General features: G+C 50.1%; 7 protein-coding genes and 1 pseudogene across 9 annotated transcripts; 4 read left to right on the top strand and 4 right to left on the bottom strand.

Annotated features, from left to right (window-relative positions):
• Positions 1-15,307: 15,307 nt before the first annotated feature.
• Positions 15,308-22,383, bottom strand: RSAD1 (radical S-adenosyl methionine domain containing 1). Its single transcript, XM_082860292.1, has 9 exons — positions 22,148-22,383; positions 21,624-21,757; positions 21,303-21,507; positions 18,221-18,586; positions 17,989-18,052; positions 17,368-17,515; positions 17,101-17,155; positions 16,282-16,385; positions 15,308-16,147 (listed from the first exon to the last, which is right to left on the bottom strand). Exons 1-9 carry the CDS (start codon positions 22,232-22,234, stop codon positions 16,030-16,032), a joined length of 1,281 nt encoding a protein of 426 aa, XP_082716418.1. The 5' UTR covers positions 22,235-22,383; the 3' UTR covers positions 15,308-16,029.
• A 1,465-nt stretch (positions 22,384-23,848) lies between these two features.
• ACSF2 (acyl-CoA synthetase family member 2) lies at positions 23,849-59,742 on the bottom strand (the record flags this gene model as incomplete). Its single annotated transcript, XM_082861587.1, has 18 exons — positions 23,849-24,057; positions 24,326-24,394; positions 24,539-24,649; positions 24,747-24,888; positions 25,705-25,856; positions 27,069-27,176; positions 33,273-33,349; positions 33,633-33,724; positions 34,011-34,168; positions 34,306-34,401; positions 34,949-35,114; positions 35,234-35,352; positions 35,668-35,721; positions 35,924-36,052; positions 36,429-36,624; positions 36,815-36,919; positions 48,634-48,794; positions 59,572-59,742. 18 exons carry the CDS (start codon positions 59,740-59,742, stop codon positions 24,007-24,009), a joined length of 2,157 nt encoding a protein of 718 aa, XP_082717713.1. The 3' UTR covers positions 23,849-24,006.
• Positions 29,172-32,329, top strand: CHAD (chondroadherin; the record flags this gene model as incomplete). Its single annotated transcript, XM_082860497.1, has 3 exons — positions 29,172-29,945; positions 31,766-31,929; positions 32,188-32,329. The coding sequence occupies 3 exons, from the start codon at positions 29,172-29,174 to the stop codon at positions 32,327-32,329; spliced, it is 1,080 nt and encodes a 359-aa protein (XP_082716623.1).
• On the top strand, positions 59,562-71,548 carry LRRC59 (leucine rich repeat containing 59). Its single transcript, XM_082861670.1, has 7 exons — positions 59,562-59,845; positions 61,879-61,938; positions 62,259-62,417; positions 62,649-62,753; positions 65,821-65,893; positions 67,966-68,139; positions 69,577-71,548. Exons 1-7 carry the CDS (start codon positions 59,741-59,743, stop codon positions 69,822-69,824), a joined length of 924 nt encoding a protein of 307 aa, XP_082717796.1. The 5' UTR covers positions 59,562-59,740; the 3' UTR covers positions 69,825-71,548.
• Positions 71,549-71,649: 101 nt separating this feature from the next.
• On the bottom strand, positions 71,650-77,763 carry EME1 (essential meiotic structure-specific endonuclease 1). Of its 2 annotated transcripts, none has more exons than XM_082861668.1 (9): positions 77,746-77,763; positions 75,862-76,673; positions 75,651-75,778; positions 74,139-74,228; positions 73,926-74,047; positions 73,596-73,722; positions 73,243-73,358; positions 72,263-72,452; positions 71,650-72,016 (listed from the first exon to the last, which is right to left on the bottom strand). In XM_082861668.1, the coding sequence occupies exons 2-9, from the start codon at positions 76,646-76,648 to the stop codon at positions 71,840-71,842; spliced, it is 1,737 nt and encodes a 578-aa protein (XP_082717794.1). In that variant the 5' UTR covers positions 76,649-76,673; positions 77,746-77,763; the 3' UTR covers positions 71,650-71,839. The 2 variants fall into 2 exon arrangements, with proteins under 2 accessions (XP_082717794.1, XP_082717795.1); XM_082861669.1 differs by having other exon boundaries at positions 77,719-77,760.
• A 69-nt stretch (positions 77,764-77,832) lies between these two features.
• MRPL27 (mitochondrial ribosomal protein L27) lies at positions 77,833-82,748 on the top strand. The gene is made up of 4 exons (XM_082860115.1): positions 77,833-77,889; positions 79,968-80,099; positions 80,513-80,580; positions 82,335-82,748. Exons 1-4 carry the CDS (start codon positions 77,850-77,852, stop codon positions 82,539-82,541), a joined length of 447 nt encoding a protein of 148 aa, XP_082716241.1. The 5' UTR covers positions 77,833-77,849; the 3' UTR covers positions 82,542-82,748.
• A 5,826-nt stretch (positions 82,749-88,574) lies between these two features.
• Positions 88,575-104,498, bottom strand: XYLT2 (xylosyltransferase 2; the record flags this gene model as incomplete). Its single annotated transcript, XM_082861821.1, has 11 exons — positions 88,575-89,722; positions 91,251-91,584; positions 92,146-92,341; positions 92,629-92,891; positions 93,163-93,339; positions 93,424-93,640; positions 93,823-93,903; positions 94,332-94,534; positions 94,824-94,999; positions 95,280-95,769; positions 104,364-104,498. 11 exons carry the CDS (start codon positions 104,496-104,498, stop codon positions 89,400-89,402), a joined length of 2,595 nt encoding a protein of 864 aa, XP_082717947.1. The 3' UTR covers positions 88,575-89,399.
• Positions 99,750-100,827, top strand: LOC309975553 (protein SET-like; annotated as a pseudogene). The gene has a single exon. The product of its transcript is annotated as a protein SET-like (transcript).
• Positions 104,499-130,897: the final 26,399 nt, after the last annotated feature.

Below are 130,897 nucleotides of genomic sequence, written 5' to 3'. Positions count from 1 at the left end.
CTAGTGAAGCCCACGCGCTTAGAGCCTGTGCTCTGCAGTAAGAGAAGCCACTGCAGTGAGAAGCCCGCGCACCGCAACGAAGAGTAGCCCCCGCTCGCTGCAACTAGAGAAAGCCCACGCCTGGCAACGAAGACCCAATGCAGCCAAAAATAAATAATAAATAAAATAAATATTAAAAAAAATCTTAAAACAAAGTAGCCTTCTCTGTTATCTCAACTTTATAAATGCACCCAGTATATTTTTTTCCAGTCCTAACGCACTCTGGAATTATTATGTTTGTTTAAGTGGTTGGCTGCTGTCAAGCTCTCTGAGAGAATATAAACGCTGTGAGAGCAGGGCTGGCTTGTCCTTTGTCCCCATCCCAACTCAAAGTTTAGGACATAGCAGCGGCTCAGAAACTGTGTGCAGAATAATGAAGGGGCTCTAGAGCAGGACAGAACTGGATTCCAATGTCAGCTTTCCCTGTTTCCTAGCTGTGTGTTCTTGGGCCAGTCCCTTGACCTCTCTGAGCTACAGTTTTCTCACATAAAATGGAGGTCATAATGCCTCCCACACAGGGCCACTGTAAGGGTTAACTGAGAGTATGCATTTAAACTACCCAACACAGTACCCTCCATAAACTGTAGGGACGTCTCAGTCAATTCTCAAAATCATGCCAGGGTTGGAGCGATGGTCTGTGTACCCATTTTACAGATGGAAAAACTGAGCTCCACCAAGGAAGAGTATATAGAGTCAGTCGACTAACCAGAAGCACAATTTGAACCTGGTTCTCCCAAGTCCAAGGCCAGGGCTCTTTGGACCCTGTCTCCTGGGACATTTCTGAGCTTTGCTGCAGTATACCCCAGACAGAGGAGGAGCTAGGGAGGATGCCAGTAGGGCTGTTCACTCCCTGGGCTCCCTATGTGTTCTCCACTACTGGGCCTCTCCCAGGGGTATAGCCCCTTCTCCATGCCCCTGTAGACCTTCCCTCTTATGATTGACACATCCTCCACAACCAGCCCCTCCACTCCTGCTCTCAGTGACCTAGGCACCAACCTCCTTCCACCCTCCAGGGAGTCCCCAGTTCAGTTCACTTTATGAACGTTTACTGAACGTTTATGATACTCCAGGCTGGGGACTGTGTCATCTGGGCCCTCCAGGAAGCAGACACAGATGGAGATAGGAGTGCAAGAGGTTTATTGTGAGGAGGGTGGGGGAGGAAGCAGGACCAGGCCGGGAGAGCCTTAGACTGTGTTGCAGAGCTGACAAAGTCTTGGCCAACCCAGTGTGGACATCTGGGAAAAGAATGTTCATTCAGAGGTTGTCAGCTAACTGCCCTCCTTGCAGGAGAACAGCAAGCCCTTTCTTGAAGGGAGATAGGACCAGTTCACATCCATGGCTGCCACTGGAACTCTGAGATATGGAGGAAAGTAAACATCTCCTCTTGTTCTTAGGAGCTTAGGGTCCACTCTAGCCAACAAGACAAACACTCATGAAACTCTTATCCATGCACTCAGCTTCCGGAAGGTCTTGGAACTTTGGGAAGTTACACAGCTTGTGGGTAGCCTGGCTGGGAGTGGGAGAGAGGCCTGGGGGCTGTTCAGGGAGGGTACAGTGTAGGTTAAAGGACAAGGGAAGAAGGGAGCGGGAGAGGGGCGTGGTCAGGCAGGTACATAACCTGGCAGGGCTCTGCCACCAGCCCCTGAGTGACCTTGGGCAGATGCCTCCCCTTTCTGTGTCTCCATATCACCATCTTCATCATGAAGTTATCGGACCAGATCTGAGCTGGTTAACCTTTTGAGAATCTGATGAAAGCTACGAAACTTCTCCCCAGAAATGTACATTTGATTTTTTTTAATTGTGGTAAAATACATGTTACATAAAATTCACCATTTTAATGAACACAATTCAGTGTCACTTAGCACATTCACGATGTCATGTAACCATCACCATTTTCTAATTCCAGAACTTTTTCCTCATCCCAAAAGAAACCCTGTATCCAGTCACTCCCCATTCCTCCCCACCCCTCAGCCCCTGGCAACCACTTATTTACTTTTCTGTCTTTTTTGATTTGCCTGTTCTGGATATAGTTCCTATAAATGGAATGGTACAATATTTGGCCTTTTGTGTCTGACTACTTTTACTAGGTATAATGGAAAGGTTCATCAGTGTTGTGGCACATGCAGTATTTCATTCCCTTTTATGGTTGGACAACGTTTCATTGCACAGGTATACCGTACTTTGTTTATTCATTCATCTGCACATTTGGTTTTGCATATGATTTTGCACTCAGTTCCAGGGATTCCTGAAGTTCACTCGCGTGGCCCTGGCGTGGGGTGGGCTGAGTTCAGCGTGCCTTAGAAAAAGAGTTGGGCCCTCTGAAGGTGGGTTTCCAACTCTAATGTATGTGCTCATGGGCTAGGGATTAATCACAGTTTGGGAAGGGCAGGATGTAAGTGCTAGGCGAGCCTTCTTAGGGGAGTAGCATTTGAGGTGGGCCGCTGAAGACAAGAGTTCAACAGGCAGGTCGGGTGGCAGGCACTCCACATGAGGACACAGCAGGAGCCAATCCCAGAGGGGATAAAGCACAAGTTCAGGGGACAGTGTCATTGAGCCGCTGCAGCCTCCTCCTAGCACGGCAGCTCTGAGTAACCTCCTCAAGCCCGGAGAGGAGGAGGTGGCTGGTTTGATAGAGGACATGACGTCAATTATTGCTTCCGGTCTCTGTTTATTTCCACGCAGCCAGGTGCCAGGCCTGTGGGCAGCTACTCTTTGCAGAGGCTAAACGGCCTCCCTAAATGGAAAGTGTGTTTCTTCCACAGGCTGCATCATCCCTTTCCGGGGACAGCCGCCCTCCCAAAGCCTGAGGCTGCAGCAGTCTGTCTGAAGACGCTTGCATCTAGCTCACCCCCTAGTGCCTCCTAGTCCATCCTAAAGCTTCTGTCTTACCTCCACACACACGCCTGTCCCTGTCCCCTATCATCTGCATCGCCCCCTCCTTACATCTGGCCTTCCCCACACACAGCTGGTTCACTCTCCACATCCGTCTCATTCCCCTTAAAATCTGGTTGCCCCCTTGAACGACTCATCACACCACTCCCCTTCTTACTAGAAACTTGCTCAGCTAACGTGCAGCAGGAACCTCACATACTTCTTGGCCCTGAAGCCAGGCCACAGCTGGACACTTCCCAGGATGAACCGACTCCAGCTTCAGGAATGATGCTCAGGCTCCGGGCACCAGCTCCAGGCTCAAATCGCTCTTCCTCCCTTCTGGAGAAGGACACGGGGGAAATGTTTTGGAGGCCACATAGAATAGGGGTTAGGAGCAAGGAGTCTTTTGAGTAAAACATGGGTTTGCATCTCAACATTGCCCCGTCCTAGGCCATCCGTCTCCTCTTCCGGGTGGGACAGTGCTGGTCTCACAGGGCTGCTGTCACCCTCTAATGTCTCATCCTGTTTTGCTATCCTTAGAATCCTTATCCCAATTTCTGTATGGTCTGTCTGTCTGCCCCCACTAAAGCGTAAGGTCCGAGGGAGCAGCAGCCTTGCCTGGCAGATTCAGGGATGTATCCCAGTTCCTGGAGTGGTGTCTGGTACATGCAGGCCATCAGTAGAGGATAGGGATGGGGGAAACCTAGAGAAACGTCAATGGGTTCATGGTAGCTGCCTTCCAATACCTGAGGGACAGGAAGAGAGCCTAGCTCCTCCAGAGCAGCAGCGCTCAAAGGCAAAACCGTAAACCACAGTGACACATCCCTGGGAGGTTTGCAGCACGACTTGCCTAAGAATCAGAGCTCCCTCCTCGTGCGGGAGTCTCATCGCAGGCCCTGGGACCATCTGCTTGGGCTGCTGTTAAGGACGTGTCTGAGATGCATGGACATCGAGTTCTGGGGCTCTGGGCTGAGGCTCTCCGCCAAAAGGAAGGTTCTCTGCCCAAGCCCCCATCCTTTCTCCTTGTCTTGATCAGGAGAAGGCTGCTTGCTAGGGACGGGATCCGGGCCCAGGGAATGGCTCACCTTGGGGCCTTCATCCTCTAGATTGTGGGGGTACCTGCAGAATTGCCCCATTCCACCAGTGAGGACACTGTCCTAGTGGCCCATGGCCTAGAACTGGGGCTGCTGGAGGATGAGGTAGGAGGAGGCTGAATTAAAAGCCCTGGGCCCGAGTTTCTTTCAAGCTGTGCAACGCAGGCCCTATGCCTCCCCCTCTGAGTCTCATCTACTCCCTTGCAGAAGGGGCTCAACAATGTCTTCATTGACTTCCCAGGATCAATGCGAGAAAAAAAAAAAAAGTGTGTAAGTACTCTGAAAACTGTACAGATGAAAGGGATTCTAGTTAAGGCCCAGAACCCTCAAACCCACTAGATAATTTCTCTCTTCGACGGTGCAGTAAGCAGGATAATGGCTCCCCAAAGATGTCCACACCCTTATTGCCAGAAGCTGTGGATTTGTCACCTTACAAGGCAAAAAGGACTTTGCAGATGTGATTAAGGATTCTGCGATGGGGAGATTATCGTGAATTATCCAGATAGTCCCAATGGAATCACAAGGGTCCTTCTAAGAGGGAGGCAGGAGGGTCAGAGTCAGAGAAGGAGATGTGATGATGGAAGCAGAGGTCGAAGTGACACGGCCATGAGCCAGGAAAGGCCGCAGCCTTTAGGAGCTGGAAAAGACAAGGAACAGATTCTGTCCTAGAGACCCCAGAGGAACACAGCTCTGCTCACACCTGATTTTAGCCACTAGGTTTGTGGTAATTTGTTATGGCAACAATAGGAAATTAATATAGACAGAGTCATATAAACACTTGCAAATCTGATACTCCAACTCTTTTTCAATACTCCTTCTCAGTCAATGAAAGCTTCTGTGGTTACCAAGTTAGCTCAGGACTCCCATGTTTTCATTAAGTAGAGCACTGCTTATCCTGAGTTCCATTTTAGCAGAGCGTGCCAAACTTGACACACCCAAGTTAGAACCCCTGCTCAATAATTTTCCAGCTGGGTGACCTTGGGCCAGGTCACCTAACTTCTGGAGTTGTGAGAATTAAAGATGATTCCACTCAAAAACTCTTTCCTTTCACAGAAGTTAAGGGTTGTATCGAGGGTTGCCAGATAAAATACAAAATGCCCGATTAATTTGAATTTCAGATAAAACAAATAGTTTAGTATAACTACGTTCCATGCAATATTTCGTTGTTATGAACTTATTCATTGTTTCATCTGAAATTCAAATATAACTGGGTGCATTTTTATTTGCTAAATCTGTCAACCTTAGTCTTGTTCCAGGTCACATAGCTTGTAAGCAACAGAGCTAAGCCTCCGTCTCAGACCTTTCAAGCCCAAGGTCAGTAAGCGCCCTGCTCCATCACAGGCCTGGCTTTGAGCAGATTAGCTTAGCCACATAGTAGCCTGGATTTTCAACCCAACTGAGGCTTCAAAAACAAAAGAAGTTTGAGCTTTGGAAATTCATTTCATATCTTAAAAATATATAAAGGGATTATGAAATAAAAATTTAAAACGACAAATAAAGGCTTATATTTATTATATATGTACATATGTATAAAGTGTGTAAAGTCAACACTGAGTATGAAAAATGAAAGAAGAAACTGCATGCCAAAATGCTTTAACGTATATTAAGAACGCGAATATATCTCTAACGTGCCTTTCAGGACTTTTTTCCTTTTGTCTATGTGGACCAACCCATAAGACCTGTGGAGTTTAAATGGCAACTAACCTTACTGGGGGTTTATCATGGACTGGGCAGCCTTCTAGGCACTTTATGCGTACTGACCTCTGTTTTTAAAAATTGAGAAATAATTCACATAAAATTTTATAGAACATAAAATTTACCCTTTAAAGTGTACAATTCAGTGGTTTTTACTATATTCACAAGGTTGTGCCACCACCACCACTGTCTAGTTCCAGAACATTTCCATCACCCCAAAAAGAAACCTGTATCCATCAAGAGTCACTCCCCACTCCCTTCTGCCTTCAGCCCCTGGCAAATACTACCCTATTTTCTGTCTCTGTGGATTTGCCTGTCCTGGACACTTCACAAACAGGAAATCATACAATATGTGGCCTTCTGTGGCTGCTTTCTTTCACGTAGCATAATGTTTTCAAGGTTAAATCCACATAGCACATATCGGTACTTCATCTCTTTTTATTGCTGTATTCTAATATTTCACTGTATTAATATACCATGCTTTATTTATCCGTTTATCAGTTGATGGGCATCTGAGTTGTTTCCACATTGTGACTATTGTGAATAATGCTGCTATGAACATTTATTTGGATATAAGCTTTTGTGTGGACATATGTTTTTTAACTCTCTTGGGTACATATCTAGGAGTAGGATTGTCGGGTCACATAGTAATTCTATATTTAACTCTTTGAGGAACTGCCAGACTGTTTCCCACAGCAGCTGTATCATTTTGTATTCCCACCAGCAGCGTGTGAGGGTTCCAATTTTTCCACGTACTTGCCAACACTTCTTTTCCTTTTTTAAAATTATAACTACCTTAGTGGGTGTGAAGTGGTATCTCACTGCGGTTTTGATTTGCAGTTCCTTTTTTTTTTTTTTTTTTTTTTTGCGGTACGCGGGCCTCTCACTGTTGTGGCCTCTCCCGTTGCGGAGCACAGGCTCCGGACACGCAGTCTCGGCGGCCATGGCTCACAGGCCGAGCTGCTCCGCGGCATGTGGGATCTTCCCGGAGCGGGGCACGAACCCGTGTCCCCTGCATCGGCAGGCGGACTTTCAACCACTGCGCCACCAAGGAAGTCCGATTTGCAGTTCCTTAATGGCTAATAATGTCGAGCAGCTTTTCATGTGCTTTTTGTCCATTTGTATATCTCCTTTGGAGAAATGTCTATTCAGATCCCTTGCCCATTTTTTAATTGGGTTGTTTGTCTTTTGGTTGTTGAGTTGTAGGAGGTCTTTATATATTCTGGATATTAGACCCTTTTCAGATACACAATTTGCAAATATTTTCTCCCATTCTGCGGTTTTCTTTTCACTTTCTTGATAGTGTCCTTTGACACACAAGATTTTTTAATTTTGATGAAATCTAATTTATATATTTTCTCTGGTTGTTTTAGCTATGTGTCCTAAGTTCTTGAAAGTTTACAACCACCATGTGAGGTAGAGCACTCCCATTTTACAGTTGAGGAAATTGGGGTGTAGAGAGGTGAAGCACCTTGTTCAAGATTAAGCGGCAGGGCTGAACACAAGCGCTCACACTCCGGGACCCGGGCGGGAATCACTCACCGCTCCTGCGCTCAAACTCAATTTAAGGAGTAGGATCCTTAAATTGTCCCTGGACCTTCAGACCTTATTCAAGATTAGGACAGCCTGGGCTTCCCTGGTGGCGCAGTGGTTGAGAGTCCGCCTGCCGATGCAGGGGACACGGGTTCGTGCCCCGGTCCGGGAAGATCCCACATGCCGCAGAGCGGCTGGGCCCGTGAGCCACGGCTGCTGAGCCTGCGCGTCCAGAGCCTGTGCTCCGCAACGGGAGAGGCCACAACAGTGAGAGGCCCGCTTACCACAAAAAATTAAAAAAAATTAAAAATAAATAAATAAATAAAATAAATAAATAAAGATTAGGACAGCCTGCCTGACAGTTTTCATAGCTCACCTTTTATTGTTCATGAATTCATCTGAAGGGTCAATACAGGGTTGTGGGGGGTGGGACACTGAGGGCAGCTTCCCCAGTGATGTAAAGCAGCCTCTGTGAGCCAAGGCCCTGCCCGCCTTGTCTCCCATCATGGCTGCCAAGGCCTCAGACAGGGGATCTGGCCTCTCACTTCGGTCCTAATCAAAATAAGAAAGGTCGGCCAAGAAAGTGAGGCCTGTGTAAGCTGGTAAGGTTCAAGGGCAAGGGCAAGCCCCAAGCTGTGTCAGGGATAGCAGGAATGGAGGTAAGGAGGCCCAAGGTCTTGGAGAGGATGAGGTGCAATGGGCACCAGGAGAGACCTAATCCAGAGGCAGGGCAAAGGAAAGGTGCACTCTGGTGGGAGTGTCTCCCGGGTGTCAGGGTCTTGGAGGCAGGTAGGGGCAGCCCCACCTGCATAGGTCAGCCACCTGAGGAATGGGGCCATTCCAGTCTGACCTGCTGGGGTAGGGCAAGGAGCACTGGTCTGAGGAGTCACCTAGTGAGGGACATTCCTCCTACTATGGGCGCCACTGCCTGGAGGCTGTCCTGTGGCCCACACCCACCTGCAAGGTAGCAAGTTCTACACTGGGCCAGGGGGGGAATTTTCCAGAAGCCCAGGGCTACCTACTGACAAGTTTCAGCATCACAAAGAAATGACAGGTCTCTTTTTGTCTTGTCAGGAACCAGGAATTCTTGCTTGGAACCTCCTTCCTTAGGGCTAGCATGCCCAGGAAACTGTAAATCACGATGAAAACACTAATAGTAGTAACTACCACTTTGTCAAATGTGCACTTTGTACCAGGAACTGCACTAGTCTCTTTCCATCCATCCATCCATCCATCATCTCCAGCCCTACAAAAACCCTGAGGAAGGCATGGTGCCTGCTTTCAGAGGTGAGGAAATGGAGACACACAGGGTGAGTGACTTAAATAAGGCTACCAGCTAGTAATGATACTGGCCCCTCATGGAGGCATTGCTGTAGCAGCCCCTCAGGCCACACCCCAGGAGCCTGACCGCCACCTAACCTCACCCTCCACCCCCGAGGAAGTAGGAAGAAGGGGCTACTGCTCAGGCTGGATGTGAAATGGGGGCTGTGACCCAAGAGGAAGAGGCAGGGCCAAGGGGTTTCGACAGACACAGTGGCCAAGGGCTGCTGCCTTCTCTCATTCACTACTCAGAGAGCCCAGCACAGGAAGCAACTCTGACACTGGCTGGTCCAGAGTTTCTGAAATATGTCTGAGCATCAGGCTCACTGGAGAGCATTTAAAAATCCAGATCCCTGGATACAGAGATTTGGATTCTATAGATGTTAGGGGGGCCCAGGAATGCACATTTCATGGAACCTCTGGTACTTCTGATGCAGAGCCAGGTTTGAGAACCTGGGGCTGGTCCAACCCCTTCACTAAGCAGTCGAGAAAACCCCATCTCAGTTCAGGGAAGTCTTACAGGTGCGAAGGAGCAGCGTAGAGATTTGGTCCCAGGTGGACACAGCCGTCAACATTAGACTGCCTCTCCTGGGAGGAGAAAGCCAACTTGAAAGTTGACCATATTTCTGGAGCCCGGAAATGACAGAAAAAGTCACAGGGCAAAAGATAGACTCAAAATATAAATATCTGAAATTCTAGAAAACTCACTTCCAAAAAAATAAAAATCTATGAAAGATAAAAAGGACAGCATACTGGAAGCAATACTTGCAGTGAATAAGACAAAGAGTTAATATACTTGTAATTATTTATCTATGTAAACAATTCATTCAACTCGATCAGGAAATCATTAAGACTAAATAAGCAATTGGCTAAGTGAAAATAAGCAAAGAGCTTACATGTACACAGAACACAATAGTTAGTAAACAGATATTTAATGGAGAACATTTGATTTGGTTGGTAAACTTTAAAATGTAAATTGAAACAAGGTACTGTTAACACATTAGATTATTTTTTAAACTATATTTTTATATATGTACCTATATGTGTAAATTCATAGGAATGGATTGGGGGGACTTCCCTGGCGGTCCAGTGGTTACAACTCCACACTCCCAATGAAGGGGGCTTGGGTTTGATCCCTGGTCGGGGAACTAAGATCCCGAATGCTGCACAGCGTGGCCAAAAAACAAAAGAAAAAAAAAAAAAGAAAAGGATTGGGAAGTTGTTTTCTGATTGCCTCAATATCTAGTCTCACCCTTTTTTTATTAACCAAGCCCTTCTATTATTAGGAATGGTAAGGAAGCAGCAAAATGCTTATTACCTGGAATGCAGACATGATGGCTGGAGCTTCAGGGACTATATTAGACCATGTGGAGATCTTAGGGATGGATGCTATGAAATGAGGACACAGAGCACAAAGCCTGTGTTCTTCATGACCAATGACCATGGGTCCACTATGCTAGCCCTGAAATGCTTTGTCTAGACTCCCTTTATGCGAAAGACAAATACATTTATTTGCTTAAGCTTATGTTACTCTGATTTTCTGTCATGTGCAGTTGAACCTAAACTTAACTGATACACACATCAAACCTATGTGGAAGTGTAAAAGGGACTATGCTATGGTATTGCTTACATTTATTATTATTACTTTTTACATTAAGAATATATTGATGTATTATTTATAGAAGCATCTGTTTTGGAGCCTCAGTGAATTCAGCTTGAGTATGAGCCCCATCACCTCCTATCTATGTGACCTGGGGCAGTCAATTTCTCTGTAAAGTGGCCATGATAATAACAGAACTTATTGAGTTGTTGTGGTGCTTAAATGAATTAATGCAGATAAAATGCTTGGCACCATGCCTGACTGACAGCTATTACCGTACTCCATTATGCTATCACGTAGGCACTGGTGGTGGCAGAACCAATCAGAGAAACCCAGGACATGTTTTTGAGTTAAAAAAAAAAACAAAACAGGTTGCAAAACTGGCACATGAGTATGATCCCTTTTGTGAAAAATTATTTTATCTCTACATAGATATGTACATCTATGCATCAAGAGATGTCCGGAGGGATGGCTGACCAAATGTCATAGTGGTAATTCCCGGATACCAGAAGCTTTGCTTTCTTCTATATGGTTGAAAAAGGGCATTATTATTTTTTGAGCAGGAAAATTAAAAAAAAAAAAAAGAAAAGAAAAAGCCCCTTGGAAAACAATATAACAAGTCTCACCACGAATCATTAAAGCATCCATACCCTTTGACCCAACCATCTCACTCTTGGGAATTGACCTGAGGAAATAATTCAAATGAAGGAAGAAGCTATATCCATAAAAACATGCACTACGGCATGATTTATAATAGAGAAAAACAGTGAACCACTTAAGTGCCTTACATTAGGGTAATACTTATTATTCACCCATTGGAACATTGTGCAAAAATTAAAATGAGAAAGATGATGACCATGTAACAACATGGAAAAATGCTTATGACAGACTGAGAAGAAAAGGGAGCAGAATGCAAAATTAGATGTGTCAGGAGCACAACTGGATGAGGACTGGAAGGGAGCACAAACAGTTGAATTTGTTGGGGTCACTAATTGTAGATTTTTTTTTTCCTTTTTCACTTAGAATTCTGCCTAATGTTTCTATAATGTTCTTCGTATAATTTTAAAAATTGGCTTTAAAAATCTCCTCAGGGAAAAGAAGAGAAAGCAGGAAGAGGAAAAGAGGAGGGAGAAGATGTGGATTCTCCCAGAAGCAGGGTCTGAATGAGAAGAGTTCAGAGGCAATCTGAACACATGGGCACAGTCCCACCTTGATCTTCTACCTGGGTGGCCCCAGAGGCTGCATCCCCTCTGTTCTCTGACTCAAGAGTAATCAGGTGGACCAAAATCGTTGCCTAAGTTAGGGAGACAGTACGTTAGCTGAAAATAAAGTGAGGGTTAAAAGTGTTCTCCAGGGCTTCCCTGGTGGCGCAGTGGTTAAGAATCTGCCTGCCAATGCAGGGGACATGGGTTCGAGCCCTGGTCCAGGAAGATCCCACATGCTGCGGAGCAACTAAGCCCGTGTGCCACAACTACTTAGCCTGCGCTCTAGAGCCCACGAGCCACAACTACTGAGCCCACGCACCACAACTATTGAAGCCCGCGCGCCTAGAGCCCATGCTCTGTAACAAGAGAGGCCACCGCAATGAGAAGCCCGTGCGTTGCAATGAAGAGCAGACCCTGCTCGCTGCAACTAGAGAAAGCCCGTGGGCAGCAACGAAGACCCAACGCAGCCAAAAATAAATAAATCTATTAAAAAAAAAAGTGTTCTCCAGATTGGAATCATTTGGAAAAATTGATCACGCTTGCTATTGACGACCAGCGGGCTGGCAAGGGCATGAACCGCCAGGCCTCCTGTATCCAAACGAAGGAGGCGCGTCTCCTCAGAGTCAGCAACCCCACGCCTTGGGATTTAGCCTAAGCCTAAGGAAATGATCAAGCCAGTGCATAAAAATATTTACATGAGGTGTTCGTTACAGCGTTTATAAAAATAAAAAATTAAACCCTCTGTTTCACCAAAAAGGAATTGGTAAACTAAATTTCGGGATCACCATGCAGTGGTACACTAGGAAGCTACACTAAAAAAATAGGATGTAGATACAAATTTGACATGAAAAAATGCCCACCACATCTGAGGTAGAAAAAGAAGGCTCCAAAGCGAGATGTGTATTTCCCCCTTTTTGTAAGAGTGTCTATCTAAAGATGTTCGCTTGCATGTAAGAATTCCTGCTAAGATACAGACCAAGGTCTAAAAGAAGTTAATCTTTGAATGGTGGGATTACAAACTGGATCAAGCAGTTTAGTCTCAATTATATTGTTGCAGTAACAAACAACCCCAAATCTACTGGTTTACAGCAGTGAGTGTTGCCGTCCCACTCCCGCTCCTGTCTCTAGTGGTCGGCCGCTCCTCTGCCCAACGACTTCTTCACTCTAGGACCCAGGTGGACGGAACAGCCTCTATTTGAACCCTGCAGGTCTCTGTGGTGGAGGAAACAGATGGCGGACCACCCACTGGCTCTTACAATCTGTGCTGGGCAAGTCTTATGGCCCTTCCCAGGTTCAACGGGGCAGGGATATATAATGGTAAACATTTTGAACAATAAAACAAGCTACCACAAAGTTATTTCATCCTTGTCTTAGTCCATTCAGGCTGCTATAACAAAAATACGATAGCCTGCGTAGCTTAAACAACAAACATTTATTTCTCACAGTTCTGAAGGCTGGGAAGTCCAAGATCAAGCTGCCAGGAAATTTGGTGTCTGGTGAGGGCCTGATTCCTGGTTCGTAGCTGTCTGTCTTCCCTCTGTGTCCCCACACAGGAGATGGGGCCAGGGAGCTCTCTGAGGTCTCTTTCATAAGTGCACTAATCCCATTCATGAGGGCTCCACCTTCATGACCTAATCACCTCCCAAAGGCCCCACATCTGAATACCATCCCCCTAGGGATGAAGTTTCCACATATGAATTCTGGGGGGAACACAAACATTCAGTTTATAGCAATCCTATTACTTAAAGTCCTTTCTTTGCAGAATGCAGTTCTTTCCCAGGAAGTGGATGGTCTCATGGAGATGGGACATGTGGGTTCTCCAGGAGAGAAAATACAGACACCGAGACCAAGCACCAGGCAGAGATGGCAGCTTCAAGCCTGAGGCAGAGGGGCCAGAGAGAGGTCAGGATTTTGCTTAATTTTTTTTTTTTTTTTTTTTTTTTTGGCGGTATGCGGGCCTCTCACTGTTGCGGCCTCTCCCGTTGCGGAGCACAGGCTCCGGACGCGCGGGCTCAGTGGCCGTGGCTCACGGGCCTAGCTGCTCCGCGGCATGTGGGATCTTCCCAAACCAGGGCACGAACCCGTGTCCCCTGCATCGGCAGGCGGACTCTCAACCACTGTGCCACCAGGGAAGCCCAGGATTTTGCTTAATTTAAGAGACAGGTCAATCAACCTGACCCACAGTAAGAATAAAACAACAATGTGACAGAAAGTTCTAGATGTCCAGAAGTATTATGCCAGTTCTCTTACTTACTTACATGACTTGAGTCAAGTTAGAGGGCCTCTTTGAATGTCCGCATACATAAAAGGCAAATTAAAATAGCTGTCCTGCTTACTTTACTCTATGTGATTGGGCATGGGCGGGGGGCGCTCAGTCGTCAGCCCTAAAATTGTCAGCACTCTAGGTGGGGAAGGCTTGGGCCTTCAAGCTGTAACCACACACTCACATACATTACATTTCCCCAAATCCTCTCATCACCTCATCATCAGAGTAGCTTGTTCACCGCTCTTATTTGTGTCCGTATGCTTTTCAACAGGACAGGTGAAAAGATGACAACAGAAGTCTCCAGATGGAGGAAGAGAACCCCTTTGACGGATGAGCCCAGGAAGGTCTGGACGCAGAGGGAAGGACCTCACTCCACTTGGTCAGGTCTGGAATTAGCCTTGTTCCCCTTTTTTCTCCTGATCCCAGCCTCTCAGGATGGAAGATGACAGGGCTTCTCAAACCGGCCTGATCACTAGAGCCACTCAGGAAACATTTAAAAACTAGATTCCTGGGCTCCACCTTCCAGAGACTCTGATTCACCTGGTGAGGGTGGGAGGCTGAGTCACAGAAGGTGACCTGTGCCATCCCCACCTGGCTCCCGTCCAGCCCCTCTGCACAGGCCTCGTGTGGTGCCCCAGCAGGGAGGGCCCAGGCATCTCAGGTGGCACGAGCCCTGACAGCTGGGAGAAACCTGAGTGGGCCCAGGTTATCTGATGGCGCACCTGCTCTGGCCCCATGCTCACATCTTGAATATCAAGATCAGGGGAAGGCTCGAGAAGAGGCTCCCCAGGCAGCACAGGTCACCCCGCAAGCTGCGCAGGGGCCAAAGGAGGTAGTAAGAAAAAAGCATTTCCCCTTTCCTCCTCCCAGCCCCTCAGAACCAAATGCACTGCAGGCTTCCACAGCCCATCTACACACCTTTACTGATAACCCTGGAGTTTATCTCTTCACACATCTATCAACATGGTGGCGAGTTCCTCGAGGGCTGGGACAGGTCTTATTCCTCTGCATGCTGCTCAGAGCCTGGCACACTATTAGTGCTTGCTGAATATTTCATAAATAAAGGAGAGGGAGTTAACACTTACCATGTTACCACAGGTCAAAGAAGGACTGATATTCACACCCACCAGGCACGTGGGAAATGCACGTGCTCACCTCTGAGGGGTGGGGGGAACCCTATCCTTAGTCACCCAGCTAGAGACTGAGCTTAGCATGCCCTGATTTGCAAGGGTACTAAATTACCTTTGACATCAGGGCACCCTTTGATATGATGAGTTATGGAGCCTCTTCACAGGAAAATGCCTCCCTCCCCACCGCCCCCCAAACCCTGCATAGAATTTATAGGTTAAGGGTATCAGCCCTTAAAAAAAAGGGGAAAGCTCTTTTCTTTCTTTTTTTTTTTTTTTGCGGTACGTGGGCCTCTCACTGTTGTGGCCTCTCCCGTTGCGGAGCACAGGCTCCGTACGCACAGGCTCAGCGGCCATGGTTCACGGGCCCAGCCGCTCCGCGGCATGTGGGATCCTCCCGGACCGGGGCACGAACCCGCGTCCCCTGCATCGGCAGGCGGACGCTCAACCACTGCGCCACCAGGGAAGCCCCGAAAGCTCTTTTTTTAATGGATGCACGCCAGTTAATGAACATAGATCCAATGGCAGAGTCAGAAATTAACATTTTGCAACCCCCAATCTAATCACTGATTTAGGCAAGGATCATTGATGAATGCTGAGATCGCTGCGCACATGACTGTCAGGAAGGAATCTCAGCCCTAGACTAAGGCTCAAGCCCCCAAGTCAGGATCCCACACTCCAAGAAAAAGCCCAGGCAAAGGATAAGACCATAGTCAAGGCAGGCTCCAGATGGGTTTATTAAGGCCAGGGGAGAATTACCAGGCTCTGATCTTTCCTGAATTCTCCCCTCTCCTCTCCCTCTTAGTTCCCCCCACCTTCACTCCCTCAGGGGAAAAGGCTGCAGTGGGGAGGGGACTGGGGGGCACTCGGGAAGTACTGTGAGGCTCCTGACGCCCAAACATATCCTGGCTACCGAAAGGGAAGAGGCAAGGCTTGCTCTGATCTTTCCCGCTGTTCTCAGAGTCCGGCAGGCTGCTGTGCTGGACATCCGTGTCCTGTCCTGTACTGTAGGAGCAGGAAGCCTGAGAGCTCTATTTCTCAGCATCTCTTGCCAGCCAGGATTTGTTTAGAGTCAACTGATGAGAGGCACCCACAGAAACCATTCCTCCGTCTCTGGCAGTGGTGGGTACACTTGATGCCAGTTCCCAGACCAGAAATGTCCTCCCATCTGCCTCACTGCAGCCATTCCCCTGGGGAGGCCAGGGCTGGGCAGTGACCAGAGCCGGGACAGCACCTGCCAGTGGAGATGGCAGTGTCACTGGGACACAGCAACATGTGATTATCCTCCTGGCACAGGGGAGGGAGTTCTCTGCTGCCAGGCCTCTTGGAGCCGAGATAGAAGGGTCGGCAACATGGAGTCCAGCACAGCCAGCCCCTCCCAGGAACACCGAAGACCCCTGGAAAAACAAAGAGGCTGGCTGTGACTGTGCCCTCTTACCAGTTTCAATCATCACCCTCCACCAGTGCCAAGGCCCTGGCACCCACAGGCCCCTCCTTGTCCGTCATTCTCACCTCCCCCCACCCAACACACCTGCGATCCAGCAGCAAGTGGCCCTGCTCCAGCAGCTCCTGCACCTCCTTGTTGGCTACAAACAGGTCCCACAAGGTCAGCTGGGGCTCAAACTGCTGCCAGTGCTGGGGAGACCAGAAGGGGCAGAGATGCAGGGACCACAAGGTGGGGAGCTGGCGGGGCTATTCTAGGCCACCTGTCTGGGGGTGCAGTGAGGGATGAGGGGTGGGTCCAATCCAACACAGCGATCTCAGAAACTGACTGTCATGCACACCAGGACCAGGCCACTGGACCAGCAGGGAGGTGGGCACCTTCAGTCCATTCCACGTTCAGGCCAAACCCAGCTCCCAGCCAAGGCAGGTCTCCCTTTGCTCCTCCCCTCCCCGTTCTGGCCAGAGTACGGTCAGCCCCAGCCAGAGTTCGATGGCTCTGACTTCATCCACAGCGGTTCCGAGCCTGCCTGATCTGTATCTACTGCACTTCCTATCTGAGCTTTCAGCGCTGCTTTAAGAATATTTGAAAACTCTTAATCTAGTCTATTCCCTTAGACGACTGAGAAAGTTGAAATTCAGAGGTGAAGGGATGTGTGCCTAAGGTTACGGTAGACGGGGACTAGAGCCCGGCTCTCTCTGCAGCCCTAGTCTAGGGTTCTCACCATTGCCTTACGCTGCTCATCACTCCTGCCCATCAGGCCTCTGCTGGACCAAGGCCCTACCTCTAGCTGCCAGTCCCAGAGGAATGGGAGGGGTGTGTGTGTGTGTGTAGAAGAGAGAGTGAGACAGAGTGATTCTGCGAGGCCTAGGAGGAGAAAGCAGTGTGCCAGACCCCTGGACCTCTTACCTGGTGAGTGATCCCCACATCTGTGCGTAGTCCCATGGCCAAAACTTCCTCCAGACTGAAAGAAAAACCAATAAGGGGTCTTGGAGAGGAGACCTGCGCTTCTCCCATTCTTCACACCCTATGCTGGGATGTGCGTATGGGGGGTTTATGGGGAATCACGCAATATGGGGCGGGGAGGGGGCAGGGCAAGGTGGGAAACAAAGATGTGCTGGTAGGTGTTTCTTGGGGTAGAGGGGAAGCCTGAGGGAAGAGCCCTCAGGTGCTCACAGCGCCAGCTCGCCCAGGGGGATGCGCCTCCGGGTGCCGTGACCAAACAGCATCACCTCCTTCATCCAGTTGTCAGGCTCCAGGGTCTGGATCCGAGCCTCTCGGGTGTGGCCCCCAGCCCCCTGGGGTATAAATCGCCCATGGGCTCCTGACAACATCAACAACCACCCCCACTTTAATAGCAGCTAACACTGTGTGCTTGCCAGATGTTAAAGCAGTGGTTCTCAAAGTGTGGCCCCTGGACCAACAGCATCTCAGATGCCAGAAATGTCCATTCTCAGGCCCTGTCCAATTCCAGAAATTCTAGAATTTGGTTGGGGCCCAGCTGGGTTTTAACAAGCAGTCCAGCTAATTCTGATGCACACTAAAGGTCACGAACCACAGCGCCAGGCACTACGCCAAGTGCCTCCACATACATACTGAACAAGAACCAGAGTGCCAGGCACTATGCCAAGTGCCTCAACATACATACTCAACAGCTCTACAAAGTCAACAGTGTTTTTTGCCACACTTTACATACGAGGAAACAGAGGCCTGGAGAGCTTAATAAGTGGCCCAAGAGCACACAGCCGTGACACTGCTCTCCTGAGTCATCCCACCTAAGGTTCACAGGGGACTCACCAGGCCCAACGCCAAGGTACTGACCGCACTGCCAGTAAGTCCAGTTGTGGGTACTAAGCGCCCCCTGTGGGAAGGGAGGGAATAGTCAGTGCAGAGAGAAGCAGGTGGGCCTGTCTCTGCTCAGGGAAGGGCACCTGGTTAGAATGTCCCACCATCTCAGGCTTCGGAAGCACCCTTCTCCCCAAAGAGGGCCTCAGCCTGCCCAGGCCCCACCTTCAGCCACAGGACTTACATTCCGGGCGAAGTTGGAGACCTCGTACTGGCGGAAGCCAGCCTCCCGAAGGACTGCCCGTCCCTCCTGGTACATCTCAGCGGCAAGTTCGGGGTCAGGGGCAGGAAGGGAGCCCTGCTGCACCTGGGTGAAGAGGGCGGTGCCCCGCTCCAGGGACAGCTGGTAGAGCGACACATGGTCATCACAGTGCCGCAGCAGTTTCCGCAGCTGCCCAAGCCACGGCCCCACGTGCTGTGCCGGCAGCCCCAGCATCAGGTCCACAGAAACACGCCCCGGGAAGTGGCGCCGGGCCTCCGCCAGCATCTGCAGGGCATCACTGGCTGAGTGTGTCCTCCCCAGCAGCTGGAGCTCAGTGTCATCTAGGGACTGCAGAGAGAGGGTCAGGTGTAAGCACGCAGGCTAGCTCAGAGGGAGACGGAAACACCTGACTGACCTTACTGCAGACACTGATACAGGGGAAGACACAGGACATGGCAGGGGGCTGGAAGGTGGAAGGTCAAGCCAGTAGCAGGGGTACCAGTCACTGAAGAGTCACTATGTGCAAAGCATTTCTACGCAGTGTCTAATTCATCCTCACAACCCTCCAACATTAGCTCCATTTTACAGACGACAGAACAAATTCAGAGATGTTAAGCAGCTTGCCCAAAGTCACACACTGGCGAAGTCAGACCTGGAATTTAGGACTGACTCCAAAGCCAACCATCTTTTTTTGATTTTACTTTTTATTTTGAAATATTTTGAACCTATAGAAAAGTTGCAAGAAAAGCTCAACAAACACCTTCATCCAGATTCACCAATTAACACTTTGCCACATTTGCTTTGTCTCTCTCTAAATATACACATATATTATTATTATGTTGAATCATCTGAGGGTAAGTTATAGACCAGGGCTGTCTAAAAGAACCATCTGCGAGGATGGAAACGTTCTGTATCTGCATTGTCCAATACGGTAGACACTAATCTCATGTGGCTATTTAAATTTTAAGTTAATTAAATTTAAATAACCACACTCTAAGTGCTTCCTAGCATGTGGTCAGTGGCTACTGTATTGGTCAGTGCAGATATAGAACATTTTAGTATAATATGGTAGCCACTGGCCACAGGCTAGTGAGCACTTGCAATGTGGTTATTTATTTATTTATTTTTAAATTTTATTTTATTTATTTATTTTTGGCTGCATTGGGTCTTTGTTGCTGTGCACGGGCTTTCTCTAGTTGCGGCGAGAGGGGGCTACTCTTAGTTGCCTTGTGTAGGCTTCTCACTGTGGTGGCTTCTCTTGTTGCTCTAGAGCACAGGCTCAGTAGTTGTGGCTCACGGGCTTAGTTGCTCTGCGGCATGTGGGATCTTCCCGGACCGGGGCTCGAACCCGTGTCCCCTGCATTGGCAGGTGGATTCTTAACCACTGCGCCACCAGGAAAGCCCCCGCAATGTGGTTATTTAAATGTAAAAAACTTAAATACTGTACTCCTGTACCCCTAAATAATTAAATGTGTATTTCCTAAAAACAAGGACATTCTCTTACACAACCACAATCTAATTATAGAGTTCAGGAAATGTAACACTGATACAATCCTGTTGTCTAAGACACAGTCTTATTCAAAGTTGGCCAATTGTCCCTAAATGTCTGCTGTAGTAATTTCCTCTTCCCGCCCCAATCCAGGATCCAATCGGGGGTCACACATTGCATTCAGCTATCATTGTCTCTTTAGTTTCCTTTAGTTGAGATCCTCATCCTGCCTTTGTCTTTTATGACACTGACATTTTTGAAGAGTACAGGCTAGTTGTTTTAATTTTCTATTTTATTATTATTTTAAAAATTATTTATTTATTTTGGCTGTGCCGGTTCTTAGTTGCGGCACGTGGGATCTTTAGTTGTGGCATACGAACTCTTAGTTGCAGCATGCATGCGCGATCTAGTTCCCCAACCAGGGAGTGAACCCGGGACCCTCGCACTGGGAGTGTGGAGTCTTACCCACTGGACTACCAGGGAAGTCCCCGGGCTAGTTGTTTTTAAAAATGTCTCTTAGGGAAGGAAGCTGCATGGCGCGGCCTAAATAAATTAATTAATTAAAATGTCTCTTAATAAGTCCTAGAGCTCTCCTGTACATCACTGTGTTTATAGTTAGCAATACTGTACTGTACACTAAAAAACTGTTCAGATGGTACTTCGATCTCATGTTACCTGTTCTTACGATACACACACACAGTCTCTTAATTTAGGTGTTTCCTCATAATTAGATTCAAGATATGTAAGCATTTGGGGCCAGAGTATCTCAGAAATGGCGTGTCCCTCTCAATATGTCTCATCAGGACAAAGCCCTGACCCCAAACTCTATGGTAAATGGTACATGTATTTGAAGGAGGGAGACAATACTGGCTATGGAAATATCACGGGCCAACCTGAGAGGAACATGTTTCTCCCCCACTTAAAAACCTTCAGTGACTCCCTTGTCACCACTAAGCGAAACCCCAAACTTCCCAGTATGGTGCTGAAGACTCTGGGCCCTAGCTTGCAGCCTTGTCCCCAGCCTCTCCAGTCACAAGGAATGGCTCACAGGTCCCCCCAAACATGCAAGCTCTTCCAAATCCTGTGTCTTTTCCTCCCACACCCTCATCTCTGGTGGACTCCTCTTCCTCATTCAAACATCATGTCCTTCAGGAAGGTTTCTATGATCTTGTCAGACTGAGACGGCCTTCAGGCTGTACTCTGAGAGCATTTTGTAGAGACCCCCTTTATAAGCAGACTTTATCATGCTGCAGTGATCTGACCACCTGTTGGCCTCCTCCTGGGTCTCCAATCACGTAACAAATCTTTTTCAAGCATCTACTGTGTGCCAAGCACATAGTGCCTGGAACACTGTGATGAACACAAAGGCATACACGATCCCTGCCTCCCAGGGCTTGTGCTCTACCACAGAAACAGACAATTAAGTACTTACAAAAGTGTCACCATACACTTTTTAGTGCCTACAGGTTCCTGGCACCCAGAAAGAGCTCAATAAATGTTTGCCCAATGAATGAACGTGATCACCCAGGAGAGACATCCTGGGTGCCCTAGGATGAGGCGGGTGAGATGGGTTACCTGGAGGCCAATGGACAACCTGTTGACTCCTGCTGCCCGGAATGCTGCCAGCCTGGAGCCTGGGGCCGAAGTGGGGTTGGCCTCCAATGTGACTTCAGAGTCTGCAGGCAGGTGAGTTGCCTGGGCCACTGCCTCCAGGACAGCTGCCACAGTGTGGGGGCTGGCCAGACTGGGGGTACCCCCACCAAAGAACACAGACTCCACTCTAGGGAAAGAGGATGGAAAAGATGAGACGTGGGGGAGCCCTACGGGATGCCTGCACCTGTCCTATGCACCGGCCACATAATTCCCGAGACCCCGCCTACAGCCCCCAGTACCCACCGCTGCACCCCACTGAGTTGCAGCAGCGTCTGAGCCTCGGTCACCAGACAGCGTCTCATGGCAGCCTCGTCCACACCGCGGGGGATGTACTTGTTGAAGTTGCAGTAACTGCAGCGCTTCTCGCAGTAGGGCCACTGGGGGCAGGGGGCGTGTGAAAAGGACGAGAGATGACCCTGTGCTGCCCTGGCCACTTCCAGGGTTCAGTCGCACACATCCCCATCCCCATTCCTAGGTCAGTCAACAGTGGCTACCGCATCTAAGCCACGCAACTCCCCAAGGGGGTTAGTAAGCCCACTTCAATAGGAGGAAATTGAGGTTCAGAAGGGAAATCACTTGGTCAAGGTCAACGAGATGGTGAGCACCAGAGACTTCAGGTCTCCGGACCAAGACATTTCCCTGCCAGGGAAAGGGCCCCAGACCTCGTCTAGTACCGGGGAAAGACGGCAGGTGGGCTCGCAGCGCGACAAGCGCCTCCTCGCCTCTGGCACTCCGCGCCCGAGCCTCCGCCTCCCCTCCCCACTCACGTGGACGTAAAGTGCTGCGCGCTGGCTCCCGGGCGTAGGACCCCGGGGTCCTCCCGCGTCCTCCGCGAGGCGGCGCCTCTGGGCCATCTTGGCGGCCTTCACCCAGCCGCGGGCCCGAACACCGGGGAGCGCCGTGCCGCCCGCTGTGGCGGGGCGGCCCGGTGCGCGGGCCAGGACCCGAGATCGAGACAAACCCAGTGCAAAGCGTCCGGCGTGCGCAGAGCCGGGCCGGGTGGGCCGCCCGGGCGGAAGGAAAGGGGCTGCGTGGCCGCGCCCTGTGTCGGAGCGCCGCCGAGAGGGCTCCGGGCCGCAGCGTCACCGGGAGGGCTCCGGGGCCGCAGCGCCACCTGCTGGGCACCGGTGCGCTCACCGCAGCCGCCCGGCCGTCCTTTCTCTGGCGGCGGCAGGGGTGCGGGGAGCTCCGCAGCTTTTGGCACCCCGTCGAAGGCGAGTTCCTGGATCAATCCAGGAACTCTTAGTTCGTTCGATGGGTTCCTTCACATTTTATGTGCCTGGTTCAGAGCTGGGCGCTGGGGCTATCCGGATGCATAAGGCCAGGGCACAGTACAGGTGCATGAGACAGGACGTAAACCAACAAGAGACAACAGGCAACCGATTTTAATTCAGCACTTGCTGGATACCAGGCCGGTGTGCTCCGTGCCGCGAGGCGGGTCTGTTACAAGGGATGTGGAATCAGTGGGGTAGGACAGGGCACTTGGGCTGAATGTTGCAAGAGCAGAAAATCCCAGGGGGAATGGGCTTGGCCAGGAGAGTAGGTTGTCATCTCCTGGGTCAGGCCAACCCCAGGCACCTGCTGTGAGGAGTGTCAGAGATGCTGTATGTGGGACAGACAGGGTTCAGGTGAAGGGCTGGACAAGCAGGCACCTGAAGAACTGTCCTGGAAAGTGGAAGGATCATGGGCCTTGGAGTCAGTCACCTGGGTTCCCTAATTCCAGTTGTGTGACCTTGGGCAAGTCACTGAACTTCTTGAGTTTCAGTTTCATAGTTTGTGAAATGGGGCTAATGCCTACTTGACCGTGTCATTGGGAAAATTTCAACAGGAAATGTATACGGATGCACCTGTATGTGTATAATGCCTGGCACTCAGAATACCCTAAACTTATGTTCATTTTCTAAAAAGTAAAGAGGACGCTGCTGCTGCTGGGGCCAGACACACTGGGAGGTGAGGCTTGCAAGCAGAAGGAACTTTTCTTTCTGTCTCTGTGAACTGGAAATCGCTGTGCTCAGCTGTTTTTATTTCTTGGGTCAAGCTACAGCCTGCTTTATCTGCCCATCAGGGAGGAAGCCCCAGGTTCACTGAAAATTGGGTTGGTTGGGAGGGACGGGGGAGTAGGGGGATGTAGGATGATAGCTAAAGGGTATGGAGTTTCTTTTTAAAAGGTGATGAACATTTTTTAAACTGACTCTGGTGACGGGTGCACATATCTGTGAATATACTAAAAACCATTGATGTAACACTTTAAATGGGTGAATCGGGTGGTATGTGAATTATAACTCAATAAAGCTGTTTTTTTTTTTTAAAAAAAAGAATACTTCTTGCTGTACTCATCTGGCAACAATGTGAAAAAATATTGTGTTGGTATCTCAAAGGAATCGAGTGAGGATTAAATGAAGTAGATAATAACACGCCAAAGTGCTTAGTACCATCGTTGACAAGGAATAGGAGGTCTGAAAGTGCTTTGGTCTCTTCCCTTCTCCATCCTGTAGCAACTGCCAAGAGAGCACGCCAGCAAGAGAACAGCCAAAGTAAACAGAGAAGCTCTTTATGCCAAATCGCAGAGCCCACGAGGGGAATGTGGGGGAAGGGCAGGGAGGAAGGATCCTCCCCACTCCTTTATTCACAGGTTTAGATGGTGTTCCATCTGCTCTCTTAGCTTGAATTTCTGGACCTAGAGGAAAGGGAAAGGAGTGAGAACCAGGCATGGGCCTCTGCCAGCTGGGGTGACCAAGCCCAGCTGGTTTGCCTAAGACTGAGGACTTTCTCAGGTTAAAGCCAGGAGAGTTTGGGGCAAACCAGGATGAGCTGACTAGTTGGTTGCCCTACTGCCAGCCTCTCAACAGAATCTGGCCCACCACTCGGGGAGGTATAGGCAGGCCGCCTGACCTTCTGCACCTGGGCCCCGGGCTCCCCTACCCCTCCCTGGTCCCCTTACACACCTTTCCTGAGACGGTGAGGGGGTAGTTTGTGACAAACACGATGTATCGGGGAATCTTGAAGTGGGAGATCTGCAGACCAGAGGGAGATAAAGCATGAGGCTGGGCGGGGTCCCACAGTTGGGTGTAGGGGACAGTGGGCTGACAGGTTGGCAGGCAGAGGGTGTTGGAGAAGTGAGCAACGTCGTGATGCTTGGGGTGGGTTGAGGGTCCCACCTTCCCTTTGCAGAAAGCCTTGATCTCCTCCGCTGTGGTCTTCTCCCCTTTCTTGAGCTGAATGCAGGCACAGATTTCCTCCCCCATCCGCTCATCCTTCACTCCTACCACCTTCCAGAGTCAGAGATAGAGATCAGACATCCCCATCCCCATCCGCGTCCCCTGCTCTTGGGGGCTCACCTGGGCTCACCCGGGCTGGGCGCCTCACCTGCACTTCCTGCACCTGTGGGTGTGTGTGAAGGAAGTTCTCGAGCTCAGCGGGATAGATGTTCTCACCGCCGCGGATGATCATATCCTTAGAGCGGCCCAGAATCTTGCAGAAGCCCTGCTCGTCCATCACGGCAATGTCTCTGCAAGGAAAGCCCAGGAGCCGCCTCTCACCTCTGCCTCATCTGGCTGGCTCTCTCACTCATTCAGCAAAAATTTATCAAGCACCTACTATATGTCTTGCACTACTCTAGCCTCTGGGGCATATGGCATGAACAAGACATTACTTGGATCGTATAGTCTCATGTAGGAGGCAGATAAAACCAAGTAAACCCATACCTATGGCATATTTCTTCTCTCTCTCTAAACATACCTATACATATGATTTTCATGGCTGGCTTCTTCTTATCATTCAGGTTTCAGCTCAAACGTTTCCACCTTAGAGAAGCCTTCTCTGATCACCCAGTAAAGGGAAGCTCCCCTCCCCACCACAGCCACTCTCTCTCTTATGACCCTATTTTATTTTCTTCGTGATGTTTATAAATGTCTGAAATGATCTTGTTTGTATCTGTCTCCCTCCACCAGATGTGTGGGAAGTGAGAGCAGGACCCTTCCCAGTGTGCCTTCCGCTGGGCCACCGGTGTTTAGAATCATGCTGGCGCATGGCAGGTGCATAATTAGAATTTGTTGAATTAAATGAGTGACTGAATCTTGGCTCAGATTTTGCAGGCACTGTCCCAGGTGCTCTCATCTGTGCTGCATTTGGTCCTTCTGGGAGCCCTATTTGGAGACCATGGTCATCCCCATTTTACACATTTTGGAAACTAAGTCTCGGAGATGTGAAGGGACCATCTTGACACACGTGTTCTCCCTGTTCTAGCCCAATGTCGCCAGCTCAGCCTCAGGACCCCCAGCCTCCCCTCGGCAGCCCAACTCTCCGCACTGCCCTGCCTTCTCACCCTGTCCGGTACCACTTGTCCTGTCCAGTTGCTTCCTCGGTCTTCCAGGGCTCACCCCAGTAGCCCAGCATGACGCAGTACCCTCGGATGCACAGCTCTCCAGGTGTGTTCAGCTCTGCCAGTGTCCCCGTCTCCACGTTCACGATCTGGGCCTGGGACCAGGCAGCTTCAGGCTGGGGCCTCCCACCCTCTCACTTCAGGATGGGGGGCCCTCAGGATGGGGGGAGCTTTGCCTTCCTTCCCCCTAGTAATGAATCCCCCTGGCTCTGCCCATCCCCAGGGAAGGGAGACAAAGGCTGGAGTAGGTCCATCACCAGTCCGACCCTGGAGCTGGGCATGAAAGAATAGTTGAGGCCCAGGCCAGGAGGTGCTGAGGAAACAGAGTGGAAAGGAGCTGCTCAGAGGAGGAAGCCTGCGGGGGAGCCAGGCCAGCTGAAGACTTATAAACAATGCACAAGAAAGGGGAGTCTCCTCTTACTTCCCATTAAGCAGTAAATAAAGAAGCCAAAGAGGGTGGCACAGCAGGGCCATGTGAACAGAAGAGGTGGCAAACAGGCAGAATCTGAAAGCCTAGTTGAGAAACGAGCCACAGCCAATGTGCAAGGAAAGCTTAGCCTGTGTGCCTCGTGTCTGCATCTGTGAAATGGGGAGAACTACACTTGCCCTGTCTACCTCACGGGTGGGCATCCCAGGGAGTGGCAGTGAGGCTGTCAGACACATGGGAGGGGGCTGATGTCACTGCACACTCACTTCAGGGAGAAGGGCAGTTGGTCCCTGGGGAAGCACTCTGGCAGTGACCCCAGAGGGGCAAGGGCACAAGGGGGGGAGGGGAAACCAGGTACGGGCTGGCATAAAGCACCACTGTTAGAGGCTGGGAATTTGAGAGCGAAAGGTGCTCCGGGTCAGCCTTCAAGGTGCAAGGGACCCCCAGAGGAAGAAGCTGCTTGGGAAACTGTTTATGCCAAGCGAAAAGAGGACCTCTGCCAAAGTGAGTGGGGGCGGGTGGGGAGGCAGGACTATGGGAGAGAAAGAGCTGTGTAGGAAAAATCTCTGTGCCCTGGATCCTCTTTGAGGCTGTTCTGGCTGCCCCAAAACAGACAGTGGGCTTGGCGAAAACACACCTCAGACAGGAAGGGAGGCTGCAGAGAAGTTCAGCTGCGGCTGACCACTGTTCCAGCTCTTCCCCACTCAGGCCTCAGCCCACAGAGAAAGCCCCAGGCCCGGGAAGACCTTGCTGCTGCAAGACCTTGCTGCTGAGGGCTCTCAGCGTCTTGAGTGAGCTGTTTGGATCTCTAATTGAACGCAATAAACATCCCAGGGGGTGAACGCCAGGCGGGTGGTGGGAGGTGGGGTCTGGGGCCCACCTCTGTGTGAGGCATGATTCTGCCCACACTTTCCGTCTTCTGCTCCACAGTGTCCTCGGTGAAGTTCATGAAGGTCACGGGACTGTTCTCTGTGGCTCCATAAACCACCTAGAGGGTCCAGAAAGGGTGTTTGGAACAGAGCCCAGGACTGCAGCAGGGTGGGGAAGTTACCCTGAGGGAAGGAACCGGGTGGGGGGTGGGGCGGGGAATGGGGAGAGTGGAAAGGCAGTTGAATGGTGGGAAAAGAGGCATCTTTGGCAGAAGTCGGGAGGCAGAGGCACTGGATGTATTGCAGACTAGCTCAACTAGCAGGGGGCCGGGCTCTCAGTCTGTTCTTTCCTGGAGCAGCGTTACCAATGTCCCAGCCTTCTCCACCTCCTCCCCCCGCTGTCTTAGCACCCCCTTCCTGATTTGGGGCCACAACATCCCCTGCCCCACCCTTCCAAGCTGAAGGACCCGTAAACTTGATGAGAAAGCCAGCCTGCCTTGACCAGCTGGGAGCTACGCAGACACAGCCCACCCGAAACCCGGGACAAGTGCCTAGCCTTGGGGTAGGTGCCCCCCAAGTTCTGGAGAGTTTCCTGTAAATTTATTTTCCTCAAAATAAAAATACAGCCAAAGCAAGGATTTAAAAAGCCAGTGGCACACCCCCCCACCCCCCCTTCCAGTGGTCAGAACATCCTAAGCAACAGAAAACCAGCAGCCAGCCCTGGAGGAACATAACCAGGCGGTGCTCTCGGCCGGCCAACTATGACCCCCATCTAGAGGCGACAGGTGAAAGGGGCTTAGGAGAGGGCAGGCCTCCACACCTGAGTGCTGGGTGAAGGGAGAGGGGCTGGCTGCCCTCTGTTCCAGGTTCCTTCCAGCCAGCAAAGACACCAGACATTTTTTCATCCTTCAACCCCACCCTACCCCCCATTTCCTCTGTGTTAGTGGAAATGACTCAGGCATAGCTGGGGTTTGGAGAGACCTGGGGTCTGGCTCCTTCCCTCACCCCCAACACAGACAAGAACCCCTACCATCAGCCCAGAGCTCGCTTTGGGGCCAGAGCTGAGACTCTGCCTGCCCACTCTCCCCTTTCCACAAAAATGTGGACACCGTGGCAGTCACGTGGACACACAGAGACCTGGTCGGCTGGGGCAGGGCTGTCCACAGGATCTAGGGTCGAGAAGCCCAAGCTGTCCAGGGCTGGTCCCTTGTAGCCGGGACTCAGCCCCCTCACCCACCCTCACAGTCCTGGGGCCACTGCCCAGGTGTGGCTTCTGTCAAGTACACCTTGATGCCTCTCTGGCTGCCACTCTGGGAGAACCCCCCCACCAAGGGGTCCTGACCGCTGGGGGTGGGGATGAGGAGGTGGGGACATTTCAGGGAGATTAAGGACGGGGGAGATGGTGCGAATGTGCCTGTGGTCTTCGTGGTCTTCAGGTGTTTGCCAAGCCCTGTTCATTCCCCTTGCCCCCAGTTCCCACTTTTCTGGTCACCTTCAGTCGTGGCAAAGGGGCATAGGCGGTGCAGGGGACAGAAACTCAAGCCCGGGGCTGGGAGAGAGGGGCCAGAGGCCAGTCCAGGGCAGGGAAGAGCTCCCACCTCCTGAGGGCTGGCTGCGGGTGCAGCTGGAAGGGGAGCCCGACGCCAGAGAGCCCCATTAAAGCGCCGCCGGCCGGCGACTGCGGCGAGACTCGCTGTCCGGCCCCGCTTCCTCCCTCGCTGGGTCCAGGGCACACGGCCGAGCGCAGAAGGGGGGAGGCGCAGAAGGGGGGAGGCGTGGAGGCTCAGACTTGAGCAAACAAATAAGTTCAGGGAAGCCTCCCTCTCTTTGGTGTAAACTCCGGGCCCGGGACACACCCATACCCACCCCGGCGGGGGGTGGGGGTGGGGAGGGAGCAGAATCCGAGGGCAGGGAGATAGGGGACCACACGGTCCCCATGGTGGGGGGGGCCCTCCCCTTCGAGGGCGGGGGCGCAGCTCCCGGCGGCCTCGCGGCTCCACGTAGGAGCTGGCTCTGGCTGCCGGCTGTGGTCAGGGCCATCGTATAAATAGGGCGGGAGACGGAGCACTGAGGACTTGCCGCTGCCCCCAGCCCCGGCCCCAGGCGTCCCGGCCATGGCCCGCCCGATCGTCTTGCTCAGCCTCGGCCTCCTGGCCGGCCTGCTGCCGGCGCTGGCCGCCTGCCCCCAGAACTGCCACTGCCACGGTGACCTGCAGCACGTCATCTGCGACAAGGTGGGGCTGCAGAAGATCCCCAAGGTGTCCGAGAAGACCAAGCTGCTCAACCTCCAGCGCAACAACTTCCCCGTGCTGGCTGCCAACTCGTTTCGGGCCATGCCGAACCTCGTGTCGCTGCACCTGCAGCACTGCCGCATCCGCGAGGTGGCCGCGGGTGCCTTCCGCGGCCTCAAGCAGCTCATCTACCTGTACCTGTCCCACAATGACATCCGCGTGCTGCGCACCGGCGCCTTCGACGACCTGACCGAGCTCACCTACCTCTACCTGGACCACAACAAGGTGACCGAGCTGCCCCGGGGGCTGCTCTCTCCGCTGGTCAACCTCTTCATCCTGCAGCTCAACAACAACAAGATTCGCGAGCTGCGCCCGGGCGCCTTCCACGGCGCCAAGGACCTGCGCTGGCTCTACCTGTCGGAAAACGCCCTCAGTTCCCTGCAGCCCGGCACTCTGGAGGACGTGGAGAACCTCGCCAAGTTCTACCTGGACAGGAACCAGCTGTCCAGCTACCCGTTGGCTGCTCTGAGCAAGCTGCGGGTGGTGGAGGATCTGAAGCTGTCCCACAATCCCCTGAAAAGCATTCCCGACAATGCCTTCCAGTCTTTCGGCAGATATCTGGAGACCCTCTGGCTGGACGACACCAACCTGGAGAAGGTGAGCTCCTGGCTGCAGGGCTCTGCCCCGGCTCCTTCTTCACTGCCAGGAGGCCCAGGGATCCAGGGCCACAGCTGGGCACCATCCCCTCTCCCCTAAATTTGCCTCTTCCTGTGGCTATCTCCAAGGTGAGGAGCTCTGCTACCTCTGTCCTCATCTTGTCATATTCTCACCCAAAATCCTGCCCTGCTGCCCCCGTCCCTGGTCTCGGCCACTGCCCTCCTAGGATTCCTACTTAGGAACAGCGCTGGGGCTGCCCTGGCCCCACCAATGGCCCCCAGGAGGCATGTCCAGGGCTCCCAAACCCCCTGCTGTGTGCAGCAGCCCTCTCTTCCTGTTGGGCCTTCCACCCCTCCTCTGCTGTTTTTTTCCCCCCGTCTCCACCCCATAAAGGGAGGTTTGTTTACTGAGGAGCCTTCCAGAGGAGCTGGGCAAATCAGGCCCACAAAGACACCCTGTTCCTGGTGGGGAGTGTGCTAAGATGGGGGGGGGCTGGGGAGTGAGGAGGAACACATACCTGAGGAAGACCTCCATGCCTCCCAGAGGCCCTGATGGATCCCCCCATACCCACCCCCAGTCCACACACATACATTCCACTGCATTCTCAGGTCCATTTCAGTTGAGTGGGGACAGGGGGCCTGCCCCAGGTTGCAGACATGCACCCATGGGTTCCGTGAGGGGGCAAAGGCAGAACCACTCACCCCTGTTAACCTTTGGCTCAAGGACCCTAGGTATCTCCCCATAGGAAAGACTGGCCATGCCTCACTGTGTCCCAGACAACTCACTGCCCTTTGCCCACCCCGCTCACCAGATCCATCTCCTGGCTGCTCAGTCCTTCCTCCTCTGTGATGCCCAGCACCTGGCCAGGTGGGGCTGCCTTGGGTCGGAGTGGAATCCTTCCCTGGGACTGGAAAATCGCTCTGGTGTAGGGGCTCCGGCCAGGAGGTTTGGGCAGGGACCAGGGCAAGGTGGGGGAGATGGTCATCAGAGCAGTCTGATCACCAGGGAACTTCACACCCTTCTCTGGGCCACAGGCACAGAGATGAGGGCAGAATCATACCTGGACGGCAACCAGCCTTCATCTGGGTGGACAGAGTCTGCCCGAGCTTGCCCTTCTTCAGCCCCAGCCACTGCCCAGCAGAAGTCAGAGTCGCCCGTGGCCCACCATTGCCAGCGTGGCCTTTCAGTGGGAAGTAGAGCAGGGCAGCAGGGGCTCATTTGGGGCAGGGGAGGCCAGGCAGAAACTGTGACGTCTGGGCCAAGATATGGGCACCAATAGAATGTTTCCTCTGGAGCCAGACAACCTGGCCCAAGACTCCACCGAGGTGGCTCCACAAATAGAGTCTGGCAGGCAGTGAGGGAGCAGTGAGGATAGAGCTGGGGGACACCCCAGGACCCTGGGGGCTGTGGGGAACCTGGGCCCACTGCCCATCGCACCAAACACTGACCAGCTTCACTGTGTGCCAGCTTGGGCCACTGGGGCCAAACTCTGGCTGCCTCCCCAGCCCCAGTGTTTGTGCAGGAAGCATGGTGCCAGGGGAGGAGGAGCTGGATGTGGTCCTGCAGCTACTGTTGACTCCCTGGGCAAGGGACTTAACCCCTCCCCCGCCCCCCGCCAATTTACATATTGGAAATAACACTACCTATCTCAAAAGGTGGTTGTATGGATTAGGTCATCTGAGACAACTTAGTCATACTGTGAAACTCCTCAAGGTGCCACTGCTTACGTCCAGGGAAGGACCCTGCTCCTCTGGGGCCATAGAGATGGGAGAGGCCGGACACGGGCTGGGGTGCTCACTCGTGCCCACCTCCCTCCCTAGTTCTCTGATGGTGCCTTCCTGGGTGTGACCACGCTGAAACATGTCCATCTGGAGAACAATCGCCTGAACCAGCTGCCTTCCAGCTTCCCCTTTCACAGCCTGGAGACCCTCACCCTCACCAACAACCCCTGGAAATGTACCTGCCAGCTCCAGGGACTGCGGAGGTGAGAAGACCCCCGTGGTACCCCCAGAACACGCTCGTGTGATGGAGTAGAGACACACTGGCCCTGCACTAAGACATCCTGGGCATATGTCCTAGATCTCTACCTAATAGGTGTGGAACCCTGGGCATTTCCCGATTTGCATGAAGATGACAGTTCCAGACTACCTTAAAGCCAAGTCAACCTGGCCCCATGGCTCACTGGCCCTTCCTCCAGTACTCTTACTCTCTTCCCTACCCCAGCAACTCTCTGTCTCTCCAGGTGGCTGGAAGCCAAGACCTCCCGCCCTGATGCCACTTGCGCGTCGCCCGCCAAGTTCAGGGGCCAGCACATTCGTGACACGGGCGCCTTCCGCGGCTGCAAGTTCCCCACTAAGAGGTCCAAGAAAGCCGGCCGCCATTAAACAGGTATGGCCCGGTGGGCAGGTCCCCCATTCCCTCTCTAGAGATTCTGGAAGTGAGGAGGGTGTCTCATGATACTTCCCCACCATGAAAGGGCGTGCAGACCCTCCATGTTTGCAGGGAGAGGAGGGGAGGACTGGGGCTCCCCCTCTAAGGGGGAAAACGATGCTGCCCAGGACCACCACCATTCTCTCCAAACACCGTCTAGGTTGTTGGAGTCCTGACACCAATCCTCGCCTCACCGCAGGTCCTGACCCAGCCGGTCCTGGTGACTGGTCTCTGCCTTCTGCCGGAGAAACTACTGATCCTCCCACCTCTGACCCCCACCTTCTCCCCACAGCCTTTGCTGATGCACAGAGCTGTCCACACCTAGACATGTCCTGGCAGGGGACGCGGGCACTGCAGCACAAACCCAGCTCCACCGGACGGTGAGAGCTTCCTCACGCCTGGCCCCGCGGCTACGGCTCCTCTCAGAGAAGCCGTTGCTGAGACCCCCCCAAGTCCTTTAGAACCGGAACACAGTGGCCATCAGGATGGCCACTCTTCCAGAATCCTCGTCTCTGCTCCCCTCTCCCTGCCATTTGGAAACAAACATCAGACCCTTGCCCCACCCCTTGCTTCTAGGAAGGGTGTCAAGCCCCTACCCCCAACTTTGCCAGCCCCCGCCTGCCAGGACACTCTAGCCGGACACTGGTGCTTTGCCACACATCCTCCCGTGCTGCATTTCTTCCCCAGATTTCCATAAATATAAATTTATGTATGTGTAATATTTACTCCCCTGTCACCTATCTCTGTGACTTGAGAGCTGCCGATTAGGTAAGACTGTTTTATCTCACATCTGCTTTCTGGAATGACGGCCAGCCGGAGGGTCTTCCTTGGAGACCCAGGCTGGGCTCCTCCCCACTCCCAGCAATCTCTTCTTGCCCAGCCCCGTCCTCCACTCACCACCAGTTCCTTCATGTTCAGCTTGTTGATGATGGCTCGGATCAGCTCTGAGGATGCAGGGGACCCACCGATCACACCTGAAGCAGAGAGAGGGCTGACACAGCTCCCGCCTTCTCCAGGCCCAGTGGACCCCCCCCTTCACCTACGGCCCTTTTTAGGAAATAACATTCCCTTCTCTCCCCAACCCCGGACCTATTCCTAGACCAGGCAGCTGGCCTTGGGCTGGAGTCTAGGGACACTGGGGATTTTCCTCCCTCCCACCCATGTTTCTACAGTGGCCTTCTTGCCCCTAAATGAAAGATTGGGCACGATGTAGCTCACTGGGGCAATCCTGGCCTGCCACCCTTGGCCCCATCCCACCTCCACACATGGCTGAGATGTCATAACTTGAGAAGTCTGGCTGGTTCAGAATGTCCACGAACATTGTGGGAGTTCCGTACAGCAAGGAGCCTCTGTATGAGGGAGGTACATCTCAGAATCAGGCTTGGAAGTAGAAGGGAACTTCCTCTTCTCACCACCCCACCTGACCCTACAGTAAGGGCCAAGGCTGCAACTATGGGGAACAGGCAGGAGAAGCTCCTTGGAGGGAGGAACTGGTCCTCGCCTGGGGGTGTCCCACTACCCCGTCTCCATTTCTCCTGGTTGGAGGGAAGAGACATCTTGGAAAGGGATCAGGGCCCAGAAGTGAGGAATAGGAGGGTCTTATCAGCCCACAGATAGCTGTCCACTGATGCCCACCTCTCTCTGCTGATGGCCTCCAGCGCCTTCTTGCCATCAAAGACCGGAGAGGACAGGATGAGGGTGACCCCGTGCATCAAGCTCACCATTGTACCTCCCACGGAACCCAGGCAGTGGTACAGGGGGCTGGGCAGGACCACCCGTGACTTGTCTGGTGGCTGAAGATGGAAGCAGGAGGCTGGGTCTATTGCAGGGCCCCCGGAAGCCAGTTCCTCTAGCCAGCGGGGGAGCCCAGCAAGCCCCCCACCGCCGGCACGGTGCCAGGGAAGCCCTTGCTGGGCCAGCACCCCCTCACCTTCTGGTGCAGTCTCAGGCGCTCTCCTATCATGTTGGAGTTGTTGACAATGTTGTAGTGGGAGAGCGTGGCCCCCTTGGGGCTGCCGGTTGTCCCCTGACAAGACAAGCAGGTGATGGCTTGGCCTCTTTCATCCCATCTCCTTCCCACCCTGGGCCAGTGCATGGAAGAGCACTGGACTGGGAGTCAGGAGACCGAGACGGCTGCCCCAGATCCATTCATTCACTCAGTACATATTCACAAAGATTTGCCACATGCCTACATGGTGCCAGGTGTTAGGATCCACAGAGGTGGCAAATAAGGTCTGTCCTTATGCCGCTCAGAGAACTCTGGGGCTCACCAGCACATGCCCTCTCTGGACCTCAGTCTCCCGATCTGCTAAATGAGGGGCTCTGACCTGTGGTGGCTCAGTGCATCTGCCCCTGTGCTGGGGACAAGAGGGCCAGGGGAGGTGGGCGTGTGACGTGGACACCAGGTGCTGAAGTTTTCCCGGGCAGAGCAGACAGCTAGGGCCGGCCCCGCTAGAAGAGTGTTTGCTCTCCCCTGATCTCCTCTGCTGCCTCCTCCTTCTCGGGGGAGGGCCACATGACGGGCAAGCGTTAGTGTGCTAGCCTGGGCTTGGGACAGGAGACCTCTGCCCTACCGAGGTGAACTGGATGTTGATGGGGTCATGGCAGGACAGGAGCTGCTGGGTGTGCCGGAGCCGGGCCAGATTCTGCTCTTGACTGCCAGCTGCCACCACCTCATCCAGAAGCAGCGTCCCTGGCAGAGGGGCGTCCGCCGAGATGACTGTGGTCAGCTCTGGGAGCCTGGGGGTAAGGGAGCATGGTGAGAGTCGGGGGCTGAGGAAGGGCCCACAGAGATGGGGACGGGATGATGGGGCCAGGAGGCTGCACGAGGCACGCCTCCCAATCTGGGACACCCCCACCTCTGACTCTTCAAGTGCCCCGGCTGGGCCTTCTCCACCTCTGGACAGATCTGCTTCAGGATGTTGTAGTAATGCTGGGTCTTGAATTGCCTGGGGAACACGAGGGCTTTGCAGCCCACCTGTAGGAGGGGAGCGCCCCACCGCGGTCAGCAGGAAGCCTCAGCCTGGGGATGTGGTGGCGTCTTGCCCACACACACCACCACCACGACACACACATGCACCACCCCCAACACACACACACCACCCCCAACACACACACTAGCCTGTCTGACCAACAGCCCACTCTTCCCACCCACCGTCTAAGGAAGGACAGACTCTGGGGGTCACTCACTTGAGCATGGCCCCCCAGCCCAGTCAGCCCTCTATGACAACTGGAAGCCCCCTGTGCCACCAGCTGGCTCCCCCGCCCCCACCAAGGCTAGGAATGGGCCTACCTTCTTGAGGGCATACTCCACCTCCATAGCCTGGTAGGCTGGGTTCACAGACACCTGGTGGAGACAGAGAGGGTACATCATGTGTCCTGGGCAGACTCTGTCCCTCTCACTGCCCCTCCACCCTCAGAGGCAGCACCCTGTACCTTCTGAAACCAGCCAGGCACCAGTATGATTCTGGGGCCAAGGGTCAAGGGGGTTCCCCTGAATGATGCCCCCCCCCCCCACAGCCAGCTGTGCCAGGTAAGCCCCTCCTCACCAGAATGATGCCTGCCTGGGCCGTGGCCAGCTGCATGAGTACCCATGCGTAAGAGTTGGGTCCCCACATGCCCAGACGGTCACCCTTGCGGAGGCCAGTACTCAGGAGCCCAGAAGCAGCTTTGTCCACCTGGTATAAACAGGGCGCAAAAGGGTGAGATGCAGGTGAGCAGAAAGGGGCCCATGACTCGCCCCTTAACCTTTGGCCCAGGGGTTCACATCAGAACCACCTGGGAACAAGGGACAGGCAGATACCTAGGCCTCAGCAGATCTGGAGGCGGCTTGGGAACATGCGTAGTTAACCAGTGTCCCAAGAACGACTGATGCAGGAGGCACCTGGGCCACCTCTGCCTCAGTCCTGCCCTCCTCTCCTGACATCCCTTGGGGCTCTCAGGCAGCCCCAGCACCCTGCCCCACAGCTAGGCATCACCCTTGCTGCTCCACCCAGCCAGGGCAGCCTGGGGGCCAGCACCTGCCCACTTTGAGGGTTCAAAGTCAGGACCCACCTCCTCCTTGAGCTGGGCAAAGGTCAACCTGATGTTTTCGTGGTGGACAACCAAGGCCTCTCGGTCCGGGACCCTCTGCGCTGTGGCATTCAGGCATTGCCCCACAGTCTTGTTAATGAGGTGCAATGTGCTGTGGCCCTGGACATGGCTGAGGCCTCCAATGGGCAGGGTGGCGGTGCAATCCATCTCTCCAGAACTGTGGGGAGAGGGGCTGTGGGCTCAACTGCACCAACCCAGGCATCCTGGCAACAGAGGCTGGCACACCCCGCTGGGAGGTAGGCTGCTTACAATGTGTGCGGGACACTCCAGAAGCTGTCTGATCCGCCCCATCCCCAGGGACCATCATCATTTAACTTAGGACCTGCTTCGCCCTTGGGAGATCAAACCTGGAGGCTGACTTCCTGTCGTTAATCAGAGAGAAGGTTCTTTTCCCCAACCTACTCCCCAGTTTCCACTCAGTGCCAGGGGCCTGGAGCCTTGGTGCCAAAACCCTGGAAAGGGAAACTAAAGTCAATCACGCTGATTTGACGAAGCAGGGAGGTGGGCTGTGTGGGCTAGGAATGGCCTCATCCTAGACACTGCTTCCTCCTAGTGAAAAGGCCCCTGGGTATGTGTCAAAACCCACAGAATAGTCTAACACAAGGACTAAACCTTAATGGACCATGGACTGTAGTCAATAATAATGTACCATACTAGTTCCCTATTGTAACAAATGTACCACACTAATGCAGACGTTAATAGCAGGGAAACTGTGCCGGGGTGGGGTGGGGGGTGGGTATAAGGAACTCTATGTTCAATCTGCTCAGTTATTCTGTAACTCTAAAACTGTTTAGGGGGACTTCTCTGGTGGCGCAGTGTTTAAGACTCCACGCTCCCAATGCAGGGGGCCCAGGTCTGATCCCTGGTCAGGGAACTAGATCCCACATGCATGTCGCAACTAAGAGTTCACATGCCACAACTAAGGAGCATGCCAGCCGCAACTAAGGAGCACACACGCCACAACTAAAGAGCTGGCGACCTGTAGCTAAGGAGCCCATGAGCCGCAACTAAGGAGCACGCCTGCTGCAACTGAGACCTGGTGCAACCAAATAAATAAGTTAAATAAATGTACATTTAAAAAAAATTAAAAATAAAACTATTAATTACTAAAACTATCTAAAGTCTATTCATTAATTAAAAGCAAAAACAAAAAAAGGTCCCCAGCAGTCCAAGTGTCACAGGCCTAGGGCTGCTCGTGCCCGCTTCGCTGCCCTGGGTGACAGCTGCTGGGCTCCCACCCAGGCCCAGCTGGGAGTGTGGTAGCTCTCAGACCCTGTTCTCATCAGAGAGGGCATGCTCCAGGACCCTTCCAGGATCCTTCCAGGCCTCCTCTGGGCCACCACTGGGTGGTGTGGGCCCCAGGGACCCTTCCTGATGATTCAGACCTGCAGCTGCTGAGCTGAAAAGACCGAGCCTGGCTTTCACTGACTGACCACTTATGGGGGAGAATTTCTGGGAAGAACAAGGTATGCAGGGCAGAGCAGAGCGAAACTGGTTTTCCCTGTAAATGGGTGAGGAGACCTCATGTCACAGGAGGGCGGGTCCCAGTGTGGGCTGATGGGGAGGCTGTCCTGACTTCAGCGAGCTGAGCCACACATTGGGAAGCGAGCGAGCACTGGGCTGGAGTTGGGGGCTTGAGGTCTCATCCCAGGTGTACCACCCGCTGGGTGGGTGGCTGTCACAGACACCTTTGGTGTCCCTTGACATGTCTCCTCAGTGCATCTCTGGTTTCAGCTGCTGGGGACAGCTCCTTGCGGTTCTGTCTGCTCAGGGACTCCCTCAAGTCTCCCCTTCTTAGCTGGACAGTTCTGGGAGGCATCGAGTCCCGGGGGGAAGACCCTGGTTGCCTGCACACACGCCATACTGACTTCTCTTCTTGTCTCCTCCGCACTCCCTCACTCCTACTTCCTAGGATCGCAGATAAATCACCAGCACCCAAGTCCTTGCTCTCAAGAGAATCCAAGTTAAGATACCTGTGTCTTCATCCCTCTAGGCCTCAGCTTCCCCACCTATAAAGTCTGAGGACTTGGATCAGTGGTTATCCTCAAGGGGATGCTATTTACCTACCTGGGCAATCTTCTCAAAGGGCTGTAGGGAGCCACCTAAGCCAGGTGTTTCCCTCAGGTATGCTGGAGCAGAAAACAGCCAGGTGTCACGGGCCTCTGAAGCCCTGCCAGCAGCCCACACTCAGGTTGACAAACCTAAAGAACTACTAAGGTAGTTCCCTGTGGTCACCATGACACCCCTCAAGAGAGACTGTGTACCCAAATCCTTCACTCACAGGCATACTGTGGAGGGCATCCATTTCTGCCCCCTGGGAAACACATACACTCTTTTCTTTGGGTTTGCCAAGGTGATGGGGCAAGAGCAAGCATGTGGAGAAAACCTGCTTAAGAAGAAAGCCAACGCAGAGGAAAGTAGGAGAGATGGAAAGAGACAGAGAGACAAAGAGAGACAGAAACAGAGACAGGAAGACCCAGTGACAGACTTAATCTTGCGATTGTCGAATACCTAGACCCAGTCACGTGTTAAGCCTACCTACCTCTGGACTTTTCACTGTCAACAGTCAATAAATTCCCTCTTTCAATTTAAGCCAGTCTGGGGGTCGGGGAGGGGAAAGCTGAACTCCATTTGCGACAACATGGATGAACCTAAAGGACACTATGCTTAAGGGGAATAAGCCAGACACAGAAAGAGTAATACTGCATGATCTCACTTATATATGTAATCTAAAATATGAACAAACAAACAAATTTAAGCCAGTCCGAGTTCGGTTTCCATTGCTTACAACTGGTGAATCCTAACTATATACATTTTTTGCGTTCAGTGGCTTACCACTGCCCTGGAAAGCCTGGCAGGCCGCTTCCCAACAGCCCAGCATCTGGATTAGAAGGCAGAGAAATACAGATCTCAGCCAGTTTAATGGTCACATTGTCAACAGATCATTAAACGTGGGGGGCGGGGGGATCTGCCTGACAACACGGACCCTCTTCTTCTCAAAATGACCCGGAGTCCTATTTTGTTTGGAATCTGGTTTTCTACACATTCACCATGGTTTTCAGTGGCTTCTTGGAGTGTCTAGTTGGCAAATCAACAGGTTGATTAATGTGCCCCCCTGCCAAATGCAGTTCAATTGCCCTGTGTATTATCTCCTTTATCTTCATGGTGGCTCTGATAGATGGTATGAGACAGACCCCCAGTAGCCCCTTCTCCCTTAATAATACACCCTCGGATGTTCACCTGGCTATGGCCAGGTGGAATAGAGACCACATTTCCAAGCTTCCCCAGCAGGTGGTCTGGTCCAAGAATAAAATTCTGGCCAAGGGGACTTAAGGAGAGGTCGTGTGTGCAGGTTCTGAGAAGAACCCTTAAAGAGAAGCACATCTTTTCTTCTTTCCCACTGGCTGTAATGCTGCCCATGACAGTTCTCTTGGACCACATGGTGAGCTTGGGCACCACAGAGCAACAGACAGAAGGGCCTGGAGTCTGACAGCAAGCTCTACCATGCCGGCCACAGACTGGCCATCTCCCAGAAGAAGAAACTCCCATCTCCTAAAACCACGGTGAGAGGGGATTTTTGTGATACACACGAAGCGAATTCTGAAAAATACAGGTGGGAATTATGAACTCTCATTGTACAGGTAAGGAAACTGAAGTGCAGAGAGGCAAAGTGGGCTGCCCTGCTGGTAAATAGCTGAGCCTGAAGTGGAGAGTTCAGTACCACTGCCCCAGCATTACAGCCTTGCCTGCCCAATCCAGGGAGAAAGGATGGGATGGGTAATTCTCTTCTTTAGGCTCTGGATTTAGTCCCTATCTGATCAACAGAGATTGTCTAATCTCAATTTTATTTTTCCACAATTGTTTACTAATTGAACCCAAGAAACTGGGACTGCGTAGGGCAGGGTTGTGGTGGAAACAGATTGCTCCTTCAGAGGATTGAAGGGTTCTAGAAACACATACCAATGCAATTTGCTCATAAACTTAAGAACCACGCATCGTTTGGAAAGACCGAGTGCAAACACCACTGATTCTACTTCCCTCCTTCCTCAGACACACCCAAGCGCCTTGGTCAAGAAGGGTGGCCTCTTCTTTTTCTACTCTTAAACAAAGTGGCAGATACCCCCATTTAAACCTGAAAAAGACAATAAAGAGATTTGGTTTCAGGAAAAGTTGTTTGCTTGTTTGTGGAAAGTTTAAGGAGTTGGAGCAGGACCGCCAGGAGTCCCAGCTGCTACCAACTCAAACAACTAGAGTAAGCCTCTAGCGACGCACACTGGGTACTATAAAACGCCAGGTGGGAGTGAGTCAGCCAGGCAGGAGCTGGGAGGGAACTGGAGACAAGGTACAGCCCCACCTAAAGCTGTCCACAGAGAATGGGCCTGTGAAAATTCAGGCCCGGATCGGCTGCCAGATCCGATTTCATAAGAGAAGTCAGGAAACAAAGATTTTAAAAAAAAATAATTCCTTTGACCTTTCATCTTTGGCAACTAATGTGTTCACTGTTTTATCCTCAGTGCTTCACAGGGCCTGGAATGTAAGAAGTGCTCAAATGAATGACCAAAAGAATGAATTATAAATAATGCACATAACCCAATTAAAAATAAGCAAACAACTTGAATAGACTTTTTCCCGAAGAAGATATATGAATGGCCAACAAGCACATGAAATGCATATTAAAACCACAATGAAATACCACTTCACGCCCACTAGGAAGGCTGTAAACAAAAAACCAAAATATCAAGTGTTGGTAAGCATGTGGAGGAACCGAAACTTTTTTTCCGTTGCGGAGCACAGGCTCCGGACGCGCAGGCTCAGCGGCCATGGCTCACGGGCCCAGCCGCTCCGCGGCATGTGGGATCTTCCCAGACCGGGGCACCAACCCGTGTCCCCTGCATCGGCAGGCGGACTCCCAACCACTGCGCCACCAGGGAAGCCCAAGACTAACTTTTATGCAATAAGGCAGGGCTGCAGGCTGCCCATGAAGTTCATGTGCTGTCCTCTTGGGCAAGCCTCAGTCCTCAGTCAACATACTCACCCTTGTGTGAGACACAGCTCCAGCTAAATGTGCCAATGCATCTTCTAGCTCATGGCAGATGAGAGGCAGGCTCTCCTCTTCCATCTCCCTTGCACATCACCCCAAGATTCATTATTCAACCCAGCAGCCCAAGTACTGCTCACTGATCCACACACCATGGGGCTGCATTCTTGCAGGGGTGGGGGGTGGGCTCCTTTCCCTAATTTTCAGAAAGACACTAGGCTAGTGGTCAATCTGGGAGTAGAGATGGCAGATGCTTGGGCTGGAGGGGACAACTTTTAACCTGTAATAACTGTTTTATCCTGAAATAAAGTTATTTTTATGTACCCACAAAGATGAGTGACACATTTATACCAGCTACAACATACAACTAGTGTTCAAGAAAATGAAGGAGCTGTTGTGACAAATAAAACCCAAAGAGCACTAGTGAATGGTCATTTTCTTAACTGATGGCTATTTTAATGTGCAGTGGCCACCAAGAGCACGAGAATGACTATGACGTTGAAAGGTCCTCAGCAAAAAATAAGAATTTCGGGGGCTTCCCTGGTGGTTTAGTGGTTAAGAATCCACCTGCCAATGCAGGGGACATGGGTTCGTGCCCCGGTCTGGGAAGATCCCACATGCCACGGAGCAACTAAGCCCATGTGCCACAACTACTGAGCCTGTGCTCTAGAGCCCGTGAGCCACAACTACTGAGCCCATGTGCCGCAACTACGGAAGCCCACACGCATACAGCCCGTGCTCCACAATGAGAGAAGCCACTGCAGTGAGAAGCCCGCGCACTGCAATGAAGAGCAGCCCCCGCTCTCCACAGCTAGAGAAAGCCTGCGCACAGCAACGAACACCCAACACAGGCAAAAATAAATAAATTTATGAAAAAAGAATTTCGACCTAAGTCTCTTAGGGGAAAAAAAAACACCACCTCAAAATAGATCACAGACTGCATGTAAAACATTAGAAACATTTAGAAAACAACATGGGAGAAAACCTTCAGGATCTAAGGCTAGGCAAAGTTTTTAAACTTGACACTACAAGCACGATCTATAAAATTAATAAACTGACCTCATCAAAATTAAAACTTTTCGCTCTGCGAAAGACCCTATTAAGAGGACAAAAAGATGAGATACAGAGTGGGAGAAAATATTTGCAAACCACATATCTGACAAAGGACTAGTATCCAGATTGCATAAAGAACTCTGAAAACTCAACAGTTAAAAAGAAAAAATTCAACTGGAAAATGAGCAAAAGACATAAAGAGATGCGTCACCAAAAAGGATATACAGGTGGCAGACAAGCACATGAAAAGTTATTCAAGGGACTTCCCTGGTGGCGCAGTGATTAGGAATCTGCCTGCCAATGCAGGGGACACGGGTTCGAGCCCTGGTCCGGGAAGATCCCACATGCCACGGAGCAACTAAGCCCGTGCGCCACAACTACTTAGCCTGTGCTCTAGAGCCTGTGAGCCACAACTACTGAAGCCCGCGAGCCACAACTACTGAAGCCCATGCGCCTAGAGCCCATGTTCTGCAGCAGGAGAAGCCACCGCAATGAGAAGCCCCCACACCGCAATGAAGAGTAGTCCCCGCTCGCCACAACTAGAGAAAGCCCGCACGCAGCAACGAAGACCCAACGCAGCCAAAAATAAATAAAATAAATCTATTAAAAAAAAAACCAGTTCTTTGATGATATAATATTGGGGACCACAAGGTGTAACTGGGCTGCCCAGTTCTGTGGGCCTAGAAGCCACACCGTCTCCATCACTCTCTGCTGGGATAGCCCCTTGACACATTTGTTAGACCTATTCTGAGGCCCCCACTTCTCAGCTTGCCTTTATGCTGCCACACCCAAGAGGTGAAATATTGAGCATAGGAGATCATGTCCTTTTCCCCGTGGTTATCAAGGAAAGCTAAACTGTTTAATGTATAACACACACTTTCATGAATTTTTTGTCAAGATTAATAGGTCACTCCTCCCAAAAGCAACCCTTGATTTTTGAGCAAAAGAAGATAGACACAAGAGTATATACTCTGAGAGTCAAGAATAGACAAAGTTAATCTATGGAGATTAGAAATCGGAACAGTGATAGTCTCTGGTTGGGGAAGGGAAGTGACTGGAAAGGGGCACTAGAGAAATTTCTAGAACTGTGCTGTCTATATGGTAGCCTAGTCACATGTGGCTCTGGAACACTTGAAGCATGGCTAGTCTGAATTGAAGTGTTCTGTAAGTGTTAAATACACACCAGATTTGGAAGACTTTATGAAATAAAGAATATAAAATACCTCCTTAGCAATTTTTAAAAGATTGATTACCTGCTGAAATGATATTTTGGCTATACTAAGTTAAAGATAATATATCATTAAACTTATTGCCTATTTCTTATTACTTTAATATGGCTACTAGAAAACATAAAATTCCACATGTGGCTCACAGTATATTTCTACTGAACAGCACTGTTTTAGAGCGATAGACAAGTTCTGTATCTTGGGGTGTTGAGTAATGGGTGAATACATTTGTTAATATTCATCAAACTGCACAACCAAGATTTGTGCATTTTACTGTCTGTAATTATACCATAAAGTCCCATGATCTTTCCACCACCCAACATAACCTTCCTGAAGGAGTCCACAGCTTACAAAGAACGCAGACTACAAAGAACCCCCAAGGTAAGAGCTACAATGAAGATTTTGAGCAAGGCACTCTGTATTGGTGGAAGCTTCCTTTTTTTTTTTTTTTTTTTTTTTTTTTGCGGTACGTGGGCCTCTCACCGTTGTGGCCTTTCCCGTTGCGGAGCACAGGCTCCGGATGCGCAGGCTCAGCGGCCATGGCTCACGGGCCCAGCTGCTCCGCGGCATGTGGGATCCTCCCGGACCGGGGCACGAACCCATGTCCCCTGCATCGGCAGGCGGACTCTCAACCACTGCGCCACCAGGGAAGCCCGAAGCTTCCATTTTTAGCTCGAATAAAACTGATGGTGTATATGTGTTTTTGCAGAGAAAGTAAACAGGAAATTATTATTTGAGTCCAGTAAACTCAAGAAGAGAGAGGGCCTGAAATACTTGGGGTTAGGAGGCATCCATGCTGCAGATTTTCCCTTGGGCCACTGTTCGGGGCTCATGGGGAAAGTACACAGGAGCCAGGGGTGGAGGCTGATTCAGAACACCTGCCCTTGATGGCATCACTAAGGTACATACAAGGTTTAGCTCTTAGCTTTCTAGGGTCAAAACCCTCAATGTTTTCTGTTCACTCATAGAGGACTAGAGAAAACCAGAGAGTCCAGAGGTTAGGAAGAGTTCATAAGGGTTTAAGCATAGGTAAGATTTCATACAAGTATGAAGGCTTCCTACTTCGACCCCAGCCCTCTCTTGGATTCAGGGATCCAAGTCTCAAAGCCCAGCCTCCTTAGGAATCACAGAATGTCCACAGAAATACTGCAGAGTGCTTCTTATCCAAGTGGCCTATTTTACAAAGAAACCAAGGTCCGGAGAGGTTGAGGGACTTGCCTAAAGCCATACTGGTCGGGCTGGGCTTGCTTTCCTGTCATTCAGCTCCCAAACCGAGAAATACATGCATGCCAATGAGATTCACAGAACATGGTTCCTAAGGTAGAAAAACAGCTTGTTTATTTCTGAAGGGAGAGGCCCCTGGCAGAATTATTGGTTCCTGTCATTTATCAGGACACTCCTCTAGCAAGGCCCCTTTAAGAGATGCAATTACATCCTGTACTTTGGTTTGATCAGGGGGGAAAAAAAGCAGTCCTTTATCCCAACACTCAGCGTAATCACGGATGGGTCTGTCAACACAACCAGAGCAGCCCCAGCTTGGTTTAAGCAGTTACCTCTGCCAGAACGTCTTCTTCCTGCTCTCCAGACAAGGCTCTAAACGGTGGGTCTTGGGGGTCATTGCAGGAATGCGCAAAGCCATTGTTACATAAGTACTTTCTGTCTCATAACTCATTAGCACCAGGCTGCGGGTAAGAATTTTCTTACGCGACCTCATTTAACTCTCACTCTCACGACAACACTATTTACACATAACAAAAGTCTCAAGTTTAACTTAGTCCCAAAGCTACCAGCTAGAAAGTGGTTCTTTTGAACTTAGATCTGTCTGGCTCCAAAGTCTTTGTCTGTAGATGGAATAAATAAATAATGTGGGAGATGTTAGGAGGGCTTCCTACGCAGGGTTCAAAAGAGTTCAAGCACAAGCAAGAGTTTATATCAATACAAGTATACAGCCTTCATCCTTCAAACCACAGACCTATCATTGGAGGGATCAGGCTCAAATTCCAGCTTCTTTAGGAAGTCTTACCTAATCCCATTCCCACCTATCAGATTCTTCCCTGCTTTGATTGACACTCTCCTGGTATAGCATCCTTACTGCCTTGAATCAGTGGGTCTATGATCCTTCCCTGCAGATCCCTTTCTGGCAAAGAAGCCACTGGAAACAAGTTCATTCATCCTTGTATCCTCCACTGCACCCTCTACAGTAGATTGCATACCTACTGTGTGCACGGCAGGAGAGGTAACTAAAACCGATGTGTACCAGTCACTGATTACAACGTCCAAATTTATAGTTTATTTTCTATTATTACATTTAGACCGGAGTAGTGAGTAAGGATATCATTACCAAATCCCTTGTTAATCATCTTTGGTAGATTATGGGAAGGGTCTATTTTTCTATTGTGATTTCTACCCAAAACACTTCCTAGCTTAATATAATCCCCTCATATAGGGACAACATTTTATAGTTTCCAGTACTGGTCCCACCTGATTATAGCCATCCCCCTGGAGGGTGGTCCATGAAGCCCACCCATGCCCTTGCACCAACCATCAGCACTGAGTCACTAGAGCCCCCGCTCTGAGGGTGACACCTGATTCTGAGAAGCTTGAGCCACGGCTCTCTCTGTCTTTCCCAGCTCTGAGTGTTGCCAACACCCTGGGCGCAGCTGCCTCACTGGCAGCCCCAGGCCAGCGTTAGAGGTCTGAAGGAAGCGTGCTTATTGGAGCTCCATGAGGAATCGCATTGGATTCTGCCCTCCTAGGCTCCCTGAAGCTCCAGACTAGACCATCTGTCTTCCCTGCGGATGGGGTTGTGTGGACAAGGGGAAGGGGGTCTGTAGAGCAGCGGGCAGCTTCTTCCTTCCTTCTGGGGAAAAAGGCTGTGGACAACTCTGACTTTGATGGATAGGGGAATGTCCAGAAGATCCAGGGGCTACATTTAGGGCTGGGCAGAGGCTGACATCTTGGTAACTGGCCAGAAGAGAACCAGGTGCAATAAGAGGCCACTGAGGAGGGAATCCTCTCCTACCTTCAAATCACTTGAAATTCCTACCCAGACCCCATTTGGAGGTTCTCAGGTACCAACTCTGCCCCAAAGCAAAGGCTGAGAAGAGCAAGCCTTTGTCAATCCAGCATGTAGGTAGCATTAGTGACAAACTCCACGGTTAGGTAACATACTCAAGGTCACGCAGCTATAACCCAAAGCAGTCTGGCTTCAAGGTTCTTGCTTTTTCTTAACAGACAGAACTGGGGATCTGATAGGTAACAGGCATGGGGTGTTTGTCAGCAAGAGAGCAGGCTGTATGTGACCAGGTCAGAAAGAGCAGAGGACAGAAGCCCTGGAGCTTTCCGCACCACGGCACCTAGAACACTGACTAGTGATCATCTGGACTTATCTTCTCCCTCACTAGACTACAAGTTCCCCGAGGACTGCGTTCTCTGGCTTTCATAACCACAATACCCGCCCTGTGCTTGACGTGACGTACGTTCTCCGGAACATCTGCTGAATGCTTGAGACTCTTGAGGGCTTCTTAAGGACAAAGTAGGTGCAAAATCAGGTCAAACCATCATAGTCAGTAGGTAAGGCCTCAAGCACAAGGGAGTGGCAGGAATGGGAGGGAATTAGGCCAAATGCTCAGGAAATCTTTCTCTGGACACATGGATCTCCTCCTGACAGAGTCAGAATTTCAATGAGGCCTGGTGCCCCTACTCTGCAATTGTAGGCCTGTAGCATGTAAGAGACCTGCTTTGTTAACACATAAAAAGTCAAAGGTCAGGGGACTTCCCTGGTGGGGAAATGGTGAGAACCGTTTTCTTCATCAGAATCCCATCTGCTGACCTGCCCTGAGCCACTGGGTTTTCCCAGAAAATTAAGCCTAGTGATCTGAAAGCACTGCATGCTTTCTATCTTCAGAAACCAGCAAGTTCAAAATGTTGTGATCTTGTAGTTCTAGCCAAAGAGGAGGAAACTGCATCTCCCTCCAACTTCATTCCTTTTTTTTTTTTTTTTTTTAACCAAGCAGTTCTCTCAGAGAACTTTCGGCTTCTCGTCACTTTTCCATGCCCAGACCTACACTCCACCTGGCATCCAAAACTGTGTCCTGACCTAGCTGGCTGGCAGGGCAGGCTCAGTGGTGCCCAGGCCTCCCCTTGCTGGGCGCTGAAGATAAAAGCCACCACTGATAACATCAGCGGGAGCCCAGCTCTGCTTAATCAACACACTTTCACATCTGTTATCTTACAGGGAGGTAACATTACTTACTGTGTTGCTGTAGAGGCAGCAAAACTACTTGGAAACACATCCTCCACCTGCCAGCCCCCATCCCACCCTCTGCATTGAGGACAGAAGAAAACAGGCCCGGTAGGTAGCAAGGAGCCAAGCGGTGTTTGAGGAGAGGGGAGACTGCTGAGCTTAGTGGCCTAGGGTGGACAACACCGGGTGGAAGATCCCCAAGTTTATCCCTGCAAGGGGTCCAGCTCAGAGGCAGTGTCCTGGGGACAGAGTACAGGCCTTGCCCCTGCCCCTCCCCCTCGGGACAGACCGCTAACGGCTCCCACTTCTGGCCATCAGTGTGCCCGCGAATGGACGAACCTAAAGTCCCAGACCAGAGCCCAGAGTCAGTGCACGGTCCCTGCCAGCCACCAGCCGCAGCCCCAGTCTGCGTGGGCCAGGCCAGCATTTCCCGTTGCCTAGGTGCCAGGTGCGGGGTACCTACTCTCCCGCGTGTGCCGCCCGGAGGTGGGGCAGCCGCGGACCTCCCAGCCCGAGCGCGATCGGCCCCCAGCGAGGTTCCGCAGGACCCCCAAGATCCCCTCCGGGGGACGGAGCCCGTCCCTCTCCTCCCAGGCCGCGTACCTGAGGGGACGGACGCCCCACAACCCCACTTCCTGCCAAACCCGGGAGAGGCCGACCCGGGCCCCCAGCACCCCCGGGCTCCGGGCGCACAGCCTCCCGACGCGCAGCATCCCGACGTAGACAGCCACGGCTCGCCACTCCCGCGTCCGGGCCCGAGTAAACTTTTAAGTGCGCTGAGGCGGGGCGAGCGCGGAGCGCGCGGGGAGGCGGGAGGGTCGCCTCTGCCTATGGGTTGCAGAGGACTAGGTGCCGGCCGGGCGGGGCGGGGCGAGGCGAGGCCTGCGAGGCTTGGAACGTGCGGGTCACCTTCCCCTGGACCCGCCGCCCTCCGCCTCCCACCCTGTTAAAACGGCCCTGGTTTCCTTCTGGATCCGACGTCCCCGGCCCGCAGCCCAAGGCAGGTCTCCCTTCCCAACCACCAGGGGCTTGGGTTTGGGGGCGCAAGAGCGTATTGATTTCCTAGAGGGGGAGCCAGCGGCGCGGCGACGCCAGACGCGGCCGTCCCCCGAGCCGTGTTGGCGCGCGGGTCACGTGCTGCCCCCGTCCCCCCGCGGGTTGCCGGCCAGAGGCCAGGGAAGCCCGCGCGAAGCGCCCCCAGCCATGCCGGCTGGAGCAGAGAGCCCGCGGGGGAGGGGAGGCAGCTGGGACAAAGCGTGGCGCGGCTGAGACCGCTGCGGCCCGAGTGCTGGCTGAGGACAGACGTCAGCTTCAGAAGGGACTCCATTAACAAATGGAGGGGACCCCCACGTCCCAAGCGTCAGCCTCCCATCCCTCCCCAGACTTCTGCCTTGACCTGCAGTGCACCCTAAGGTGGCCTCAGGCGTTGGAACCTGTCCACCACCCCCACCTCCGCGCCCCAGGCACAATTCCTGAGGCTGAGGAGCGAATGAAAAGTAAACCTCTCTCTCTCCAGACCCGCCCTGTGGTCCCCTGAGGCCCAAGTGTGGTTGCAGGATGGAGGGAAGGTGACTGCCCATCTCTGGACCTAGCTAGGAAAAGACGCACTGGACAGCAGTGTGGCACGTGTGCCAGGTCCGTAGTGTCTCGCTGTAGCCGTGGCCCCTCTTCCAGAGGAGAAGGGGGAGAGCAATACGGGAAGGACCCTGGCAGGGTGGCCTCCCCTCTCCTGACCCAGAGGCAGTGATACACACTGGGCCAGGAAGAAGGGGTGGCTGAGGGCGGGGCTTGGCCTGAGAAGATCTCCGCCTTTATCTGGGAATTTTGGCTCAACCGAGGTTGTGAGAAGGAGACAACGCCGCTCCTCTTCATGAGCCTGAGAGTGACCTCGATCCCTCTGAAACCCTGGCTCCTGGGGAGGGTCCCCACACTTCAGTTGTGTGGGGATGGGCTTGCAAGGGCCTGCCTTCCTCATAGACTAGCTCACAGACTCTGATAGCCCAGCCCAGGGAATGTGGGGCGCTAGGGAGTATCCCAGGTCTGGGTACCAAGCCCTGCTTGGCAGACTCTGCTACTAGCTTGCTGGGTGACCCTGGGTAAGTCATTTCTCCTCTCTGGGCCTGTGAAGTGAGGAGTGGATACTGAGCTTGCAGGCCCTTGCACTTTCTTTGCTAGTTTGAGGATCCTGGAGGGGGAAGGGTGGGATGAGTCCCTCCCTGAACTTTGCTCCAGACTCAGCTTTCCACACACTGGGCTTTCCTGACTTCCCAGACATAGATGTCGTGGAATCACAGCCACCAGTTTCAAGATATCTCCCCCATGCCAGGCTCTTCATGCCAGGCTCTTCAAGGATGTTATCTCTGCCCTCACAATCAACCTGCAAGGAACAGGCATGCCTTGGAATGTGTCTTTGTTTTTATGGATAAAGAAATTGAGACCCAAAGCGGTTCAGCTACTTGTCCAAGGTCAAGGTGGGCTCAGTGAACACAAGCCAAGGCTCTGTCTATACTCAGTTTGTGGCTTTGGGCAAGTCACGGGGCCTTTCCAGCCTCAGTCATCTTTAAAATGGGACTAATACTAGCCTCACACAGAGGGCTGGGGTAATCACTGAGTACAGTAGCACAGAACTGGTACTCGACCAGTTTTCAGTGATGGGTAGTTTCTTTTTCCATCCTCTTCTTCCTCCTGTGTCTACACTCTGAGACCTTCCTCTGCGTTAGGTATTGCAAACCTTTTTTTTTTTTTTTTAGGAGGAAGAATTACTTTTCATCTCTGCAAAGCCTTGAGAGCTGTGGTAGGCACCGGTTTCAAGGAAGGTGGGGAGGGCTGGGGGGAAAGAAAAATGGAAATGCCTGATGTGAGAGTTCCTGAGTCCAGGTAGCAGATCATGGTGACCAGAATTCTTGGGTCACTTTGAGGGAGTAGGTAGCTGGGCACATTGGCCGTCCATGCCCTCCAACTTTCCTCCCTCATCCGTCAACCAACTCAGTTCCTCATAGCTCCCCAAGGGGCTTCCTGCCTGATCCGAGCATATCTGCTTGTGCTGCACATGACTTGCATGACTTGCCGGGCTGGGGTTGGAAAGGATTCCCTTTGGACTTGAAGAGACATTTCTCCAAAGAAGATGTATGAATGGCCCACAGACACATGAAAAGGTGCTCAACATCACTGGTCATTAGGGAAATACAAATCAAAACCACAATAAGTTACTACCTCACATGCTTTAGGATGGCTACTATCAAAAAAACAGAGAACAGTAAGTGTTGGCGAAGATGTGGGGAAATTGGAACACTTGTGCATTGCTGGGGGGAATGTAAACTGGTGCAGCGGCTGTGGAAAACAGTATGGCAGTTCTTAAAAAAATTAAGAACAATTACCACATGATCCAACAATTCCACTTCTGGGTATGCGCCCAAAAGAATTGAAAGTAGGGACTTGAGTAGACATTTGTACATCAATGTTCATTGAAGCATTATTCACAATAGCCAAAGGCAGAAACAACCCAAATGTCCGTGGATGGATGGATGGATGAACAAGATGTGGTGTATACAACAGAATATTATTCAGCCTTATAAAGGAAGGAAATTCTGACTTATGCTACAAGGCTCAACCTTGTAGCAATATTTAAGGTATGCTAAGTATGAGAAGGACAAATACTATATGATTTCACTTATATGAGGAGTCTACAGTAGTCAAATTCATAGAGACAGGAAGTAGAATGATGGTTGCCAGGGGCTGCAGGGAGGGGGAATAGGGACTTGTTGTAGGGTCCAGGATTTTAGTTTGGGAAGATGGAAAAGTTCTGGAGATGGGTGGTGGTGATGGTTACAAACAATGTGAACGTACTACTACTTTTTGTTAAAAAGTCTTTTTCTTGTTTTATTTTCCTAAGATGGTGTACATGTTTTCTCTTAATAAATTTTTTTATTAACAGCCCAAGGGAGGCCTCCTGACTAGTGGCATTGATCATTTACAGAGACTAGCATGTTTCATGAGGTTTTCAGTGGGTGCCAAGGGGTTACATAGGCCTGCAATCGGCCTCGGAGTCAGGTCTGGGAAGAATCCAGCTCTGCTGCCTTTCCTCTCAATGACCCTGAGCAAAGTTCTTTTCTCTGGTGTAATTTTTCAAAGCTCTCTGTTGTAAATGACTGTTTCCAAGTAGTATATGAAAAATGTCTCTCTCAAAGAAATTTCTTCTCTGTAAGTCTGAGAAGGGAGCTGTCTAATAAGAGATGCAGTAGTCATGAAGGAAAGGTGGGAAAAAAGACACTGCTGGCAGCCACATAAAGAAGAAAAAGGAAGATGAGGGAGGGACTTTTACATAAAGAAGAAAAAGGAGGATGAGGGACGGTCTTTTAATTTTGAAAGAAGAGATGACAGTGACTTGATACATGATGCCTATACTCTACCAATCAGATCCAGTAGCCAGTATCAAAAACAAAACAACGCAAACAAAAAAACAGGGCTGATAAAAATTGTTCTAAAAACGATGTTTCTGATTTTCTAGCTGAAAGTGAAAATAAGGAACTCGTTCTGAACTGCTGTGTAAAGTAAAATTATTTGACCACAACTGATGATGGCAGACACAGACAGTCATGATCTTAAACAATCAGTATTTTCTTGCTGACAACTCAAAATTGAAAAAACTAAAGAAACTGCAATCCCAGCGGCTGCCAAAAGTTGCGAAAGCCTTGCTTTCATAAAGAGTGTGGTACGAAAACCTTTCTTTAGACGATGTAATTTAAAACTTTTCTTGGGTCAAAGTCAAGAGCTAAAGTCATCTGTCAAGACTTGAATTAGACCCAGTGTTATCAGACCAAATCTAATTTATCTTCCTTTACTCAATCATTGGTTCAACAGACATTCCCTGAGTGCCCATTAGGTACCAGGCACAAGGCTGGGCTCTCAGGCTGCAGATATGAATAAGACAGGTGGGGCTTCCCTGGTGGCGCAGTGGTTGAGGGTCCGCCTGCCAATGCAGGGGACACGGGTTCGAGCCCTGGTCCGGGAAGATCCCACATGCCGCGGAGCAACTAAGCCCGTGCGCCACAACTACTGAGGCTGTGCTCTAGAGCCGCGAGCCACAACTACTGAAGCCCATATGCCACAACTACTGAAGCCCACGTGCCTAGAGCCTGTGCTCTGCAACAAGAGAAGCCACCACAATGAGAAGCCTGCGCCCTGCAACAAAGAGTAGCCCCCGGGGCTTCCCTGGCGGCTCAGTGGTTGGGAGTCCGCCTGCCGATGCAGGGGACACGGGTTCGTGCCCCGGTCCGGGAGGATCCCACATGCCGCGGAGCGGCTGGGCCCGTGAGCCATGGCCGCCGAGCCTGTGCGTCCGGAGCCTGTGCTCCGCAACAGGAGAGGCCGCAGCAGTGAGAGGCCCGCGTACCGCAAAAAAAAAAAAAAAAAAAAGAGTAGACACCGTTCACTGCACCTAGAAAGCCCGCGTGCAGCAGCGAAGACCCAATGCAGCCAAAAATTAAATAAATGAATAAATAAATTTAAAAAAAAGAAGACAGGTGTCTGCTCTCAGGGAGCTCACTGTCTAGTAGAGCACACCAACCCTGAGACTGATGGTGGCATGTGGTGTGGCCAGTGCCATGGGAGAAGGGAGACAGGGGACAGGCACCTACCCCAGATGTATCACCGAAGGTCTCTTAGAGGTCTGAGCTGAGTGAGTAGTGTATTAGTTTCCTAACACTGCTGGAATAAATTACACAAGTTTAATGGTTTAAAACAACAGAAATTTATTCTCTTACAGCTCTGGAGGCCAGAAGTCTGAACTGAGTCTTGTGGGACTAAAATCAAGGTGTTTGCAGGGCTAGTGCTTTCCCGAGGCTCTGGAGAGAACTGTTTCTTGTTGCTTCCAGCTTCTGGTGGCTCCAGGCATCACACGCATCTCTGCCTCCTTGGTCACATTGCCTCCTCCTCTTCTATGTCCAGTCTCCCTCTGCCTTTCTTATAAGGACACTTGTGATTACATTTAGGGCCCACATGGTTAATCCTAAAAAATCTCTCCATAGCAAGATCTTTAATTTGGTTACATCTGAAAAGTCCCTTTTGCCATATAAGGTAACATATTCACTGGTTCCAGGGATTAGGACGTGGCTAACTTTGGGAGCCATTATGCAGCCCACCCCAGATAGGATTGGGAGGCGAAACTGTGGACGGCCAATGGGATGTTTATAGGGTGAGAGTATATAAATGGGAGTGTGGAGAAAGTATACGTGAAGGCGGGGAGCACATACATTCTGGAAGTTACTAGTATTGTTATGGGAGTGCTTTTTTGGGAGTAGTGGGAGGCAAGGCGGGGCCTTATGAGAGAGGCAGGCAAAGTGTATAATGATTACGGATTTTATTTCCAGCATGTCCTTAGCTGGCAGGTGGTATGTGGTAGGTACTCAATATATTTCGGGAGATTTGAGTCAAATGAATGACTCAAACAAGTTATATTCTTAGGATGCCTACTACATATTTGTTGGAGGTATAAATAGAAAAAGAATCTCCATTTGGTGGTATTCAAACCCTATGACCAAGAAGTGAGGCCTTTCAAGGCCTAGGCAGTATGTCAGGATGCTTCCAGATGCTCGTACCATGACCTAAGCTAATCCGTCTTGCCACTCTGCCACTTTCAACGTACAGACAATGTCTTCTTCCCTGATGGTCTCACCATGGCAGTTCCAGGCATCACACACAGACAGAATCAGCAGAGAAGCATAGCAGCCTTTGATTAGCAAGGAAAGCCTTTCTCTTGAGCTCCCCAGCAAACTCCCTGGGGTTCGATCATTGTTATCCCTGCCAACAATTCGAATGCAACCAGGGCGTGGGGTAGCCATAGGGCATCAGTGGAAATAGCTCACTTTTGGTCAGGGTGATCAGGCAAGTATTTCTGGAGGAGGTGGCATCTAGACTGTGCCTTGAAGGATGAAAAGGATGGTGACAGTGGAGAGGGAGGAAAGGGCATTCTAAGCTGAATGGCATGAACAAAGAGGAGGAGGTGGAAACATACAAGGGTTGATTGGTTTTACAGGAATTATTGTTTAAAGTGTCTTCTAGGGACTGAGAACTTTGTGTATTTTTTTCCCATTTAATCCTTATTCAAAATATAGCTTCCTCTATAGGTGGAAATTTATGATTGAGGAAATCCAGGATTGGAGAGATTCTGTGATGTGTCCAAAGTTGGCAGAACCAGGACTTGATCTCAAGTTATCTCCAACCTACGGTGATTTTATTCATTCATTCATTCATTGTTTATTTATTTATATTAAACTTTTCTACATTATAATTTATTACAAAATTATAATACATGTGCCTTGTAACCGATGTTCAAGGTAAGCAGGATTAAAAGTGTGTGTATTCCATACCTTTCCCAAGCTCTTTTACACGTGTAGACATATGTAAATGTTTCTTCACCTCTCCCTTTATGTATTTTTTCCAAAAAATGAAATCATCCTGGAAAATGTATGAAATCTGAATAAGGTCCATAGATTGATAATAGTATTGATCAGTATTAACTTGTTGATTTTTATAACTATCCTGCGGTTATATAAGAGTTTTATTTGTACTTGGGAGAGACACACTGTTGTATTTATGGATGAAGGGATATCATGTCTGCAACATACTCTTAAATAGTTCAGAAATATGTGTATATTTCTGTAGTAAAGTGTTAACAGTTGGGAAATTTGGGTGAAGGGTATCCAGGAATTCTTCCTTCTATCCTTGCAACTTTTAAGTCTGAAATAAGGTCAAAGTTTTAAATTTTTTAAAACTGAGATCATGCCATGCATCTTACTCAGTGACTTGCATTTTTTGCTTGAGCATATACAACAAACTTTTTTTTTCCAGGTCAATACATGTAGCTCTATGAATTCTCTTTAATGGCTGCATAATGTTCCACAGTGAGGTTCCATTGTGTAAATACATTCTAATTTGTTCAACTACTCCCCTTTTGATGGATTTGACTTTAAATACAATGTTAATTATATATTAAGGACTCCTGTAAGTTTGTATCTGTTTCCACACTCTCTATGTTTTTCCATTGATGAGTGCCCATGACAATGCTATACTCATGGTGACAATAGCCCCCCTCATGGCTATTTTTTTAATTTCATTAAGTGTTCTTGGCAATTCTCATACACTTACCCTCCCATATGAATTAGATTTTTTCCATCTTATATGCATTTTAAGATCACTTTTACCTAGTTCTAAAAACAAAACAAAAATCTTTTTGGGGGCTTCCCTGGTGGCGCAGTGGTTGAGAGTCCGCCTGCCGATGCAGGGGACACGGATTTGTGCCCCGGTCTGGGAAGATCCCACATACTGTGGAGCGGCTGGGCCCATAAGCCATGGCCGCTGAGCCTGCGCGTCTGGAGCCTGTGCTCCACAACGGGAGAGGCCACAACAGTGAGAGGCCCGTGTACCGCAAAAAATAAATAAATAAAAAATCTTTTTGGGATTTCTAATTGCAATTACTTTAAATTTGAAGTTCACTTTGGGACGGACTCATTTATAGGAACATGGTTTATCTCTTTACATGTGGAAGTATTTAAAGCAAATCTATGTAAATAAGTAAGCTATATATACAGAGATCATGTGCCTTAAAAAGCTCTTTGGGGCCTTTTTCAAGGGCTCTCTGAGTCTGACTTTTTTTCAGTCCACCTCTGGCTGTGGGTTGAAGCATGAAAGGGGCCAGCTGCCCTCAGAAAGGTTGACGTCACTGCATGGTACCATTCAGCTCTTTCCTGCATGCATCTCTCCGTGGGTCCTTGACACACTTTCCCATTTTATTATCCCCATTCGACAGAAGGCGAAACAGAAGCTTGGAGTGCTGGATCAACTTGCCAGGATCGCACTAGACCTAGCAGTGGCAGCGCTGGCCTGATGCCCAAGGTTTTCCCAGGAAGCTGCTGCCTCCTGTCCTGGTCCTGAGCTTTGTCTTCTCAAGGGCTGTGCTACCTGTGTCCTCTTCGGCAGCTGCTCAGACAACCTCACTATCCTGACACAACGTGGCACTTCGTTTGAGGAGCCGCAGCGCAGGGCTAGTCTATCGTTCCTGAGCAAAAAGCTGTCAACAGATAACAGGCTTCACTTTCTCATGAAGCTGTGGTTTTCCAGCCTCAGGGAGTGAAAAAATCTTTCTCAAAGTGAAGAGCTGCTGTCAATTCCTCACTCTGCTGCCCTGCTTCCCTGGGCTGCATCTTTGCCTGTCTGAATCTGACCCATTCTTTTTTTTTTTTTTAATTTATTTATTTATTAATTTTTGACGTGTCGGGTCTTCGTTTCTGTGCGAGGGCTTTCTCCAGTTGCAGCAAGCGGGGGCCACTCTTCACCGCAGTGCACGGGCCTCTCACTGCGGAGCACAGGCTCCGGACGCGCAGGCTCAGCGGCCATGGCTCACAGGCCCAGTCGCTGCGTGGCATGTGGGATCCTCCCAGACCAGGGCACGAACCCGTGTCCCCTGCACCGGCAGGCAGACTCCCAACCGCTGCGCCACCAGGGAAGCTCCATCTGACCCATTCTTCAAAGCCCAACTTAAATGCCACTTCCTCCATGGAGCCTTTTCTGATTTCTTCCTTCTTCCCAGGCTCCTCCTCCCTGCCATGCTGGGTATGACCCACCTTCTTCCAAATACACTCACTTGCTGTGACTGTCCTTAAAGAGATAAATAGTTGACTTCTCTGAGCCTTAATTACTTCCCTTCTAAAACTGAAATAATATCTGCCTCTTATATCTGGCTGTTATGAGTTAAAAGAAATAATATACGTAAGTCACAGTCCTAGGCACACAGGACGCTCTTACATATGTTAGTCTGGTGTTATCACACTCAAATGTACACCCGCACAGCCCTGCACATTCACACGCAGATTTTCTCTGTATGTGTTAGGACCCTTATTCTTTCTACCTTCTATAATAATTATGTGTGTAGGTTCCTGGGGTGGGGGTAGGGAAATAGGGTGTAGTGAAAAGAAACAGGATTTGGAATAAAAAATTTGGGTCTTCCCCTCAACCAGCTGTGTGACTAAGGTCATGTTTACTTCTCCCTGAGTTTCTTCCTTCATAAAAGAGAGATAACAAAAAAATGTGCTTCATAGTTTCTTCATGTATCAATACATTATCAGAATAAGACTGGTGTATATGTATAGCTGATTCACTTTGTTATAAAGCAGAAACTAACACACCACTGTAAAGCAATTATACTCCAATAAAGATGTTAAAAAAAAAGGATGCTCAAGGGCTTTAGAGATTGCCAAGTGCTAATGTATTGTTACCCAATTGCTCTTGTCTATTTCCCAGAAGCCTAGAGCACAGTGCCTTGCTGGGGATGGGGAGGGGTGCACACAATGATTTGTTAAATGAGTAGGCCATGGCACTGACTTCTTTTGGTCTTCATAATTCCCCTCTGAGAGAAGTTTTAATATCCCCATTTCAAAGATAAGCAAACTGAAGCTTGGAGTGGGTAAAGTGCCTCATTCATTCATTCAACAGACCCCTGAATGAGCAACTACCCTGCATCAGATTCTGGGGATACAAAAACGAAATCTCTGCCATCACAACGTAGAATGGAGGAAAGAGACATAAAGGTAAGTATAGCACAAGGTGGATTATAAGTGATAGCTAGTATTTATTGGGTACTTACTAAGTGCCAGACACTGCTGTAAGCTCTTCATGTGTTTTACTCCTTCCATCCTCCCCAGACTCTATCAGCCAGGTACCATTGTTATGCGTGTTTCTCCTGTACCCATAGATGAAGCATGGTGATTGCTTAAGGATTCATAAACCTCAGGGAAGTTTTCCTGAAGGACTAGTAATTAGCTAGGCAGAGAAGGTGAGTGGAGAAGGCAGGGCCATTTCAGGAGAGGGAAAGGTTTGGAGGCCACCTACTGGAAGCCTCCACAGCATCCCAGGCAGGGGCTGGTCAGGAGGCTGCAGGAGTACGCAGAGCTCAGTGTAGAAAAGAGAGTGGTCCATACCCTACAGGTAGTTATTTGAAGGGTTCTAAGCAGAGGAGAGACTTGGATAGATTTTTAGAAAAATCATCTGGGCAGCTGGGTGGAGGTGGATGGAAGGGAGAGAGACTCAGAATAGTAATCCAAGCTCAAGCTGATGGTCGCCCGGACCAGGGCTTGGGGCAGTGAGGAGGAGATGAGAGAGAGAGAGGCAAAGTTTTCCGGATCATGATGGTTTGGGGATTGATAGAGGACAGAGAGCAATTTTGAAGGACACCCAGTTTCGGCTGCTCATCCAGGGGGATGGGGGAGATCTGATGAGGTCAGTTTTGGATGGAGCTCAGGTCTTCTGGCCCCCAGTCTTTTCGCCTCCTGGCGCTGCCAGCGACGACTGCCCGCGGGCGTGCTCTCCCAGCACCAGGGAACACAGCTGTTCGGCTGGCGACTGAACTCGGAGCCGGAACCTCACGCTCCCGGCGGTGGCGGGCGATAGAGGGCGCTCCCGCACACGCTCAGGCCGCTCTGGCCCAGCCCGTCTCAGTGGCCGCGGAAGGTGACGTGGACACGGAAGTGGTCGTCGTCGTGGCTGCACCGGTGGGAACGGGGCGCAGGGCTCAGAGGGCGGCTGGCGGGCGGACGGGCGGCGGCGGTCTCGCACCTGCGGCGGCCGGGGACGCAGGCTTTGTAGGTTGGGTGCGACGAGCGGCTTCTCAGCCCTTCTCTTGCCCGTCGGAGCCGGGACTCGTTCAGCCGGCGTCACCATGACCAAGGCCGGTAGCAAGGGCGGGAACCTCCGCGACAAGCTGGACGGCCACGAGCTGGATCTGAGCCTCAGCGACCTGAATGAGGTCCCGGTCAAGGAGTTGGTCAGTACAGTCCCGCGAGGCCCAGGCGCCCACCCGCGACTGGCGCTGGCCCCTGCGTTGGTCGCCTTCTTTCGCATGCCTCAGTCTCCATGGCTTAAAATGAGGTGGGGGGAGTGGGACTAACTCCCCGGGGGAGGCCGCGTCCGGCCCCAGTTTTCTTCCTGGGATGTACACGTGTCACTTTGGCACAGTTCCAGAAGATGGGAAGGAGCTGCTTGTCTGGCTATGGGCTTTTTACGGGTCAGGAGTGAATCTCCCCCCCCCCCCCCATTTCAGGGGCTTTCTCAGCGCTCAGCTCCTTGCCCGACCCAAAGTAGGAGCCCTCAGAGCGCGATTGCTGGATGTATGCGGAGAATGAATGAACAGATGAATGAATGACTTGGTGCAAGTAGGCCTCCGGTTAGACCTGGGTGTGGCCCAGACCTGGCTTTTCTTGGAAGCCAGAAATCCTAGCTGGCTGCCCCAGCCCTGAGGCATGCTTCCTTGAAGAATGTGACATCTCACTGCTTGGTTGGCAAAGTCTCTTCCCAACTCTGAAACTGGTGGGAATCCGCACCATCGTGGCCCACCCCTTCACCCGCCTACTCCCGTACCCCCAACCGGGGAAACAAGCCTGAGGCCCCAGGGACGTTACAAGACTAGTTTGTTGCCAAAGTGGAGTTAGATGGTACATCCCTGCTTTGCCCACCTGGTTCCCCACCCGCATCCCCCACAGTAGCCTCCCTTTGGATGACCTGCACTTTCCTCACTGCCTTTAACGAATTATATTTGCGTTTGGCACTTGGCCCAGTCTTCCCTCTGCCTTGGCTGTGTAGTATGGAGGTTAGAATGGGATTCCCAGTTCATATATCAGCTTCATTGCTTAATAGCTGAGTGCCCTTGGCAAGCTTAGTTATCCTTTAAGCCTAGATTTCCTCATGTATAAAATAGTGATAATGATTCCCATCGCATAGGGTTGTTGGGAGGATTAAATAAGACTGTAATGTAAAATACTTGGCAGGTAGCAAATGTTGATGCATGTAACTATTACCACGGTGTACTTCCCACTGTGATATCTCAAACTTCTTTAGGTGGTCAAACTTCATGCTTGGGACTTTGACATTTGGAAAGTCCACGTTGGCCCAGTGTCCTTAACTGATATTTGCCTTCTTCCCCGCCCCATGTTTCAGCCTGGCCCTAGAACTGCTGTCCGAAACCTTTCACTCCAGGCCTCCGGTTGGGGCAGCATTGCCCCTGGGAGAACGGAAGGGGCAGTTTTGCTGAGCCTCTCCATCCCAAACCCCATGGGAAAACGGAGCTGGGTTGTGAGGGCCTTGATTTCACTCTGCATTCACTCACTTACTCATTCATTCAGGTACGAATCAGCCAACGGGTATATTGAGTGCCTGGCAGACCCTGAACTGGAGAATATGGAAATCACAGAGCTATATTAGACACAGTCCCTGCCCTGAAACCTAATAAGGAGCAGTGCTAGAGAGAATCTTAAAAGTGCTATGGAGAAGTTCTGAGAATCTGGTCTTTTTTCCTTGGATGTTCCCCAGCCACATCCCTACTGTGCATTCTTCTCTAGGTCGTGGGTGACTGGCTCATTTTTCCTTTCGTGTCTCCAGGAACATTATACTTCAGTGCTATTTTTTGTTTTTAAAGGCCTTTTTTTTTTCCTTTGTTGAAAAAAAATTTTTTAACATCTTTATTGGAGTATAATTGCTTTACAATGGTGTGTTAGTTTCTGCTTTATAACAAAGTGAATCAGCTATACGTATACATATATCCCCAAATCTCCTCCCTCTTGCATCTCCCTCCCACCCTCCCTATCCCACCCCTCTAGGTGGTCACAAAGCACCGAGCTGATCTCCCTGTGCTATGCAGCTGCTTCCCACTAGCTATCTATTTTACATTTGGTAGTGTATATATGTCCATGTTAAAGGCCTTTTCTAATCATGGGAACTTTCTGTGGAAAATGCTTCATTAGCAGATGTCACTGAATTGTTCCATGTGTTGATCTGACATTTTGTTCTCATTCCCTTTCCTAGGCTGCCCTCCCAAAGGCCACCATACTGGATCTGTCCTGCAATAAACTGACTGCTCTACCGGTAAGACTGGCAAGCAAGCATGATTCCTTCTAGAGCCCTGCTGCTTCTCCTTCCTGTCTGGGGGAGTTGTGTCATAAGGCATAATTTCAGGATAGGCCTGCAGGCAGGCTACCACTAAAAAGGGCTAAGCCCTTCTGCACACACGGCTCACGGCTCACCACCAGGAGCTATGCCTGCTATCTCCATTTTCATTCGAGCTGGAGCAGCTAGTAAAAGGTAGAGTCAGTATTTGCGCATAGGTGCCTCTGACTGGGGCCTCCTGGACTGTTACATCACAGTGTGTGAGCCCAAGGCCAAGGTGTTCTCTCTTTGGGTCCTAGTCGGATTTCTGTGGCCTCACACACCTGGTGAAGCTGGACCTGAGTAAGAACAAACTGCGGCAGCTGCCAGCAGACTTTGGCCGCCTGGTCAACCTCCAGCACCTGGACCTCCTCAACAACAGGCTGGTCACCCTGCCTGTCAGCTTTGCTCAGCTCAAGGTAACAATTCATGACCCAATGTTTCATGGCCAGGTGTGGCAGAGGCCTCGGGGACTGAGGGAGTGTGGCTGTGAGAGAGACCGAGAGGAATACCACCTTGTTGTCACAGCCTCAGACGGCTTTCCCTGCGGCCGGAACAGAGAAGGGCTTTCTTTCTGCTCGTTTTGTTCCACTTTGAGGGGCTCTTTATGTGAACTCGGGCTTACCAGGCTCTCTGCCCCATCTGTTTAGAGTCTGAAGTGGCTGGACCTGAAGGATAACCCCCTGGATCCTGTCCTGGCCAAGGTGGCAGGGGATTGCTTGGATGAGAAGCAGTGTAAGCAGTGTGCCAACAAGGTAAGCACGAGGCTCCCCAGCGGCTCCTTCATACGTTTCCCTGAGACTTGCCTCTGTCGCCTCTTGTTTTCCCCTCCCAGGGCACCCATAGCTGTGTCTTTTTTTTTTTTTAAAGAAGATGTTGGGGGTACGAGTTTATTAATTAATTAATTTAGTTTTGCTGTGTTGGGTCTTCGTTTCTGTGCATGGGCTTTCTCTAGTTGTGGCAAGCGAGGGCCACTCTTCATCGCAGTGCGCAGGCCTCTCACTATCGTGGCCTCTCTTGTTGCAGAGCACAGGCTCCAGACGCGCAGGCTCAGTAGTTGTGGCTCACGGGCCTAGTTGCTCCGTGGCATGTGGGATCCTCCCAGACCACGGCTTGAACCCGTGTCCCCTGCATTAGCAGGCAGATTCTCAACCACTGCGCCACCAGGGAAGCCCCAAATAGCTGTGTCTTTTAAAGCACGAAGGTCTCTGAAAATGTCTACTCTGAACCTGTCAGGCAAAGGCACCTTTGTTTCTCTCTTTACAAGCAGTAGAACAATACTGTCTTCTGCTCTACTGCAGTACTTCTGTTCCTAGAAATCAGGACCTTGCATGATCCAACACTGCACTGTTGACAGTTGTTTATATGGAGCAAGAGGGTTAGGCACTGTAGCCTTTCTGAGTCACAGTTATTGAATTTTGATAATAAAGGTGTTGTTAGTATTTGTAAGTTTATACCTGTAAACAGACACATCCTGGGCACATCTGGCATTTGACTTCAGTTGAGTCATCTGACAGGAGGAAGGAACTAACTGGCAGCCTGGAAGGCAAATACTGCCAATAACCTTGAAGGGGCTTTGCATTGTTTCTTAAGAACAGCACTGTACGCATCTCTCAAAAACTCTAGCTACAGTCATTTCTTCCCTCCAGCTTTAGAACAGATTGCTGCTGCTTCAGCTGAGCACCAGATGACTGACTTGGCTATGTTTAGGGGGCGTTGTGAACACAAAAGAGTTAACTTTAAATGCTAGATTAATGTAAGCGAAATGTGTGAATCTTGGGAGTAATGGCCTTTCTTTTCTTATCGTTAGCTCAGGGCTTCTTAGATAGTCTCATCATCTGTGTCACCCACTGTTACAAGAAACCAAGCACAGCATCAGTGCATCCAAGAAGCCAAGGCCACAGTTTGCCCTCAGCTGGGAACAGTACAAGTGATCAGTGAATCCTGTTCTGAAAACATGCTGCTTTAAGAATGTTGTCTCTTCTGAAGACTAACAATAGCTACCATTGCCTGCTCTTCCTCTGTTGTGCATGCTTTGCATGTTTCATCTCATAACCCTCATGAACCTGGGAAGCAGGTGTTACTTCTCTATCTCTGACCCGAGAAATCCTCAGTATGCAACACCTTTCATTGATCCATTTATTCATTCAACTAATACTATATTAAACCAAAGTTGCTGATATTCCAGTTTTTGACCTACAAAAATAACTTTTGTTGAGTGTAAAGGTCTTTAGTATTCACAGATATTTTCCAGACAAAGCTCCGGGGAGCACGGTGCGTTGGGGACGTGGTGAGAAGCCACGCTCCGGCACCGCTGCCCTCTCCTGCGCACACCTTTAGGCACGTACAGGAGTGGCGTGGGCCAGTCAGAAGGAGGTCACTTGTCTCCAGGAGTTAGTTTAGGTCTCGTCAGTTCTGACCTTGTGGGTGCATAGTAACTAATCAGCTTGGCACATAGAAAAGCACCTTTTAAAAATAATTGGTTAGTTCAGCAGTAATCACCAGGTGCCTACTACCTGCTGTGGACGGGGACAGGTAGACAAAAGCGACCCTCCAGGGGCTCTAGAAGAGCCTCTCCCATTTCGGACTGGGCTGTGTTGTCAGGTAACTAACTCCTGACGTATTGTAGCCAAGCTAAAAGGGGCGGCTCTTAAACGTCCAGGTTCTTTATTTAGCCAGTTTTTACCCCCTAAAGCCAACTGAATGGTTGGTGCTTATATAGAATTCAGAGTTCAGGGTGAGACAGGGACTCTGAACTTGGGCCCCCTCTCCACATCATGCTTGACCTTCCTCCAGATCCTGCAGCCCCTTGTTGAGCGGCCATTTTTTAGTAAGCTTGACCCTGGAGAGGTGCCAGCTGGCGCAGGTCCTGGCTTACTCGGGACAGGGTTCCTTGTGGCTTTAAGCCAGGCTCTTGGAGGGAGTGGCTTTTGCAGACCTGCTCCTGTGTCCCTCTTATGATAGATGTGGGCATGTCTGAAGTTTCCATGAAGTAAAATAATTACATTTGAATACATGTCTGTCCTGCAGGTTGTCTAGTGCAGTAGCGAAACAGAAAATTAAGACAATTTGCTGTGTTCATTTAGAATACTTGAGCTTTTCTTCTCTTATTAATGCAGTCAAGCAACAGTGTTCATTGAGCTCATAAAATGCCTTTCTCTTACAGCTCTCCTGCCTCTGTGCACTATACGTAAGAGGGACAAGCTCTGGCCTAGGAACTCAGCAGACGTACACGCTCAGCTGTGCTACTTTCTAGCCATGTGACATCAGAGCCTGGGTTTTCTTCCTTATTTTTACAATGGGCATCCGGTCAGTTGCTCATCACACCTGTATTGAGTGCTATAACTAGCTAAATGCTGTGCTCACCTGCAGAGCTAAGGACAGTAGTCCCTAACCCTTAGGGAGCTTACAGTCTAGGATTGAGATGGATAAGAAAACTCCCACGAGTGGGAGGAGGGGAGCCTGAGGCAGCCAAAAGAGGTCAGGAAAGTGTCTTAGAGGAAGTGCTGTCCCTGTTTAACACAAAAGTTGCTGGGAGAATTACATGAAGCGATTGTAGATGGCAGGACTCTCTAGATTCCAGTTGGCACTGTGTTTCACAGACTTCTTTCCTGACCGCTTTAGTGAACTGGGCTTATATGGCTCTTCTCTGGCTAAGGTTGGTGCAGTGAGGACACAGGATAAGGTTAACTTCATTAGCTCTGCACAGCTTCCAGGGCCTCTGGTGATCAGGGCTCCTGAAAAGAACAGTCTCTTTTTTGAGACTCCCCACAGTGAAGACAACTGCGTTGAGTAGTTCAGCACCCTCCTCTCCCTTTGCAGGTGTTACAGCACATGAAGGCTGTGCAGGTGGATCAGGAGCGAGAGAGGCAGCGGCGGCTGGAAATAGACCGAGGTAGGTGGCCACCCGCCTCATGCTTGAGGAGCTAGGATCCAGGATAGGAGCCGTGCAGAGCAGTGGGGAACAGCGTGGTGGTAGATGGCAGCATCCCTCCAGTCCTGGCTTCTCCACTGAGCCCCACAGTCATAGTCAACTGTTTATCTTTCTGTCTGCTTGGAGGGTTAATAAGTATCTCAAATTAAACATGCCTAACCAGATCCCCTTCAGCACCTTCTGGTGTCCCCCCATAATGGGAAATCACTATCCCTTTAGTTATTCAAGCCTGAAATTGGGAAGATGTCCGTGATTGCTTTCTTCAGTTACTCTGTTACTATGTCTAGTCTATCCGCAGTGGCAACTCCAGTGCCACCGCCGCAGTCAAGCCTCCAGCCGGTGGGCTGCCACAGTGCCTCCTAGCACCATGTCCTGGCTCCATACTTGTGCCTTCTCCACACAGCAGCCAGGGAGATCTTTTCAAAACACAAATCACTTCTGCCGCTATTTGCTTAAAACCCTCTCATGGCTTCCAACTGAACTTAGAAAGAAATTCAAACTCAGTAACATGGCCAACAAGGCCCGCCATGACCCAGGCCTGCTTGCTTCTCCGGCCTCGTTCCACACACCAGGGAGAGAGTGCAGTTACCGTCAGCCACACGATCCTCTGCTGTTGCTTGAACACACCAAGAACTGTCTCATCTTAAGGGCTTTGTTGGTTTCCTTTTCCCTCAGGTCTTTAAGTGGCTGCCTACTGGCTGCCTGCTGGCTTCATGTGGTCCTCATCTGTTGCCCTAGGTTAACCTTAACCTTTTCAGAACCACTCAAACGAGAAGAGCCAACCCACCTGCCACTCTCTGTCGCATCCTCAGTTACTTCCTTTACGGCACATATCACTGTCCTTTTCCCTATTTGCTCACTTGTTTATTGTTTGTCTCCTGTAGAAAGCAGACGACTTAGGCACTAGAGCTTGACTTTTCTTCACTGCTGTATCCGAGCACTTGGAACAAGGCCCGGCACACAGTAGGTGCTCTGTTGACGAGCCGGCTGACTTCTGAGCCCGCTTGCTGGAGGACTCCCGTGGTTAGAGGGACACGTGTAGTACTGATTACAGGCGGCCCCTGAGATTGGAACCCCTGAGTTGTGACCATTCCCTGTACACGCATGGCCGCTGTGCTGCCCATGTTTACTGTGACCACTGCTGCTTTCGCCTCTGGATGGCACATGTTCTCTCGAGGCTGGGCAGAGTGTGTTCTTGGCATTCTTGGTGCTCAGCTGGAACTTGGAGCTTGTTTGTATGTAGAAAAGCAGTGGAAAGCTACAGTGATAAGAATAGTACTATTGAGCTCCATGATAGTTCAAATAGGCTTTTGAGCCCTAAAAGGACATTTAACCACCATTTGTGGCATTCTGGCTTTGGAAAAATGTGCTTCAGTCTTCCAAATAATTTGGGAACGCATTTTTAGAAACCAGTAATTTGTAAGGTGGGTGCTGTATGTAAACACTTGAGCTGTGGAATAAATCGGAATGTCACATAGACTCCTGAGTTGAAGTCTAGGGTACCCTCTGACAAACTAGTAGTCTTGTTTTTTCAGGAAAACATTTCCATCTTCTCTAACCTGGAACCTGAGCGCTCCCTTTTTCTTCCTGCCCTCCCCATGCCACATTCCTTTCCGAAGCTTGGGAAGATGGGACTCCCATAGAATCAACGCCTCCCTTGTTTCCTCTCCTCATAGTTGAGTTGTGCAAGGCTGTCAGCGGCTGTGTCTTCTGGATTAGTACCTAATTCTAAAGGAGCATCACACTCGTCACCCATGCCTTTCTTATGCCCCCCACCCTTGTTACATCACCCTAATCTCTGCTGCTTGTGGCTAGGAATCCCTGAATAAGAATCCACTGAGCAAACCCTGAGAGCAGCTTATTGTATGTTAGGGAGGGCTTACTTCCCGGAGAGCAGAAAGACAGCTGTTGCTTTTTAATGTATCTTGTGTGATCCACAGCATAAGGGAAGGGAGCCCGAATCCATAATCACTTGAGAAAGCGCACTGGAGGTCTGTGGGAGAGAAGCCACTTTTGGGTATACTTTCTCATAGAGGCCGAGAAGAAGTGGGAGGCCAAGCAGCGAGCTAAGGAGGCTCAGGAGCGGGAACTGCGGAAGCGGGAGAAGGCGGAAGAGAAGGAGCGCCGGAGGAAAGAGTATGACGCCCTCAAAGCAGCCAAGCGGGAGCAGGAGAAGAAGCCTAAGAAGGAAGCAAATCAGGCCCCGAGTAGGTTTTTCTCTCAGTTGCAGGGTTCCAGGAGGGGTGTGGTGGGGACATGGCTTTGGTTTCCAGGCATGGCTGAGTGAGCGAGCGAGCGAGCGAACAAGCTTGCAGACCTCGTCAGGTACAGCGTACTCTAAGGCCTGGGAGTAACTCAGAGGGTCCACTTACGGGGAATGGGGACCCTCCTACTGCCCCGAATGGTTTGTTTCCCCAGTGTCACATGCTTATGTGCAGGTGTTTGGGTCAGATATAGCTTAGAACGTTTCCAGAACAGGGAGTTGCACTTTTTGTAAGGGTTAGATTCTAAAATCACCCAGAAAGGTGAAGATTGCATATGGTCACATTACTCTTAAAAGTCCCTGACGTCATCCAGGAAGTGGACTGAGCTTTTGAGTGTGTGCTGCCATCTCAGTGGTGCCAGCACTGCCTGTGATTTTCTTTCCCAGTTGGACCCGATCACTCTGTGTGGTGAACACCAGGGGAATGACTTGGCCTGCATTCGTGGAGCCATGTCGTATATAAAACACGTTAGTGTTTTGCCTGAATATGTCCCGTTGGATTTGTGTAGCAATGTGACTCTATGTATAAGGGAGGACCGTATATCCTCTGGGCCAGAAGGGACACCTGAGGGAGAGGAACCCGAGCAGGGAAGCTCTGTGGGGAGGGAGGCCTGCAGGGCCTGTCCCTGCTTGCCCCCACTAGCCTTGAGCAAGTCGCCCAACCTCACCACCTTTCTGTTGCCTTGTGTAAATGAGGATCATACCTCCTTACAGATTAGTGATAGGATTAAGTGAGAAAAACCTATGACAGGATCATGTAGTTCTTGGAATGTGGGTGTTCAGTCAGGTTTTTAAAAAATTTGCCTAAAAATCTCAAAACCATTTTTTCTTCAATAATTATATTCACTGCAGACAATTTCTTTATATATATCAGAAAATGGCAATCACCTGTAATCCCCTGTTGCCAGCATTAATCACTGTTACCAATATGGTATACTTTCTTGCAGGCTTTCTTTTTATAATAAAAACATTAACAATATTCATAACTTTTGAACCTGTTTCCCCGAATGGGCAGCACTCTACCCACGCTTGATGCCTCCTGATGGGCCCCTCCCCTTGGTCTTAAGGGGACCAGGTCATCAGCATCTTATGGAGAACTTAGGACCCTGGGGACTGTGTGCTAAGTGAAACACCCAGAATGAGATCCGGTTTTGAATCTGCTCCCTGAGATCCAAGGGAGAAAGAGTTCATGTTTCAATCTCTGCATAGCAAAGTTTTTAAGAGCTCAGATGGTCTAGAAAACGTGTTCTCCTCAGGGCTGGGGGAGTTTTCATCAGAGCAGAGGGGTGTGAGTGGACGTGCACGGAGACTAGCATCGACTGCAGAGTGTGCGTCCTTAAACTGACTGGACTTTTTGCCTTCTGTGACTTTGTCCCTCCAGAATCTAAGTCCGGCTCTCGGCCCCGGAAGCCAGCACCCCGGAAACACACTCGCTCCTGGGCTGTGCTGAGGCTGCTGCTGCTGCTGCTGCTGCTCTGTGTGGCTGGCGGGCTGGTCGCCTGTCGGGTGACGGAGCTGCAGCAGCAGCCCCTCTGCACCAGCGTGAACACCATCTATGACAGCGCGCTCCGGGGCCTGCGCAGCCACGACATCCTCCGGTGGGTCCTGCAGACCGATTCTCAGCAGTGAGCTTGTCCTCCACACCTGCTGCCTCCCAGCCTTGGAGCTTGGATTCCTATGGAATTGGGTTCTGTTGGACACAACCTCTTTTTAGTGTCAGACCTACCTGCCATCATCACATGGCTGCCGTTTGGTACTTGAGACCTCCTCTTTGTAAGACTTCTCTGTTTCTTAGTCAGGCTTCCCTGGTGGAATAAGGAGAAATAGGAGGTGGGGCCAGTTACCTGCATGCTTAAAAGAATAGGCTTGGGGTGGGGAGAGGACAAAACATAGCCTTTTCTAGTTGTTATACAAAGCTGTATAAAGGCAAGACTCATTTCTACTAAAGGTCAGCTGTCACTACATTTATACTTTTGTGTGTCACAAACCCTTTCTTTCATTCCTCCCTGGGGAGCCAGGGCAGATCAGGAGGCAGTGTGTTATTGGGGACTAGGGGAACACCATACTCAGCAAATCTAGTCTAAATTGGGGGGGAGGGGCATACCTATTTTTTAAGGACCTCAGACATTCAGATATTTTAACAGTCATACAAAATCTCAGGCTGTGACAGGACTTCCAGACCATCCAGTCCAATGTAACACTTGTAGACAGGGAAACTGAGGCCTTCCATGACTTGCCTATGGTCTCCTAGCTGGTTTGAGGCAGAACTGGATTCCCACCCTGGTATCCTTTCTTCCCATCATTTTGCCTCCTTTATCGTGTACTGAGAGAACAAAACTTACACCAGAATCGTCTCTCGGCTGGAGTATAGAATCTTTCACGGGAAACAGATTCATGACCCACAGATAGAAATCTCATAGCCATGAGGGTCTTGGGCAGCTCTTGTAGAGTCCTGCGGCACTTTATGTGGCTTCTATAAAATGGGGATGGTCCAGGCTCCTTGCGTCAATTTGAGAGCATTAATTCCCTGATTGCCAATAAACAAGAAGGTGGACCCTTGCAAAGCCACATTGTCTGTGACAGCTCTCTTACATAATCAGTGTGACTAAATACCTCATAGGCAACCTGAAAACTAAAGCTTCATAAGAGACTGAGGTTTAGAATTGATTCTAGATATAACTACACAATGAAGGGAAATAAGTAGCATCATGGAGTTTAAAAGTGGTACACTAACGACTTGCATGAATAAGGGCAGAACTGTCCATTCTCTTGTCTGCCAGACTCAGCATTTCTTGCTCTGTGGCCTCCTTTGCCTCCTTTCACAACAGTTGGATGAAGGGATCAGAAATGGCCGTCACGGTGCTCATTCACAGAAGACTCCCGATTCCCCAGGGAGAGCAAGAACCTGTCATGTCCAGAGACAGAGTGGGGTCCGTCTTTTCGGCACTAGTGGCCCATGGATAAGACTGACACTTGTGACCGTCCTGACAGTGGAAGAAAAGACTTGTTCTTTTCTCCCTCAGGGAGAGCTCTGCTGCGTAGGCCCACACCTTACCCAGAATCACTACACATTCCTTTAGTCTTCCTCCAAGCTCCAGAGCCATTGGTACAAATGCTTTATTGAAACTAAACACATAGTACATAAAATGAGATTAAGAGAATACAGAAGTCAGCATAGTGATCAGACCTCCCCCGTTCCTTGGCTGCTTGAGGCAGCTTCCGTGGACGGGAGGAAGGCGGGAGCACGTCCAGCCTTGTCAAGCAGCCCACCGAGGGCAGTTCACTTGTGACCTCAAGATTTGACGCTGAGGTTCTTTTGGATTTTTACAGTTATTAAATACGTGTCTGAGTGGTCTGTCTTTGTTCCTTTGTATTTTGAGGGCTGGCTGGGGCAGGGGTCGGGGTGGTTTGTACGTGGCAGTTGACTTGCTGGGAGAGGAAGGCAAATGTGAGCATCTCAGCCTCTGCCCCAAGCTGACAGGTAGGGACACTATCGCAAACAGCGACGCCCAGGAAAGCCTGTTGTGGGCAGGACCCAGGCTGTGCTGCAGGAGATGCTTCTGATCCCTGCACTGTAGTCATGCTCTGAGGTCGGGGGGCTGGGGTGGAAATCAGCTTTTCATCCCTGTCCCTGAAGGCTGGCATCAGTCTGCACTGTCTAAAGAGAGATCTGGCTGCAAAGCGGTCATCTGAAGGTAGATACGCCTGGAGAGCTCTGGTCCAAGACGGCGGGAGGTGGCTGTCACACCTTCCCCACGGCGCACCTGTATGTCTGCAAGCAAATTCTGGCGTTCTTGCTCAGAAAAACACCGCTTATAAGCCTGAAAGTGGTAAATGACCTGTTAATACCATACCACCCACGGTCATTCCTCATCTGTGAATAAGGGACGGGAAGCTTGGGTTGGGGGATGAGAACCGTCCTCCCTCCCTGGTCAGTGTTGACTCTAATCTCAGACCCGCACTGTTGACTTACAAGGCATTCCTGGGCCCTCACCAGTGCTGTCCATGGAAACTGGGAGTCCACTAAGGCCACAGTGCACTGGGCAGTGACCCCTGGAACGGCATACCTGGATCAGGAGCTGTGGGGAGGGGTAGGCGTCCACAACGGCACTGGCCATTTCCAGGCTGACTCGGTTCAGCTGCTGAATCTGTCTCCTCCAGACCACTGCAAGCCCCCTGCCAGAGCGGTCCACCTTTGCCCCTCCAGCCCAGTCACTCTCCGGGCAGAAGGAGAAACTAGCTTGATCTCGGAGCTTCCTGCAAACAGCACAGTTGAGCTGCAAGTCGCATGTTACTGTGCTGCACCTGTCCCCTTACCTAGGAACTTAAAAACCCTCCACTGACATGGGAAGAGGTGGGAATGATGTTCTACCTGGCCAATTTGAATGCTCATTCTGCCCCCTAGCAGTGCTAGTTGCCGATTCCCGTAAAAATGACATCTATTCCTCTTCATCAAAAAAGAAGTTACCAGAAAAGTATGAGGCTCTTGCTTGCATTGAGATTGGGGTATCTTGATCGGGGAGGCAGTGTGCATGGGGGTTAGTGCAGAGCACTGGGTATCAGGCAATTTGGAGTCTAGTTTTGGTTCTTCTGATTTGCTAGGAACTTTGACAAGTCGGTCTCTTTAGGCCTCAGTTCCCTCAGGTATAAAATGAGGGACTTGGATTGGATTGTCTCTGAGGAATCACTGATTTTAAATTCTGACTATGAACAGCCCTTGAGCTAAGTAGGCTAAAAAATTGTTTTACAAGGGCTTGTTTCATTGTAACCTGACCTGCAATGACTCCTGGTAAGTTGGCCCACTGATAACCCAGTACCAACCTGCAGAACACAAACTTACACATAAGCTACAGGAGAACATTTTAAAGGGACTGAGCTTGGGGGCTCTTTCCAAGAATTCCCAGGGTTAGGTCAACTCCTTCTGCCTCAAACTTGAGTGACAACGGGCTAGCAGCAGAGTTCAGGGGAAAGGGACATCATCTTTGGGTACCAGAACGACTGTAAAAGACAAGGCCAAGCAACCGAGCCAGGACTTGGGGGCACTCACTTGAAGGGCGCCTCGGCCACAGCCTTTGTGAACGCGCACGCCAAGTCGGCCAGCTCCTTCCAGCTCTGCACGATTCGAGCCTGGGCTTCTGTGTGTAGCTGCAGATCTACCAATGCCTAGAAACCCCAAAGCACATGGACTGGAAGGGTATGCAGAGGGTAGTTTGAAACGGTTCTCCTCTCACCGTTCACTGAAGCTGCACCCCAGCCCCTTGGCTCCCCGTTTGGCCCCTTCTCTCCTACTTAGTGCCGAGGTAGAAAGTAGTGTCCAGCAGGCATTTTACTCTTTATCATGGTGAATCGGGTTAGATGAGAGTGGGCAGCCACGATGCCTCAGGCAACAGAAGTTCTTACCTCTTCCATGTCTACCCTGGTCACCACAGCCGCTGTGCTGGCCTCTGGTTGTCTCTGCTTCTCCTTCTCCTTGGCCTGTTCTCCATTTGCCACCCTCTGTTTCCTTCTCCTTGGAGGATTCGGAGCCCTGGAGCAGGGAAGGAAATCAAAGAGCGGCAGCTCCAGGCCGAGCTTGGGCAGAAGAGGTGTGAGAAGACCGGACCAGAGAGTCCCACAGGGCTAGGAGGGATGCTATTTTGCAGAGGGACCCAGATCTGGGATGAATAAATTCACCCCCATTGGCCCAAGAGCTGCCCCTTTTAATGCTAAGTCTCGAGGACAAATCCAAACCTGAAGCATTTCTCCGGATCCACAATCACCAGTGACAGAGCTTTCCCAGCTGTCCTTGCTGTGATGTCAGTTACAAAGCTCCGAAGCGTTTCCTTCCCTTCCTTGGTGCTGCCCAGACTCCCCTGCATGAAGGGGCAGAAATGCATGCGTGCCTGCTCCCTGCAGTCAGCCCTCCGCCCCAGCCTCAGCGCCTACCCCTCTGGCTGTGCCCACCTGCTTGAAGTTGTAGATCATGGACACAAACGCCTCTGCCAGGAGCAGCACCAGAACCATCGGCTCCTCCACCCAGTCCTCCTCTCCATCCTGTCAAAGGGCGTGGAACCCGGCAGAGGGAGGCAGGTCAGCAGGTGCTTAGCACCTGCGAGAGAGATCCAGGCCTTCTGGGTGAATGACTTCACCCCCATCAGCCTAGTCCACTTTTTTTTTTTTTAATTGCGGTACGCGGGCCTCTCACTGTTGTGGCCTCTCCCATTGCGGAGCACAGGCTCCGGACGCGCAGGCTCAGCGGCCATGGCTCACGGGCCCAGCCGCTCCGCGGCATGTGGGATCTTCCCGGACAGGGGCACGAACCCGTGTCCCCCGCATCGGCAGGCGGACTCTCAACCACTGCGCCACCAGGGAAGCCCAGCCTAGTCCACTTTGCATTATCATTTTTCTTCTGGAATGAAGTCATGGTGGCAAGAAATAGTAACCCATAATCCTGTCCTTCCCAGTCCTCAACTGTTCAGCCTCAGTGCACTGCACCTCTGAGGCAGTGAGTAAGAAAGGAGCATTAGTGAGTTGAAACGGACTGAGAAGTAACTGCCAATATTTCTCTGCATTCTGAATAGGGAAATGGAGTGAAGGAAACTCTTCCAAAGGATTTGGAAAAAATAAGTAACTTGGGCTTTGAGGGTAGATGCTAAGCTGAGTGGCCCTTACACATAGGTTTTGTGTGACAAAGATAAGAATCACCAAGGAAACTTCAGTCTGTGAGAGCACCTCTTCGTCGCCATACTAGGGCATAATCAAACACAGCCAAAGCCGCGTCACGGTCCACAATCCTACAGCAGTACAGTATTACAGAGTAGCCGTGAGCAGGGCTTGTGCGGAGTTTTCTGATTAGGTCCCTATAAGCAAAAGCCAAGACCCATAATATTGCAAAGCACAGGTGGGAGGAGCTCTGGGTTCTAGTCCCTCCCACCCCCCCCAGCCACTACTCAGCTGTGATCCTTAACAAGGCTTTCAACTTCTCAGGGCCTCAGTTTCCCCACCTGTGATGTGGGGATAAGAATTTCTTCCTTATAGGATGACTGCGACAGAAACGGGCGATTCCCCCCCACCCCCCCAAGGGGCGTTTGGCAATATCTGGAGACATTTTCAATTGTCACAAGTGGGACAGGTACTGTTGGCAGCTACCAGGTAGATGCTAAACATCCTACAAGGCACAGGACAGCCCAGCACAACAGGGAATTAACCAATCCAAAAAGGCAGCCGTACCCGAGGTGGAGAAACCAAGTTAAAGCCGTTATCGTCCTGAGGTACGGCACTGTCCCTTGTAGTTTCCTTGCACCCTGCCCACACCGTGGGAAACAGCTCCTTTACTAAATCCTCCTCAAGTTATACTCAGCTGAGTGTGCTACCTGCTTTCCTGCTGGAGCCCTGACTGATAATATATCCTTCAGAGTAAAAGCATATTTATCGTGTAACTCTATGGAGGAGAGACAGCAGCCAGAAAACCCCTACCTCAGTGGACCCAGCCCTTCTCCTCCACGTGATGCTGCAAGGCACGGCCGGCGCCTCAATCACACAGCAGCACTCCATGGACTGGAGTGCTCCGAGGAGCTGGCCCCCACCTTCCATCTGTAAGAGCACTGCAACAGATGGGAAAGGGGCTGTCAGTGGGGCCCAGAAAGCAGTTCACCCAGCATGAGGTAAAGAAAGACGCCTGCAGGACCTGGATCCAGCAGCACAACGATATGCTTCAAGCATTCCTCTGGCCTCTGAGCTTTCAGCCTCTTAACCAGGGCTGCCTTCTTCTTCCTTTCCTGTTGCCTCTGGGTGCTTTCCTTTTGGCCTGCTTGTCCCCGCTGCTGGCGTCCCTGTGAACCTCTCCTCTGGACCTTCTGATGATGCTTGGTTCTCTTCTGAGGCGGGGGTACCTCAGCATTTGTTTTAGTTACTGTCACGCCGTTGCTCTGGACAGAGCAGGTAGTTGGGTAGGCTGGCGACTGATGGCATGGACTGTCTACCACAGGGTCCTTGCTACTCGACGCACACCTCTCTGAGGTGTCACAGAGAGGAATATCACGGATCTTTGTGAAGGGCTGGTATTGCCAGTCACGTGATGCTCCTTCATTATTTTGATGATCTAAAACCCTTTTAACTGGGGAGCTGGAGTCCTCAGGGCTCAGCTGCTTGTGGGTCAAAAACTTACAAGTAAGTCTCTCAGCCAGGGGAGCAAATTCTTCCTCATCCTCACTTCCACTGCTGAGCACCCTGACTGGCTCTGTTCGTATGACAGTTTCAGCTGTCTCTGGAACAGGTGGTGGATCTCTCAGTTTTGGTGATGGAGGACAGGAGGCCTCAGAATCTGAGATGTCAACCACTACAATCTTCTCCTCCTTCTGAGGCTGCCTCCTCTTCGTTGAAGACGGTTCCTTCTTCAGAAAGGCAAATGTTGGCAACTCCTCAGACTCACTCTCACTGGAATCCAGTGAGAGTGATGACTTCTCTACAGCCATCAATATGTGCTATCAGATTAATTCCCTAAAAAGAAAAGAGAGATAAGACATAGACTGTAGCACTGAATTCAGTCCACTTGATGTGTTCTATGGCCAAGCTTTAAGGAAATAAATGATACACAGAGAAAGAGGATATGGTCCCAACACGGTCAATCTGGAACTCAACAGCTATGTCTGTAGTCTAACAGGAAACCTTCTCAAATCCTTTCTAGGTCAAGGTGAGGTTTAAACAAAGGGGAGGTTACTATTAAAAAATGTTAATGAGGTACGAACAAGACTCAACACAACCTCTTTGCTGACCTCTGCATGTAAAATGGAGATACCAAGAGTCACGCTTTTTTAGCTGAGTATGTGAATTTTGTGACTGCCTTCTTAGCAAAATATTTTCAAGGTTCATTTATGTTGTAGCATGTGTCAGTACTTAATTGCTTTTTATGATTGAATAACACCTCACCGTATAGATATGCCACATTTTGTTTGTCCATTCATCATCGGGTGGACGTTCTGTTTGACTCCATTTTGGGCCATTCTGAATGAATAATGCTGCCATGAACATTCATGTCCTAGTTTTTGTGGGGATGTTTTCAATTCTCTTGCAGACAGATCTAGGATTGCCAATTGCTGGGTCGTGCACAAGAGTCATTCTCTGAACAGATATTCACTAACACTGCAGGTGTGACCCGAAATGAGCCAGGTAACCTCTCTGGGCCTCTCTTTTTTAGTAAAATAGGAGTAATAACATTACCTACTTTACAAGATTGTAAGTAGTTTAAAAAAAGAAAAAGCATGCATCTACAGAGCTTAGTACAGTATCTGGCACGCAGGAAGCGCTCAGTAAAGTAAGCTGAACGACTAGGGAGACCTCAGCCCTATCCCCGCACGGGCCTCGGTAGTTTCTGGCAAAATGCGGGGGTCAATGCGGGGGTCGGACAAGCGGGCCCCTGCTGCGCGGGCTCCAAGCCTCTCCCGCCGACAGCAGGGTGGGCGGCTCGCCCACGCACCGCGGCAGAAGCGCCGGACGCCCCGGCCACCGAGCCTCTGCAGAGCTGAGCTCAGGAAGTAAGCCCTACCCGGTTCGCCCGCCCGGCAGCGCTCACCAGCAACTTCTCGCGTCACCTTTTCATCCGCCACGCATGACCCGGAAATAGATCTCCGGTAGCGGAAGCAGATTTCTCAGACCGGAAGCGAGTGTAAGGCCAACATGGCGTTAGCCGTGCTGTCGCAGAGGACGCGGACAGCTGGTAAACGGCCGCCGTGGCGGTCGCCGGGCGAGGGGTGGAGGCGGAGTGGAGACCTTGCAGGGATCTGGGGGCTTGGAGGTCGTTCCCCACGGATGACCCTGGGGGCGGGAGGGGACTGGGGGGAGTGTGCGGGGCCCACGAGGTTTGAGGGGTAGTCACTGGTCGTGTGACAGCTAGGGCGCGGAGCACGTGACCTTTCCCTGCCAGGCGTGCAAATACAGCTTCCCTAGGGGTGGGTGACGGTTCTCCGCTTCCCCTGTCTCGGTTTGTTTGGGTCCCATTATCTACAAAAATGGGTTACTGCTTTTGGCACATAGGCGCGCAAAAAGTTAATCTGTTCATTCAGCAGATTGAGGTCTTTGTGCCAGACACTGTGGTAGGTGTTGAGGATCTCAGCAGACAAGATGAAGACATAGTCTCTACCCGCAGGACGGTTACTTCTAATAGATAAGCACGTAAATAAAATAGTTGTGAATTGTTGCAACTACTGTGACAGAAAGGGAAAAATGTGTCTGTGTCTTTTTTTTAGGTTGGGTGGTCAGGGAAGCCCTCTGAGGAGGTAACATGTAAGTTAAGACCTAAAGGATGACCGGAGGCCTGGCTTTGTAAGAGAGTGAGGGGCAAGAGAATGACTCGACCCAATTTTCCATTTTGAGAAGCAAACTATTGCTCTTATGTGAATTTAAAGGGAGTAGGAGTGGTAAATGAGGAAACCAGACGGGAAGCAGTAATGGTAGCCCTGAGGAGAGATGATTTAGTCAGGGTGTTAGTGTCAGTGAACTTGGAGGGAAATGGGTGGATTTGAAATCCGTTTTGGAAATAGGATCCACAGAGCTTGCTGGTGAACTGGATATGTGAGATCAGCAAAGGGAAGGAATCTGCAGTGACTCTTTGGTTTCTTCCTGAGCAGCTGTGTAAGTGGTAGCATCATTTACTTTGAGGAGGATGGGGAATAGGGTGAAGGGCAAAGATTCGTGAGTGAGGTAAGTTAGGTAAAGCAAAGTCCAGTTCCTGAAATTGAGTGAATAAATGAATAGGTGTTTAAAGGTAGGTAGATCCTGGTGCTGGTCATTTCACGTGTTGTCTCTGTAAGTCCTCATCTCTGGTCCTTTGCCCCAGCTAGTCTCTGTTCTCATTAAAACTTCAGAAACCTAGGTTTTAGGAACTCTGAACCTATAGACTCCAGGACCCACAAGCCTTCTGTAAAGACTCTGGCATGACCCTGATTAACCATAGCTGTATCTGGAGACCTGAATGCTGGGACTGCCATTCCTGGGCTTGTCATATAGCACAGGGCTTCCATCCTGGTCATTATGAATTTTAGTTCACTTTCCCTTTTAAAATAAATACCATTGAGCACTTTGGAATGAGTCTGGAGAGGTCAGATTAACAAGGGCAGGGTGTCAGTCTTCTTGGTTGGACCTGTGCTTGATGGACTTGCCGAACAGAGAAAGGGCCCAGCCTTCTGAAATGGACAGGAGCCTGCGGGAGTCACCCTCACAGAGGCTGCCCTTTTTGTTTACAAGTATCTGATGTGCAGTGGATGGGTGATGGCTAAGAAAGTGGTGGGTGAGGTCAAAGCAGGAGCCTGTCTCTGGGTGTCCTGTTGCTGGGCTCTGTGGTCTGGCCTCTCCACAGTGCGTTGAGCCTTGAGGGCATAATGGTGAGTGAGGCAGAAACAGGCAGCTCTGTGGTGTCCTCTTGCTGTCCTGTTTCTGTGGTTTTGTTTCTCTTCAATAGGACTGGATGTGTCAGGACCAAGGGCACATGGTGTTTATTTTTTTTCCAATTATATTTTACTCCCTCCCCTCAACCCTAGGCCACACACAGACAGCTCATGTAGTGCTTGCTTACACCATGGACAATACAAGAATGACTTATCCCCTGTCGTGGGGGAAAGCCAAGGACCTCAGACACTCCCCGAAAACCCACAAAGTCAAGTTCTGCTCACACATCTTCCTCACCTCCCCTGACACTGCCCCCTGCCACCTCTCAGCTTAGCAAATGACCCATTGAGGCAGAGAAAAAGTCTGATGGGGAGCCGCTCTGTTTGAATAACATTTCTGTTCTCTCTGCAGTTACCGCCCTGCTGAGCCCCCCTCAGGCTACAGCTCTTGCCGTCAGATATGCATCCAAAAAGACAGGCGGCAGCTCTAAGAACCTCGGTGGAAAGTCACCAGGCAAACGCTTTGGCATCAAGAAAATGGAGGGTAAGGGTGTGACCTGGCTTCCACTTTCCACTTAGCACCCTACCCTGCTGTCCTGGTGTTCCTCTGAAGAGCGGGCAAAGCACACAAGTGCCCTGTCCTGTACTCTCCATTTTGCTCACCAGAACATTTAGTTCCAAATTAAAGAAACAGATAAGACCTGAGGCAGGGTGGAGGGGCTGAGGAAGAGCAGATAGGTGGGAACCTTGGCCATGCGACTGGAGAGGAGGCTGCCGGGTGGGAGACAGGGGCTCCTTGTGTCAGACTGGGAGTTGGTCTTATCCAGGGGCAGGCTTAGAGGTTGGTATGTAGCATTTGGGCCAGGAAGGCGAGGGCTGCCATGGTTTCTTAGCAGTTCGCTGTGTTGCCTCATCGTGGGGGCCCAAAGGTAGCACACATGTGGACTTCTCTTCTAGGTCACTATGTTCATGCTGGCAACATCCTTGCGACTCAGCGCCACTTCCGCTGGCACCCAGGTGCCCATGTGAGTTGCTCTGTCCCCCCCCCACCCCTGTTTTTTCTTCACCTCTCCATGCTCCTGAGCATAGTAATTGTAACAGTTGCAATTATTGGGTGCTTACCAAATGCCAAGTGTCATGCTGATTCCTGGGCCTGCATTATCGTTTCATCCTTACCCCATCGCTAGGGCAGGTAGGTGTCATCTCTGTTTTACAGGTAGGATGCCAGAAACTTAGAAGAGGGGGGTGTGTAGTGACAGAGCTAGGATTTGAACCAGGTCTGCTTGACTCCCAAATCACTTTTTCGCTTTGGTAATAGCATTAGCTTGGTTCTCTGGGGTCTCCTTTCTAACCCCCAGTTCTTGGAAGAGGATATTTCTAGTGATTTAAGATATTTTTTTAATCTTGGGAAACTAATTTCAATTTATTCATTTTTTATTTTTAAGAATTCCTCCTTTGATTAAAGTTATTATTAGATGGCTGAAAGATAACTTGAATTTAATAAAATAGAATTCAGTTTGTGGGCCAGAAATTAGGTCCATACCAGGCAGGGATTTCAGTTTCAGCAAGTTGGTATTACTTGCTGAGGTAGGAAAGTTCTTTAACACAGATCTGTACTATATTCTTTACATTATTTAAAATATTAGTTTAGTTTCCTCTGTAATCAATTTCCTTCTGCCTTCTTACCTCTTTTTTGGCAATTTTAGTAGGCACAGAAAGACTGATAATAACCTATAATTATTTCAAAAATGCTAATTTGTATGTGAATTGATTGTATGTGTAGTAGCTTTATTTTTTTTAGAACTCGAGACATGCAGTATGTGGCTGTGTTAATTCTTCAGACTTAATAAAATAATGACAACAATAATAAAAACTAATATGTTGTGACCTGGGCAGTATTCTAAGCTCTTTCTGATTATTAACTCATTTAATCCTCAAGATGACCCTATGAAATAGTTAATATTTATCTCCATTTTGCAGATGAAAAAAGTGAGATACAGTGAAGTAAATTAACTTGCCCAGATCACACAATAGTTAGTAGTAGGGCTGGGATTTGAACCAGTCTGTTCGTTTAGTCAGAGAGATATTGAATAATACTGGGTAAAAATGGCCACACATGCAATCTCAAGTTCTAAAAGAAAAAAGCTATGACGTGTATAGTTAAAAAAAAAAAGAAAAGAAATATGTAATACACAGTTGATTTAATCTCCTTGCTCATATTTCTCACCTGAACATCAGGGTTAGCGATAGTACCTACTTCACAAGGTGAGAATCAAGTGAGTTAATGTATATAATAGGGCTTGGAACAGTGCTTACACACAGTAAGCGTGACATAAGTATCAGCTGATATCATTTTGTTTAATTAGTGTATGCATTATCCATATAGCGTTGAGCCTAAACTTTACAGATCACCATATAGATGAAAATGTATATCAGACTAGTGTTGTGTTAAGCCTCAGTGAAGCAAACTCCCAGGAGCAGTGATTAGAGACATTTTCCTGGGCCTGGTTTGGGCATCTATCCAGCTTCTGGCTTCTGGCCAGCTGCACAGATATGGGTCCAGGTATCAGCCCTGAGTAACCACCACGATTGGCTGTTGGAGTTTTCTTTTCCCGCCTTTGTGATGGAGTAATTACCAAGCAGTGGGAAAGGGAACCTGAGGTGGAGCTTTCTGAATCCTCCCCTTTGGCCCCAGGGCCTGAATCTTTGTGAAGAGTCTATCCTAGAACCCTGGGATGGACCCCCTGACTGTCCAGCTGACCAGGTCTGTGTGTTGCAGGTGGGGCTGGGGAAGAAGAAGTACCTGTATGCTCTGGAGGAGGGGATAGTCCGCTACACTAAGGAGGTCTACGTGCCCAGTCCCAGCAACTCGGAGGCTGTGGATCTGGTCACCAGGCTGCCCGAGGGGGCTGTGCTCTACAAGACTTTCGTCCACGTGGTTCCTGCCAAGCCTGAGGGCACCTTCAAACTGGTAGCTATGCTTTGACCTCCTGGTTGAGGCCTTTGGACAGAGACTGGAGCCCAGGTGACTGGAGAGGGTGGTACCAGATGTCATCAAGGGTTGGAGTGACGACAGGTCTCTCAAGGAAGAAGTCTGCTTGGTGGTGACTGCAGGAGACTGTGAAGTGACTGGCTGGGAAGCCCTTTGGGAGACCTGACCTGGGGCCAAAAATAAAGTTAGCCGGAGTCGTGAGTCTCTGCTGTTTGGGGACAAACCTGGATGGAGTGCCTTACTGATCTGTTATCCATGTGCTCAAGTGCACACAAGGGGAAGCCTCAAAGCAGGAAAGAGGCCTGTCAGTGTGGAAGTGAGAAGAGGGGACTTCATTTTGAGGAGGGGATCCCTTTAGCACCATCCCCCGAAGGGTGAGGAAGAGGAGTGCTTGTGCTTGAGGGTGTTCCTGCGCCTCCCCCTCCTGGATCCCACAGAAGTCGCTGGGGAAGAGTGGGCGGGGGGCGACTAAGGGGCCAACAGAGGAAGCCAGTGTGGTCACGTTCCTCTCCTGGAGCCACATTCAGAGGGAGCTGGGGCGGCAGCCCCAGAAATGGCCACATGGCAGACCCCTTCCTGCCTCTGTGGGTCCAGAGCAGAGAGGCCCCATCTGGCCTGGAATACCAGGGTCCTTCCAGTGATGAGGCAGAATGGGTGACAGATGGGCTTCTTCCTGTTACCCAGAGAGACACCTAGCTCTCATTCTTTCCTGATTCTTAGTTTATCTCAAACTGTAAACTGCAGCAAAGAATCTGGCTTTAGGAGTACTCAGTCTGGGCCTAGAGTGGGCTGGGGGCAGGCCTTCATTGTCAACCCAAGACCTTTAGAAGCTTGGCTTCGAGTGCAAGGGCGAGGAAGGAAGTCTCAGCAGGGGTGGACAGACGTCCTGGCTGTTGGAGGCAGGCGATGCTGGCTGCAGCCCCAGAGAGGGCTTGCAGAGTTAGTGCCTTCCTCCCAAGCACTCTTCTTTGTCCTGAAGGCAGGAGCTCCAGGGGTTGAGGGCAGAGAAGTATAATTCTGGAGGTCTGCCTTGAATTTGTCACCTTGAGTCTCAGGGCATGACCCCAGATTTCCCACCTCCTGCAAAGGTGGCCCAGGGTTTGTTGAGGTTCACTTTAGCTTCCTTCCCGTAGGGTCTTGTACCAAGGCCCAGCTCGGGGAGATTGTTGGAAGCGTCTCCATAGGCTCAGCACTGTCCCTGCCAGTCCCCGCCAGTCCCCTGGAGAAGTGGGAAGGGGCAAGATGGAAGAGCGTGTTCCCTCCTATAGTGTTTCCCTGAAGGCAGGTGGCTGCTTCGTGGGGTGGGTGAGCAGAGCCATGGTTGGGTGGTAGTGCAGGCAGTGACCTTAGGGCCTCCTCATAGCTGGATGGCAGCTGGGGGAGGTAGAGCAAAGACATTACCCATTCACCCCCATGGAAGCTCTTCTGCCCAGCCTAAATCGCTTCCCTGGACTGGGGTCTGCCATCCTTTCTTCTACCCAAAGAGGTGAAGTGAGGCCTCTAGCCGAATCCTGGGGCTCGCCATCTGTGGTCCTTTCCTTGTCCCAGAGGCTCTGATTAGGCATTTACATACAGTAAAAAAAAGTAATAAGGAAAAGAACTCAGTTCTCCCACTTAAGGCTCGGAGGGCTGAACATTCACCTACCTCTCTGCAGGCCCAGAGCCAGAAGCACTTTGCAATCAGCTGGTGCATCTGCGGCCGCCCGTCCTTTTGAACACTTTCATAGCTAGGCAGGCAAGCTGGCTCCCATAGGGATAGCTGGTAGCTGCTGCATAGCCCCACACAATACCTCACCCCCCTGGGGATGGCCCTGTGACTAAGGGAGCCTGGCAGGCTTGCACAGCCGTTCTCCAGCTGCCATCTGGACCCTTTCCACCAGGATGAGCCTAAGATCAGGGCAACACACGCTTCTCTCCAAGGAGTCTCTCTAGGCTTCCTCGCCTTCTTCCCCTAGCCACACTAGGCCCTGGCACACACCTCTCCCCCCACTGTCCTCCCTCACCTGCATCCCCTGCGACTCTCAGCACCTTTACACTGCCTGGGCCTCGGTGGGGCATCCCATGGTGCTGAAGCAGGGAGAGGGGCAGTCCTGGGGATCATGAAGGATGACTCAGAGTGAAGCTCAGGGTTTAGGGTCAGCGAGCAAGAGAGCAGAGCCCAAACGCTTTCTTGTCCCCATGTCCTCTCCCCATCTTGTTCTCTCCCTCCGCCAGTCCAAGGCACAAAGCCCAGACCCTTAGCAGTTCTGAAATGCACTCGGGTATAAAGAAATTCCGCCTCTTTCTGGCCATTAGCTCATTCTTTCACAATCTGGCAGCCAGCTCTGATGACCCTCGTGGGAGAGTCAAAGAACACCTTCTGTCCCCACCTCTCCATCCTCTGTCTGGTGCTCAGAGTTGGGGTTGGAGCCTAGGGAGGCTGCAGGTCTGAAGATTTCTTTTGATTTTTGTACCCAGCATCCCATGTGGTGCCCCGTCCCTGGGAAGAGGACTGACAGTACGGTAGTCACCACCCACAGAAGTTGGCTCTGGGCTTTCCCCTGGGAGCTAGGAGCCTGTGGGCCTTGCTTGGAGAGCTGGGAAGACCACTGTCGTCACCAGCAGCTCCCAGTACTGGGTCCTGTTTCACAATGGCCAGAGAGGAGGCTGGCCAGGATGTTGCTAACCCTTTCCACACTACTTCCTTGGTCCAGAGGGAACCCACACTGGAAGATGCGGGTCCATAGAGTAGATCCAAAGGCCCCTTCCATACTGAGCAGAGAGCAGAGGACATGGCAGCCCTGGGGCTTCGCTGGTACAGCAGCACAACAGGATGGCCGTGATAAAAACCGGCATGAAACTCTCCTCCCCACCAGAGGCACCAGGCATCAGAGGTTCAGCCTGGGCCTGGCAGGCACGGACCCGTCTCACCTCCCCAGATTGAAATTCCACTCCGGAAGTTGAGCAGGAGTGACCTGGCTGGGACTAGTATCAGCCTGACATGCAGGGGGAGCAGGGGCAGGCAGCTCCCTTTTTGCTGCTGCATCAATTCCCTGTGGCAGAGATTTGTGAGGGAGAACAGAGCAGCTATATCCTATCTTCCTTCAGCCCAGGGAATGAGTGATGTGTGTAAGGGAGTTTACAGAGGGACACACTCGGGGAGGAGAAGGAGCTTGTGGCGGGGCAGACACCCTTCGAAACTGGATCTGAGGAGGCAGGAGAGGGAGGGCTCGAGCCGGAAGTCAAACTCCTGGTGCCGACTCTTCCGCTGTCGTAGACTGTAGCATCATAGAACACAGCAGGGAAGGGACCTCAGGGTTCATATACTAGCCAAACACAGCATTCTCCCCAAGGGGCTTGCTTTAGGTGACCCTATAGATGAAGAAGCTGGACTTCTGGCCTCTGGTGAGAGGCCAAGTGTGCATCTGCCCCAACTCTGAACTTGGGACAGCAATGGGTACGCACCAGTGGCCACAACTATGCCTAGGAGGCTGTTCTCCGCGGTGAGCTCTGCACAGGGAACAGCAGTGGCAGAGTGGTGCCAAGAAAGGGCACTGGCCTTAAATGACCTTGAAGACAGCCACAGGATGGGCTCCCCCCCCCCCCCCGCCGGCCCCACCCACCATCCCCACAGGGCCAACCCTCAACCCAGGAACCCTGGCCCAGAGGAGCAGTTTCATTCAGAGCCATGGTATCTGTGAGCAGCTCTCCAGATTCTCAGCTTCTGCCCCTGCTTGTCCTGGTCAGTACCATGCCAGGACCTAGTGTCCCACAGATGGCGCTCCACTCTGCAGGCCTGGCAGCCACGAGGGTCCCTCAACAACCTGCAGGAGAAGGGGTTGGCGGGAACAGGCTAGGCTTCTGCTAAACCCAGAAGACAGCCAGGAGAGCTCCGCCTCGCCCAGATCTCTGCACCTCTCAGTCCCGATCCCCTCCCAGGCCTACTCTGCACCCCACCTCCCCCGCCACTTCCCATCAGCTCAGGTGACAGGGCTCCAAATGCCAGCTGTCCTCTGGTCTTTGCTCCCATCTCTAAGGGAACTGAGGGGTCCCTGGTTGTCCTGGAAACCAGGCACAAAATACAAAAGCCTCTCTCCCCAGGCTCTTCCCCTCCCTTCAAAGGAATTCTTGGGCAGCTCTGGGGGCCCAGGCCGCACGCCCCCACCCCACTTCCGCCTGGCTGTTATTCTGATTTTGACCCCAGGGGCCCAGCCAGGGGACGATTTCAAAGCCTCAAAACGCTCAAGCCTCTGGGTTGAGCTAACCCTACAGAAAGATGAGGGTGGGGGACACTGCCGGCCAGGAATTCAGTCCAAGGAGCTGCACTCACACTTGCCTCAGTGACCTGGACGGGGGAGAGGATGGAGTCATGAAGCCTACTCCTTGTCCCACATTGCTTCTGACTCATGGGGCCAAGACAAACCGGCCAGAGCAGTGGGGCTGGGGCTGGACTTTAGTTTTCCTGCCAGCCTGCAAATGAGAATTGCCTGAGGGACCTCTGAACCCGCACCAGTGTTGGGTTGCCACCTCAGAGCAATTAACTCATAGCCCTCAGTCTGGATCCCCATCCACTGGGCTAGCCTCAAAATGGTCACAGCAGGTGACTGGGACCTGGTGTAGTAGGATGGGAGTGGCAGGGGCTGAAACAGAGGGCATGTCCCACCTAAGTTCCAAAAATAAGACTTTGGAAACAGTTGTGCTAACCCAGCAACTGCATAGCCACAGCCTGGGTTAAACCTGCTGGCTGGTCTGTGAATCCTTAGTCAGCAGAGTCTAAATGCTCTGATATTTACTGCCTGTGCCTGATACGCTAAACACAGTTATTAATTTTTTTTAATCGATCTAAAGGCTGATGTAAAACAAAACAAAAAACTTTTAGAGAACCAGATTAGAACTTCAGGTGTTCTATAAAATAGGAGCCAGAAAAAAGCAATCATCTCAGCCCTTGAACCCAAACACTATTTCCTTGGAGTGCTTGCCGTTAGCGCCTTCCTCGTTACCTGCCTTAGGACAGCAGGAGAATGCAGTGACAGAGTGGCGTGGGGTCCTCCTGCCTCCACCTGAAGCCGGCAGCCACCAACCAACAGCTTTGACTTTGGGTTCATCATTTCAGTTTCCTGGTGTGCTAAAGGAAAATAATAAAATTGCCTGCCTCAAAGGGCTGTGAGGATGAAATGAGATACTCCACGCAAGGTCAGCACAGTGGCTGGACAAACCGAAACGCCAACGCTGCCACTGGTGGTCAGGGGTGCCCTCTCCTGGCAACTTGAAAAACTTGACACGTGGCAGCCTGGGCTGGATCTGAGCCCTTTGTTTCCCAAGCTGAGCTGACCGGGTCAGCGTGACTGGCTGATAGGGTGATTTTAAAGGTCTAAGAAGACTTCACCTTTGCTCCCACACTAAGTAAGGTGTGAAGGACTGATACTGAGCCATGGCTGACAATGGCGGAAAAGTGGGAGGGGAGAAAGGGCTTGAGAAATGGAGGGAGGCTGGACAAACCTTTCCAACATGGCCCTCCCAGGTCCTAAGGCAGCGGCTAGGAACCCATGCCGCCACTGCTCCTGTTCGTAAATGGGGCAATGGTAACTACCAGGCCCTGGCTGGGACTGCCTCCGTTCTTGGGGCTGCCCCGTAACTCAGAACTGGGCAGGAAACAGCGAGGGCTTCTGGGATGGGCCCTGGTGACTCCAAAGACGGAGACGCAAGCCTCTGCCTTGGCCTGGCAGCGAGGGAGGAAGTGCCGTGTCAGGACTCTGAAGAACTGTCTCCTCCTGGCCCACTGGGTGACAGTGAGGAAGTCTCTGAGCCTCTCTGGGCCTGTTTACCCCTCAGAAAAAGAGGGATCTGGATTAGATGGGTTCTTGTGTCCCTTCTAGCTCTTTGATGGATTCTAAACTGTTCCCACTCTGGGGGAATGAGACCTCCACCTTCTGCCAAAGTACCAGCCAAGACTTTTAGGAGAAGAGGGCCCAACAGTGATGGCTGTCTGACACCCAGTAGGAAAAACACAGAGGCTCAGTTGAGAGAGATAGAGATGTATTTCTTCTGTTGCATATTTCAGACTTCACACTGAGCTTCAGGCACAATGCTACTCCAGGTTCTTCTGAGAGCCCTGGCAGCACCTTCTTCCCATGCTGCTCATGAGGGCTCGCCCCAGGCCCTGCTTGCAGTTCTGGGTACCTGGGAGACTCCGCAATGGTCTCAGTAGGCCCTGGTGCCCTGCTTTCCCATCAAGGGGCAGGGGATGCTGGAAAGCCCTAGAGCCAACCCCACCCCCTCTTCTATGGTCCCCTGGCTATAAGAGGAGAGGCTGACCCATTAGATTCCAGCTCTGCAGTGCTCCCCTAAATCACCTGTTCTCCAGGCCTCAGAGCCTGGCATAGCACTTGGACCCCTGCAGAGCCTCAGCAGTTAGCAGCACAGGCCAAGGCTGGGGGATGAAGCCCTGGAGAGCGAGGCAGGCCCAGCCCCCTCCAGAGCAGCAGCAGTTGGGCTCGTCAGGCCCCTGCTCCCCAGAGCCATGGCCCACTTCCTGGGGCTGCTCTGAGCCCTATTGCACATCTTTTGTTTCCAGTTCATCCCCCCACTACCCATTTTTCTTAAAAAAAAAAAAAAAATTAGAGGGGAAAGTGAGGAAGAGTGGGCTGTGGAAGCTGAAGCCCTTCACCCCATGTTCCTGCCAACATCCTGGTCCCCAGCAGAGCCATTTGCGGTGGTAAATACTAAGCCCACCTTCCCTGCCGTCTACAGTTCTTGATGGCTGACACGGGTCTACTGCCTGGGCCTCTGGTTCTTGCATATGAAGGGGACATCCCTCCATCGTCTGTAAGGTGCAATTCCCCGGGTCCTCCGGAGGCGCTGGCTGGGACCCTGCTACCTGAGTCGTCCATCTGGTTTGACAGGCCCCAGCTCTGATTTGGGGTCGGGGAACAGAGAGCTCCAGCTGGTCAGTCTGCAGAGCTCCAGGGAGGAACAGGTAGAGGGGCCCATGGCACACAGTCCGGCCACAGACCAGAAGCCACCTAGTTCCCCATCTGTCCAGGCCTCCAGCGCAGGGCCCGTGAGCTCCGCATGCAGCCGGGCAGCCTCCTCTGCGGGCTCTGGCTGAGGCAGGTTCAGGATGCCGCTGAGTCCCTGGAAACTCTGCTCCATATACTCGTTGTGGGGTGGCCCAGCGTGCAGCCAGCTGGCATCATCTGGGGGTATAGAGCAGGAGTAAGCATGCCCCGCCCAAATGATTCCATGAAGGCCAGACCCTGGGAGTCAGGTCTGGGCACCCCAGTTCCTGCTGCAGCTCAGTGGTAGAGTTGCATCTTGCTGAGTGACTTTGGGCTAATCCACAGAATTTTCTGTGCCTGTAAAACTTAGTTTTATAAAATCAAGACAGTAATCCCTGAATTCCTGACTTGAGGGTTAAATAAAACAGTGGGTTCAAGGCACCTTAGAAAGTAAGGTTACTTTCTGGTAATGGTCTGGTTTGTGTCACCCATGCTCCTTCTCAACCACCTCTAGTGGTTCCCAGAGCCCTCAGAAGCCTAGTACTCAGGCCCTCCAGCTGTGGCGCCCTGCTTACTTTGCCAGCCTTCCTTCCCACCACCCCCTGGCATCCTACTCCCCTCCACCCTCTGTTCCCCTCACGCATCAGACACCTGCTAACTTTGTCCCCTCAGTTTAGAATACCCTTCTCTGTCTATAAAAATCCAGCTCCTTCAAGGCTCAGCTCCAGTGCCCTCCTGCTGTCAAGCTTGCCTCCCCCGCCCCGTTTCCTCCATCAGGCTATGAGTCCTAGGAGAGCAGGCCGCAGCTTGCCTGTTCTGACCCGCCTCAGCCGCTGCCCCACCCCAGCACCCCGTCCTCCGCTGGGTTACCTCTGCTCTGACTCACCTTCTCTGTGATAGGATGTGGCTGGAAGAAGGAAACATCTACCTACTTATTGAGCGCCTACTATATACCAGCCACTTTTACCCACATACTCATTCCTAATATCTCCCAGGGGGTAGTTACTTGTATTAGGGCCCCCTTGCAGGAAGCTGCAGCCTATGCCTGTGTTCAGAGTCTGCTCTCTTATCCTTAGCCAAGTGGGTGGAGGGCCATGTGACCCTGCCCACCTGGCTACCAATGGACTGGGAGGATGGCCAATCAGATGTGCTGTCCTAAGAATGTGGAACTTGTAGACCAAGAGGCCCTGGTCAGTCTCTGTTGCACTGAGAGGCCATGTATCAATATACTGAGAAACCAGAGCCTGAGGCTGATACACAGAGCACAGGATGAGGGACAAGGTGGCCCCAGAGAGACAGAAAGCACCTCTAGGTCCCAGTGGGACCTGAGTCATTTCCTAGGTTCCGTGGGGGAGAGCTCTGCATTTTTCCAATAATTTCCCCTTTGTCACTGGAGCTAGTTTGAGTGGATCTGTGTTCCATGCACCCAGGAGGTCTCTAACAGTTGTATTACTCTTACTTTACATGTAATAAGACTGAGGCTCAGGAAGGCCAAGTAATTTGCCAAGGATAAAAGCCCAGTTAAAGTGTCAGAGCTGTGTTCTAGAGCCAAGTCGGCCTCCGAAGCACCATACCATAGTGCAAGGCCCTGGGATGCTGACGGATGAATGATCAGGGCCACACATGTCCCCTTCCCCTACTCTGATGGTCAGCTTCTTGGGGTCACCTGTCTGGCAAATTCCATTCGGCCTGGCTCCTGGGCATCATTTGGGAACTAGATCCTTACCTTTCCTGAGAGGTAGTTTGCGGTTGAAGGTCAAGGGCAGCACGAGGAAGCGGGTCTCACCCAGGGGTTCCCAGAACTGAAGCAGTCGAACAGTCCAGGCCCCTGGCCGCAGGGGCCGGCTCAGTGGGGGCTTGTACTGCGTGACCTCGGTTTCCGCGTCTACCACGATGTCGTAAGATGTAGCCACCACATAGGTGGGATCGATCCACACCACAGTGGCTGTGAGGTTGGGGCCTCGGGCCCAGCGCTGCATGGCCACAGGCTCGTCCAGCGGCCCCAGCAACCCCCCAAAATTCCGGAAAAGACGCTCTTTGGGGTCCCACTCGGTGCCAACCTGTAGGAAAGGAGGCAGCTGGGCAGGAGCCGGGGTAAAGTCCTCTCTACCTGCTGCTACCTCTAATTCCTGTGTGACCTCAGGCCAGTCACTGTCTCTTTCTGGTCCTGTTTCCCTATCTGCAAAACGATGGGCTCAGACTAGGATTTCTTTACTAAGCTCTGAGATTCATTCTAGGTTCCTGTTCTGACCTGCTCTGAAGTTTTGGGGGCAGTAAGACAGAGATGAGGTTCGAAGCCCTGCCCAGAGGCCACCCCCACGCTAAGGAGCCCCTCAAAAGCCTAATCTTCTGGCCCGACTGGAATGTCCAAGTCCCTTTAGCAGAAAATCCCTGGAGTTTAGAAGACTGGGCTTGCATTGTAGTGGAACCAAAGCCCCTCCCTGCTGACTACATGTCCTCTGTGCATCCCAAGGCTGCCATCACTGGGAAAGAAGACCCGTGGATCCATTTCTGAAAGGCCTAACCCAGTCCTTAGCCCTCCCTTAGTGTCTGTCCCTCTCTCCCCACTACCCCGAGTCTTGCTGGGGGACAGGAGAAGGCAAGGGGAGGACCTGTCCCACCTCCAAACTCTGGAGCCGGCTGGCCTGGTCACTGCGCCCCAACAGCTTCAGCGACCCCTGGGGCATCAGCCACATCTCAAGCGTCTCTGCCGGCCCCTGGGCTGAGGGCTGCACCGTCTGCGTCACCAAGTAGCCCTGGAAATGGTCGTCATAGAAATACAGGTGCACGCTGGACGGCAAGCCCCTGGGCTCAAACCTAAGAAGGTTCCAGCAGGGAGAAAGGGAGATGCCATCAGCACACCTGGCTTGGCCTGGAGTCCCAGGGAGGGGGCTCTGGGGTGTCCCATCCCCAGGTGCTTTCTTTGCCCCAGATCTCATACCCACAGATCCTATGTGCCTGGCTTTTGCCCCCTTTGTTTTGTTTGCGTTTTTCCCTGCCTCAGACTGGGGGCTCCCTGGCGGCAGGGGCTGTCTCTTTCTGATTGGCCTCCTCGTAGGGCACTACACACTGGGGGTCTGCAAAATGTCAGAAGGAGGTCTCACCTGCAGAGTGGGTTGGCCAGTGGGGACGCAGCGGTGGCGGCGTGGCGCAGGCTGAGGCGGGCGAAAGCGGTGTAAGCAGTGAGCATGACATCACTGAGCCCACTGGGGCCATCGGCCACGTCATAGGTGCTCTCCCAGTAGGCCTTGAGGGCTGGAGTGCCGGGGGGGTAGCTGCCATATAGGTGGAAGTCCAGGATTTCCAATACCTCCTGGTTCACAGTCGACTCAAACTTCCGGGCGAAGAAGGTGGGTCTGGAGACTTGCTGGAGCGAGAGAGGCAAGGAGGGTGAAGGGGTCTGGAGGTCCCAGAGAGCACAGCAGGGGAGCCGCCCTTCCCGGCACTGCCTGGAGATCAGCCTCCCAGGGCCTTTCCTGCTGCCAGTGTAGCCCCCGACCCCTGAGGGCTGCTCCCAGCGAGGGGCCCCCAGATTCTCTGGTTGGACCACCGTGGATCATTTCTGACTGGAAAGCACCTGGCGAAAGCTGGGGTGAGGCCCTATCAAGGGGCAGAGCTTGGGGGTCACAGGGAAGCACCTGCAGCCGTAGGAAGTCCTGCGGCTGGAAGTCGTTGGGGGAGCAGCCGCACCAGTCCACGATGTGCTTGTACTGACACTTGCAGCCCAGCTTGCGGTTCCAGTTGGTGACCCGCAGGTTGTTGTCCACGAGGCTCTCGCAGGCTGGGCTGTTCTCCAGCACCGTGTGGAAGAAGGACTGTGGGTGACAAGGTAGGGTGGAGGGTGAGCCGGGGCACCCACCGTGCACCCTCTTGGCCTGGGTGCTGGCCCGGTCACCCACCTCGGCTGGGAGCAGCGTGTACGTGTAGAACTGACGTAGCTGGGCCACAAGCGGGTCGTCTGTGTACACCACATACTCCACGAAGCTGCGCGTTAGCACGAACCAGTCAGAGCCGCCATCCACCACGATGCCCGCTGGGATCTGCCGCTCGCCCAGACGCCACATGTGCGAATCGCACTCATGGAAGAGCCGGTCCAGGCCCTGTTTCTTGATGAACCTGTGGGAGGCAGATGGGCCCGTGGCCGAGGGTTTTGCAGGGTGGGATCCAGGCTCTCATCCTCCTTAATCTGTGATTGGTTGGGAGGTTTTGCAACCCAAGGCTGGGGCCACAGAGCCCCCCTGTGTGGGAGGGCTTGTGGCAAGACCCCAGGACCAGGGCCTCCTCCCCCGGCCCCTTACCTGGAGTTGTCCCGGCCATGCGACTTGAGGAAATTCTTGTCCCGGTTCTTGGACAGGAAAGCTACCAGCTCCTCGTTGGTCCTGGAGAGGAAATGGGATGTGGGGAGCGTGTGTGAGAGTGACTGACTTTACTCCTTGGCCCCTTCCTTTCTCACTGAGAGTCGTCCTGACCAAGTGACCTACTCCAGGTTGATGCTCTGGGGTGGTGGGCATCTGAGGCCCCTGAGGAAGACCACCCCATCCTTCTTCCACCCCTTGCTGTCTGACCCATGACCCCCAGTACAGACCTCTGGGTCCTCCTCCTCCCCACCTCTTGTCACTCTCAATCCTCACATCATCTTTCACCAGCTCCTCTTCTAAAACATTGCTAGGGCCAAGGGGCCACGTCTGAGCTATGCAGATCCCAGAATGAGGCTTGGGGGAGGGAAGGAGTCCATCAGGACCCTTGAACCCCGAATGCCTCGACGTGCCCCCCTCCCATCTGCAGGGCTCATAGCACCAACCCACACCTGGTCGGGTAGTCAGTGGCACTGAGGTTGATGAAGAAGTCCCAGGCCCAGTCGGGCACCTCCAGCAGGTCCTGCATGCTCCGCAGATACATCCTCAGCAGGCTGGCTCCGCCCCAGATGGTGACCATGCGCCAGGGCGTCACCCGCACGTTATCATACTGCCGGGCCAGCTCTACCACCTCTCGGTGCAGGTAGTTGGAGCGCTGTGGGAAGTGGCGAGGTGGCGGTGGAAACTCAGCAGTGGAAGCTGGATCCCCAGCATTACAACCTTCCCACTCCGCCCCACCCCAGAGCAGAGTACAAGTGTCACAGAATGGAGAGAGCACAGGCCAGGCTCCAGCTCTGAAGCCGCCATGTCACCTGGTGCTGGCTGCTCCCCCATTCCCTGTTCCCCTATCTCTGGGCCACCCGAGCAGGTCAGAGACCTATGACCTGCTGAGTCTCTGCTCTACTTACGCAGATGCCCTTGGTCTCCCCGGCCACAGTACGTACCTTGTCCACGTGGATGTAGAAGAAGTGCTGCTCGTGGTAGACAGCCTTGAGGAGACGCTTCAGCTGGCGGATGGCGCGGCCGTGGACCACCAGCATGTAGGCGATTCGTACTGGGGGGCCATCCACAGGCTGCTGGGCCCGAACGTCGTCCCACTGGATGCCGGGGCTCATCTTCCCTGAGAGTAGAGAACAGGGGCATCGGTGAGGTCTGGCCCCAGGTCACAGGGTGGAGACAAGACGGGAAGAGGGGGCTGCCTGCCTTCCAAAGGAGGAGCCCTGCACTTAGAGCCCACTGCTCCTAGGCCCCAGCTCCACTTCTGCCACTTAGTACACTCGTCACCCAACCTGGGCAGCAAGGTGAGCCCCTCTGAGCTTTCCTCCCTGAGAAATGGAGGTGAGGATCCCTGCCATGCCCCCTCCCGGGCTGCCACCTCTCTGCCCATGCCTGTCTCTTACCAGCCCGCTGGCAGTGCCGGGGCACAGCCTTGGGCATGAGGCTCCCGGCCTGGTGCAGGCACACCACGTTGGCAATCTCCTGCTGGCACTGCTTGGAGCTGGCCCGGGCCAGTGCAGACAGAGCATCCTTGCCCACGATCTCGCACTTGGGCGTGAAGCTGTTGTCTGTGGGCTGGGGGGCGCCCTCCACACTCCCTGTGTCTCCATGTGGGAAGCCAGCCGCCCCAGCCAGCGCCTCCCCGGCCGCTGCCCCACTCAGGTTCTGGCGGCCTGGGGCCTCTGGGGGCGGGGTGGGGGGGATCCGCCGGCTGGTTCTGTGCCGGCTGGTTACTGCCCGTACCACCTTGGCCACGGGCACGCCGGGGCTCTCAGCACGGCCCCGCCAGCGCCCATGCTTTCTGCCCACGCCGCCCCGCCGCCCAGCTGAACTGTCTGTGTCCTTGGAGCCCTCACCGGGGTCTAGCGGCCGTGGCTTCTTCTGCCTTCCTTTCTGTAAAAGATAGGCGGACACAAGTCACTGGGACAGTCACTCTCCTCCAGCTCCTTCAGCTTCCTGCTGGGCCTCAGGCCTGGAAGCCCCTGCCACCCTTGATCTAGGAAAGTACTGCTTGCCTGAGGGCTCTGCACAAAGAGCACTTCTGCTGGGAGGCCTCCCTGACCAGCCAGCGGAGGAAATGTCGTCCTCCCCGAAGGCACCGTCGCACCCACATCCCCACGATCACACAGATCACAGGGCACTGAATCTCTTTTGTGCTTTGGATTCAGATACCACTTTCTTTTTCAGCAACTATGAAAACGAATATCCACATATATCATAAGAGAAACACGCAAAGACCCTGCAGACAAGAGTGTCCGCCTAGCACTCCCACCCGGCCAGGCTGGGAAGAGACGGTGCTCTTCAGAAGGAAAGCATTCTACTGACTACAGTATTTCCGCGTGGGAGTGCGGAGGCCACAACAGAGCAAAGGGGTCTTGCCTGGTGGGGAGGACAGAGGTGAAATCTGAGACCCCGTTACTGGTCAGGTTCTCTGGAAAGCAGAGACCAAGAGAGAGTCAGCGTGCAAGGGATTCACTGGGGGGTGGGGGTGGGTCACACTCTGGAAGATGAGGAAGCAGGAGCAGGAAGCAGCAGGGAAAGCCTTCAGATAGCCAAGCCGGCCTGACACCTGTGCAAAGAGGGGGAAGGAAGAGCTTCAGACGACAGCTCGGCTTGGAGAGGGCCTTGACCACCTAGTGGGAAGCTCCAGGGCAAAGGCAGCCTAGAGATGGGAGCCGCGGTGCCACTGCTGGGGGTGGCCCAGGAGGTGCCTGGCCATGGCTGGATGGCTGAGACAGAGCCTGAGGCACCTGCAGCTGCAGGCTGGCAGCTCACTGCTCCTTGTGGCAGGGGCTCTCGAAGGGAAAGCGGAATGCTGCGCCTCAATATCTCCAGCCCTGCTTCCTGGCTCCTACAGCCTCTTCTCAAACCCAGGCACACTCGAAATTGTGTATACCCACCCTCTTCCCAGCTCTCCCTGTCCCCCTTTTGTGACGCACCCCCCCACACTTCCCTGCCTGACCAAATCCCACCCATCCTTCAAGATCCAGCCCTGGGTCTCCTTGTGTGAAGCCATCCCGTTTGCCCCAGGGTGGGACATTCTTCTACCCAACCAACCCCTTGGGGAGAGGCTGTCATTTCAGCCCCATTACCCCAGTGCCCGGCGGAGTAGCTGGCACATAGGATGTCTGGCTGGTGTCAGGTGGATGAAACACGGAAAGGATGGAGGAGTGAAGGGCACTGTGTGACTACTCTGAAGTCACCAGAGCTCCCTGGCCGGCTCTGCCACTCCCCCACCGTTACCTACCTTCTCTGAGCAGGTTCCCTCAGCTTTAACATACAGGAGGGAAGTGTGAGTGTCCAATGAGCCAGAGCATGAAATAGTGCAGCTAGAGAGGTGGCGCCACCAGCTGTCCCCTTCCTCCCTCAACACTCTCTGTGCAAGTCCTCTTCTGGACTGGCCTTCCAGCAGCACGACTCACTGGACCACAGCCTCTGAAGCACCCCCCTCCCTCCGCTTCCAGGATGCCCTCCTGGTGTTTCCCTGGTGTGGCCTCCGTGGGCACTCCTTATCAGTCTTCTCGGCCGACCCTTCCTTATCTCCCAAGGCCACCCTGGGGCCTTGCCTTGTCCTAGGTCCCCAGGTGACCTCATTCAGTCTCCTAACTCCATCCATTCCCACATTTCTCTCTCTGGGCTGGAGCGCTCCCTTGAACCTTCAAATGTCTAACTGTCGGCCTCCTTGATGCCTCCCTTGGGAGCTCGATAGACCTGTCAACCCACAAACCCAAAAGCGAACTTCTGATCTTCCCCCAGTAGGCTCCTTCTTCAGTCTTCCCCATATCAGTTAATGACCTCTCCATCCTTCAAGTCTCTCAGGCCCAAAACTTAGGGGCGTCACTTCGCCTCTTGTTCCCCTCACACTCCATCATCAGTACCTCCTGTTGGGGCTCCCTTCAAAGTACATCCAGAATTGGACCGCTTCTCACTGCCTCCATCGTTACCACCCCTGCCCGGAAGCCCCCTGCTCTTACTCTGGCCTCCTATAGTCCACTCTCATCACAGCAGCCAGTGTTTCCTTTAAAACAGGTCCCAGGTCCCCACTCCTCTGCTTGAAACCACCCATGGTTCCCCCTCTGAGGACAAAGCCCGTGAACCTACAAAGGCTACGCGAGCTGTGTCTGGCTCCCTCACCCCTGCTCCACCCTTCCTGACCTCACCCACCACCCTCTCATGCTCACTCTCCGGCCTTGATGGCCTTCTCAGCGTCCCTCCAGCCCACCTGGATTCACTGTCCCCTGTGCCTGGAATGCTCTCCCCTAGATGTCCCCACAGCCCCTGCCTCCAATTCCTTGCTCAGGTGGCATCTTCTCAGGAAGGCCACCCTGTCCACTGTATTTAAAACTCCAGCTCTCCCTCAGCCTCCACTTTGTTTCTCCCATAGCACTTATTACCTTCTCTCATCCTATAATGTATTTACATGTATAAATGTATATTGTGTTATTCTGTGTCTCTCCCCTTACAAGAATGTAATGTCCATGAGGACAAAGCTGTTTGTTGTTTTGTTCAGTGATGTATTCCTAGAGCCCAGAAGAATGTCTGGCAATGGGAGAAACGATCTATATATATATATGTATATTTTCTTTTTAAAAAGTTTTTGGCCGTGCCGTGCAGCTTGTGGGATCCTAGCTCCCCTACCAGGGATCAAACCCGTGCCCTCAGCAGTGGAAGTGCAGAGTCCTAACCACTGGACCACCAGGGAATTCCCTCAATAAATATTTGTTGAATGAATGAATTTATGAATGAGTGAATGAATGAAAAGCTCTTGGCGTAGGCTCAGCATTCAGTGAATGCTGTCATCCTTACTATTATTATTAATGGAAGGAGAATAGGAAAGAGACAAAAGTGAAGTTAGGAGAGAAGCAAAGGCCTTCAGATACTTTGGACCATCGGTTTGAGTTTTCCCTGTCCCTCCCCTCCCTAGGACCTCCCTCTCCTGCTCTGTCAGAGCACGGCAACTGCCTTAGGGCCAGGGCCCCACCCCTACCCTGGCACCCCAACCAGCCCTCTTGGGAGGTGCCCAGTGAGAGCCAGGGGTGTCTATCTCCATCTGAGAAGAGATATCTGCAAAGGGGAGGGAAGGTGGGGGGGAGGCAGCAGATCCCAATCTGTTACCCACATTGGGGAGGGCACCCTGGGCTGGAAAGCCCTCAGGAAAGGTGGCTGCAGCCCCACTGAACTGAGCATACATCAACCTGGTGATGTCGGACCTGGCCACACAGTGGTCAGAGGAAGACATTCTCAAGCTTAGGTGGGTGGAGATGGCAGAGGAGCTGTGGGCTCTCAAGACGGAAGTCAGTATCAGCGAGTGAGGACGCTGGTCAGGGCGGCAGGGCACAGGGCCAGGCTCGCTGTGGTGGGGGATAGGATGTGGGAGGAGACGGGCATGTTGGCGCCCTGCACTGCAGCAGGGAGCTGGCTGACCCTGAGAAGAACAATCCCAGAGGGGGCTGGGAGACCAGAAGGCCGCAGTGAGAACTGGGAGGGGGGCTCCTGGTGGGCAGCCAGCCCCCACCACATATAAACACCCCAAGAATGTCTATATGTGCAGCAGCAGGGCCCATATTTGTGCCCCTAGAGGAGCTGCCCCCGGTCGCCCCTGAGGTCAGAGTCCCCTCTAATTACTGAGGATGGGGACTGGCCCTGAGACACCTGCCTGGAGGCAGTCTGGCCTCCGAGGCCCCCTCTCCCCACTGAGGAGGAATTCAAAGTCCTCTGACATTTCCTGACTCTGCAGCTTCTCCTTGGAATCCTTCTCTGGGCCATGGAGACAGAGAATACAGCAACGCTTATCCCACACCCCACCACCTTGGACTTCTCAGAGCGTTTAAAGTAAGCGGTGAGGGACGGAGCAGCGAGCTGGAGCGCGGAGCATGAGTGAGGGAGCAGGCCGCCCGCCGCCGCCTCCCCTCCAAAAAGAACAGCAAGAAGCAACTGAACATATTGATGAAGTACAAAATGAAACAGACAGACTTAACGAACAAGCCAGTGAGGAGATTTTGAACGTAGAACAGAAATATAACAAACTCCGCCAACCATTTTTTCAGAAGAGGTCGGAATTGATCGCCAAAATCCCAAATTTGGGGGTAACAACATTTGTCAACCACCCACAAGTGTCTGCACTGCTCGGGGAGGAGGATGAAGAGGCGCTGCATTATTTGACAAGAGTCGAAGTGACAGAATTTGAAGATATTAAATCAGGTTACAGAATAGATTTTTATTTTGATGAAAACCCTTACTTTGAAAATAAAGTTCTCTCCAAAGAATTTCATCTGAATGAGAGTGGTGATCCATCTTCAAAGTCCACTGAAATCAAATGGAAATCCGGAAAGGTGCAGATGAGTTAGGAGAGGTCATCAAAGATGATATTTGGCCAAATCCATTACAGTACTACTTGGTTCCGGACACGGATGACGAGGAAGGGGAAGAAGATGATGATGATGAAGAGGAAGAAGGATTGGAAGATACTGATGAAGAAGGGGATGAGGATGAAGGAGAAGAAGATGCAGATGATGATGAAGGGGAGGAAGGAGAGGAAGATGAAGGAGAAGATGACTAATGGAACACTGGTGGATTCCAACCTTCCTTTTTTAATTTTCTCCAGTCCCTGGGAGCAAGATGCAGTCTTTTTTTTTTTTTTTTTTTTTCCCTCCTTCTCCTCTTGTGTTCAGTTGCCCTGTTTTTGAGGTCTCTTTTCTCTTTTATACCATGGCTCACAACTTATTTTGGGGGGAAATACCTTGAGCAGAATTCAGTGGGAAAAGAATCTCTACCCCTTTCTGTTTCAAATTCATTTTTATCCCTTCCTGTCTCAACAAAAACTTTATGGAATCAACACCACCATGCTCTGTGGGAAAAAAGAAAAACCTTCTGCTCCCTTAGCTCTGCTGGAAGCTGGAGGGTGCCAGGCCCCTGTGTAGTAGTGCATAGAATTCTAGCTTTTTTCCTCCTTTCTCTGTATATTGGGCTCAGAGATTACACTGTGTCTCTATGTGAATTAAGGACAGTTAGCATTTACCAACATGTATCTGTCTGCTTTCTCTTGTTTAAAAAAAGGAAAAAAAAATTTAAAAAAATGGGGTTATAGAAGGTCAGCAAAGGGTGGGTTTGAGATGTTTGGGTGGGTTAAGTGGGCATTTTGACAACATGGCTTCTCCTTTGGCATGTTTAATTGTGATGTTTAACGGACATCCTTGCAGTTTAAGATGACACTTTTAAAATAAAATTCTTTCCTAATGATGACTTGAGCCCTGCCACTGGATGGGAGAATCAGCAGAACCTGTAGGATCTTATTTGCAATTGACATTCTCTATTGTAATTTTGTTCCTGTTTATTTATTTATTTATTTTTGGCACGCGGGCCTCTCCACCGCCGCGGCCTCTCCCGTCGCGGAGCACAGGCTCCGGACGCGCAGGCTCAGCGGCCATGGCTCACGGGCCCAGCCGCTCCGCGGCACGCGGGACCCTCCCGGACCGGGGCACGAACCCGCGTCCCCCGCATCGGCAGGCGGACCCCCAACCACTGCGCCACCAGGGAAGCCCTGTTCCTGTTTATTTTTAAATTTTTCTTTTTGTTTCACTGGAAAGGAAAGATGATGCTCGGTTTTAAACGTTAAAAGTGTACAGGTTGCGGGCTTCCCTGGTGGCACAGTGGTTGAGAATCCGCCTGCCAATGCAGGGGACACGTGTTCGAGCCCTGGTCTGGGAAGATCCCACATGCCACGGAGCAACCGGGCCCGTGAGCCACAGCTACTGAGCCTGCGCGTCTGGAGCCTGTGCTCTGCAACAAGAGAGGCCGCGATAGTGAGAGGCCCGCGCACCGCGATGAAGAGTGGCCCCCGCTTGCCGCAACTAGAGAAAGCCCTCGCACAGAAACCCAGACCCAACACAGCCAAAAATAAATTAAAAAAAAAAAAAGTGTACAAGTTGCTTTGTTACCATAAAACTAAATGTGTACATAAAGTAAGCGGTGAGACAATGTTTGTAAAAGCTTTGAAAACCATAAAATGGCTCTTTGGATGTTAATGGCCATCTCTGGTCTCCAGTCTAGCCCTCACAGATGGGCAGAGTGTGCCTCTTAAATGCACATCTCTCCCATCGCTGCTTAGACCCCTTTAGTTTAGAGCCACTCAGAATCAAACCCCAGCCCCTCACTGCGGTCTCTAGGATGTGCCCTGGACTAACTCTTGAACCTTCTTCCAGGGATCGCACCACACCCTCCTTTCCATTCCTTGAAGCCATCCAGCTAAGCCCATTCTCCTCAGGGCCTTCTTCCTGAACTCTGCCTACCTCTTCCCCAGGCTGACTGGGTCTTTCAACTCACAGGCCAATTCCTGCAGAAGCCTTCCCCAACCACCTATCTAAACCAGCCCTCTTGTTATTGTTTCCTTTTCACTGTCAGTCTCTCCCTGTCTGCCCACGAGGGCTGAGACCTCGTCTGTTATACTTATTTCTGTCTCCCCAGTATTAGCACAGTGCCTGGTATGAAGGAGGACTTAATAAATATTTGTTGAATGACTGACTGACTGAATGAATCCCTGTTACCACTGTGCAGTACTGAAATAATAATAAGAGTTATTTACTGATGATTTAGCATGGGCCAGCAACTCCTGCAAATACTTCACAGGTATCACCCACCGAGAGAGATGCTATTATTGCCCCCATCCTTGGGGCGCAGATACTGATGAGGATGCAAAAGAGGTTAGGCGATTTGCCAGGGGTCACACCACTTACCAGTAGCAGTGCTGGAATAGGACACAGGATGGTGAAGTGGTATGGTCCAACTGAGGTGGCTGCTGAAGGGCCCAAGCCCCAAGGGCTGCTTGGACTACACAGCCTTTAGGTCATCAAGGATCTTTTCCCCATTCTAGTGCAGGGATTCCCCTATCAGGTTCTGCTAGGAAGCTGGAGGAGGGGTGGGGAGGCAGGATCGCAAGCACTCTACTGCACCAGTTCTCCACCCCAGGCTGGAGGTAGGGCAGCAAGGGCCTTGAGGCCTGGACAATCTCTCATCCCATCCAGAGATTTGTCTCTGGGAAGCCTCTGATGCTCTGCGATGCCCCTCGCCAGAGTGCTCACTGGCCTCTGCTCACATATTCCAGGGTCAGAGGGTCCCTGACTCCCTGGCAGCCCTTTCCATCTTAGAATGTCTCATCTGCCCAAAAAATCTTCATACACTCTCTTCCCCTTCCTGCTACTTACTGGACCACAAAGAACAAGCCCACGCCCTTCGAATGTCACAGAGCCAGCCTCCCCCAACCCCAACCTCAGCTCCTTTTGGAGTTATGGTCTCATGTGACTCTGTCCCAGCTCCCTTCACCATCCTAGTCTCTTGGTTCTCCCCAAAACAGGCGAAAGCAGCAATTCTCCCAGTCTCCACACCAGGCCTTCCAGATGCCCACATGCAGGAAGGGGAAGAGGACATCAGGGCTCCCTTGGCCTTCACCCTGCCAGGTGGAGAGGCCCAAGAGGACGGGGCAAGCAGAGTGTCTGACTCAGAGCCCTGGAGGCTCGAGAACCAAGGGGTGGGGGCAGGGAAGCCCTGTCATCTGGCCCACAGCTTAGGGCCAGGGTTTGGCCTATCCTCGCCAACCTTCCACGATGGTCTCAGACACCACTGGACCCTCCTGACCACACTGGGGAAGGCATGTCTGGGCCTCCAGCTGAAACCACATCAGCCATGAGTGAGTGAGACCCTCAGAGCAAGGACCTGGGGATTAAGCAGGGTTTGCCCCTGCTCCAGGGCCTGGGGTTCTGCTAAACCAGCTGCTGCTGTCCCCATTCCCTTAGAGTCAGAGGGGGCGAGTCCCCGATTCCCTAATGTCCTGGGGCCCCCTCAGCAGCTCAATTCCCCTGCCATCCTCTCCTGAAGACCCATGCAGGTTCTTCAGACCCTCGGCTGAGGAAGCCACGTCTCAGGGACACTCCAGTTCTCTCCTTCGGGGTCACTCTCCCTCTCCTCTGTTGCCACACTGAGTTCCACCCCCAGGCTCCACTTCTTCACTGGCTACTGCCCCTGAGGGGCGGCTGGGCGCGGTTGCTCGGGGTCCCCCGGCCCCAGTCCTCCGCCCACGGCGCGCACACTCCCGCCCCCTCCCAACTTCAGAAAGTTTGGCCTGGGGTTCCCCACCTCCGAGCAGGCTCGGGCCCAGCCCCGCCTCCCGGCCCCGCTTCCCCCGCACCCGCGCCTGACCTTCACTGCTCCCCGGGGTGCAGACCACCCCACCACGACCCCCTCCTCCTGCCCCGCGCCCCTGCCGGTCCGCGGCCCGGTCCTCCGGGTCACGCACAGCCCCCGCGCGTAGGCCCCCGGGTCCGCCTGTGAACCGAGCCACAGGGGTCCGAGGCCCCGAGCCAGGCAGCCGCCCGCGCGCGACACGCAAACGGCCAGTGCCCCACTTCCCCGGCCGGGGCCGCCCGCATCCCCGCCAGGACCCCGCGCGCCCCCGCGCCCGGCCTGCCCGCCTGCCCGCCCGGCCGTCGGAGCACCTCGCCCGGCTCGTCGTCCTCCAGGACGCTGAAGCTCCACACCACCAGGCCCTGCAGCAGCAGAATGGCCAGCGCCGTGGCAATCGCCAGCTTGTAGCGCCGCACAAGCTTCTGCACCCGCACGCTCGCCACCATCTTCCTGCCCGGGACGAGGGGCGCGCGCCCAGCCCTGCAACCCGGCCGCGGGCGCGCGCACGGGCGCGGGCAGAGACGGCTTCCCTCAAGGGAGGAGCGCCTGGCGCGCGCCGGGGCGGGGCGGGGGGCGGGGCCCGCAGGCCCGAAACGCCGCGCCCGGCGGGCCAGGGGCGGAGCCTGGGCCTACAGAGCTGTTGGCGCCCGCTGCGCAGCGCGTCGGGCGGTTTGCTGGCCTTTCGTGCCGGGTCCGCTTCCCGGGTTGTCCCTTCCCCGTCTTGGTCAGTGCCCCAGCTTCTGCGTGTGCTCACCTCCTCCTGGACGGCAAGCCCATGGAACCAGGGGGCAGAGAGGTCTGCAGCCGACCTCTCTCTGGCTCGCCGCCTGGGGTCGGGGGTGGGGGTGGGGGACTCAGCCCCGCAGAAATCAGCTGGCTCTCCGCCCTCGTGCTAGCAGAGAATGCTAGAGCTCCCAGAAACGCCGAGTTGGGAGAGATTGTCTAAGTGCCACAAGCACTGCTTAAAAACCATGGAGGCCACACCTACGGGGCAAAGTCTAACTCCTTTGACTGGCATCTGAGGACCTTCACAAAGCCTTGGTTCCTCTCTCTTCTCCCTCGTATCCTAGGCATCCTCAGACCTCAACTAGAGCCGTCGTTACCGAACTCTAGGGTATGTCAGAGTCACCCGCAGGACTTAATAAAACAGATTGCTGGTCCCTACTCCCAGAGTTTCTGCTTGGTAGGTCAAGAGTGGGGCCCGAGAATTAGAATTTTCGACAAATGCCCAGGTAATGCTGATGCTGCTGGTCTGGGAACACACTTGGAGAACCACCAGACTTTTGCGCGTGCCGTTGGCTGTGCCCAGCCCTAGCAGTGGCTCCCCTGCTCCTCTCCCCCTTCCCATCGGTGGCGTCCTCCCAAGCGCTTACCCAGCACTGTCTGCATATCTGGTTGTGATTTCTCTGGAATCATGCCTTCTTCACCTTCGAATCCTTGGCCCGGTAATGGACACCCAGCAATGCTCAGTACATGTTGCGAAAGAAAGATCCAATGAAGCCCAACTTCCTGTTCCATGAGCTGATCCTAGCATTTTTGGAGAGGCTGCTGTGTTCAGGCACCGCCATAGACAAGGCCTGAACCTCTGCAGCCCTCCCCTGAACCTGGCAGGTCTACTGAGAGAGGGAAGGGGAGAAGAGGGAGAGCAGTGCCCAGCATAGCCAGGTGCATCCCCAGCAGTGAAGCCGAGCTCCGTGAGAAGGAAGCAATAAAAAGAGCAAAGCGAAGGTTGGCAATTTATAATGAAGATTTTAAGAATCACTACACAGACATCTGGAAAAAAATGGTTAAAAAAAAAAAGAAAAGAAAAAGCTTGAAAGTGATGATAAAAGGGTTTGGAAGGTGCCTGGAGATAAGCTTGATGAGGAAATTCTAAGCTGTGATGAGTACAGGAGAGGCAGTTATTTGATGGTACTTAAATAAAACCTCCTTTAATCATCTCCTGCCCCTTTGGTATTTGTAATCATTCTATTCTTCAGCATTAGTTAAGTGGGAGAATTGTAAACAATGTTTCAGATGACAGTTTGGCTACTTAAGAGAAACTACACTTAAAGATTTTGAGAAACATCAGTTGGCATGCCAGTGATTGATATGTTAATTAAATATTGATCTTGTGTGCTCATTAAATCAGGTCCCCCAGAGGCTGTCTACCTGCCCACACTCCCCTGCACCCAACAATGAAAATAACTTGATTTTCCACTGATTGTATAAATAATATATACTCATTATATAACATTTAAAACATAGGGAAAAAATAAGGAAAAAAGTAAAAGTCACCTGCAATCCCACTCCCTGAGATAATCATCATTAATATTTTGGTGATGATCCTGTCCCCATCTCTTTATGTGTATAGATTTTGCATGGACGGCATCACATTACACACATGGTTTTTAAATACAGAAACTTACTTTTAAGTATTCCTCTCCCCTTCCCTTCCATGTTAACAGTCTGGCTTCGTTCCTACCTTCCTTCTTTCCTTTCTTCCTTCCACCTTTGTAACAATTCACACACACACACACACACACACACACACACACACACACACACACACACACACGGGTTTTTTATTTACATACACTTTGTATCTTGCTTTTCTCCCTTGACCATAAACATAGTAGACATTCCCCCAGAACGGATGGGACAGGTCTAACCCATTCTTTTTTTTTTTTTTTTTAACCCATTCTTTTTTAGTGGCTGCATAGTGTGCCACTCCTTTCTTGAATGGGCATTCACTTGGCTTCCAGTTTTTGTGACTACCACAAGGCTATCATAACGTGGTTCCACACTTATCCCTATGCACTAATGTGTTCATTTCTGTGGTAGAGTTTCCCAGGAATGGGATTACTGGGGAAAGGGGAATTTTAAATGGTAATAGCTATTGCCAGATTGTGTTTTCAAAGACAATTCAAATTTTCTGACAGCAATGTATGAGAGTATGGTTTTCCTGCATCCCTTCCAACAGCAGTTGTTATCACCGTTGAATTTCTGCTGATCTGATAGGTGAGAAGTGAATGCCTTGGTTTTTAATTTGTGATTTTCTGCTGGGGAGTGTCTCTGTTGGTTTCCTGACTGGGTTTTCTTTTCCCAGAATTGCCTCTTCATAATCTTAAGCTTATCTATTGCTATTGCATTATTTGTCTTTTTCTTGTCAATTTTAAGACTTTTTTCCATCCTTTTGAAATTGAAAGTTTTCTTCAATTTATCACTGCATTTTCACTTTTTAAGGTCTTTTAAAAATTTTTAACTTTTTTTGGAATCAATTATGTTCCTCTTGTTTTATGCCTTCTCATTTTCTCTTCTGGTTAGGTAGATCTCCCTGATCCTTGATGAAGTATATGGTCTCATATATTTTCTCCTACAATATTTATTTTACATCTTACATTTAAGTCTGTAATCCATCTGAAATTTTCTGTGTGTATGGTACAAGGTAGAGGTGCGGAGTCCTGACTTAGTACTTATTCCCTGTCACTCTATCAGTACCCACTTAGATTTTACTATTTTTTAAAAGGAATTGGTTTTTGGGAATTCCCTGGTGGTTCACTGGTTAGGACTCCATGCTTTCACTGTGGGCGGCCCAGGGAACTAAGATTCCACAAGCCATGCGGTGCAGCCAAAAAAATTAAAAATTAGGACTTCCCTGGTGGCACAGTGATTAAGAGTCCGCCTGTCAATGCAGGAGACACGGGTTCGAGCCCTGGTCTGGGAAGATCCCACGTGCCGCGGAGCAAATAAGCCCGTGTGCCACAACTACCGAGCCTGCACTCTAGAGCCCACAAGCCACAACTACTGAAGCCCACGTGCCACAACTATTAAAACCCGCGTGCCTAGAGCCTGTGCTCCACAACAAGAGAGGCCACTGCAATGAGAAGCCCACACACTGCAGTGAAGAGTAGATCCCGCTCGCCGCAACTAGAGAAAGCCCACGCGCAGCAATGAAGACCCAACGCAGCCAAAATTTAAAAAATTTTAAAAAAAATTTAAAAATGGAATAAATTGGTTATTGAGGTATAACATGCCTTGACTGATTGAGATTTGACCATATAAAATGCAAGGCTCATTGCTCCCCACTGTCTCCTCTTCCCTCAGGTTCCCCTATAACTTCCACTGTGCTTCTTTTTCTTTTATTGTAGGAAGTCTTGAAAATACAAAATGGCTCCTCAGAAAATCAGAGTGGGAAAGCATTTTTTAGTTTTAAGTGGGCTGCTTCTGTGATGTGTCCTTTCTCATGTGACGACATTATCCTAACCTTAGTTTTAGGAGAAATATTATGATATGTGAGTGCTGAATGTTTTCAAATGTTTCCAGTGTTTTCAGCAGCTAGAGTCCAAACTGGGCTCAGGACCAGATGACAGGGAGGCTCCTGCAGTAAAGTCTCCAGGCTCTGCTTCCCAAGCGTCTCCGCAGGCCCTGTCTTCTTGCCTTTATCTAATTTCTGCTTCTGTGTCCAGTTCTTTGGATCGACACTTCACTGGGCTGTCTGTCTGCTGGGCCTGGTCCTGGCTTTACCCCTACATGCAACATTTGGGACATCCTTTGCCAGCTCACACCCAACCCAGCTCTGGATTCCTGGGCCTCCCCTTGTCAGGTATTAAGTTCCAACATCTATTGAAATGATCATATAGGTTTTTCCAATGTGAGATGATGGATTATTATTTTTTATAATTTTTTTTTTCTGTACGCAGGCCTCTCACTGTCGTGGCCTCTCCCGTTGCGGAGCACAGGCTCCGGACGCGCAGGCTCAGCGGCCATGGCTCACGGTCTTAGCCACTCCGCGGCATGTGGGATCTTCCCGGACCGGGGCACGAACCCGTGTCCCCTGCATCGGCAGGCGGACTCTCAACCACTGCGCCACCAGGGAAGCCCGGAGCATTATTTCTTTATTCTGTGTTTTGAAATAATTTATACAACAATAGGAATTGTTGTACATAACAACAATAGACACTCCTGTTCCTTAACCATTAGAAAAGTCTTGTCAACAAAAGCACAGAACCCAAGAGTCCTTTAGGGAGCTTTCTTCAGTAACTTTTTTTTTTTCTTTTCTTTTTGGTTATTGATCTATTCAGAATTTTGTGCTTCTTTTTTGGGTCAATATTGAAATTTATGAATCTTTTTCTGGAGAAGAATTTAAATGCTCCACTATATCTTTGTTATTTTTCTTTCTCCATTATTTTGTCTATATTGCGTGTCAACAGCATGGATTATTCCAAAATGAAAAAGCCATAGCTCTTTCATTTTTCTATTTAGCCAGCTGAGAGCCCATATGCAGTACTATCTTTCTCTTTGGTCCTCTGAGTTGTCTAAAAAGCCTGTGGTGGACACATGCAGTTCACAAAGGAGGTGTCAGTTAGGCTCCCAGCTCCAAGCAGGGGAGTAGGAAAGCACTTTGGGTAGAACATTCTGCTCCTGCAAATCATCTTACTGCCACATGGGGTCTCTGTAGGAAGCTGGTCTGTAAATAGAAGTTGTCCAGATGGGGTTCTACTGGTCTGGTCCACATCCCTGCCCAGCCCCCTAAGCCCAGGCAAAATGCCCATTACTTGGACTCCCAGGGTTGCAGTCTCAGTGTTCTGCTCTTTCACCCCCGAAATGTATCTGCGGGTATGTTTCCATTGTAAGTAGAAGCTCCATCTCCAAGAAGAAGGCTGGAAAGTTCGTGTTTTGACATACGCTCTGTATGCTCCAAACATACGACAATGAGAGAAAAAGTTTCAAAAGACATTAATAAGACATAAACAGGCCAAAAAATAGGATAAACATCTCAGCAGACAAGAAGGAAAACTAACTGGTGTTGAGTAAGGCCAAAGCCAAAAGCCTGTGGGGTAGTGGGAGCTAAAATGTTGCACATGGAAGAGAGGATAGAGCCAGACTCTCGGCTGAAACCGGGGACTGGAGTGAGGCCATCTTACTTGTGAAAGGAGGCTGAAAAAAAGGACAACTGACCAGCTCTAAGGAGCTATGGACAAAACTGTAAGCCTAAGGAGGCAGCAGAGGAATGACAGCCTCACAACCAAGAAGTGAGTCAACCCTGTGACTGAGTCTGCAAGACCCCCAAATCAATGAAGAGCACAAATTCACAGTGGCCATCAAAAGACCAGTTCTGGACTAATCTTGTGGATAGGACCATAAAATTAAATCCACCAGACAAGAAAGAAGAAAGAAAAACAGAACCCAAAGCAAAATCAAAAGCTCCCAGCCATAATGAACCTGTAAACCAAAATCCCAAAGTGTATGAGCAAATGAAGAAATCAAATACCATAAAAGACAACCAACTCAACAAGTGAAATATGAGCTCACAGATGAAATTGACTTTTTGGACTAACCTAGCAAAGATTTGAAAATAAGGATGCTCAAAGAGATAAATGAAGACAACATTTGACAAGAAAATATGAGTCCATGCAGATGAAATGAACATATAGATACAAAATATAAGCAATTATAAATCTCAGAAATAAAAGTATAGTCATGAAATAAAAAATATCTCAAAAGATGGGATGAATTTTATACTGGATATAGTTGAAGATAAAAGTAGTGAATCGGAAGATAGTTCTAAAGAATCTACACAGAATGCAGCAAGGAGAAATAGATTAAAAATAAGAGAAAGCAGTTCAAAGGGCAGGAGAATAGCTTGAGAGACCCCGAAATATGTCCAATAGGACTTGCAGAAGAAAAGAATAAAGAAAATGTCAGGGAAGTAACATGGAAGATATGATAGCTGAGATTATTCCAGAATTATAGAAAAAATTAATAACATACAATAGAATTTTTATTTTTTACCCAATATGGTAATGTGTGTCTTCCTAAGTGTGTTCAAGGAGTTAACATTTATTGCTATTAATTATTTATTTGGACTTTCTTTTACTATTATGCTATATTTTCTGCTCATCATCCTTTTTCTCCACTTTTTTTCTCCTTTTCTACCTTCTGTTGAATTGATAAAATCTTCCATTTTCTGTTTCTCTCTGCAGTACCAGGGTTGACACAGCTTTTGTCAACTTACTTGATGCCTTCTGCTTTTTTATATCTTCTTGTGTTTTAATCACCTCCTGTTCACCCCATTGGTGAGGGAAGGATTACCATTCATGGCTGAACACATGACACCCAATTCTGGGCAGTTTTATTAGTCACATATGCTTACTGTCCAGGGGAGGAGGGCACAGCACACTATGCAGGGCCATATGGGGGTTACACTCAGAAACAGAGTGAACAACCAGGGGCTGTGGGAGGCAAGCGTTATAGTATCAAAAAGGGTGAGATAAACCCTGGTTTTCATGGGAGGATGTTATTGGCTTATTTGAATAATTGTGCAGGTTAGAGGGAACTGAAACCCGAGGACCTTCTCCTGGTCCCCTTGATAAGGAGGGTTATTCGGCTAGGGGACCTTACTGGAGGGAGGAGAATAGGGAAGAGAACTTACAGTTAGGCCATTCAAGCCCCTCCCAGTTTCACCACGTATCAAAGCAACACTTAATATTGGGTCTTACAACTTCTCTGGTGGTGCAGTCATTAAGAATCTGCCTGTCAATGCAGGGGACACAGATTCAAGCCCTGGTCTGGGAAGATCCCACATGCCGCGGAGCAACAAAGCCCATGCACCACAACTACTGAGCCTGAGCTCTAGAGCCCACGAGCCTAGAGCCTGTGCTCTGCAATAAAGAGAAGCCACTGCAATGAGAAGCTCGCACACTGCAGCAAAGAGTAGCCCCTGCTTGCTGCAACTAGAGAAAGCCCGCGCACAGCAACGAAGACCCAACACAGACAAAAAATAAATTAATTAATTAATTAAAAATATATATTGGGCCTTAGTTTTAGGCCTAACACATTTTGCTCTTAATTTTCTTTTTAGCCTGTAATCCTTAATAATTTAGAAAGCAAGAATTAGAATTCTTTATTAATTCTACTCTTATTTATTGTAAAGGTTTTCAGAGGTTTTTGATATGATAGTCATTGATCACAGTCCTTATAGAACTATATTTTTTGCTCCGTGTTGTGGAAAATAAATTTTCCCCCACCCAGTCCCACTTTTTCTTAATTTTTTCTGAGATTGTAAACTTCATCATTTTAATTTATAATAGCTAATATCTTTGAAGGAAAAATACCTTTTTTGAATCTTCAATTTGAAACTATTAAAAATATCATTATTTAGAGTAATGCGTATGTATTAACTTTAAGTTATATAACTAAACTTATAACGTTAAGTCTTAAGTTTAATGCCCTTGAACAAGAGGATAACTTTTTCAATTGGATTAAAAATTTCAAAGTAAGGCATATTTACTGCAACAAGTCAGTTGAAAAGTGTTTCAGAGCAGCCAGTGATCTCCCTTTCTTTCCTTACTGCTCCCACCCTTCAGAATTAACCAGCCTTCACAATTTGCTTTTTTCCTTCCACATCTTTCTCTCTGCTCACATAAATACATGCAGATGTAAACCCTTTAATAAGTTCCCCCTCTATGCTTTGCAGAAATGGGATGATAGCTAATTTATTAGAAATAGCAACATGACGGTTGTTACTTTAGCATGTTACTAACAACTACTTTTGTTCGTTGTTACCATAACTTATTAAATCATTAACTTGTTGTTGGACATGTCAGTCATTGTTAGTTATTTCGCCACTATACATATTGCTGCAGGAAGCATCATAGTTCATATATCTTTATATACTTGTGTCTTTGTTTTTGGATTTCCAAGATTGAGGTGAGTATGCACATTTTAATTTTTTAAAGATATTGCCAAAAAAGATGGTAGAATCACATTTTCACATTGTTTTGGAGAATATACGAAAGTTTTTTCCCTGAACCTCTAAGCAGGTGCTTCAAGTTGGATTTTTTTTTCTCATTTATAAGTTTTTGCATCTGATTTTTTTCCTGTGTCCTAGCATACATTTTCAAGAAGAGTATGTGATTTATTCAAGAAAAGTACTCGGAGGGATTATTTTTTTAACAACTTCCACACCTGAGAAGGTCTTTTTGTTGCCTTCGTCATGAATGACAACATGGCTTTTCCTTTAGGTTTTTCTAGATCAGTGTATTTCAAACCATAGGTCACAACCCACTCCATTTAATAGATTGTGAGTGCATTTTACAAAATATATAAAATGATACAGACAAGGATAGAAAACATTAAAGTGCATTGAGTGTAGTAAAGGTAATTATCATGCATCGTGAATGTCCGAAGATCTAAGAAAATTTAAATATTTTATATCCTTTATCCTGTTAAAATATTATATATAATATTTATATATATTAACAAAATAAAATGTTTTTCTAACAAGTTGAGGTTAAAAAATTGACATTTATCAATACTTCTCTGGATGTTGTGAGAAATCGGAGATCATTTTAATTTAGGCTCTTCGTTTTTATTTCCCATTTGTCTATAAGATCCTTATTTACCACCCCTCGCCCCAATTTAAACTTCTTTTAAAAATATTTTTAAATAGACATAGTGTCTTAAAAAACAAACAAACAACAGAGCTAAGGATATGAAAAGAAAAGGAAAATCTCTCTCTCCCCCTTCAGAAATTTCCTGTTCCAAGGGTGTGTTTGTATGTGTGTGTGTGTGTGTGTGTGTTCCAGAAATTTTCTTAACTATTCTTACTTTGAGAATTCCACCATGGTGTGTCTAAATGTGGTCCTCTTTTCATAAACTTTCCTCAGGACTCAGAACATACTCTCATTTTCAACTGAGTTCTTTCTGTGTACCAGAAAAGTTTCCTCTTCCCATGTCTTTGATTACTGCTTTTGCTATATCTATTCTTTTCTCTGCAGAATTCCTATTACCCCCAGGTTATATCTCCTGTGTCTGACTGCCTGCCTCTTTCCTTTTCATCTCTTTACCATTTTACCCTTGGCCATGTTAATTTTATTTTCTCCAGTGTCTTGTCTGCTACTTACAGCCTTCATCGTGGGTTTTAACCCAGCTATTGTGGTTTCTGTCTCCCTGCTGTACTTCCTGTTCTCAGATTTCTGCCTCCTTATTCTGTTATTTTCTACTTTCTAGATCTTTTCCAGAGTTCTCTGGAGTCTTATTGAGAAGTTGAAACAGATATTCAGATGTTTTTTAAAAAACTTGCTCTGGGACTTCCCTGGTGGCGCAGTGGTTGAGAGTCCGCCTGCCGATGCAGGGGACACGGGTTCAATTCCCGGTCTGGTCCGGAGCCTGTGCTCCGCAACGGGAGAGGCCACAGCAGTGAGACCCACATACCGCAAAAAAAAAAAAAAAAAAAAACAAACTTGCTCTGCAGTAAATCTTATTTTTTTTCCCCCAGGGGAGGCAGCTTCCTCAGAACCTTCGGGGAATATTTAGCTTTTGAGCTGCAGAATCTTCCCAGATCCTACGAGGTTTCTTTGCCTCATCCTTACAGAGGAAAGTCTGTCTGCCCAGTGTGGCTGTGAAGGTGGAATCTTGATTTCCTTTGTTTCATTTTTCCATGTGGGATGATATTAGGAGGTGGCGGGGGCAGTGTCTGCCACTCGTTCTCAGAGGAATCTGATGGGTGAATGTGGCTCGGCTCCTTCTCAGCGTGTTTTCTGGGCTGCTCTTTGCCTGGCAATAATTGGTTTGGCCCTGCAGGGAGCAGTGTGTCAGGGCCTGATGGCAAAGTCTAGCTTGGATGTGAATGACTGGGGAGCCCGTTTGCCTAAGGAGCGAATGCCACATTCTCCGGTCCTCTTTGTCACTGAGAAACATGACCGTTTCATATCCACTTGTTTAATTCCTGTGACCTTTTCCTCAAATGACCTTGTACTCAGGACGGGAAGAAATGGATACCATGTTTTTTGCCTATCCAACAATGAATCATGTTATGTGGAAGAGTTCCTGCCTGAATCTTTCCCAGAGGGTCATTCAGGCTCAGATCAAAGGAATGAAGGAAAATTGACAGGGCACACAGTGGGAATGATCATTTCAGATGTCAGAAGCTCTGGAGGAGTGGGAGAACGCGGGAGCTGAGCTACCACTCCTGGAGACTCAGTGCCTCCTCCATTGATGGATTTTTAGAAAAGGGGAAAAATGGAGTCTTACTGCTTTTAAATTCTCAAGAAGACATAACCACTGCAAATAAGTTAATAAAAGGCTTTAGGGAATTCCTGGCAGGGTGCTGGCATACTTTTCTGCTTCATGGAACCACCAGCTGCTTCTCAGGGCTTCTGGGTGGCTGAGCCCAGGTGTGACCAGCCAGGTACCCAGCGTGCACTTGGGGTGGTGTGAAAGCTGCAGGGAAGCACTCTCACTCCATCATCCCCTTGGGTCACCCTGGCCTCCAGCCCTTGCCTGCTGAACGGGGGTGGGCGGGGGGAATCCCGGGGCAGCCAGCATCTCTTACTTTGTCCCAAACCCATGGTCCCTAATGGATGGGGTAGCAGGCTGCCTTTTCTCAATGACGCCCTCTGTTTGGCCCCTCAGAGCGCAGTCTGGCAGAAAGTCCTCAGGTTCCCTTGGTGTGGATGGCTAACGTCTGGGGCTGATGCGAGTTTTTGCCTTTGCTGATGGCCATTTCAGGGGTGTTCTGTTCACAGGAGGGAGGGGAGGCCAAGAATGTTATCCAGATAGCACTGTGTATGCTACCCTCCTGCAGGAATTTCCAGCTAAGTTCTGCTCATTTATTCAAAGTTCTTGTGTCTACCTTAATACTTGAAAACAAGGAAACTCATTTCTTTCCTACTCATTCTACATTCCAGGCTTTTTGGATCCCTTTTTCCCCAATGACTGTGATACAATTTCCTGTTGATTAAAGACACTGAAAATAGCGTCAGATGGAAGAGACGCAGGCCTGGGTAACTGGTGAACACTATCCAGGCCCTCCCCTCTGCAGGCAGAAGTGATTGTATGTCCTCCCTCCACCTGCCGGCCCCCCGCACCCAGCCTGCATTCCTCACTCATTTGTTGACACATGATCCACTCTTGGTCTGCTCTGATTTTAAAAGGTTTCCTTCTCCCCTTTGATTTCTGACTGTGAAAACACTTAAAGAGTCATCTTCTGTGCTTTTATTGATAACATTTTAATAATTATCATAGAGAGGCTAAAAGAGCTAAAGGCATTATTCCCAGGTCATCAAGTGTCCCCGGGGTGTGTGCACCAGAGGAGATGGTGCAGCACTTCACAACAGGAAGGCCCAGGGCAGGGCTGTAACGGGGTGTCGTGGAGGCCTGGAGGCCTTGTGAAACCTTGATGGCCAGACCTGAAAACATCGCCTTTTGAAAAGTAGAAACAGTTGAGTTGGACACTTGAATTCACCTTTGTGCCAAGGCTGATTGATATGCTGGGCAAAACACCAAGAGGAGATCTGAGTTACATGGATGACCAGCAAATTTCCACTTGTCCTTCCAGGGGAGGCCCCGTGAGTCACTGACCAATCCATGCCCAGAGTGAAGTAGGTGGTCTGCTTCCAAATGTTAATGAGGTGCACGTTTGCGTAGAGCTGAACCTCAGTTTCTCAGAATGGATTTTGATGGTCTGTGTCTTGTGTGTGTGTGTGTGTGTGTGTGTGTGTGTGTGTGTGTGTGTGTGTGTGCACGTGCGTGTGGTTCATACGCCCACAGATCAGGGCACCGGCACTCTGCGGAAGCTCACAGGCCTGGCCCTGTCTTCACTCTGACTGACTGAAAAGAAACTGGCCTGGATTTGGAAGGGCTTGACTTTAACCAGACTGCTAATGCCCTCACAGAGCAGTCTTCAACCCTAATGACCATCACTAGGAAATGTCCTAAAGTTGGAGAATTCTGTCTGGGTTGGCTGGGGCTAAGGGCCAGACCATACCCCTGTGGGGGTCTCCCCTGAGGAGGTCAACAGTTCTACCATCAGGCAGGCTGGGAAGAGCCAGACCCCATCATAGAATACCAGAGCCTCAGAGTTAGGCCTAAAGCTGGGAGGAGGGAAACCTCTCCTGTCTGGGGTTGGTGGTTGTCGTACCTGGACTCCAAGTAGGGAGGATATTCAACATTTAACATCCAGTGGATTTTAATTGAGCACCAGATTTCTAAAAGTTGGGATACAGTGGTGAATGGAACAAAGCCCTTGTTCTCATGGGGCTTACAGTCTACTGAAGGAGATGCATGATACCCAAGCAAAAATAAACGAGCAAGAGCAATTCAGGTAGTGATAGGTCTTATAAGCACCATAAAACAGGCTGAGGTGCCAGTGAGGAGCTGGGGCCTCCTGTAGATGGTGTGCTTAGAGAAGGTCTCCTGCAGCAACATTAGGAAAGGCAGTAAAGATCAGAAGAAGCCAGCCAGGCAGCAAAGATCCTGAAGGTGAGTGTCCCAGGATGAGCAAAATTCTGCGGCGGAATGAGCCTGCTTCATGGTTGGAACAGAATGAAGGCTCAAGGGGCTACAGGTTGATGAGCAAAGAGAGGAAATGAGGCAGGAGTGGTGGCCAAGGTCAGGCCATGCACCTGAGTGCAGCTGCCCTGCCAGTGCTAGGCATGAGGAGGGTTAGCTTGAGGGAGGCTAGGGACAGGCTGTCACAGAGCAGGCAGTAGGTGGATAGAGAGAGCAGAGCAGAAATAGGGGCAGAAGGCCAGCTGAGGTGGCAAGGGGCACAGGATGGCATAAGGAAACACTCAACATCCCCTGTGGATCTCCAGGGTATTTGGGAAGGATGGACCTCCTATTGTTGAGTGGGACGGGAACTGGAGCCCCTGTGACTTGTGCCCATTTTGTAGGCCCAGGCTGCTGAGGCCAGTGCGTGCTCATAACACAGCTATGATCCCACATCCTCATGCAGTGCATGTCCTGGCTGAGCCTAGCTGAGCTGTAAAACTGGTGGACTGGTATCCCTGTGGGCTCTGTCTGAAAGGATACACATGGGGGCATGGGCTTTGGTGCTGAAGGAGGAGGCAGGAGGGTTTCTTGGATTCACTTTTTTCCCATTCAGTCTACAAAGTTTCTTAAGCGTCTATTATTTGCTGGGTACTCTTCTGGGCAATAAAGATACAATGGTGGATGAAACAGGCAAAAAAATCCCTGCCCTCGTGGAACACACACACACACACACACACACACACACACACACACACGAAAATTCAGGAGAGGGAGGAAGTGAGAGAGGAGGAGAGGAGAAGGAATGGAGTGGCCATGTGTCCCAGCCCAGCAGGAGGAACTGGTCTGGGACCTTGGTGGAGACAGGTGCAGGGCCAGAAGCTCAAGGATGTGGGGAGACTCTGGATACCTCTCTGTCCCTCTGAAGTCCAGGTGACAGGACATGGTGTGGAGCTGGAGGGGGGCATTCTCCCTCCACTCCTCCATCCCCTGGTTTCCAGCTGTCATTGTCTGAGGGCTCTGGGGTCCCCAGCAAAGACCACCTGGCTGAGGGCATCAGGAAAGGCCCCAGTTACCACAGAGCCCAGAAGCAGCACAGTTCTGGGCCCCCAATGAGGAGGCATGTGGGCAGTGGCTGGCTGCGGAGGAGGCCGAGAGGTGGCTTGTCCTTGGGCACAGAGAGGCCCCTCATTCAGAGACTCTGGGGAAGGGGTGGCCAAGCCTCTGAGGTGCTACTGGCCAGAGCAAAGAGCTTTTGTGGTTTGGGCATTAATGATAATGTGGCCTCATTTGTACCCACAGGCTATTGAGGCCAGGAGCCTGGGGACTGAGAGATGTGGATGCCCCTTCAAACCAGGATCCTCTAAACACCTGCTAATTATAGATGGAGAGAAACAGATGCTCTGTTATACATATTCCTTTATGTTAAAATGAGGGATTTATTGCATGTATTTGTTACATGCTCTTTTCTGAAGCATTCAAGCAATTTATTGGGAAGCATATTAAACTGTTTAAATATTAGACAATAAAATAAATCTCTCCTTCTGGGTAAGCAGTCTTCCCCTGCTGTGATTTGGCTTCACAATTGCAGCTGACTGCAGCTGCTGACTTCAGGGAAGCATATCAGAGTTGCCAGCTGGTTTTGAGTTGATGTCATGCCTGTGGCTGCATCTTGTGATTTACATGTTTGCAGAAATACTCCATAGAAACTGTTTGGATTCACAGAAAGATAGACAAAATGAAAAGGCAGAGGACTTTGTACCAGATGAAGGAACAAGATAAAACCCCAGAAAACAACTAAATGAAGTGGAGATAGGCAACCTTTCAGAAAAAGAATTCAGAATAATGATAGTGAAGATGATCCAGGACCTCAGAAAAAGAAAGGAGGCAAAGATCCAGAAGATGCAAGAAATGTTTAACAAAGACCTAGAAGAATTAAAGAACAAACAAACAGAGATGAACAATACAATAAGTGAAATGAAAAATACACTAGAAGGAATCAATAGCAGAATAACTGAGGCAGAAGAATGGATAAGCGATCTGGAAGACAGAATGGTGGAATTCACTGTCGCAGAACAGAAAAGAAAAAAGAATGAAAAGAAATGAAGACAGCCTAAGAGACCTCTGGGACAACATTAAATGCAACAACATTCGCATTATAGGGGCCCCAGAAGGAGAAGAGAGAGAGAAAGGACCCAAGAAAATATTTGAAGAGATTATAGTCGAAAACTTCCCTAACATGGGAAAGGAAATAGCCACCCAAGTCCAGGAAGCTCAGAGAGTCCCAGGCAGGATAAACCCAAGGAGAAACACACCGAGACACATAGTAATCAAATTGACAAAAATTAAAGACAAGGAAAAATTATTGAATGCAACAAGGGAAAAACGACAAATAACATACAAGGGAACCCATAAGGTTAACAGCTGGTTTCTCAGCAGAAACTCTACAAGCCAGAAGGGAGTGGCATGATATAGTTAAAGTGATGAAAGGGAAGAACCTACAACCAAGATTACTCTACCCAGCAAGGATCTCATACAGATTCAATGGAGAAATCAAAAGCTTTACAGACAAGCAAAAGCTAAGAGAATTCAGCACCACCAAACCAGCTCTACAACAAATGCTAAAGGAACTTCTCTAAGTGGGAAACACAAGAGAAGAAAAGGACCTACAAAAACAAACCCATAACAATTAAGAAAATGGTAATAGGAACATACATATGATAATTACCTTAAACATGAACGGATTAAATGCTCCAGCCAAAAGACACAGGCTCACTGAATGGATACAAAAACAAGACCCATATATATGCTGTCTACAAGAGACCCACTTCAGACCTAGGGACACATACAGACTGAAAGTGAGGGGATGGAAAAAGATATTCTATGTAAATGGAAATCAAAAGAAAGCTGGAGTAGCAATACTTATATCAGATAAAATAGACCTGAAAATAAAGAATGCTACAAGAGACAAGGAAGGACACTACGTAATGATCAAGGGATCAATCCAAGAAGAAGATATAACGATTATAAATACATATGCACCCGACATAGGAGCACCTCAATACATAAGGCAACTGCTAACAGCTATAAAAGAGGAAATCGACAGGAGCACAATAATAGTGGGGGACTTTAACACCTCACTTACACCAATGGACAGATCATCCAAACAGAAAATTAATAAGGAAAAACAAGCTTTCAATGACACAATAGACCATATAGATTTAATTGATATTTATAGGACATTCCATCCAAAAGCAGCAGATTACACTTTCTTCATAAGCACACATGGAACATTCTCCAGGATAGATCACATATTGGGTCACAAATCAAGCCTCAGTAAATTTAAGAAAATTGAAATCATATCAAGCATCTTTTCTCACCACAACATTATGAGATTAGAAATCAATTACAGGGAAAGAAATGTAAAAAACACAAACACATGGAGGCTAAACAGTATGTTACTAAATCAAGAGATCACTGAAGAAATCAAAGGGGAAATCAAAAAATACCTAGATGGGGAGGGGGAAGGGTGAGCTGTGACAGGGCGAGAGAGAGTCATGGGCATATACACACTAACAAACGTAGTAAGGTAGATAGCTAGTGGGAAGCAGCTGCATGGCACAGGGATATTGGCTCGGTGCTTTGTGACAGCCTGGAGGGGTGGGATAGGGAGGGTGGGAGGGAGGGAGACGCAAGAGGGAAGACATATGGGAACATATGTTTATGTATGACTGATTCACTTTGTTATAAAGCAGAAACTAACACACCATTGTAAAGCAATTATACCCCAATAAGGATGTTTAAAAAAAAAAATACCTAGAGACAAATGACAATGAAAACACAATGATCCAACACTTATTGGATGCAGCAAAAGCAGTTCTAAGAGGGAAGTTTATAGCAATACAAGCCTACCTCAAGAAACAAGGAAAATCTCAAACAATCTAACCTTACACCTAAAGGAACTAGAGGAAGAAGAACAAACAGAACCCAAAGTTAGTAGAAGGAAAGAAATCATAAAGATCAGAGCAGAAATAAATGAAATAGAAACAAAGAAAGCAATAGCAAAAATCAATAAATCTAAAATCAATAATCAAATCAATCAAATCAAATCAAAAATCAATAAAACTAAAAGCTGGTTCTTTGAGAAGATAAACCAAATTGATAAACCATTAACCAGACTCATCAAGAAAAAGAGGGAGAGGATTCAGATCAATAAAATTAGATATGAAAAAGGAGAAGTTACAACAGACACCACAGAACTACAAAGCATCCTAAGAGGCTGCTACAAGCAGCTCTGTGCCCATAAAATGTACAACTTAGAAGAAATAGACAAATTCTTAGAAAGGTATAAACTTCCAAGACTGAACCAGGAAGAAATAGAAAATATGAACAGACCAATCACAAGTAATACAATTGAAACTGTGATTAAAAAGCTTCCAACAAACAAAAGTCCAGGACCAGATGGCTTCACAGGTGAATTCTATCACACATTTAGAGAAGAGCTAACACCCATCCTTCTCAAACTCTTCCAAAAAATTGCAGAGGAGGGAACACTCCCAAACTCATTCTATGAGGCCACCATCACCCTGATACCAAAACCAGACAAAGATACTACAAAAACCGAAAATTACAGACCAATATCACTGACAAATATAGATGCAAAAATCCTCAACAAAATACTAGCAAACAGAATCCAACAACACATTAAAAGGATCATACACCATGATCAAGTGGGATTTATCCCAGGGATGCAAGGATTCTTCAATATATGCAAATCAATCAACGTGATATACCATATTAACAAATTGAAGAAGAAAAACCACATGATCATCTCAATAGATGCAGAAAAAGCTTTTGACAAAATGCAACACCCATTTATGATAAAAAGTCTCCAGAAAGTGGGCATAGAGGGAACCTACCTCAACATAATAAAGGTCATATATGACAAACCCACAGCAAACATCATTCTCAATGGTGAAAAACTGAAAGCATCTCCTCTAAGATCAGGAACAAAACAAGGATGTCCACTCTCACCACTACCATTCAACATAGTTTTGGAAGTCCTAGCCATGGCAATCAGAGAAGAAAAAGAAATAAAAGGAATACAAATTGGAAAAGAAGAAGTAAAACTGTCACTGTTAGCAGATGACATGATACTATACATAGAGAATCCTAAAGATGCCACCAGAAAACTACTGGAGCTAATCAATGAATTTGGTAAAGTTGCAGGATACAAAATTAATGCACAGAAATCTCTTGCATTCCTATACACTAATGATGAAAAATCTGAAAGAGAAATTAAGGAAACGCTCCCATTTACCATTGCAACAGAAAGAACAAAATACCTAGGAATAAACCTACCTAGGGAGACAAAAGACCTGTATGCAGAAAACTATAAGACACTGATGAAAGAAATTAAAGATGATACAAATAGATGGAGAGATTGGATTCTTCCAATCCATGTTCTTGGATTGGAAGAATCAATATTGTGAAAATGACTCTACTACCCAAAGCAATCTACAGATTCAATGCAATCCCTATCAAATTACCAATGGCATTTTTCACAGAACTAGAACAAAAAAATCTTAAAATTTGTATGGAGACACAAAAGACCCCGAATAGCCAAAGCAGCCTTGAGGGAAAAAACGGAGCTGGAGGAGTCAGACTCCCTGACTTCAGACTATACTACAAAGCTACAGTAATCAAGACAATATGGTACTGGCACAAAAATAGAAATATAGATCAATGGAACAGGATAGAAAGCCCAGAGATAAACCTGCGCACCTATGGTCAACTAATCTATGACAAAGGAGGCAAGGATATACAATGGAGAAAAGACAGTCTCTTCAACAAGTGGTGCTGGGAAAACTGGACAACTACATGTAAAAGAATGAAATTAGAACACTCCCTAACACCATACACAAAAATAAACTAAAAATGGATTAGAGACCTAAATTTAAGACTGGACACTATAAAACTCTTAGAGGAAAACACAGGAAGAACACTCTTTGACATAAATCACAGCAAGATCTTTTTTTTTTTTTTTTTTTTTTTTGCGGTACGCGGGCCTCTCACTGCCATGGCCTCTCCCGTTGCGGAGCACAGGCTCCGGACGTGCAGTTCCAGCGGCCATGGTCCACGGACCTAGCTCCTCCACGGCATGTGGGATCCTCCCGGACCGGGGCATGAACCTGTGTCCCCTGCATCGGCAGGCAGACTCTCAACCACTGCGCCACCAGGGAAGCCCACAAGATCTTTTTTGATCCACCTCCTAGAGTAATGGAAATAAAAACAAAAATAAACAAATGGGACCTAATGAAAGTTAAAAAGCTTTTGCAAAGCAAAGGAAACTACAAACAAGACGAAAAAACAACCCTCAGAATGGGAGCAAATATTTGCAAACAAATCAACGGACAAAGAATTAATCTCCAAAATATATAAACAGCTCATGAAGCTCAATATTAAAAAAACAAACAACCCAATCCAAAAATGGGCAGAAGACCTAAATAGACATTTCTCCAAAGAAGACATACAGATGGCCAAGAAGCACATGAAAATCTGCTCAACATCACTAATTATTAGAGAAATGAAAATCAAAACTACAATGAGGTATTACCTCACACCTGTTAGAATGGGCATCATCAGAAGATCTACAAACAACAAATGCTGGAGAGGGGGTGGAGAAAAGGGAACCCTCTTGCACTGTTGGTGGGAATGTAAATTGGTACAGCCACTATGGAGAACAGTATGGAGGTTCCTTAAAAAACTAAAAGTAGAATTAACACTTGACCCTGCAATCCCACTACTGGGCATATACCCAGAGAAAACCATAATTCAAAAAGACACATGCATCCCAATGTTCACTGCAGGAGTATTTACAATAGCCAGGTCATGGAAGCAACCTAAATGCCCATCAACAGATGAATGGATAAAGAAGATGTGGTACATATATACAGTGGAATATTAGCCATAGTGAGGAACGAAATTGGGTCATTTGTAGAGACGTGGATGGATCTAGAGACTGTCATACAGAGTGAAGTAAGTCAGAAAGAGAAAAACAAATATCATATATTAACGCATAGATGTGGAACCTGGAAAAATGGTACAGATGAACCGGTTTGCAGGGAAGAAATAGAGACACAGATGTAGAGAGCAAACGTATGGACACCAGGGGGCAAAGCAGCGGAGGGGTGGTGGTGGTGGTGGTGGTGGTATGAATTGGGAGACTGAGACTGACATATATACACTAATATGTATAAAATGGATGACTAATAAGAACCTGCTGTATGAAAAAATAAATTAAATAAAATTCAAAAAAAAAGAAAAAAAAATAGAAACTTTTGGGGCTGATAAACAGTATTTTAAAATTTGCACCCCAGGGCATTGCCCACTCTGGCAGGAGTGGGGATAATTTACATCTTGCCTCTTATGTAAGGCATCACTTACAGAAAACTGAGTTAACTGGTATCATTTTTCTTATTAATGCCAAGGGTTTACCCCAGGCAACTGCCGTTGCTGGCCTTCCTCTTAATCTGGCTCTACCAAGAGATGTTTGGGTTATACTCGGAAATAATTAATTCTGGTTTAAGCTAAAGGTAAGTATAACCCTTCAAATTTGAAACGGTGGGAAGGTAAAACCGTCATTAGACAATCAACTCTACAGTCAGAACCTCCAGAATGTTATAGAAAAATTTACTCCTTTTTCCATTGAAGCCAACCCTGTGGGCATCCGAAATCTCGCCCTCTCTGGTTTCTCCTTGTTTTCTTCCTCTCCCTCCACCGTCTGTCTCCAGCCAGTCTCTGGGTCATTTCATCCATTTGCTTCTGATTATTCTCTCAAAGGTATTTTGTGTGTAAGGGAGAGGGTTTTCCTTCCCTTCAAGGGAAACATTGACCAGTCAAACAATTCTTTCTCTTGTTAAAATGGATCATTTCTTTTTTAAAAAAATTTATTTATTTATCTACTTATTTTTGGCTGTGTTGGGTCTTCGTTGCTGCGCGCAGGCTTTCTCTAGTTGCGAACAGCGGGGGCTACTCTTCATTGCGGTGCGCAGGCTTCTCATTGTGGTGGCTTCTCTTGTTGCAGAGCACAGGCTCTAGGTGCGCGGGCTTCAGTCGTTGTGGCAGAGGGGCTCAGTAGTTGTGGCTTGTGGGCTCTAGAGTGCAGGCTCATTAGCTGTGGCGCATGGGCTTAGTTGCTCCGTGGCATGTGAGATCTTCCCTGACCAGGGCTCGAACCCGTGTCCCCTCATTGGCAGGAGGATTCTTAACCACTGCGCCACCAGGGAAGTCCTAAAATGGATCATTTCTTGCAGCCTAAGTTCCCTGGGTTATTCTGCTAACAAAGTGTATGTCACTTCTCTTTTACCAAAATACTTTCTTTCAGATCCTAGCTTGGCATGGAGCCAAAGATGGGGAGGCACGATGCCCTTCCTTGGAGGGTAGGAGGAGAAAATCCCAACCTGTCACAGAAGGAGAAACTGCTGAGCACTGCACTGTCCTAAAGGGAGGCAGGTCACCCGGAGAGTTAATGAGCAACCTGTCTGAAAGTGTTCAGTGAAGGCTGGTTAATTACCTTTTTGGTGAGAACCTGGACAAAACGATCTCTCAACTCTGTCTTAGAAGTACAAATCTAGGGAAATTTTTCTGGGCTACTGGTTTCCAAAAATAACTTGTCACTCTAGTGGACATCTGCTGTTTCTGCTGTTGAGCTCCCTCTGGCCTGGGCAGGATTGGCTGCACCCCACCCCTGGGGCGGGGGTGGGGGTGGGGTCTCACTGATCACATGAACACGTGATACAAAATTTTCACACCTTGTGCCCCCTCCGTGGGTCCATCCACAGGTCTTTCCCCCAGACTTCCTTTTTTCCTAATTTTACAATGTTTCTCCTTCTAGGTCCTTGACCACTTGCCACTACCCTTGAGTCCATGTACATTCTTACTTCAGGTCACTCTGTTTGTACACAAAGTGGACGACTAGATTTACCCCTGAAGCTGAGATTTCTCCCCCTTGCTCTTCCAGGGCCACTCCTGCCTGCAGCTATAGGGCAGCAGTGGTCCATTCACCCACATAACAAGCCAACTCATCCACGAACCAAACTTGGTCTTTTTCTTCCTCCATCAGCTGGTTATAAGCCCTGCAGCCTCCACCCCAAGGTGGCTACAGATGCCATCTAAGGGGGAGGTACAACTCAGCAGTGGCAGGTGACAGAGGGGTCAGACTGGCGTACTAAATGGGAGAAATGATGAAGACCGCCCTTTAGGTCTTTCCTGGTGGCATTAATCTCTGCCATTCTCCCCAGGGTAAGATACGGTCTTTGGTTGGCTGGGTGGAGGCAGTTTGAGAGGTTTCTCTTTCTTCTGCCTCATTATCATGGCCCTTAACCCACAGGGCAAGGAAAAGATTCGAGGATTCTGCCAACTCTCAGCTGTGCCTGTCCCAATTATAGATTAAGAGACCAGGAAAATGACTACAGGTGGGTCTATGGACCTGGAGGACCCACTGTAAAGCTGGCCATGGGTGAGGACCACACTTATTACCTGACCCCATATGTCTCCACTCCAACAAGGGGCCATGATGATGCTTCAGATCCCTGGGTGTCAATGTCAACTTGGACTTTGTGTCCAACAGTTCTCAAAAAAGGTCCAGGTCGTCCTCTTTCCCCAGTGCATGATCGCTAAAGTAATCACCCAAGGTCTTCCTGGGGAGGGGCTAGGGGAACCTTACTCTGCACATTTGCCAGGAGATGAGGGTCCTTCTTGTTCAGCAGCTTCTAGGTCTTAGCTTAAGTTGGGAGCTGGACAAGGGATCATGGCTTTTTATTGGGGTGGCTGATTTAAAAAAAAATAAGGTAAAAAATGTTCTTTCTGGCTATACGTCTATCTTGCCTCCAGGAATACCACGTCCTATTAACCATTTCTATGGCTTTCTGAGAGTCAGGGCCTCTGGCTGCCTCTCTGACCTTGTTGTTCATTATGAGAATCATGGCCACTTCTGACAGGTAAGTACTACCGCCTGGCCTCTATTATTCTAGATTCCTCTTATCCCCATTACTATCAGGGAGCCCCGATCTATAACAGCATCTCCCACCCTCAGCCCTGGCCTATGGAGGATACATCCAGCATGAACACAGTCAGCAGACCCCCGCAGGATAACCCTGTCTACAGGCCCTCTCTTCTGAGCCGTTTGACCCCTTGTTCTACCACCGGCCACGGCAGTTTGGGCTTTTTTACTTCACTTAGCGTGGGCCATTGCCGTTCACAGGCTTCCAAGAGCTGGCTATCCTAACACCTTCTCCTGGGGTTCTCGCCAGGGATTGAAATGCTGTATCATAGGAGACAGCTCTGTATTAATAAATTCTCTCTAAGCAAACTTTATATTCTGCCCCCTTGATCTTCATCCTCAGGATCCAGTCCCATATTTGCTCTCTGACTCTTGCTAGTACCTGTCGGCAAGTTCCTGTAACACTTCCCGGGCTGGATGTTGTTGTGACTTAACTCTAGTTCTTTATGTTGTGGGCAGGAGGCGGATGTCTGCTTTCTTACAAAGCAGAGGATCCTGCATCACTTTCAAGCAAGAGGGAGCTTTAGCCCTTAACATGGAGGAGGGGGCACTTCTGCAGGTCTAGAGGATTCGGTGGAATCTGGAGATTCAAGAATTTTGAGTGCATTGACCCAGATGTTCCCATTCCAAGTCTGAGTCCTGCTCCTTCTGTATCAGGGCATGACCTTGGCAGACCAGACTTGTCTTCATTGAGAATTTGACCTCCTTCCCTCCATTCCTCTTATAGTTAAGAGGAATGGTCCTCATCCCAGCTTTTTCTGCCCTCCAGCTGCAGAAGATGAGAGTCTCTCTTTACATGCTGCCAAGGAGACTTTCACGCTTTGCCTTAAATTGGTGATTAAGCATCCTCAAACCTTCATTGTCTTTCTTCAAGCGTTGATAGCCCCAGCCATGTGATTCCACAGTCCTTTTTTTTTTTTTTTGCGGTACGCGGACCTCTCCCTGTTGTGGCCTCTCCCGCTGCGGAGCACAGGCTCCAGACCCAGCCGCTCCGCGGCATGTGGGATCTTCCCGGACCGGGGCACGAACCCATGTCCCCTGCATCGGCAGGCGGACTCTCAACCACTGCGCCACCAGGGAAGCCCCACAGTCCTTTTATTCCTACTTCCCTTGAACCTCTCAAATACGAGGGAATTTCCCTTCCATCAGTCTCCCATCCCAGCACATCCCCAGTGAAAGTTTGACCAGTTGCACCACTTCAGCATGCCAGGGTCTCCTCGTGCTCCACTTCAAGCTTCAAACTCCTGTTTTTAGAATCCGCTCCCTAAAATCACTCCTAGCCCCAACCGTCTTAGGTCTGGGTCCCTGGAAATAGATTCTGTGGTGGGGACTTACACATGAGAAATTTATTGAGGTGTGGTCTCAGAAAGATGGTGGCCTCAGAAAAACGGTAAGCGGGTAAATGAAGCAGGATGGAGCAGAGGCAGGTGAACTGTGATGCAGTTGTACCAGAGGCCGCAGCTTGTCCCACAGGGAGCCCAAGCTGAGGTGACCCTTCAGAGTTGTCTCTAACTTAGGCAAGAGGACTTGGCCTTTGTACCCCTGTACTAAGCAGTCACTGGGAGGCCATGTACCCTTGGGAGAGACAGAGGATAGTATTTGGAGGGGAATAAATAGAGGCTGAGCATTTACTAATATGAGCTGATATCTGGAGGACTCAGCTGCGAGCCATCAACAACCAATCCTCCCGACAGCTGGGGGAACGAAGTGCTTTGGTCCTGAAGGGCAGAGAAGGGTGGTGCCCTCCAGTATCCATCACCCCGAGGAAGAGGTCGATGCAGTAGAAGGCAGAGAGGAGAGGCAGAAAGATGCCAGGTTTTTCGTGCTATGTTTTGAGCTGCTGGATGGAACCTTGCCTGCAGCGACATTCCTTCGTACTTTTCAGTTAAGCATGTAGGCAGATTTTCCTTTTTGCTTAAGCCAGGTGGGTTGGGCTTTCTATCCCTTGCCACATAAAGGCTATCCATGATCTGTGAATCCAAGCACAAATATTAACGGTTTATTGCCTTTTTAAAAACCAGAAGCTAGGTTTAAATTTGTGAATTGGAAAATTTATTACTAAAAAAAGGTTTCTGTATAAATTAATGATGACTCTTTTTTTTGAACTTCAATGCTACCTGAATATGGGCTGGGAATTACTTATGGAAATATTTACAAGCTTATACTGCAGTTTAATTGGTGCTTGTTTGAGCGCTTCATTAATATTTAATTTTGCATCACTTCTTGAACTAATTTATTGGCACATTTTCAGCTTTCCACTGAGACGCTTAACATAAATCACATTAATAATAAATGGCACGAGAGCTTTTTGCATTTCTTTTCTGAGCTACCATTTAAAGATAATTTTCTATGACAGGCATTCTCAATGTCCTACTGAAGACAAGACTTTCTAAATGTCTGCTTCAGCGACCAACAGGAAATACAATGTGATTTTAATTATATTCGTGTCTTGGATTTTGACACAGTGCTTTCTGTTATTAACTCTTGTGAACGGTACCTCTTCATAGAGTGTTTTTAGTCATCTGTGAAAAAACAGGCTTGCTCAGACAAGTACTTGAAGCTAAAAAGTAACTATAGCAGCAAGGTCATCAGATGAAATGAGAAGTTTCCTTGTGGGAACCAGGCCAGGACGTGTTTGTCAGAGTGACAAGGACCTAAATTCTCCGGCTCTCTGTTGGCAGGCTGTCATGCCCCATCTACATCCTGAAAAACCGCTAACTTAGCTCATTAAACAAGTCACATTTACCAATAAGTAATTCAAAAGATTTATGTGGAAGAGGCAAAATATAAACCCCTGAAAGCATCTATTTATTTTTTTGGCCGCACTTGGTGGCGTGCAGGATCTTATTTCCCGGACCAGGGATCGAACCCGTGCCCCCTGCATTGGGAGCGTGGAGTCTTAACCACTGGACCACCAGGGAAGTCCGAAAGCATCTCTTTAAATGCATGTCAAATTAAGAGTTAACCTGCAAAATTTCAAAACAAGTACCGTCAACCCTCAGCATCTGTGGCGGGTTGGTTCCAGGACCTGTCCCCAAATGCCAAACTCCAGGGATACTCGGGTCCCATAGTGGGCCCTGTAGCCGTGGTTCCACACCATGGGGTACTGTAGCGCATACTTATTGAAAAAGAAATCTGTGTATAAGTGGACCCACGCAGTTCAAACCCGTGTTGTTCAAGGGTCAACTTGAACAACCTTAAAATAGTTTAAAAACAGTTATAGCAAAGCACATGGATATTAAAAATAAATGCCTTTTTCTGCAATGCTTCTATAACAGTCGGGATTCTTTTGATTGCATGCGATAGAAATCCAGCATAGAGGGCACTGCAGGATTAAAATAACCAAAAATGTTTGTTTTTGTACAAAGTAAGAAGGGGAATTCTTCCCCCCTCCCCCATATCCTATTCCCACTTCCAAGGGGACCCTTGAGGGCTGGGGTAACTATTGATTTTGTGTGCCAATCGGTACCCCTTTCTTTTGGAGCAAATGTACCCTGTTCCCTGTAGTCCTGGTAGGAGTACTGTCAG

This window comes from Leucopleurus acutus (genome assembly GCF_964270905.1).
Source record: "Leucopleurus acutus genome assembly, chromosome: 19".
In the NCBI taxonomy this organism is placed as follows: Eukaryota; Metazoa; Chordata; class Mammalia; order Artiodactyla; family Delphinidae; genus Leucopleurus; species Leucopleurus acutus.
Note: the sequence above shows the minus strand (reverse complement) of the source record. Positions and strands in the feature narration are given on the sequence as shown.

Excerpts from the sequence above, each read along its gene's own strand:
- MRPL27 (XM_082860115.1), top strand. The coding sequence starts at position 77,850 with ATGGCGTTAGCCGTGCTGTCGCAGAGGACGCGGACAGCTG. Across the intron at positions 77,890-79,967 it reads GCAGAGGACGCGGACAGCTG|TTACCGCCCTGCTGAGCCCC; the intron begins GTAAACGGCCGC and ends TTCTCTCTGCAG. Across the intron at positions 80,581-82,334 it reads GCTGGCACCCAGGTGCCCAT|GTGGGGCTGGGGAAGAAGAA; the intron begins GTGAGTTGCTCT and ends TGTGTGTTGCAG.
- RSAD1 (XM_082860292.1), bottom strand. The coding sequence starts at position 22,234 with ATGGCCCAGAGGCGCCGCCTCGCGGAGGACGCGGGAGGACCCCGGGGT. Across the intron at positions 21,508-21,623 it reads CAACTCAGTGGGGTGCAGCG|AGTGGAGTCTGTGTTCTTTG; the intron begins GTGGGTACTGGG and ends CTCTTTCCCTAG. Across the intron at positions 17,516-17,988 it reads GTACCTTGGCGTTGGGCCTG|GAGCCCATGGGCGATTTATA; the intron begins GTGAGTCCCCTG and ends TGATGTTGTCAG.
- EME1 (XM_082861668.1), bottom strand. The coding sequence starts at position 76,648 with ATGGCTGTAGAGAAGTCATCACTCTCACTGGATTCCAGTGAGAGTGAG. Across the intron at positions 73,723-73,925 it reads GATCCGGAGAAATGCTTCAG|GGCTCCGAATCCTCCAAGGA; the intron begins GTTTGGATTTGT and ends TCCCTGCTCCAG. Across the intron at positions 72,017-72,262 it reads CCCCACAGCTCCTGATCCAG|GCTTATAAGCGGTGTTTTTC; the intron begins GTATGCCGTTCC and ends TACCACTTTCAG.
- LRRC59 (XM_082861670.1), top strand. The coding sequence starts at position 59,741 with ATGACCAAGGCCGGTAGCAAGGGCGGGAACCTCCGCGACAAGCTGGAC. Across the intron at positions 59,846-61,878 it reads AGGTCCCGGTCAAGGAGTTG|GCTGCCCTCCCAAAGGCCAC; the intron begins GTCAGTACAGTC and ends TCCCTTTCCTAG. Across the intron at positions 61,939-62,258 it reads ATAAACTGACTGCTCTACCG|TCGGATTTCTGTGGCCTCAC; the intron begins GTAAGACTGGCA and ends TTTGGGTCCTAG.